At 29.8% G+C, this 115,930-nt stretch overlaps 5 protein-coding genes and 1 long non-coding RNA gene across 8 annotated transcripts; 3 read left to right on the forward strand and 3 right to left on the reverse strand.

Annotated features, from left to right (window-relative positions):
- Positions 1-31,334: 31,334 nt before the first annotated feature.
- LOC119608314 (DEAD-box ATP-dependent RNA helicase 24-like) lies at positions 31,335-35,038 on the reverse strand. Its single transcript, XM_037962686.1, has 4 exons — positions 34,726-35,038; positions 32,958-34,654; positions 32,280-32,738; positions 31,335-32,219 (listed from the first exon to the last, which is right to left on the reverse strand). The coding sequence occupies exons 1-4, from the start codon at positions 34,913-34,915 to the stop codon at positions 31,536-31,538; spliced, it is 3,030 nt and encodes a 1,009-aa protein (XP_037818614.1). The 5' UTR covers positions 34,916-35,038; the 3' UTR covers positions 31,335-31,535.
- A 3,886-nt stretch (positions 35,039-38,924) lies between these two features.
- On the forward strand, positions 38,925-41,461 carry LOC119608311 (cell division cycle protein 48 homolog). The gene is made up of 3 exons (XM_037962684.1): positions 38,925-39,952; positions 40,017-40,853; positions 40,915-41,461. Exons 1-3 carry the CDS (start codon positions 39,067-39,069, stop codon positions 41,412-41,414), a joined length of 2,223 nt encoding a protein of 740 aa, XP_037818612.1. The 5' UTR covers positions 38,925-39,066; the 3' UTR covers positions 41,415-41,461.
- Positions 41,462-41,590: 129 nt separating this feature from the next.
- Positions 41,591-43,523, reverse strand: LOC119608313 (PHD finger protein 7). Its single transcript, XM_037962685.1, has 3 exons — positions 43,026-43,523; positions 42,358-42,967; positions 41,591-42,298 (listed from the first exon to the last, which is right to left on the reverse strand). Exons 1-3 carry the CDS (start codon positions 43,158-43,160, stop codon positions 41,724-41,726), a joined length of 1,320 nt encoding a protein of 439 aa, XP_037818613.1. The 5' UTR covers positions 43,161-43,523; the 3' UTR covers positions 41,591-41,723.
- Positions 43,524-44,147: 624 nt separating this feature from the next.
- LOC119608308 (YTH domain-containing protein 1) lies at positions 44,148-48,008 on the forward strand. 2 transcript variants are annotated; one of them, XM_037962680.1, is made up of 3 exons: positions 44,148-44,357; positions 44,575-45,640; positions 46,020-48,008. In XM_037962680.1, exons 2-3 carry the CDS (start codon positions 44,755-44,757, stop codon positions 47,318-47,320), a joined length of 2,187 nt encoding a protein of 728 aa, XP_037818608.1. In that variant the 5' UTR covers positions 44,148-44,357; positions 44,575-44,754; the 3' UTR covers positions 47,321-48,008. The 2 variants fall into 2 exon arrangements, with proteins under 2 accessions (XP_037818608.1, XP_037818609.1); XM_037962681.1 differs by having other exon boundaries at positions 44,188-44,357; positions 44,572-45,640.
- Positions 48,009-51,862: 3,854 nt separating this feature from the next.
- On the reverse strand, positions 51,863-53,371 carry LOC119608309 (osteopetrosis-associated transmembrane protein 1). Its single transcript, XM_037962682.1, has 4 exons — positions 52,947-53,371; positions 52,696-52,880; positions 52,283-52,460; positions 51,863-52,128 (listed from the first exon to the last, which is right to left on the reverse strand). The coding sequence occupies exons 1-4, from the start codon at positions 53,248-53,250 to the stop codon at positions 51,899-51,901; spliced, it is 897 nt and encodes a 298-aa protein (XP_037818610.1). The 5' UTR covers positions 53,251-53,371; the 3' UTR covers positions 51,863-51,898.
- Positions 53,372-54,426: 1,055 nt separating this feature from the next.
- Positions 54,427-106,136, forward strand: LOC119608315. Of its 2 annotated transcripts, none has more exons than XR_005231809.1 (4): positions 54,427-54,739; positions 55,246-55,499; positions 78,463-78,477; positions 104,733-106,136. It is a non-coding gene; the product is annotated as an uncharacterized LOC119608315 (long non-coding RNA). The 2 variants fall into 2 exon arrangements; XR_005231810.1 differs by lacking the exon at positions 54,427-54,739 and adding an exon at positions 54,821-54,880.
- Positions 106,137-115,930: the final 9,794 nt, after the last annotated feature.

Genomic DNA, 115,930 nt, shown 5'->3' on the forward strand with positions numbered 1-115,930 from the left:
CAATAGACTAGACTATATACTAGACTATAGACTAGACTATAGACTAAACTACAGACTAGACTATATACTAGATAATAGACTAGACTATAGACTAGACTATAGACTAGACTATAGACTAGACTATAGACTAGATTATAGACTAGACTATAGACTAGACTATAGACTAGACTATAGACTAGACTATAGACTAGACAATAGACTAGACTATAGACTAGACTATAGACTAGACTATAGACTAGACTATAGACTAGACTATAGACTAGACTATAGACTAGACTATAGACCAGACTATAGACTAGACTATAGACTAGACTATAGACTAGACTATAGACTAGACTATAGACTAGACTATAGACTAGACTATAGACAAGACTATAGACAAGACTATAGACTAGACTATAGACTAGACTATAGACTCGACTATAGACGAGACTATAGACTAGACTATAGACTAGACTATAGACTAGACTATAGACTAGACTATAGACTAGACTATAGACGATACTAGAAGACTATAGACTAGACTATAGACTAGACTATAGACTAGACTATAGACTAGACTATAGACGAGACTATAGACTAGACTATAGACTAGACTATAGACTAGACTATAGACTAGACTATAGACTAGACTATAGACTAGACTATAGACTAGACTATAGACTAGACTATAGACTAGACTATAGACTAGACTAGACTAGACTATAGACTAGACTATAGACTAGACTATAGACTAGACTATAGACTAGACTATAGACTAGACTATAGACTAGACTATAGACTAGACTAGACTAGACTATAGACTAGACTATAGACTAGACTATAGACTAGACTATAGACTAGACTATAGACTAGACTATAGACTAGACTAATAGACTAGACTATAGACTAGACTATAGACTAGACTATAGACTAGACTATAGACTAGACTATAGACTAGACTATAGACTAGACTATAGACTAGACTATAGACTAGACTATAGACTAGACTATAGACTAGACTATAGACTAGACTATAGACTAACTATAGACTAGACTATAGACTAGACTATAGACTAGACTATAGACTAGACTATAGACTAGACTATAGACTAGACTATAGACTAGACTATAGACTAGACTATAGACTAGACTATAGACTAGACTATAGACTAGACTATAGACTAGACTATAGACTAGACTATAGACTAGACTATAGACTAGACTATAGACCTAGACTATAGACTAGACTATAGACTAGACTATAGACTAGACTATAGACTAGACTATAGACTAGACTATAGACTAGACTATAGACTAGACTATAGACTAGACTATAGACTAGACTATAGACTAGACTATAGACTAGACTATAGACTAGACTCTAGACTAGACTATAGACTAGACTATAGACTAGACTAGACTATAGACTAGACTATAGACTAGACTATAGACTAGACTATAGACTAGACTATAGACTAGACTATAGACTAGACTATAGACTAGACTATAGACTAGACTATAGACTAGACTATAGACTAGACTATAGACTAGACTATAGACTAGACTATAGACTAGACTATAGACTAGACTATAGACTAGACTATAGACTAGACTATAGACTAGACTATAGACTAGACTATAGACTAGACTATAGACTAGACTATAGACTAGACTATAGACTAGACTATAGACTAGACTATAGACTAGACTATAGACTAGACTATAGACTAGACTATAGACTAGACTATAGACTAGACTATAGACTAGACTATAGACTAGACTATAGACTAGACTATAGACTAGACTATAGACTAGACTATACTAGACTATAGACTAGACTATAGACTAGACTATAGACTAGACTATAGACTAGACTATAGACTAGACTATAGACTAGACTATAGACTAGACTATAGACTAGACTATAGACTAGACTATACTAGACTATAGACTAGACTATAGACTAGACTATAGACTAGACTATAGACTAGACTTATAGACTATACTAGACTATAGACTAGACTATAGACTAGACTATAGACTAGACTATAGACTAGACTATACTAGACTATAGACTAGACTATAGACTAGACTATAGACTAGACTATAGACTAGACTATAGACTAGACTATAGACTAGACTATAGCTAGACTATAGACTAGACTATAGACTAGACTATAGACTAGACTATAGACTAGACTATAGACTAGACTATAGACTAGACTATAGACTAGACTATAGACTAGACTATAGACTAACTATAGACTAGACTATAGACTAGACTATAGACTAGACTAGACTAGACTATAGACTAGACTATAGACTAGACTATAGACTAGACTATAGACTAGACTATAGACTAGACTATAGACTAGACTATAGACTAGACTTGATGTTCCAGCTTACCTGACCAATATAATCGGTGACTACTTCAGAAACAGAACTCTCTGCTACGAAACTGATATTGGAGTACAACACTACAAAACTTCATCAGGAGTTCCACAAGGATCGGTTTTAGGCCCTCTCCTGTGGAATATAATGTATAACAAGGTGCTAGAGCTAAACATACCTGAAGAATCGAGTATCATTGGATTTGCTGACGATATCGCGATAGTAGTAAGGGCACGCTTCTTGGATGAAGTTGAAATGTATTCAAATGAAACAATACGGATCATAAAAACGTGGCTTAAGAAAACAGGTTTGGAACTTGCAGACCACAAAACTGAAGCAGTACTTATAAGCAACCGAAGGAAAAAGGAGACTATAGAAATTAAAGTGGGTGCAGGAAATATTAAATCAGTAACTGCTATAAAATACCTGGGTGTTATGATTGATGAAAGGCTTAACTTTAAGACTCATATGGAATATATATGTGAAAAAGCATCAGCCGTTAACAATGCGCTAAGCAGGATTATGCCAAATGTTGGAGGCCCGAAGCAAAGCCGAAGGATATTACTATCCAGAGTAACGATGTCTATCTTATTATATGGGGCACCTATATGGGTGAAGTCAATTAGGAGTATATCGAGGAAAAATGTAATGTCCCTATTTCGACAGAGCTGCCTTAGGGTATGTAGCGGTTATAGAACCATATCCCTAGAGGCAATATCCGTAATTGCCGGAATCGTCCCACTTGATATATCAGCCGATGAGATACACAGACTGCACGTGGCGAAAGAAAGAAATGTTGGGGAGAATATACGCTACAGGAAGACCTTAGAACGCAATGAAACAATGCAAAAATGGCAAAGACGATGGGAAAACACCCAAAAAGGACGTTGGACTTACAGCCTCATTCCGCAAATTAAAAAATGGATAGAACGCAAACATGGAGACGTAAACTACAACCTCACACAATTTCTGACAGGACATGGAGGTTATAGATGCTACCTGCATAAATTTGGACGTGATGATTCACCTCATTGTCCCACCTGCTCGGAGTTAGAAGATGCACAGCATGTAGTCTTTAGATGCCGCAGATTTGCAGAAAAAAGGCTGGCAGTAGAGCGTGCTATAGGCCATGATATTAAGCCCGAAAATATAATAGATGTAATGTTAACTTCAGAAGAGAAGTGGCAATTAATCTCAAACTACGTTAGTGAAATTCACATGTTGCTTCAAAGGGAGGAAAAGAATCGCAAAGAACAAAGAGTAAATAGAGAAATCTGGAGATAGCTTAGTTGCTTTCCATCCCCGCGACGTAATACCTAAAGGCAGTTCCGCGGGGTTTGCTGTTGACGATGGGAAGGCGGTTTAGTGAGTACGTGGCGCAAAACATAGCTGAATCTCACATAATGGATTATAATTCATATCTATGAAGATTCCGCACCCCATTAAAAAAAAAAAAAAAAAAAAAAAAAGACTAGACTATAGACTAGACTATAGACTAGACTATAGACTAGACTAGACTATAGACTAGACTATAGACTAGACTATAGACTAGACTATAGACTAGACTATAGACTAGACTATAGACTAGACTATAGACTAGACTATAGACTAGACTATAGACTAGACTATAGACTAGACTATAGACTAGACTATAGACTAGACTATAGACTAGACTATAGACTAGACTATAGACTAGACTATAGACTAGACTATAGACTAGACTATAGACTAGACTATATACTAGACTATAGTCTAGACTATAGACTAGACTATAGACTAGACTATAGACTAGACTATAGACTAAACTATAGACTAGACTATAGACTAGACTATAGACTAGACTATATACTAGACTATGGACTAGACTATAGACTAGACTATAGACTAGACTATAGACTAGACTATAGACTAGACTATAGCACTATAGACAAAACTATGGACTAGACTATAAACTTTACTATAGATGATCGTTTTGCAAACATGTGTCCCCTAATTTGTACACCTCTGCAAGGCAAAAGGAAAAACAAACATATTTATCTTTTTTTTTTGTTTGGTATTTATAACATATAACGATTTCTATTGGCATAATTAATTTTGATCGTAGACATAAATTCCAAAACTGAAAAAAGTACACACATTTGGGAAAAATCCGGTTCAATTACCGGCAAGAATTTTCTACAAACAACAGAACCAAAAAAAAAAAAAAAACAAAAGCTGTCTAAATTTTATGTCTCCATTTGTTAAACGCGTTCAAAATTAGAACATAAATACGATTTTTTTTGCTGGTACACTGTCCAACTGCCGGATACTTTGATTTTGAAAACCAAACATCAAAAAATTATTTTAAGCAAAAAAAAAAAACCAAACAACCTTGCAGCTGTAGAAGTTTTTAATTTAAAAAATTTATTTTATTTTGTGTAACGTATGTTTAAGTTCTCATTGTGTTCTGTAACTCTCGGGTTCTAACCTGGTGTGTGGGTTTTTTTGCATTATTTTATTTATTTGTAAATTTTTAACTTTAACACCAAATATTTGCGGAATGCAAATTAATTAAGTCATGTTATTATATGGGATTTTTTTTTTGTTGGTTTATTTTTCCACTGCCACAAAATTGTTACATTTATCTCAAGTTTTTGTTTACTTTTTTTGTTGTAGTAAACCAAAATACATTTAATAAATTTGCAGTTGAGTTCGATTCAATACAGTTGAGTTCAATTCGAAATTGTTAACAATAATTTACGTTAATTGTCGTTGATAGTTGAATTGGCTTGAAAGGATTTATTAATTTTGATAAATTTGAAAGGGGAAAATATTTGTTATTTTTAACTCTTTTTGTCTTGGCTATTGCTTTAAGATAGTAAAATATTCAGGTGCTAAATAGGTTTTTTTTTTCGTTTGTTATAAATTTGTTCTTAATTTATTATCAGAAAATAAGTTTGAAATATGTTTAATAAGATGAATTTATTATTGGAGATCAAATATGGCAAATAAAATTTGTTAAAGTTGTTTATAGGAATGTGTATGAATTATTAAACTAACAAGTTAATGCAATTCTTTGTAGATTCAAACTTACTTGGTAGAGCACCTGGATAACTTTGGGGATTTGATAGGAAATCTATAGGTCAAATTGTATTTAGTTCGATTTATATATTATTTACAAAAAATGTTAACAGCTTAGTCTATATTCCAGTCTAAAGTCCAAAATATGGTCTTGTTTATTTTTCAGACTGTAGTCTAATCTATAGTCCGGCTTATAATCTTATCTGTAGTCCAGCAAATATACTTGTCTATAGTCGAGACTAAAGTCTTGTTTATAGTTCAGACTATAGTCTAGTTTATAATCTAGACAATACTAGTCTATATGTCCAGAATGTAACCTAGTATACACTATAGTATAGTCTACATTTCAGACTACAAACAAGACAATAATAGTCTAGTTTATAATCCTGATTGTGATCTCTATAGTCTAGCCTATTGGCCAGACTAGAGTCTAACCTATTGCCCAGACTATAGTCTAGTCTATAGTACAGACTATTTTCAAGTCTATTATCCAGACTATATTCTAGTCTATAGTCCAGATTATAGTCTAGTCTATAGTCCAGACTTGTCTAGTCTATAGTCCTGACTATAGTTTAATCTATAGTCTAGACTATAATGTAGTCTAGTCTATAGTCTAGACTATAGTCTAGACTATAATGTAGTCTAGTCTATAGTCTAGACTATAGTCTAGTCTATAGTCCAGACTATAGTCTAGTCTATAGTCCAGACTATAGTCTAGTGTATAGACCAAAATATAATCTGGTCTATTGTCCAGACAATTGTCTAGTCTATAAACCAAATTATAGTCTAGTTTATAGTCCATATATAATCTTGTCTATAGTACAAACTAGTCTATAGTTCAGACTAATTTATATATTATTTACAAAAAATGTTAACAACTTAGTCTTTATTCCAGTCTAAAGTCCAGAATATGGTCTTGTTTATTGTTCAGACTGTAGTCTAATCTATAGTCCGGCTTATAATTTTATCTGTAGTCCAGCAAATATACTTGTCTATAGTCCAGACTAAAGTCTTGTTTATAGTTCAGACTATAGTCTAGTTTCTAATCTAGACGATACTAGTCTATATTCCAGAATGTAACCTAATATACACTATAGTATAGTCTACATTTCAGACTACAATCAAGACAATATTCCAGACTAATCCAGACTATGATGTAGTCTATAGACCGGCTATTATTTAGTGTTTAGTCCATACTATAGCCTATGCAATTCTATTTTAGACTATAATTATTCTACAGTCATTCTATACTATAATCTAGTCCAGATTGTAGTATAGTCTATAGTCCAGACTATAGTCTAGTCTATTATCCAGAGTCTAGCCTATTGGCCAGACTAGAGTCTAGCCTATTCTACAGACTATATTCTACTCTATTATTCAGACTATATTCTAGTCTATAGTCCAGAATATAGTCTAGTCTATAGTCGAGAATATAGTTTTGTCTATAGTCCAGACTATAGTATAGTCTAGTATATAGTTGTCTAGTCTAAAGTCCTGACTATAGTCTAATCTATAGTCTAGACTATAGTCTAGTCTATGTTCTAGGCTATAGTCTAGTCTATATTCTAAACTATAGTCTGGTCTATATTCTAGACTATTGTCTAGTCTATATTCTAGACTATAGTCTAGTCTATATTCTAGACTATAGTCTAGTCTATATTCTAGACTATTGTCTAGTCTATATTCTAGACTATAGTCTAGTCTATATTCTAGACTATAGTCTAGTCTATAGTCCTGACTATAGTCCAGAATATAGTCCATAGGCCAGAATATAATCTAGTCTACAGTGTAAACTATAGTCTCGACTGACATTCTATAGCCTAGTCAATCCGAATTGTTAGTAATTGACCTTTTCACTTTGTCACCCAATTTGTAACACTGTGCAATAGATCAACATAAATATAATTGTCCGAACAAGTTATACCGCTCCCATTGATGTTTTGCAGAAGTGTTAAATTTAATTTCAGTAAAGATGCATCATTCCATATCCCCGAGAGAATATGTAGAAAAACACACATACGTATACATAACAACAAGAAAAAATTTACGTGCAACACGTTATAAAGCCTCAAGGTAAAACAATGTTGTCAACAAAAACTATAAAAAAAACACACACACACACAAATTTTTGTGGTTTTTCTAGCAGATTTACGCATTTTTTTTCATACAAATGTTATAAAATTAATATTTACCGTTTGAACATAAAATTTTTGCTGATTGAAATTGTTTTCTTGTATTCATTTGATTCTTAAGAAGTAGACGATGGTGTGGAAAATAGTTTTTAGTAGATTTTTTTGCAGTTGTATATTTATCATATTTAAATAGCAATAAAATGTATTTTATGTCGACAAATGACATCTATGACAGTTTCAAACGTGGAACAAAAACCAATTTAAATACTCATACACACTTGTGTAAAAACGAAGAAAAAAAGACGACCAACCAAAAAGTACCAAATAACGCATAAATTTCAATTTTTAAAATGACAACCAAAACAAAAACAAAGAAAACATCACATAAAAGTACAACACAATTACATACATACATATGTATATGTGCGGACAAATATTTATAAAAATATTGAAAAAAAGAGAGAAGACACTGTGCAAATAAAGTGCAATAATTCATTATAATTGCACTACTAACACATCATTTACAGAATTGTACAATGACTACACAATATTATTGCACACAGTCTCACACAGACACTCTGTTAGTTATTGGCTTATGGAACCAATGTAGTAATGAGAGGTTCAGTGACAAAAAATAATCAGCAGTTTAATGGATTTTTATGAATCTAGTAATCATTCTGTACCCTATATCATATTTGAATTTTTAATTGACTATTGAATTGAAATAAAATTTTGGTCAAAATCTTGGAATATGTTCCTAACTTTCTAATTGCTCCATTTTTTATAATTTCTCCCTTCAGCAAACTTTTTCAATTCTCCATTTTCTCCAAATTTTTGATAAATTTTCTTTTCATAGAAAATGTTCGATAAATGATTGTAAATTTATTAACCAATAATAAAAAAATGACGATAATTTAAAATCGCCTAATTATTAATTTCCTATAAATACCACCTGTAGCGTACAATTTAATCATTTTCCTCTTTCTATCACTCTTATAAACATTAAACGTTAAATGCAAAAACTAAATTTATGATAATAAATAAAATTTATTGGCGAAAAAATGTAATTAACTTGGTTGATTATTATGGGACACAAATGAACCAAAATATTTTTATTTCTTAATGTTTTATTGTTTATTTATGGGCTGAGACATTTTTAAAGGAATAATATACGAATTTTATGTATCTACAAAGAAAAAGTTTTAGACATGTATTTAACCATAGAAATGTTTTGTAACGTTTTAAAATGGGTTTAATAGCTTTCTTAGTCCAGTCTATAGTCTAGTCTATAGTCTAGTCTATAGTCTAGTCTATAGTCTAGTCTATAGTCTAGTCTATAGTCTAGTCTATAGTCTAGTCTATAGTCTAGTCTATAGTCTAGTCTATAGTCTAGTCTATAGTCTAGTCTATAGTCTAGTCTATAGTCTAGTCTATAGTCTAGTCTATAGTCTAGTCTATAGTCTAGTCTATAGTCTAGTCTATAGTCTAGTCTATAGTCTAGTCTATAGTCTAGTCTATAGTCTAGTCTATAGTCTAGTCTATAGTCTAGTCTATAGTCTAGTCTATAGTCTAGTCTATAGTCTAGTCTATAGTCTAGTCTATAGTCTAGTCTATAGTCTAGTCTATAGTCTAGTCTATAGTCTAGTCTATAGTCTAGTCTATAGTCTAGTCTATAGTCTAGTCTATAGTCTAGTCTATAGTCTAGTCTATAGTCTAGTCTATAGTCTAGTCTATAGTCTAGTCTATAGTCTAGTCTATAGTCTAGTCTATAGTCTAGTCTATAGTCTAGTCTATAGTCTAGTCTATAGTCTAGTCTATAGTCTAGTCTATAGTCTAGTCTATAGTCTAGTCTATAGTCTAGTCTATAGTCTAGTCTATAGTCTAGTCTATAGTCTAGTCTATAGTCTAGTCTATAGTCTAGTCTATAGTCTAGTCTAGTCTAGTAGTCTATAGTCTAGTCTATAGTCTAGATAGTCTAGTCTATAGTCTAGTCTATAGTCTAGTCTATAGTCTAGTCTATAGTCTAGTCTATAGTCTAGTCTATAGTCTAGTCTATAGTCTAGTCTATAGTCTAGTCTATAGTCTAGTCTATAGTCTAGTCTATAGTCTAGTCTATAGTCTAGTCTATAGTCTAGTCTATAGTCTAGTCTATAGTCTAGTCTATAGTCTAGTCTATAGTCTAGTCTATAGTCTAGTCTATAGTCTAGTCTATAGTCTAGTCTATAGTCTAGTCTATAGTCTAGTCTATAGTCTAGTCTATAGTCTAGTCTATAGTCTAGTCTATAGTCTAGTCTATAGTCTAGTCTATAGTCTAGTCTATAGTCTAGTCTATAGTCTAGTCTATAGTCTAGTCTATAGTCTAGTCTATAGTCTAGTCTATAGTCTAGTCTATAGTCTAGTCTATAGTCTAGTCTATAGTTTGTCTAATAGTCTAGTCTATGTCTAGTCTATAGTCTAGTCTATAGTCTAGTCTATAGTCTAGTCTATAGTCTAGTCTATAGTCTAGTCTATAGTCTAGTCTATAGTCTAGTCTATAGTCTAGTCTATAGTCCTAGTCTATAGTCTAGTCTATAGTCTAGTCTGTAGTCTGGTCTATAGTCTAGTCTATAGTCTAGTCTATAGTCTAGTCTATAGTCTAGTCTATAGTCTAGTCTATAGTCTAGTCTATAGTCTAGTCTATAGTCTAGTCTATAGTCTAGTCTATAGTCTAGTCTATAGTCTAGTCTATAGTCTAGTCAATATTCTAGTCTATCGTCTAGTCTATAGTCTAGTCTATATTCTAGTCTATAGTCTAGTCTATAGTCTAGTCTATAGTCTAGTCTATAGTCTAATCTATAGTCTAGTCTTTAGTCTAGTCTATAGTCTAGTCTATAGTCTACTCTCTAGTCTAACCACTAGTCTAGTCTATAGTTTAGCCTCCAATCTAACCTATAGTTTAGTCCATAGTCAAATTTATAGTTTAGTTTATAGTCTACTCTCTAGTCTTACCACTAGTCTAGTCTATAGTTTAGCCTCCAATCTAACCTATAGTTTAGTCCATAGTCAAATTTATAGTTTAGTTCCCTTTGTGTCCTATCCACATTATCCATCACCTACTTTACTGGAGTTAGATCTAATGAGACGCTTTCAGTTAATTCTATAGTGTGAAATCAATTTCTATTGTAGTCATTATGATACAAAGTCTTTTTATGGATTTTGTTGTTGTAAAATGTATTTCAGATATAAAAACAATCTACAAGTGTTTATGACTTTGAGATAACAGCATCTCAACAGTAGTTAGTTGAACACGTATTTGGATCACATTATACTAATGTTATTATTTCACTTATAATGTAATTATTTTAAACATCATATTACTCTTATGACTTAAATCGAAACAAAGAAAAAACCCATTACAAATTATCGTTTTACGAACATGAAAAAAAGCAAATAATATTTGATGTATGAACAGAATACGAATGAAAAAATGCATTAAAAAAATACCTGTTCGTTAACCCAAATTAGCAGCTGCCAATAAGAAGCTTATAAAATAATCCACACAAATAGTAAATAATATTAACTCACATATGTACATACTTATGTACAATGTACATACATGATCAACAAAAAGTAACAAAAAAATTACCAACAGAAATACAGTAAAATTTAAATGGATTTCAATCAGAATTGGTGTGATTGTAAATAAAATAATATTATTGTACAATCACTGCAACAACATGAATTTAAAGTATTATTATTATTTTTCCGGTTAAAATCCATTCGATTGACGACTACTTCAACTATTACTACGGCTACTTGGCAAGCAGAAAATTAATGCAAAAAATCAAAAACACAAAACTAAAAGGAAACATAAACGGTCAATAGCTATTCGCATGGAACTGAACTCAGAATACTGGTGCATGCTACGCGTATTCATATCGTTGGGTATATATGATCTTAATATATGTTGAAAATAAACAAGTTGTTACCAAAAACTGATCTAAATGTCAAGATAGGATTTAACTTTGGTATACCCTACAGTAAGAATTTATAAAGTTGATAAAGGATTAAGAATTATAAAAAATATTTTAGAAACCGTTTATGAATCAAATTTTGTATCGAAATTTTGTTTATAAACATTTTGTAAAACAAAATGTTGTTTATGAATAAGTGGGTTACACAATAAAAATTAATCGACTAGACTATAGACTAGACCATAGACTAGACCATAGACTAGACTATAAACTAGACTATAGACTAGACTATAGACTAGACTATATACTAGACTATAGACTAGACTATAGACTAGACTATAGACTAGACTATAGACTAGAGACTATAGACTAGACTATAGACTAGACTATAGACTAGACTATAGACTAGACTATAGACCTAGACTATAGACTAGACTATAGACTAGACTATAGACTAGACTATAGACTAAGACTATAGACTAGACTATAGACTAGACTATAGACTAGACTATAGACTAGACTAGACTAGACTATAGACTAGACTATAGACTAGACTATAGACGAGACTATAGACTAGACTATGACTAGACCTAGACTAGATAGACTAGACTATAGACTAGACTATAGACTAGACTATAGACTAGACTAGACTATAGACTAGACTATAGACTAGACTATAGACTAGACTATAGACTAGACTAGATCATAGACTAGACATAAGACTAGACTATAGACTAGACTATAGACTAGACTATAGACTAGACTATAGACTAGACTATAGACTAGACTATAGACTAGACTATAGACTAGACTATAGACTAGACTATAGACTAGACTATAGACTAGACTATAGACTAGACTATAGACTACATAGACTAACGATAGACTAGACTATAGACTAGACTATAGACTAGACTATAGACTAGACTATAGACTACTATAGACTAGACTATAGACTAGACTATAGACTAGACTATAGACTAGACTATAGACTAGACTATAGACTAGACTATAGACTAGACTATAGACGACTATAGACTAGACTATAGACTAGACTATAGACTAGACTATAGACTAGACTATAGACTAGACTATAGACTAGACTATAGACTAGACTATAGACTAGACTATAGACTAGACTATAGACTAGACGATAGACTAGACTTATAGACTAGACTATAAGACTAGACTATAGACTAGACTATAGACTAGACTATAGACTAGACTATAGACTAGACTATAGACGAGACTATAGACTAGACTATAGACTAGACTATACTAGACTATAGACTAGACTATAGACTAGACTATAGACTAGACTATAGACTAGACTATAGACTAGACTATAGACTAGACTATAGACTATACTATAGACTAGACTATAGACTAGACTATAGACTAGACTATAGACTAGACTATAGACTAGACTATAGACTAGACTATAGACTAGACTATAGACTAGACTATAGACTAGACTATAGAGAGACTAGACTAGACTATAGACTAGACTATAGACTAGACTATAGACTAGACTATAGACTAGACTATAGACTAGACTATAGACTAGACTATAGACTAGACTATAGACTAGACTATAGACTAGACTATAGACTAGACTATAGACTAGACTAATAGACTAGACTATAGACTAGACTATAGACTAGACTATAACTAGACTAAGACTAGACTATAGACTAGACTATAGACTAGACTATAGACTAGACTATAGACTAGACTATAGACTAGACTATAGACTAGACTTAGACTAGACTATAGACTAGACTATAGACTAGACTATAGACTAGACTATAGACTAGACTATAGACTAGACTATAGACTACTATACTAGACTAGACTAGACTATAGACTAGACTATAGACTAGACTATAGACTAGACTATAGACTAGACTATAGACTAGACTATAGACTAGACTATAGACTAGACTATAGACTAGACTATAGACTAGACTATAGACTAGACTATAGACTAGACTATAGACTAGACTATAGACTAGACTATAGACTAGACTATAGACTAGACTATAGACTAGACTATAGACTAGACTATAGACTAGACTATAGACTAGACTATAGACTAGACTATAGACTAGACTATAGACTAGACTTAGACTAGACTATAGACTAGACTATAGACTAGACTATAGACTAGACTATAGAGAGACTATAGACTAGACTATAGACTAGACTATAGACTAGACTATAGACTAGACTATAGACTAGACTATAGACTAACTAGACTAGACTATAGACTAGACTATAGACTAGACTATAGACTAGACTATAGACTAGACTATAGACGAGACATAGACTATACTATAGACTAGACTAGACTACGAATATAGACTAGACTATAGACTAGACTATAGACTAGACTATAGACTAGACTATAGACTATGATACTATAGACTAGACTATAGACGTAGACTTAGACTACTATAGACTAGACTATAGACTAGACTATAGACTAGACTATAGACTAGACTATAGACTAGACTATAGACTAGACTATAACTGACTATAGACTAGACTAGACTAGACTATAGACTAGACTATAGACTAGACTATAGACTAGACTATAGACTAGACTATAGACTAGACTAAGACTAGACTTGACTAGACTATAGACTAGACTATAGACTAGACTATAGACTAGACTATAGACTAGACTATAGACTAGACTAAGACTAGACTATAGACTAGACTATAGACTAGACTATAGACTAGACTATAGACTAGACTATAGACTAGACTAGACTATAGACTAGACTATAGACTAGACTAGAGACTAGACTAGACTAGACTATAGACTAGACTATAGACTAGACTATAGACTAGACTATAGACTAGACTATAGACTAGACTATAGACTAGACTATAGACTAGACTATAGACTAGACTATAGACTAGACTATAGACTAGACTATAGACTAGACTATAGACTAGACTATAGACTAGACTATAGACTAGACTATAGACTAGACTATAGACTAGACTATAGACTATAGACTATAGACTAGACTATAGACTAGACTATAGACTAGACTATAGACTAGACTATAGACTAGACTATAGACTAGACTATAGACTAGACTATAGACTAGACTATAGACTAGACTATAGACTAGACTATAGACTAGACTATAGACTAGACTATAGACTAGACTATAGACTAGACTATAGACTAGACTATAGACTAGACTATAGACTAGACTATAGACTAGACTATAGACTAGACTATAGACTAGACTATAGACTAGACTATAGACTAGATAGACTAGACTATAGACTAGACCTATAGAACTAGACTATAGACTAGACTATAGACTAGGACTATAGACTAGACTATAGACCTAGCCTATAGACTAGACCTATAGACCTAGACTCTAGTACTAGACTATAGACTAGACCTATAGAACTAGACCTATAGACTAGACTATAGACTAGACTATAGGACTAGACTATAGACCTAGACTATAGGACTAGACTATAGACTAGACTATAGGACTAGGGACTATAGACTAGACTATAGACTAGACTATAGACGACTATAGACTAGACTATTAGCTCTATTTAATTCGACCACTGACCATCCAAATCTAGTAAATATAGTTTTCCACATGCACGCAGATATGTAAGTATAAATTTTTCTATTTAGATTTTTATTAGTTTTTGCGTAAAATTGATTATTATGATCTTTAAGATAGCAACATGCTAGTTAGTACTTTTGGCTTAGTTTACAAAAAAAAAAAAGAAAACAACAACAACAGCATGTGAAAACGGTACACAATTGATCATGTTAAAAAGGAAACTTTTAGTATTTGTCTAAGCCAGCTGAGAATGTGTTATATAACTTTAAATAATGCCTAAAGTTGTGGAAATCATTAAATTGAATCCGGGAAATCAATTTCAATTTTATTAAAACAATGAAATATTTTATGAGCTTGCATTTTAGTTTGAATGTGAAATTAGATAGACAATATCGCAGAATGTTACAAAAAATATCAGTTTTAATGCGATATTACGAAACTGATGCTTAGTTTTCGAGAAAAGTTTTTGTTCCTCCGCTGGTTTGAGGAAAATCTTATTTTTACTTTTTCTTATGGTGGGCATCACTATAGGATCGTTTAAATTCTCTTCCCCTTATTATTTGTCAATCTGTTAAACAACGGTTTTCTTCTTTTAATTTGTTTTTTACAACTGTCATAAAAGATTTTTATGTTATGATGGGCATATTGAGTTTAGTTTCTCAATTCATTTCGTTGGTTTTCCATAATCGTATGCACTATGTATAGTGTTGTGATTTTTAGCATTATTTAAACTTGTATGAAATGCTTCGGTACTAAAATCGCTTTGTTTTATTGTATTTATCATTTATATTTTTATGATCATTTTTTTTGTCATTGTCATATTGCACATCTGTATAAAGTGAGTGCGAGTATTTATGCAAATTTTGTTTTTTTATGTCTGCATTTCAATAAATGTAGGTAGAGGGTTTTACAAAGTTTTGATTATTTCTAAAAACTGAAAAGTTTTTATTCTTCTCATGCTGAATTTTGTAGGAACATGCAATGTGCAACAATAATTAGACCTTTTCGCATCTGTTCAATTGTAATCATAGAGATCAGTGGAAAGTGTCCATTTGACTCTGCTTTGTTAAATCAAAACTTTTCGAATTACCCTCGTAAAAATAATTGAAAACCGCGAGAGATTATCTTTTTTTTTTGGGATGATGTTGACGATTCTCCTATTGCTGCAACAATGTAACAATAATTGCTCATAAATTTTATATAATGTTATGGGTTTGCTTAAAATTATTTCATTTGTGAATTCCTTTGATGTCAAATGCTATACTATACATATACAGAAATTCATACATATGTATGTATGTAGATATGCAGAATTACTTAGTACTAAAATAACGCAGATATTTTTCATTTTGGGAATGAAATAAGTTTACAAACTAACATATCTTTAAGGGAAGGGGAACTGTCAAAACAATAGCAGATTATGCTATATTGTAGTCTATAGCCTAGTTCATAGTATAGTCTAGTTCATAGTAAGTCTAGTCTATAGTCTAGTCTATAGTCTAGTCTATAGTCTAGTCTATAGTCTAGTCTATAGTCTAGTCTATAGTCTAGTCTATAGTCTAGTCTATAGTCTAGTCTATAGTCTAGTCTATAGTCTAGTCTATAGTCTAGTCTATAGTCTAGTCTATAGTCTAGTCTATAGTCTAGTCTATAGTCTAGTCTATAGTCTAGTCTATAGTCTAGTCTATAGTCTAGTCTATAGTCTAGTCTATAGTCTAGTCTATAGTCTAGTCTATAGTCTAGTCTATAGTCTAGTCTATAGTCTAGTCTATAGTCTAGTCTATAGTCTAGTCTATAGTCTAGTCTATAGTCTAGTCTATAGTCTAGTCTATAGTCTATAGTCTAGTCTATAGTCTAGTCTATAGTCTAGTCTATAGTCTAGTCTATAGTCTAGTCTATAGTCTAGTCTATAGTCTAGTCTATAATCTAGTCTATAGTCTAGTCTATAGTCTAGTCTATAGTCTAGTCTATAGTCTAGTCTATAGTCTAGTCTATAGTCTAGTCTATAGTCTAGTCTATAGTCTAGTCTATAGTCTAGTCTATAGTCTAGTCTATATCTACTAGTCTAGTCTATAGTCTAGACTGTAGTCTAGACTATCTAGTCTATAGTCTAGTCTATAGTCTAGTCTATAGTCTAGTCTATAGTCTAGTCTATAGTCTAGTCTATAGTCTAGTCTATAGTCTAGTCTATAGTCTAGTATATAGTCTAGTCTATAGTCTAGTCTATATATAGTCTATAGTCTAGTATATAGTCTAGTCTATAGTCTAGTCTATAGTCTAGTCTATAGTCTAGTCTATAGTCTAGTCTATAGTCTAGTCTATAGTCTAGTCTATAGTCTAGTCTATAGTCTAGTCTATAGTCTAGTCTATAGTCTAGTCTATAGTCTTCTAGTCTATAGTCTAGTCTATAGTCTAGTCTATAGTCTAGTCTATTCTAGTCTATAGTCTAGTAGTCTATAGTCTAGTCTATAGTCTAGTCTATAGTCTAGTCCAACGGTTCCCAAAAGGGGGTCCGCGGACCCCTAGTGGTCCGTAGCAAAATCCTAGGGGGTCCGCGAAGACGAACGAAAAAAATCATGAATAAAAAATATTCTCTATATGTTACAAAATATTAAAAATATCTCCAAATTTTTCATAAATACTAAAATACACAATTTTTATTCAATAATCCCAGATTTGTTGGTGACTCTTTGAATTTTATTGTTTTGGTCGTTTATCAGGATGAAGCTAGGCCCTACAAATTTATTGTTTCACATTTTATAAAGTAAAGTATTACGTGATTTGTAATTTTTATAAATATATATGTATCGAAATAAATGTTTTTATACACAGAAAAAATGAAATTCAAAATCAAACAAAAAATTCATAAAGCCAAGTATTTTTTAACTAAAATAGGACCTATCACGAAATTCGTAAAATCAAGTACTCAAATTCGTAAATTCTTTATTGAAAAAATTTCAGGATTTTTCTTATTAAAATAATATACTATTTACGAAAAACATTAATAAATATTCGCAACATTTCCAAACAATTATTTTACTTAAACAATAACGCAAATTATTTGTATTTGTATTTTGGCAATAATAATACACAAAATTCCTTTTTGAATCTATAAAAATTTTGTTAAAAAATATATATTGAATTTTAACAAATATTTTACTTATTCTATAAAATTAAAATTTGTTGAAAAAAGTACTTATATACTTACAACAAATTTATTTCACATTCTAGAAACTATTATTTGTACTGTGAAAACTGAAACACTTATACATTAAATGTTATAAACCAAGTAAGAATTATATCAATTCATTTTAGTACATTCCAAAACTAGTTTTATTGTTGTATTCCATATGCTGACATATAAATAAAACTCAAACAAAAACATTTATTGAACCAGTAAAAATATTTACTGAAAATTAAATTTATTTCAATAAAGTGTTTGTTAGAAAATATTTTCCTTCTGCGTGAAAATCAAACAAATTCGTTATAAAACCAAATAAAAATTTTTGTAAAAATCGAAATTAAATTTAAGCAAACGATTGTTAAGAAAAAAAATGTGCATATTTTTTTCTGTGTAGCAGACGGATAATGATTTGCCTTAGAATTAAATACTGATACTGGTATCCCGGAATATGAAGTTAGGTCACATTTCATATTTTTTTAAATTGTAAGCAAAAGTGTTAATCTAGTTAATTTTAAATATAAATATTCCATTCCAACGTGATACACAGATTTTAACTTCATTTTGTTGTCCAATATTATTAAATCAACATCAGAAAATTCATAGCGTTTTGCGTAAATAGTCAAAACCACGCAGTAAAATAATTCGTAGGTATTTTAAAATTCAAATTTAAGATCCAAATTCACAGTACATTCGCAAAGAGTCCAGGTCATATTTTATGTGGGTAACGCATTCCGCAACAACATCGAAGAAGTCTAACTTTCACATATTTTCCCGAAAACTTAGCTTACATACTCAGCTTACTCCTATGCAATCGCAAAAAAATTTAGAAACATGACTCTTTAACCACATGTCGACAATACTTGTTTAAGAAACATTTTCTCTACCTTGACGAAAATGAACATGAAAGCTCTCACGATCATAAAATTAAACATCATGGTAGAAGTCATTCTATATTTAAAACCATGAAATTGAAAACATCTCCGAAATACTAAATGTTCTCAATGTACGGGAATATTTTATAGGGTTTATGGACCAGGACTTAGACAATTTTCGGACGAACAATTACACAGTGATACAGCAAAAAAATGCAGGGGTTCTCATATACCAATTCCATTTCGTTATAGTCCATAGAGTAGGAATTTATTTTTAATTTTTCCCGATCACTTCGTTTAGTTCCTTTTTAAGAGCAAAAGTTGTGAAAAAGAGCTATTTTTGAAGTTTTAACTTAAAAAAAAAAATATATGTTTGGTAGTTTGCAACCGATTTTCAAATTGGATATTTAAAGATACGAGTGTTGTCTTTCAACCCAAAAAAATAAATCCAAAATTTATGATTAATGTCTTGGTTACGGCCATTTAAGTAAAAAAACTCACACTTTTTTCACAATTTTTAATTTTCATACTGCTCTACGTTGGCCATGAAGCAGTAACTTTAGCTTTTATTACATTTGAAAAAAGGCACATTAAGTTGGGTTTCCAATGATGGTCAATTTATGATAATCGATGAAAAAGGTTATGAGTTGTGCTAAGTTTTATAAAAATATAGCATATTTCTTCCATACAAAAACGTTCATGTTTCTGGTTTTCTTTGTAACAAGTTTAAAAAATGTTTATAAACATTTTTATACAAAAATTAATTTGTATGGAGAAAACCAAAAATTCGAGAAACATGCTATTAGAAAAATTGGCATAAATCATCCAGTTTTTCATAGATTTTTATGAAATAACAAGTTTTAGAAACCTTCCTTTATGTGATTCTTCAGGAAAGTAATAAAAGATGAACTCACTGCCTCATGGTCAAAGTAGAGCATGATGAAAATGAAATTTTTTTAAAAAAGTGTGAGTTTTTTTACTTAAACGACCGTAACTCAGACATTTTTTTTGGATTAAAAGACACTTGTATCATTAAAAAAAAATATCGGATTTGAAAATCGGATGAAAACTACTAAACTTATGATTTTTCAAATTTAAAACTTCAAAAATGGCTCTTTTTCGCATCTTTTGCTCTTAAAAAGTAAGTTAACGAAGTGATAGGGGAAAACTAAAAATATATTCGTACTCTATGGACTATAACGAAATAGATTTGGTATATGAGAACGCCTGCATTTTATTTTTCTTCACTTTTGTATCACAGTGTTATTTATAACAATAAGATATCAAAATATGTATGGGGGTCCGTGAAATTAAATAAATTCCTCAAGGGGTCCGCGAAGTAAAAAAACGGTGGGAACCGCTGGTCTAGTCTATAGTCTAGTCTATAGTCTAGTCTATAGTCTAGTCTATAGTCTAGTCTATAGTCTAGTCTATAGTCTAGTCTATAGTCTAGTCTATAGTCTAGTCTATAGTCTAGTCTATAGTCTAGTCTATAGTCTAGTCTATAGTCTAGTCTATAGTCTAGTCTATAGTCTAGTCTATAGTCTAGTCTATAGTCTAGTCTATAGTCTAGTCTATAGTCTAGTCTATAGTCTAGTCTATAGTCTAGTCTATAGTCTAGTCTATAGTCTAGTCTATAGTCTAGTCTATAGTCTAGTCTATAGTCTAGTCTATAGTCTAGTCTATAGTCTAGTCTATAGTCTAGTCTATAGTCTAGTCTATAGTCTAGTCTATAGTCTAGTCTATAGTCTAGTCTATAGTCTAGTCTATAGTCTAGTCTATAGTCTAGTCTAGTCTAGTCCATAGTCTAGTCTATAGTCTAGACTATAGTCTAGTCTATAGTCTAGTCTATAGTCTAGTCTATAGTCTAGTCTATAGTCTAGACTATAGTCTAGTCTATAGTCTAGACTGTAGTCTAGACTATAGTCTAGTCTATAGTCTAGTCTATAGTCTAGTCTATAGTCTAGTCTATAGTCTAGTCTATAGTCTAGTATATAGTCTAGTCTATAGTCTAGTCTATATATAGTCTATAGTCTAGTATATAGTCTAGTCTATAGTCTAGTCTATAGTCTAGTCTATAGTCTAGTCTGTAGTCTAGTCTATAGTCTAGTCTATAGTCTAGTCTATAGTCTAGTCTATAGTCTAGTCTATAGTCTAGTCTATAGTCTAGTCTATAGTCTAGTCTATAGTCTAGTCTATAGTCTAGTCTATAGTCTAGTCTATAGTCTAGTCTATAGTCTAGTCTATAGTCTAGTCTATAGTCTAGTCTATAGTCTAGTCTATAGTCTAGTCTATAGTCTAGTCTATAGTCTAGTCTATAGTCTAGTCTATAGTCTAGTCTATAGTCTAGGTCTATAGTCTAGTCTATAGTCTAGTCTATAGTCTAGTCTATAGTCTAGTCTATAGTCTAGTCTATAGTCTAGTCTATAGTCTAGTCTATAGTCTAGTCTATAGTTAGTCTAGTCTAGTCTATAGTCTAGTCTATAGTCTAGTCTATAGTCTAGTCTATAGTCTAGTCTATAGTCTAGTCTATAGTCCTAGTCTATAGTCTAGTCTATAGTCTAGTCTATAGTCTAGTCTATAGCGTAGTCTATTAGTCTAGTCTATAGTCTAGTCTATAGTCTAGTCTATAGTCTAGTCTATAGTCTAGTCTATAGTCTAGTCTATAGTCTAGTCTATAGTCTAGTCTATAGTCTAGTCTATAGTCTAGTCTATAGTCTAGTCTATAGTCTAGTCTATAGTCTAGTCTATAGACTAGTCTATAGACTAGTCTAGTCTAGGTCTATAGTCTAGTCTATAGTCTAGTCTATAGTCTAGTCTATAGTCTAGTCTATAGTCTAGTCTATAGTCTAGTCTATAGTCTAGTCTATAGTCTAGTCTATAGTCTAGTCTTAGTCTAGTCTTAGTCTAGTCTATAGTCTAGTCTATAGTCTAGTCTATAGTCTAGTCTATAGTCTAGTCTATAGTCTAGTCTATAGTCTAGTATAGTCTAGTCTATAGTCTAGTCTATAGTCTAGTCTATAGTCTAGTCTATAGTCTAGTCTATAGTCTGGTCTATAGTCTAGTCTATAGTCTAGTCTAGTCTATAGTCTAGTCTATAGTCTAGTCTAGTCTATAGTCTAGTCTATAGTCTAGTCTATAGTCTGGTCTATAGTCTAGTCTATAGTCTGGTCTATAGTCTAGTCTATAGTCTAGTCTATAGTCTAGTCTATAGTCTAGTCTATAGTCTGGTCTATAGTCTAGTCTATAGTCTAGTCTATAGTCTAGTCTAAAGTCTAGTCTAAAGTCTAGTCTATAGTTTAGACTATGTTATAGTATACATAGTCTACGGTCTAGTCGTGGCCATAGTCTAGTCTATACTTCAGTCTTGTTTATAGTCTAGTCTATAGTCTAGTCTATAGTCTTGTCTACAGTCTAGTCTATAGTCTAGTCTATATCCTAGCCTGTAATCTACTCTATACTATAGTCCTTAGTCTAGTCTATGATCTACACTTAAGACTTTCTAACTGCCAAAATAGACGGGATCTCAGATTAGTATTTGCAATCCCCAAAATTATCCTTACACTACTAGAACTAGCTTTTATTTCTAAAAATCGTTTTTGAACAACCGCTATCCCTTAAACTTTTTTTATAAAAACTATGTGCTTCGTTAGCTTAATTTTTCGTGGGAATAGTTCAACTAGTATTGTTTATCTATTGGCTCCAATACACACATAGATTTCATATGGAGCGGCATTTGGAGCCAACATAAAACCTATCAAATTTCAAATCGAAACAAATCTAGATTTTATTTCTAACTAGACATTAAGATTTCTGAGAAATAAAACATAAATAAATTAAAATATTCTGTAAGTAAGTAGTTCTATGCCCATTCGTTTAATGGTGGAATATGCATGTAATCAATACACTAATTAATTCTTGATATGTTTTATGGGTTTTTGGTTTTGTTAAAACACGATTGTTACATGTTTCGAATTGGTAACTAGTAATTGCTTCTTAAATGTAATAACTCAATATTTGAAATTCCAAAACGTTTCCATTAAATCTTACCTAAAGCCAAAGACAATGCAACTGGCTGCATGTGTGCAATGTATGTATGTACATATGTATGTGCTTTTTGAGCATATTACTCTAACTAAGTATAACTGCTAAACAATCCGTTTAAGTTATTTAAATCTATAAGTAACGATTTGCATAATAAATCATTAAGTTGCAATATTTGTCGCCAAATTGTTTTATTTTGCATTTAAAAACCAACAAAAAAAGTTTAAGAAAAAACCAGCGAATGAACTGCTACACACTGCAATTTAAAAAAAATAAAAAAACAGAAAAAAATCACAGTTACGGTTCACAAGGGTATTAAAACTACCACATTTACAAGCCATAGTCATAGTTAAATTCCAAGTTGTGGTTTAGGTTTGAGTACTTTTGGTAGCAGAGGAAGCTATTACATATGGTACTTAATGTATTTTGTTACCAGAGTCGCTTTATAGTAATTTGTTCAATAAGGTACTTTTTGACATTATTTTAAGAGTATTTTAATTCAGAACTCTGTCAACGTATAGATACTAAAAGTCCTTTTTAAATGAACAAAAACGAACGTAAAAACGTTCAACAATTGCACAAATAAATGTACGTGCCAGTTTTGTACCAAACGGGTGCTGTTTTTGCAGGCTACTCAACGAATTCTCTAGTCTAAGCTCTTTGCTGGAAGATACATAATATTTAATAGTTTTTCTCTATTTATTCCGTTTTATACGACGATGCGCCACTTTAAGTCAAAAAGCCGCTTAAAGTCAGCAAAGTTCAGCCCAAAAGTCATCCACACACACATGGTAGCGAACGACAAAGACAAGCAAAACCACCAGTATGTAGTAATTTGCAAATACATACTCTACCCCATGGAGTTGGATAACATTCCTATAAATACTGCAACAGCCTAAAATTGCTACAAAAGGTAAGAAAAAAGGCATAATGAATCAAGATCGACTATATAAAACACTACACCATCAAATATTATTATTATTTTCGAACTTTCTAACTAAGTATTCTAGACTATAGTCTAGACTATAGTTTTGACTATAGTCTAGTCTGTAATCTGTATATGGAAATACAGTCTCGCCAATAGATTTATTCTTACTATAGTCGGATCTATAACTAGTCTGATCTACCCTCTTGACTATAGTGTGATTTATAGCCTCGCCTTAAGTCTGTTTCATAGTACTATCTATGGATTGATCTGTAACCTTATCTACAGTCTTGACTAAAGTCTTATCTACAGTTTAGTCTACGGTATAGTCGATAGTTGCATCTGCTGTCTTATCTATTGTCTAGTCTGTAGTCCTAGGCTTGTCTATAGTATTAACTATAAGCAGTAGGATTCACCATAGTATTTTCTATAGAACAGACTGTAGACTAGTACATAGTGTTGTCGTGGGTCTAGTCTATAGTCTTCAGGAAAAAAAAAGGAACCTAAAAGTTAATATATTTGTTCTTTTGAAGTAGCTCAACTAAATATTTAAATCGTGTATAGGATTTATTTGCAAGCAAAAACATTTATATGATAATAGAACTATGTATGTACTAGTGCATACATATATGTATGTATGTCTTTTTCATTATCTTTGGAAGAAGAATACCTACGAATACTTTGTAAAATTATGTTGAGATGTCTATAATCGTATACGAATACTATATAGTATTTTTGTTCAATGGGTCATTGTTTTGAGTCAGAACGGTGAACGCGTTCGTATGATTCGATTAGTATTTAGTTTTTTTTTTCATTTTGTTTTGTTGTGTATTTTTTATTGTCTTAAGCTAACGGCTAAAGAAAAATCTTTTGTTACGTTTACTGCATGTTAAACAAATCGCGTGTATTACACTCGTGTTCCAAATCCAATAAGGAGCGTGAGAAAATCAATCTCGGCTAAAGGTGCAGAAAAGAACAAACCGACTAGTAGCAAATAGTCTAATATATAGTCTTGACCAAAGTCTTGACCAAAGTCTAGTCTATAGTCTAGTCTATAGTCTAGTCTATAGTCTAGTCTATAGTCTAGTCTATAGTCCAGTCTATAGTCTAGTCTATAGTCTAGTCTATAGTCTAGTCTATAGTCTAGTCTATAGTCTAGTCTATAGTCCAGTCTATAGTCTAGTCTATAGTCTAGTCTATAGTCTAGTCTATAGTCTAGTCTATAGTCTAGTCTATAGTCTAGTCTATAGTCTAGTCTATAGTCTAGTCTATAGTCTAGTCTATAGTCTAGTCTATAGTCTAGTCTATAGTCTAGTCTATAGTCTAGTCTATAGTCTAGTCTGTAGTCTAGTCTTTAATCTAGTCTGTAGTCTAGTCTATAGTCTAGTCTATAGTCTAATCTATAGTCTAGTCTATAGTCTAGTCTATAGTCTAGTCTATAGTCTAGTCTATAGTCTAGTCTATGTCTAGTCTATAGTCTAGTCTATAGTCTAGTCTATAGTCTAGTCTATAGTCTAGTCTATAGTCTAGTCTATAGTCTAGTCTATAGTCTAGTCTATAGTCTAGTCTATAGTCTAGTCTATAGTCTAGTCTATAGTCTAGTCTATAGTCTAGTCTATAGTCTAGTCTATAGTCTAGTCTATAGTCTAGTCTATAGTCTAGTCTATAGTCTAGTCTATAGTCTAGTCTATAGTCTAGTCTATAGTCTAGTCTATAGTCTAGTCTATAGTCTAGTCTATAGTCTAGTCTATAGTCTAGTCTAGTCTATAGTCTAGTCTATAGTCTAGTCTATAGGTCTAGTCTATAGTCTAGTCTATAGCTAGTCTATAGTCTTAGTCTATAGTCTAGTCTATAGTCTAGTCTATAGTCTAGTCTATAGTCTAGTCTATAGTCTAGTCTATAGTCTAGTATATAGTCTAGTCTATAGTCTAGTCTATAGTCTAGTCTATAGTCTAGTCTATAGTCTAGTCTATAGTCTAGTCTATAGTCTAGTCTATAGTCTAGTCTATAGTCTAGTCTATAGTCTAGTCTATAGTCTAGTCTATAGTCTAGTCTATAGTCTAGTCTATAGTCTAGTCTATAGTCTAGTCTATAGTCTAGTCTATAGTCTAGTCTATAGTCTAGTCTATAGTCTAGTCTATAGTCTAGTCTATAGTCTAGTCTATAGTCTAGTCTGTAATCTAGTCTATAGTCTAGTCTATAGTCTAGTCTATAGTCTAGTCTATAGTCTAGTCTATAGTCTAGTCTATAGTCTAGTCTATAGTCTAGTCTATAGTCTAGTCTATAGTCTAGTCTATAGTCTAGTCTATAGTCTAGTCTATAGTCTAGTCTATAGCTATATCTAGTCTATAGTCTAGTCTATAGTCTAGTCTATAGTCTAGTCTATAGTCTAGTCTATAGTCTAGTCTATAGTCTAGTCTATAGTCTAGTCTATAGTCTAGTCTATAGTCTAGTCTATAGTCTAGTCTATAGTCTAGTCTATAGTCTAGTCTATAGTCTAGTCTATAGTCTAGTCTATAGTCTAGTCTATAGTCTAGTCTATAGTCTAGTCTATAGTCTAGTCTATAGTCTAGTCTATAGTCTAGTCTATAGTCTAGTCTATAGTCTAGTCTATAGTCTAGTCTATAGTCTAGTCTATAGTCTAGTTTAGGGCCAAATTTTGCACAGCGCATCAACAAAACACCACCAAAAACAATTCAAAGCAACATGCAAATCTCTAACATTTTTTTTTTTTCAATTTTTTTTTTTTTTTGTTTTTTTTCAAATACAAAAGTATTGTGTTAGAAAATTCCATGTGTAGAATCACTACTATTATTTGCATGAATAAGACTAATATTTATTTAGACTGTATAGTTAAAGCAGTTGCTAAATACTTGTAGTCCCAAACACATAAGTCTTGTGGCTAAAATTCTGTTTCGACTTTATGTACACAAAGAAAAAAACTACAAGGGAATTAGTTTCAAATAAAGAAATAATTGAATCAAACAAAAGGGCGATTAAATCTGAATTAAATTATAACAACACTAGAACAAAGTTTGTAATTGAATGCAGTAACGACTTAATTGATTGCAAACCATAACATTAATATTTTGATAAAACTTTTGATCAATTAAATTAATGTACATTTTAATCAAGCGTATATATTTTTAACTAACTGAGAATTCTAAGAAACTTTTGAATAAATATATTGTACATATATATCCATTTGAAAGCAAATTTAAACATTAATTAAATCAGCGAAAAACTAAATGACTAATAAAATATTATTTGCTGTGTAATTTTGTTTTTTCTTTAAGTAAAAATTTGTTGTAGTTTTATTAGCAAGTGTAATTTTTGAAGGTGACTTTAATGTTAAAGTAAACATAAATTTATCGAATAACAAATCTGCATAAACAAACTAATAATTATGTGTTGTAGATGCAAGAAAACAACTACAACTACTACAACTGACAGTACATATAAAGTAATAAAAGTCATGTACAAGAGTTTTTTTTTTATTTTTTTCCATTCAATGTTTTCCTTTCTGAAGTTATAACCCCAACAACGAGTAACAAAAAAAAATCTAAAACCATGGATGAGAAAATGATGCAGGTGTAAAGTTATTTAATGATTTAAAAACAAATATAAATTGTTGTTGTTTTTTATTTAATAATACTAGGTACTTATGTTTATAGTTAAACTAACTACTCTTACCCGGTACAAATTTTTAATGGTAGACAAGGATTTTTGTTTTAATAATAAAATTATATAAAGGAAACCAGTTGAAACGCCCAATTAATTAACAACAAGCTGAGGAAAATTTTAATTAAGTTATACATATATGAAAATTACTTTGGTTACTTTTAAGTTTTTGTTTTAATGTACTTTAATGCGGTTAGTAAACGTATGAATTATTACTACATTTTTATCACAGATCAGTTGTTTTAGTAAAATAAATAGATTTTTACACCATTTAATGTTCAAAAAATGTTTAATTACTTTTTGAATGTTAATATCTTAATTGAAATTGTTTAAAACAACTAAATATTAAAACAGCTACAATTGAAAATCTTTTTAAATTTAAGTATAGATTGAAGAAAATAATATTTTCTATAGAAAAGAATAAATTTTCTATAAAAAAAATTTTTCAATAAAATGTTCTTCAATTAATTTAATGAAATTTATTGAAAATTTTTTATAAAAAAAAGAAATTTATTGTAAATTTTCTATAAAAAGAAAATTCATCGAAATTTTTCTATAAAAAAGAAAATTCATCGAAATTTTTCTATAAAAAAGAAAATTTATCGAAAGTTTTCTATAGAAAATACAATTTGTCAAAAAATTTCTAAAGAAAAAAAAATTTATCAAAAATTTTCTATAGAAAAGAAAAATTTTTCGAAAATTTTCCATAAAAAATAAAATTTATCGAAAATTTTCTATGGAAAAGAAAATTTATTTAAAATTTTCTATAGAAAAAAAATTTATCGAAAATTTTCTATAGAAATATCAAAATTTTCTATAAAAAAACTAAATTTATTGAAAATTTTCTTTAAAGAAGAAAACTTATTGAAAATTTTCTTTAAAGAAGAAAATTTATTGAAAATTTTCTTTTTAAAAAGAAAATTCATCGAAAATTTTCTATAAAAAAGAAAATTTTTAAAAAATTTTTTATAGAAAAGAAAATTTTCTATGGAAAAGAAAATTTATAAAAATTTTCTATAGAAAAGAAAATTTATCGAAAATTATCTGTAAAAAAATAAAATTTATCGACAATTTTCTATAAAAAAACTAAATTTATTGAAAATTTTATTTTAAAAAAGAAAATTTACGAAAATTTTGTTTTAAAAAAACAAAATTTATCGACAATTTTCTATAAAAAAGAAAACTTATTGAAAATTTTCTATAAAAAAGTAAACTTATCGAAAATTTTCCATAAAAAAGAAAACTTATCAATAAAAAAAAATAATCGAAATTTTTCTATAAAAAAGAAAATTTGTAAAAAATTTTTTATAAAAAAGAATATTTATAGAAAGTTTTCTATAGAAAAGACAATTTGTCAAAAATTTTCCAAAGAAAAAAAATTTATCGAAAATTTTCTATGGAAAAGAAAATTTATTTAAAATTTTCTATAGAAATATCAAAATTTTCTATAAAGAAACAAAATTTAAAAAAGAAAATTTATCAAAAATTTTCTTTTAAAAAAGAAAATTTATCAAAAATTTTCTTTTAAAAAAGAAAATTTATCAAAAATTTTCTTTTAAAAAGAAAATTTATCAAAAATTTATCGAAAATTTTATATAAAAAACTAAATTTATTGAAATTTTTCTTTTAAAAAAGAAAATTTATTGAACATTTTTAAAAAGAAGAAAATTTATTGAAAATTTTCTTTTAAAAAAGAAAATTTATCGAAAATTTTCTATAGAAATATCAAAATTTTCTATAAAAAAAACTAAATTTATTGAAAATTTTCTTTAAAGAAGAAAATTTATTGAAAATTTTTAAAAAGAAGAAAATTTATTGAAAATTTTCTTTTAAAAAAGAAAATTTATCTAAAACTTTCTTTTAAAAAAGAAAATTTATCAAAAATTTTCTTTTAAAAAAGAAAATTTATCAAAAATTTTCTTTAAAAAAGAAAATTTTCAAAAATTTTCTTTAAAAAAAAAAGAAAATTTATCGAAATTTATTTTCTATAGAAAAGAAAATTTATCGAAAATTTTCTATAAAAAAATAAAATTTATCGGCAATTTTCTATAAAAAACTAAATTTATCGACAATTTTATATAAAAAAATCTAAATTTATTGAAAATTTTCTTTAAAAAAGAAAATATACGAAAATTTTCTTTTAAAAATCTAAATTTATCGAAAATTTTCTATAAAAAAGAAAATTTATCGAAAATTTTCTATAAAAAAGAAAATTTATCGAAAATTTCCTATAAAAAAGAAAATTTATCGAAAATTTTCTATAAAAAAGAAAATTTATCGAAAATTTTCTATAAAAAAGAAAATTTATCGAAAATTTTCTATAAAAAAAAAATTTATCGAAAATTTTCTATAAAAAAGAAAATTTATCGAAAATTTTCTATAAAAAAGAAAATTTATCGAAAATTTTCTATAAAAAAGAAAATTTATCGAAAATTTTCTATAAAAAAGAAAATTTATCGAAAATTTTCTATAAAAAAGAAAATTTATCGAAAATTTTCTATAAAAAAGAAAATTTATCGAAAGTTTTCTATAGAAAATAAATTTTTTTGAAAATTTTTTTATAAAAAAGGAAAATTTATTGACAATTTTCTATAGAAAATAAAATTTATCGAAAATTTTCTATAAAAAAGAAAATTTATCGAAAAATTTCTATAGAAAGAAAAATGTATCGAAAATTTTCAACAGAAAAGGAAGTCTTTTATAAAAAGAAAATTCGCTGAAAAATATTAAAACGTTTTCTATAATTTTCACTCATTCACCATTTCAAAAACAAAAGACTTAAGACACACACTCTAAAACAAAACATTATTTTTAGTTATCTCCCCTACAATTATATTTTAATTTATAATTAATCATGAAATTAATAAAAAAATACCATAATTTCTATTATTAATTTCCCAATAAACAAATAATAGTATTTATTAAATATATTTATCTAATAAATCTTAAAAGTCTACAACTTATCATGTTGTAACTCGTCTCTCTGTTTTTCTCTCCTTTTTATAATTCATATAATTTTGTAACAACTTTTTAACAAATCGCCCAAAGACACATTAATTTCACGCATTCATGGTATTTTATCGACAACAAACTTCTCAGTGTTAAAGAAAATTATTATTATAAAGAAGATGATGATGTTGCAAAATGTTTGTTGTTGTTGTTAAAACACATCAATACTTTTGAACATTTATTAATTTATTATGAACAACTGATGATAATGTTTATAGCACTTTAAACACAACGTATATTTAATTCATTTAACACTTATGACAATGATTAACTTCTGATTTTATAGATATGGACAGATGAACATGAAAATTATTTTTTTTTTTTTTTTTTTGTGTTTCATATTTAGTCATCATCATGGTTAAAGTAACAATTATTTAATTAAATATATTAAGAGATTTTGTGGCAATAATCATTATTTGATAGAGAGTTATGTTTGCGATAAGTTAAACCCCCCGCTCTTTCTCTTTTGTTTTTAAAATAAAATCGCTTTAAATTCTTTCTATATCCACTATATATAATACTTTTATTTATATGCTTTAATTCAGTTAAGGTAGTCTTAAAATTAAATTCAAATCTATAGATTTTCATAGAAAAATAATAAAGAAATACCAGATTCCTTAAAAACAAAATATAAAAATTAACAAGAAAATTCGAATGTCCTTTAGACAACAATTAAATTAATTGGAATTTATGTCTATTCATTTTGTTGCTGTTGTTGTCTAGTAAATTGGAAAAATTTAACATAATCTTGTACCAAAGTCATTTGATTCCAATATAAATCCACCCAGCGGGAATAAGCCGATTGATAGGCTAAATTAAGAGAATCTGGTGTAGCATTTGTTAAAGTATTAGATGAGTTGCTGCTGTGATTACGGGTGGTGGTAGTTCTAGTATGGTTTAGAGGGAAATTTGTGGCCATGGTATTGTCAAAACATTCAACTAAATTATCCTCGTCATCGTCATCATCCTCTTCCGCAGCTTCTTCATCTGTATTAAAATAATGTTCACTTTCATCATCATCGTCTTCTTCCTCTTCCTCTTCTTCTTCTTCCTCCTCTTCGTCATCACTTTCATATGAATCATCTTCACTGGATGTATAGTACAAGGGAATTTGTTGAGGTCCTACTGTGGCATTATTATGCTCAGAGGATTCTATACCCGAGGAACCAGAAGTTGAGGTTTTTTCATCAAAACCACTTGTATTACCACTACGTTCTACATCAGAGCCAGAATTATCTAAAACTTCTTCTTGTGGCGAAGCAGCAGTATCCGATGAAGATCTTTCAGTAGAAGGTGTTGAATTATTTTCATTATTTTCCAAAGCATTTACTAAAGGTGACACGGAATTAGGTGGAGATTGATAAGGTGGAATTTCAATCTGAAAAATATATTACAATGATTACAGCTTAAGAACTGTACATAGTTTACAATAACTTACTTGAGCTGTTTTATTAATGGATAACTTTTGCTGTAACTTTTGATGCTGCTGTTGTGGTTTATTTTTTTGCATTTGTCCCGACAAAATATCTGGCATAAATTCCGGCATTTGATTGTGTGCCGGTGAGGGAAAATGTTTGTGTTCCTTTTCACCTCTTGGTGTTTCGGTGCTTATGTTTGTTTCATCTGTAGCTGGATATAAATCTGAAGAATTATTTTGTAATTCTGAAAATGAATCCTGTTGCACTGAAGGTGTAGCTACCGATAGTATAAAAGTTTGTTTATCAATATCTTCGGAGACAGAAGTCGAAATGTCATCTTCTTGAAAATTGGCAAAATCGGAATACAAATCTTGTACTTCATTGATGGGTGATTTTTCTTCGGGTTTATCGATAAGTAAAGATTTCAATTGAGCTAATTTATTAGAGGATAACAAGGGTTCATCGGAGGTTATAACAGGCTGGAAAAAAGTAGCAAAAGAAATAGGTTTAACAGGAGTCTGACTAGAAACAAAAAGCATATAATTTGTAATGCAAAACTCCGATCTTATTTTATATTTAGTTAGAAAATAATGTAGACCAAAATTTATTGAGAACATAATATATAATTACTTAATTCTAAAGATCAAGGAATCTTTTAATATGGAAAAAACTTATAAAATTTTGTTTATACAACTTACCTCAGTCAAAGATTCATTATTATTTAAAACCTCCTTGGTATAGGCATCAAACAGATCAATTTTCGTACATGGTTCACCATTTTCCTTTGTCTGTGAATCCTGTGAAGAATGACGATCGACCAAAAACTCTACTAAAGTAGGTATAGCCGATTTCTGCATTAAAACCGATTGATAACGAGAAATATCCTGTTGGCTACTGCGCAAACTATCGGCCGCAATGCTACTAGCATCATCAATTGTATTCGAAGTTAATAAATGATGTGAAGAACTATTATGAGATTCACCAGCTGTATTAAGATTTTCCGAAGGATTTGGCGGTGGTGGTGGAGTGCCTAAGGGCGGCAAGTCATTGAGTAGAGCCTCATTATTTGAAGTAGGACTTATGGCGATTTTTTGAGCAATAAAATGTTCACTAGACAAGTTGGGTACTAGTAAAGCACTATCTTTAGAATTGACTAGAAAAGTATTGGTGTCAATCGACGATTGTTGCTGGGAGGAAATATTATTTGTAAGGTTTTCCTTATTATCAGATAAAGAGGATGAAAGTGTTATATTATCTTGTGAGGCCAAAGGAGCCAATAGTTTCTGCATATCACTTTGATAGACACCAAAGTATTTGGCATCTTCTGCAAATTCTCCAAAATTCCATAGATCTCTTGGTTCTTTTTCGGTTTGGTCTTTTGAAGGAAATTTGAATACCTTCATGCCGGTGCCAACTTCTGTTATAAGTTTTTTAAATGTTTTATGATCTTTTTCCGAGGACACAAAACTTATGGCTAGACCATGAGAACCAAAACGTCCTGCTCGACCTATTCTATGAAGATAAGTCACCACATCTTGCGGTAGCTCAAGATTAATAACCAAATTTACATGTTCCGAATCCACACCTCGAGCCATTAAGTCGGTGGCCATAAGTATGCGCGTTTTGAATTCACGAAATTTACGGAAATTTTCCAAACGTGTCTTTTGATCCTGAGCCCCTGATATTAATTCACAAGGCCAACCATCCTTTTCTAAATAATTGCGATACGAATCAGCACGTGACTGAGATCCCGCAAATATTAAGCACTGTTTAAAAGCTATTCTGCCAAATAAGTGTCTTAAGGCCTCCAGTTTCAACTGCATTTCCAGAATACTAGTTTTCTGTTCGGGTAATTCATACACAAATTGTTTAATTCCCACCAAGAGAGTAGCGCGCTCCTCGGTCGATATCAACAAAGGATTTTTCATAATTTTAGCTAATTCCTTATCTAAATTATCCACAAATGTGGCGCTGCAGGCTATGGTCTGTTTGCGATTCGGCAAAGCTTTGCGTATTCTCTGTAAATCTTGGCGAAAAGTTTGTGTATACATTTTATCAGCCTCATCCAAGACCAACAGCGATATTTGCGAAGTATTTAATACCTCATTTTGTATTAAATGTAAAATTCTGCCGGGAGTACCGACCACACATTTGGCAACCTGCAAACGTTTACGATCTTCGGCCACATCCATACCACCAATTACACAAACGGCACGGAACCCCGCACAATATTTACCAATTTCATTAAGAATTTCTTCAATTTGCACGGCAATTTCACGAGTGGGAGCCACAATCAGCGATTGAGGTTCCCGCAAGTCACTGCGATAGAATTCCAGCACGATGGTGGAAAAAATTAAAGTTTTTCCAGTGCCCGATTTAGATTGAACCAAAAGATCTGGAAAGTTAAAGAAAATAAGGAAATACACTATTTCAATTCTTGAATACCTATATAGTTGTTTTATTTACCCATTCCCGATTTACCCACTGGTATGGCAGTGGCCTGTATTACCGTGGGATACATAAAGCCGGCTGCATGTAAACCCTTACGCACTGGTTCGGAAAGCAACATTTTACTGAAAGGCGCTAATTCTTTAAGACGCACATCGTCAGTTCGTTCTTTGGCATCTAACTTATGGGCGACGCCTTTTGTTTCCATTTTTTACTTTTTATTTTTAAATTAGTATTAAATTTTCTTTAAAATTTTAACAATTTTCCGCAAATCTTTTTGTTTACCTCTTTTTTTTAGCACGCCGACCAGAGCCCTGCGCCGACAAATATTAACGGCAGCGGCGACTAACACTAAATATGTCGGCGGCGGCTTAAAATCGACTGTAAGCCGGCTAAGTTTTCAACTACGTTTAGTTTTTAATTTTTCTACGATTTTAAATAAAAACGGAATCCGAGAGATCAGAAAGTGGGATTTTGGAAGCAAATATATTGTTTATAACAACAAAACAGAGCAAGCTCAAAAGTTGTGTGAGAAATTATGCAGGGATGAATAAAAAATTCGTAAAAATTAAAAACAAATCCTTTCTCCAAGTTTTACTAGGATCTACCGATATTTAACCCTATCCTCCATATAAAAAAATTTTCAGAAAATCAGTTTCTAAAAAATTTTGCATTAAGAAAATGATCAATAACGTAAAAACAACGATTTTTTATTTGTTTATTTACTAGCTATACCCAGTGTGCTGTGCTACCCTAAAAGCAATATAAATAAGAAACCCACTTAACGATTTTGATGATTCTAACTACATTGGTTTTCCAGATATACAATTTGTTACATATGGGAGATTCCACGCAAATTATTGCAATTTCGCCAATTATTCCGAACGTTAATTAAGATTTTAATTTAATCTATGAAAAAGTTTAATAATCTAATAGATTCCCAGATATATAAAATTTTGTATTAAATTCATATGGGAAGTGCCAAGCCTCCCATTGAAAGTCCGCCCGTTATTCTCTAAATGCTCTTCAGTAAAATTTGAAGATTCTAGCTCTAATAGTTTCTCAGATATACGAATTTTTCTATTTAATTCAAGCCCCCCAGATGAAAGTCCGCCCTTTTTTCTCCAAAATGTTCAGATGAATATTAAAGTTCTTCGTGCAAAATTTTAAGAATTTAGTTCTATTAGTTTCCCAGATAAACGAATTTTTGTATTTAATTCATATGGGAGGTTCCGCTCCCCTCATTGGTAGTCCCCCAATTTATTACCCAAAATGTTTACATGGATGTTAAAGTTCTTCCAGAACAACATCATTTAAAGGGATCACAAAGAGATTGAAAAATATTCCAAAAGTTTCACTTTGAAAACATTCTTAGAGTGTATGAAAACTCGCAACTCTAAAGGCAGACTGTTCCTATTTTAGCGGTAATTTATGATTAAAATAAGTAAGAAGTAAGAGTTATATTCGGTAAATCATATGTCGTAAAAAAGCAAATTTTGGAAGTGGTCATATATATATATATATATATATATATATATATATATATATATATATATATATACATGGACTTTGATCATTAGATTAATAAGAACGTCACCGTGATTTTCGGATTAGGGGCTTAAATGTGGAATTGGATCAATTATGGACAAAGTTCTCTATAATTTAAAGTATTGTTTCTAATTCTACCATAATTCTATCATAATGATAACTTTTGGAATGATGTATTAGCTATAAACAGATTTTCTGTAAGAGAGTTATATTGGCGGACCGATCCTCATAATTTTATTTTTCATAAATGTAGGTTTCGGTTCCTAAAAATATTTTTTTCGTAGACATCGAAATTTAAAAGCCATTTATGTGCGTTTAAGTCATTTTCTGAAGAAGATTTCATATACATATTTACATTACATATTTTCGTTCCAACAAAAATTGTTTTATTATGGTATTGATAAGTACATAGAATACGTTAAAATCAATTATTGAAGGGGGCAGGGTCAATTATGGCCTATAGAGATTTCGATTAATATCGAGAGCTTTTTGCAAAATGGATGTAAGCGAGATAAATTTTCGTTGAATTAGGATACTGCGTGTTTAAGTTTATGTTTATATATTCAATATTTTAGAAAATTCAAAATGTACCAGTTAAAGAACGAAAAATTACCATAAATACTCCATTTTAAATTTTCATTCACTCAAGTCTCTGATTGCTTAGTTTTGTGTTTTTAGGTTCATTATAATATAAAATTCAAATAGAACCAGTTGAAGAACGAAAAAGTTCCAAAATGTCCCGTTTTATATGTTCTCACTTACTCCATGCCCTACAGGTTTAATTTTATGTCTATAGGTTCAATATTATAGAAAATTAAAAAAATACCTTTTGAAGAACGAAAAAGTACCAAAAAGTCCCCTTTTATATGTTATCACTTAATCCGGGCTGTACATTCTTAATTTCATGTTTCTAGGTTCAATATTATAAAAAATTCAAAAAGTACCAGTCGAAGAACGAAACAGTACCAAAAAGTCCCCTTTTATATGTTATCACTTAATCCGGGCTGTACATTCTTAATTTCATGTTTCTAGGTTCAATATTATAAAAAATTCAAAAAGTACCAGTCGAAGAACGAAAAAGTACTAAAAAGTCCCTTTTTATAGATTATAATTTACTCCGGGCTCTACATATTTATTTTTATGTTTCTAGGTTTAATTTTATGGAAAACTCAAAAAGTACCAGTCGAAGTACGATAAAGTTCCCATTTTATAGATTCTCATTTACTCCAGGCTCTAAGTGCTTAATTTCATGTTTCGAGGTTCAAATTTTGTAGCAAGCTCAAAAAGTACCAGACAAAGAACGAAAAAGTACCAAAAAGTGCCATTTTATAGATTCACATTTACTCCAGGCTCTAAGTGCAGAATTTCATGTTTCTATGTTCAATTTAATAGAAAACTCAAAAAGTACCTTTTGAAGAACGAAAAAGTACCAAAAAGTCCACTTTTATAGATTCTCATGTGCTTAATTACATGTTTCTAACTTCTAAGTCAAAAAAGTACCAGTTGCAACATCGTATTGGGAGCCCGTTATTATGTATTCATATGTATAAGTTAATAAACCAAAAACAATTTTTTATAAAAAAGTACCAAAAATAGGTACAATTTTCACCTCTTAAACGTCCGAATATTCTCTACAAAGCTATAAATTTGTATAAAAGGCGGCTTAACAATTGTTTTTTGTAAATATTCGGCCACCATAGTGTTTGGAGACAACAAGAGCTTCACTGAAAGGCACACCAGACAGACATCGCGCTCTATTATGGGTGTATGGTAGTGATTATGCTGAGATCAATGGTATAATAATAAGTATGTATCCCAAGGATACCCCCTGAATACGGCAATCAGCTTCCGTCCATTGCCTCTAGGTGATAATATACCATGTCATCACTAGCCGACCGACCACCACCCGCCTAGGTGACTAGGGAGGTATACAATTGCCACTCTCTTGTGGGCATTCCATGTTTGATACCCTAGCCCTTTACGGTATGACATACCAGCAATGTAAAAAGGTGTAGCTCCGTTGACGTCAACGAAGCTGGTTTGAAGTAAAAGCAGCGACTCGAATTAGGCGCGTAAAACACGAAAATATCTGAGGCGAAGCATATACATCGAACGTTGAGCAAAGTTCTACACCGGTCAAATTTCAATGAGCGGCTTATTATTAGATAAAAGAAAACTTGCTTAAATGAAAACAAATTAATTTTATATTGTAAAATTCCATAAATTTAGCGAAAGTTTTCTGTAAATTGTACAAAATATGGCGAAATTTTCAAGCCGTATTAAGCTGAAAAATTTTCGGCGGCGGCGGCTTTCACATTTTGTTCGGCGGCTAGGCTTAGTCGGCGCAAGTCTCTGACGCCGACAGAGAACTGCGCTGACATGCATTAACGTAGGCGGCTTATATTAAATAATATGGCGCCAAGACTATAAAATTTTAACGGCGGCATGGCCATCATAATTTTCAAAGTGATGTCATTTAGTACGCATAATATATTCTCATAATTTTAACAAATCCATCAGGAAATTTTTAAAGAAAACTTTGAAGATTTTGGTAAAATGTTTCTTAATTCTTAAATTAATAAAAACTTTAAGATAAGTTTAAACAAGGGAAATTTTATTTTTTAAATGTGGCAATTTGGCTTTATCAAATTCCCCAACTTGGCATTACTTTTTTGCAAAAATATCCCAAAACAAATGTGGTTCTTTTCTGTTTATTGAGTTTTGTTTGAATTTTTTACTTTTTTTGTTTATTTATTAATTAAAAAAATTATATTTATTATTTGTATACTTTTATAATGTATTACAACAAAAATGCTGCTCAATAAAAACTTGCTCATCTTACCTTTGAACACAATAGACAATCTAAGTTATCAAAAATGTTTAATACCCAAAGATAAATTTCCTGCCACTGCTACACCCGGACAATGGTCCAAATGTTACTTTAAAGAATCCACATCGGAGAGACAAAATTATGCAATAGCACAAATATTTCCTCGACCAGACATTGAGGAAGCTTGTTATATGGATGCTAATGTAACCAACTATCATTTCAATGATGATCAACAATTAACATTAAAAGAATGCCATTTGTTGGAAAACCCTCAAGAAATTAATCAAGTTAGTGTTTTCATTAAATTAAATCCAGAATATTTTATTAAAAATTCAGGATTTTTAACTAAAACGCATTTATTGGAATTGGCTAAAACTTTGCTACAAAAATACCACTTGACGCACGATAGCTCCATCAAGGACGAATTTCTTCTGGACAATGGCGTAGATTATATTAGCATAGAACTTGAGGATTACAAAGACGAAGGCATTTATTTCATAACAGATACTTGTAATGTAATTATAAAAAATATTTCTTTAACTTACAACAACTTTAAAAGAGAACGGCTGCCGTTAAATGTTGAACCGTTTTCTAACGTTCAACAAGAACTGCAGGATTTAATGAAATTTGTATGCATGCAACGTTCTCACAAAAGATATTTGAACATGAGTCTAAATGCTCTCGTAATTGGTCCAGTGGGTAGTGGCAAAACTACTTTAGTGGAGGAGTTTTTACAGAACCATCGTTGTAATATTTTTCGCATTGAAATTGGAAATTGCCTAAAGCAGTATCCAGGAGAAACAGAAGCTGAATTGAGAAAAATATTTAAAGCTGCAAGTGATTTTGAAAATAAATTTAAGGCTAAAGGTAAAATTTTTTCAAAAATTTATCAAAATGTATGAAAATTTTTATAAAAGGAGATCTTTTGCAGATCCCACTGTTATACTACTAGAAGAGCTACATCTGCTTTGTCCCCAGTCTACTTCCACAGCCGGTAACAGCTCCGATGCTTTAGCAAATTCTATGCGTATTTCAGCACAATTATTATCTCTGGTAGATGCTCTTTTTACGAATCGAACTAATGTAATGTGCTTGGCCACCACTTCCAAACCAGACAATCTCAATGAACTTGTTAGACGTCCCGGCCGATTTGAACATGAAATTTCAATAGCTTCCTTACAAGAAGGACATCGCAAGTATATTTTAAAGGAATTACTAAAACATAGTATACCTAACTTTAATATAACTCAAACAATTCTGGAAACAATGGCGAAACATACACAAGGTTATGTTATAGCAGACTTAACGTTACTAGTGCGCAATATAGTCCAAGCGATATTGACGAAAACGGAAGAAAAGGAGGATTTTGAAATGGTTATCATTGACATTTTAAAGAAATCTAAACCAATTTCCTTAAAGGGTACTGATGTAACAGCCTTTAGAACCTCAGAAACATTTGAATCTATAGGTGGTATGTTGGAATTAAAGAAAATTTTGGAAGTTTCCGTTTTAGCTGGTCTAAAACAAGAAGAGTCTTTCAAAAGATTCGGTTTAAGTTTGCCTAAAGGCGTACTGTTATATGGACCACCTGGTTGTGCCAAGACAACCATAGCTAAATGTTTAGCTACCGAGGCCAATATGACTTTTATAGCCACCTCTGGTGCTGAAGTCTATTCACCATATGTGGGCTGTGCTGAAAAGTTTATAGCGAAAATATTCCAAACGGCACGAAAAAATTCTCCTTGTTTGATATTTTTAGATGAAATTGGTAAGTGGGATGAATAATCGATCACCAGACTTTAAAATTTTAATATTGATTTTCATTTCAGATTCGCTTGTAGGCCGTAGATCTTTAGCTTCCTCTGGCTCAAATTCTGGCGATGTTCAAGTACGCATACTCTCCACCCTTTTAACGGAAATGGACGGAGTTATAGCGGCATCCGGTCAAAGTGCTCACATACTCGTCGTTGGCGCTACAAATCGTCCTGATATGGTCGATGATGCCCTTATGCGTCCAGGACGTTTTGACAAATTAATTCATGTACCAGCTCCTGATTTCCTATCGAGACGTTCTATACTCGATTTATATAAATTCAAAATGCCATTTTCTCCTTGTGTTGATTTAGATGTTATAGCCAAACGTACGGAGAATTATTCTGGTGCCGATATTTGTAATCTTTGCAATGAAGCTGCTATGCAGGCCTTTCAGCGTGATTTTAATTGTAGCGAAATTGTAATGAAAGATTTTGAGAATGTTCTGCAAACATCGAAATCTTCTTTGATTCAGAGTCAAATTGATTGGTACTATCAATTTGAGAATAAATTTTAATAAAATGGTTTATTGTTATTAAATAAATGGATTTTAATTATTTTGAATTTAACACTATTGTCTGAATATAATTAATGGAATCGCTAACGATTATTATATAGTCAAGATTTAAGACTGTTTTATGGTCCAGATTTCAGACTATTCTATTTTGAACACTATCCAGACTTTAGACTATTCTATAGACTGAATTACAGTATCATTGGAGTCTAATTTGGGCACCGTAATATTGCGTATGGTTCATACCATATTATTAGAAAATTAAACAATATATTATGTACTTACAAAAAGAAATTTTAATTAAAAAAAAATTTAATCCTTTGCTTCAAACATATCTAAAAACTGTTCTACTAACAAATCAGCTATAGCACTATCATCACTATCTGCTACTGTTGTTTCTTCTTGTAACATCTCTACAGCAGCCTTCTCCGACTCTCCCAGATGTTGGCTAACTTGTGGACTTTGTGTTAGGGTATAAATACCAGCAGCAATTTGTATATTTGCCCCATCATTAGCACATTTACTATTGTTTATTACAAAGTTATTGCGCTTTAGTAAATTAACATCAATAATCGTGTCCTGTGACGCAGTGCTGTCATTATAGTTATTATTTGTGCTAAAAGATTGACTTAGTGCTATTGTAGTTATTGCTGATCCCGCTTCAGCAGTCGTGCTCTCTTTATTAACATACAGCGAGGTGTCTAATAAATCATGTGCAGCTAAGCCACTCATCGTTTTATGATGAACAGTTTGTTCTGTTAGAGAACAAACATCACATTTAAATTCCTGTACCTTTTCTTTACAGTCCTCAAAGCCGGGTATACAAGCGGGATTATGGGCACCGAAGGCACCACAAAATTTACAAATTATAAGTTGCCATTTTTTTGCTGAAAGAATAATTGCAAATTATTTAATTTCAATTTTAAATAGAATTTTCTTTAACTACCATTTATATAATCTCTTCCTTTAGGGCAATTACACACTTCCATATCACAACGTTTATGACTTCTATACAATTCAACATAAGCTCCCTTTTCCTTTTCCCAATTTGCCTCACGATCCGGCACAAACACACCCTGATACTTAACGTCTTCACGAAAACGTTTATCTTTACACCAAATACAAGTTAGATAATAACCAGCAGATAGGGCATATATTTTCATACATTTCGAATGGGCATAACCATTGCCACAGCATTTGGCATAAATGCAACCTCTGAGATTTGCACCCATTGCCTGAGCACAAATAAGGCACATTTCGGTAGGTTTGGGCGGTTGGCGGGCAAATAGTTCCATTTGAAATTTATCATTTGGCAGACAAGTATGACAGTAGGATTTAAATTCACCCACAAATTCCGAAAGGCATTTACTGGTATGACCACAAGTTATATGAAAATATTCCTTACACTTACAACATTGTATAGTTGCACTAAACTCAAAGCAATATTTGCATTTACGTTTCTTAGCTAGGGCAATTTCTTGACGTACATCACGCAGTAGGAAACCCAAAATACCACTGTGATCTTCTCCTCGTTGCGGTAAATGGGTGGATAGTAACTAAAAAGTATCATAGAATGTTAAAGTTATAAAATTTTTGAACTCTTTAACTACCCACCAAGCAGTAATAGTGTACAAGAACTTCTTTCTTTTGCATCCAATCCCCAAAATAAACCAGTGCTATACCTTCAGCTTCAGAAGATTTTCTGCATAAACTGCATGTTTTCATGGATATTTGACTATTACGCAGCATTTCTTCAAAGATTTTCAATTAGATTTTTAAGTTGGCGCTCAAAAGAATTTATTTCACCATGGACTTAATTCCTCAACTGTTTTTGTTGTTTTCTTACAGGCATGTCAAACTTCCTACATAAAAAGTTAGTCTACTTCTTATAAAGAAGCATGCTATCATCTTATTTGATACGATTTTTTACGCTGCCGAGCTACAATTATAGTTTCTTTAAATTAAAATAGGTTTTAGTTTGGAAAAACTCTAAATTACAAACAAACTAGTGAAAAGAATAAGATATTATATTGTTTAATTCATTGAATAAAACAAAATAAAATTGTTTGTTTACGTTTCGATAGAAAAGGAAATCAATAAAGTATTACTCTGGCATCATTGTATATTTTAAAGTTAACATCTAAAGGCTTGCCACACTTGCCGGTTTTACCATAAAGTCGTAATTTTAAAGAATGCAACGAAAAGCTTAAAATTATTTGACAAAATCTCGTGATTATTCAAATCTTTATCCATCTGTGACGCTTTTTTAGCCCATTAATGCTTCTTGTTTTTGTATTTTTATATTGGATAATTTTGTATAATATTCTGGGTTATAAAAAATATTTAAAAAAAGCCATAGAGCGTTCCTTAATTTTCACCTAAAAATAAATATTATCAAGAAGTTCATATTTTTTAAAATTTAAGAAAATAAAAATTAAATAACCATAAAATGCTTGACTATAATGCGTTTATATTAGTTTTGAAAGAGAGTGAAATTCTTACAAATGTGTTGGATTTACACAGAAATTGTGTGAAAAGAGCGTTATATTATTGTTGTAAAAAAATTACAGTGTTTCTTTTCTTGTTATTATTTGTACAAAAATTGCTCTTTACATAAAATGTTAATTAAATTAAGTTCTAAATTTATACAATTTATTTCCTCTTCACCACTCAATAATATGGCAACATTTACACTTTGACATTCTATCATCGTACACGAGTTCTTCGTCAAGTTTCGTTCATTATGCTCTATAGCTGTACTCTTCTTACGCCATTGTCAAATGAAATGAAAAATTGACGCATAGTAAAAGAAAAAAGTTGTGTAGATGTAAGCTCTGTGAAAATTAATAAATTTTATTGAAAAAACTTAATAATTTCACTTGAAATTAGTTTAAAAAGTTACAACTAGCATTATACTATAACAATTAAATAAAAGTTTTGCAAAAGGTAAGCATTTTAAGTGGAAAAAATTGAAAATAAATTTTGTCATTCAACGGCATACAACCATCGATCGGCAAAAAAAAATGTTCTGAATAGAAAAAAAATTTCTTTGTGTTACTCTTCTCACTACATGTTTTCTCTTTTTACACACATACACACAAACAACTCTTGTTTTTGCTGCTGCCATACACCGATACAAATTTAATGAATGAATGTCAAGTAGAAGGAAAACAAGTAAGAAAAAACAATAAAAATACTGTATACAAAAGGAAAAAAAAAATCATTAGAGACGACGAAAAGCCGCATTTGTGTTTACGGGTTGTTTGCAATATCTTTTTTTGTTTGTGAAATTGTATATATAACCGATTGATTATTGTAAGCAAAGCAGCAAAAAAGGAAATCAATGAAAATCATGGCTGATTTAGATGCTGTACATTTGGGTTTAGATGAAAATGAGGCGGACATTGCTGAGGAACTGCAGCATTTTGACGATTCATTTGACACTCGTAGCGAAGCCTCCGAATCTGGTTCAGAGTCTTCTGACTCTCAGCCTAGCATTAGTTCGGTTAGTACCACGCAATCGAATAAGTCTAAAGAGAAGAGAAAAACTAAAAAAACGGACAAGTCTTCGAAGGACTCCAGCGCCAACAAGAAGTCTGCACTTAAACGTTCCGGCTCAAGTTCCAAGGATAATGCAGCAGCTGTTAATGGCAAGTCATCTGCTTCTAAAAAGAAAAAATCAGAATCCAGCAAAACCGCTGATACTTCAACTGATTCACTGGAAAACAAAAAGAGTGAAACAACGGCTAGTGAGTCTAAATCCTCACGCAAAAAATCTATTGACAATGCACAAAATACTTCCTCTAATAATGCCAATATTAGTGGCAGTGCCAAAAGTGAGGCCAGCGATGACGAAGCCGCCAAACCGAAAAACTCTACTCCATTTGATAGCGATTCCGAATCAGAAGATTCTGACTCAGCGGCAAATATAAAACGTAATGGTCGTAAAAATACCTCGAAAAGTGCTTCACCCGAGAAGAAAACTGTTTCTTCTAGTAGTGGAGGCGGCGGTGGTAGTAAAAGTGTCTCTTCGTATGATTATAAAACAAAATTAAATTATTTATTTCGTGATACACGTTTCTTCCTAATCAAATCGAATAATGCTGACAATGTGGCTATTGCGAAGAGTAAAAGTGTCTGGGCCACATTACCGCAAAATGATGCCAATTTGAATCAGGCTTTCAAGGAGGCTCGTAATGTTTTACTTATCTATTCCGTTAATGAGAGCGGTGAGTATAATTAACTAAGAACAAATATAGTATTGAACTAAAATAATTGCTATAAAAAATGCTTAAAAAGTTTCTATTAACAAAGGAAAATTTATTGCATATATTTTATAATAGAAAGTTTTGTTTGAAAATATTCTATAAAAAAGCAGCATTTATTGAATATTTTCTATAAAAAAAGAAAAAAATCATTGAACAATTTTCTATAAAAAGAAAATTTATCAAATATTTTAAATAAAAATTAATTTTATCGAAAATTTTCTACAAAAATAAATTTTTTTAAATATGGTTTTTATAAAAAAATTATATTTATTAAAAATTTTCTAATCTTTTCTAATATTTTCCTTTTGTTTTCCTAATAAACTATTTTTCTTCCTTCTAGGAAAATTCGCTGGCTTTGCCCGCATGAGCGCCCAATCACGTCGTGATTTAACCCAACCACCATGGGTTTTACCTCCAAGCATCTCAGCTAAAGCATTGGGTGGTGTTATCGAAATAGACTGGATTTGTCGCAAAGAATTATCGTTCAACTGTACCTCCCATTTGTACAATTCATGGAACGAAGGTAAACCGGTAAAAATTGGTCGTGATGGTCAAGAGATAGAACCTAAGGTGGGTGCGGAATTATGTCGTCTCTTCCCGGAAGACGAGAAAATCGAATTGACACCCATTCTAAGGAAATCAAAGGAAACTGCAAAAGTAATGAGGGAGAAGGGCATACGAGTGATTTATAAACCACCAAAAAGTCTATCATCACGTGGCGGCGGCGGTGGTGGCCGTGGAAATCATCATTATCGTAGTGGTGGTGGCGGTGATCGTCGTGAGGGTGGTGGTCCTATGCGTCATAAGAGATCTTATGGCGGTCCTCATCGCCCTTACAAATTACCGCATATGGGTCATCCTGGCTCAAGTTATAAACGTGGTGGTTCACCCTTTGGTCGTGGTGGTCCAGGGGGCGGTGGCGGCTCGAGAGCAGGTGGTGGTGATTCTTCTTTACCTCCTTGGGAAAGGTATATGACACCAACAGCTGCGGCCGAGGCCTACTTGGCCGACTATATGCGTACCATGCATGGCCAGCTGCCGCCACTGCCTTTTGTACCACCATTCGGTCAAATACCACCTCCAACGCCGGGCGGTACTGCTGTACCACCTCCTGGCTTGCCAGGCTCCATTTATGAACAATTGCCGCCACCGGCTAGATATTACGATGGTCCTCCATTGCCCGACTATCCTCCACCCCAGCCCATGCGTCCTCCACCACCAGGTTATGATAAGAATGCTCCTTCATTCGAAGATTTCGCAGCTTGGAAGCATGCTGGTCTACCCACCGGCACTTTGCCACCCGGCTTTCCACCCAATATGGCAGGTGGTGCTGGTAATGGTGGTGGTAGCAGTTCCGCAGCAGGAGGTGGTAGCGGCAGCAGTGCTGCCGGCGGTCTTGGTGGCAACAACAGCTCCAACTATCGCGGAAACCGCAACAGCAACTCCAGCTCTAATTCTAATGCGAATCGTTCGCGTGATCGTGCAGGTCGTGCTAATGACTACCATCATCGTGGTGGTGGTAGTGCGGGCGGTTCATCACGTAGTGGAGGCAGTGGTAGTGGTGGTGGCGATCGTGATCGTCACTTCCGTGGCGGTAATGAACGTAATAGTGGACGTAATTATCGAGATAATCGTCGTTAAGTGTTTAAACATCTACCGCTTCATTGCTATCTCTTCAATTTTTTCTAATTTTTATAAAATTATCGAATCGTATGCAATTTTTGTGTTTTCACTGAAAATCGCCAAGTGTAATAACTTAAAAAGAACATGCCTCTTATTTTTAACAAAAAAAGAAAAGAAAAATTAACCAACCATTACACACCTCCCTCCACTCCACTCAACTCTACTCCATACAACGTAGTGATTTTTTTTTTTATTTCAAAATATTTTAAAAAGGTGTTCGACAAAAAATGGAAAAAGTATTCTCAACTTTTTAAAAGTGTTTTAAATCGTTTTAATTAAAAATATATTACAACACCTTACCAGCAAAATTGATAAGAAAAATTTTTTAAATTACAAAAAAAAAAACAAATAATAAGTGTGAAAAATATTTGAATTTGATGCTTAAACAAAGAAAAAAACTAAAAAATTAAAAAAAAAAAACTTAATATTTAGTATTTAACCTTAATTTAGTTTCTTTCTCCTTCTACATAATTATATATATAAAACTTTTAAGAATTAAACATACAAAAAGAAAAATATTGAAAAAATACATATAAAAAGAAAAATAAAACGTATTTAAAAATGAACTTTTTTATTGCAATAAATTAAGGTGGAGAGCCACTGTTTAAGTTTCAAAGTTATCAATCCCAAAAAAAAAAGAAAGAAACAAATCTGAAAACAAAAGACTGACCTGAAAAGAAAGAAATTTATGTTGAAAATCTTTTTTAAATATAAAGACGTTTACTACTCTCCTTACCTTAAAAAAAGAAAAACAAACGAACTGTTGGTTATTGCAAGAAAAAAAATAAACGTTAGAATGAAATAATGAAAAGTTTTAAATTCAAGCTGAAAAGTGTTGGTACAAAAGAAATGAAAATCTATTTCATAGAAAAATATATTAAAACAAGTGCTAAATAGAAGAATCATTGAATAAAAAAATACCAAAATAAAAAGTGCAAAATAGTGTCAAAAGGAAATAATATAAATTTCCCCACCAACCACCAACCTTTTCAAACACTTCAAAAAGAAGAAAAAACGGACTTACAAAAAGGCATTTCCAATTAAATAGACATTTAAATGGACTTTCGTAAATAGCTAATACAAGTGTTCCCCAATAATTCCCAAGGATTCAAGTAAATTCCTTTTACTTTAGAGTCCCTTCATATGAATAATTACCAAACAAAAAACTTAATTATTTATTTCATTACTCTCACATAAGCAAAACAACGCAATTGTTAATTTATATTGTTGTTGTTGTTTTGTCTCCTCATTTTATATTTAACATAAAAATTGTTTTAACATTTTATTATTAACTAATATTTTAATACTATTATATTATTGTCTTTCAGACCTTTAGTAGAAAAAACACTTCCAAGCATGCAGTCAGTTTTGTTTGCTTAGCCTGTCAAGATTGCTGTCTTCCATTCCAATGACTCATTACTCCTCTTTCTCACTACTATTTGAGGGGGAAACGCAGGCAGTTATGTAGTATAATTTTGTGTAAAAAAAAAACAAACAAATTAAGAACTAAACAATAACAATCAACCAACCAACTTAACCATTGATAATAACTTTTCACCTGTAAACGTGCAATTATAAAATGGCGAAATTGTAAAATATGTTATTGTGTGTGTGCCGTACAATGTATGTAAGTAGGTTCTTGTTTCTCTTTGTAGAAGATTTTCAATATATTTTCTCTTTATATCATGATATTTTTATCATGCTTTATATTATATTTATAGAAAATTGTCGATAAATGTTCTTTTTATAAAAAATTTTCGATACATTTTCTTTTTATAGAAAATTTTCGAAAAATGTTCTTTTCCAAAAAAAATTTTCTATACATTTTGTTTTTGATAGAAAATTTTCGAAAAATGTTCTTTCTTATAGAAAAATTTACGAGGAATTTTCTTTCTTATAGAAAATTTTCGAGAAATTTTCTTTCTTATAGAAAATTTACTAGAAATTTTCTTTCCTTTAGAAAATTTACGATAAATTTTTTTCTTATGGAAAATTTACCGAAAACATTCAATAAAAAAGGAAAATATCTCGAAAACCTTCAATAAGAAAGGGAATTTTCTTTTTATATAAAATTTTCGATAAATTTTTTCTATAAATTTCGATAAATATAGAAAATTTCCGATAAATTTTCTCTATAGAAAATTTCCAATAAATTTTCTCTATAGAAAATTTCCGATAAATTTTCTCTATAGAAAATTTCCGATAAATTTTCTCTATAGAAAATTTACGATAAATTTTCTCTATAGAAAATTTACGACAAATTTTCTGTATTGAAAATTTACGATACATTTTCTCTATAGAAGATTTAGGACAAATTTTCTGTATAGAAAATTTACGATACATTTTCTCTATAGAAGATTTACGATAAATTTTCTCTATAGAAAATTTTCAATAAATTTTACAATAAATTTTCTCTATAGAAAATTTACGATGAATTTTCTCTAAAATTTACGATAAATTTTCTTTATGGAAAATTTTTAATAAATTTTCTCTATAGAAAATTTACGACAAATTTTCTTTATAGAAAATTTTTAATAAATTTATTCTATAGAAAATTTTTAATAAATTTATTCTATAGAAAATTTTCAATAAATTTTCTCTATAGAAAATTTACGATATATTTTCTCTATAGAAAATTTACGATATATTTTCTTTATAGAAAATTTACGATATATTTTCTCTATAGAAAATTTACGATAAATTTTCTCTATAGAAAATTTACGATGAATTTTCTGTATAAAAAATTTACGATAAATTTTCTCTATAAAAAATTTACGATAAATTTTCTCTATAGAAAATTTACGATAAATTTTTTCTATAGAAAATTTACGATAAATTTTCTCTGTAGAAATTTACGAAAATTTTTCTCTATAGAAAATTTACGATAAATTTTCTCTATAGAAAATTTCCCATAAATTTTCTCTATAGAAAATTTTCCATAAATTTTCTCTATAGAAAATTTCCCATAAATTTTCTCTATAGAAAATTTCTCATAAATTTTCTCTATAGAAAATTTCCCATAAATTTTCTCTATAGAAAATTTCCCATAAATTTTCTCTATAGAAAATTTCCGATAAATTTTCTCTATAGAAAATGTTCAATAAATTTTCTCTATAGAAAATTTTCAATAAATTTTCTCTACAGAAAATTTACGATAAATTTTCTTTATAGAAAATTTTGTAATAAATTTACTTTATAGAAAATTTTCAATAAATTTTCTCTATAGAAAATTTACGATAAATTTTCTCTATAGAAAATTTACGATAAATTTTCTCTATAGAAAATTTACGATAAATTTTCTCTATAGAAAATTTACGATAAATTTTCTCTATAGAAAATTTACGATAAATTTTCTCTATAGAAAATTTACGATAAATTTTCTCTATAGAAAATTTACGATAAATTTTCTCTATAGAAAATTTACGATAAATTTTCTCTATAGAAAATTTACGATAAATTTTCTCTATAGAAAATTTACGATAAATTTTCTCTATAGAAAATTTACAATAAATTTTCTCTATAGAAAATTTACGATAAATTTTCTCTATAGAAAATTTACGATAAATTTTCTCTATAGAAAATTTACGATAAATTTTCTCTATAGAAAATTTACGATAAATTTTCTCTATAGAAAATTTACGATAAATTTTCTCTATAGAAAATTTACGATAAATTTTCTCTATAGAAAATTTACGATAAATTTTCTCTATAGAAAATTTACGATAAATTTTCTCTATAGAAAATTTACGATAAATTTTCTCTATAGAAAATTTACGATAAATTTTCTCTATAGAAAATTTGCGATAACTTTTCTCTATAGAAAATTTACGATAATTTTTCTGTATATAAAATTTACAATAAATTTTCTCTATAGAAGAATACGATGATTTCTATTTTTTTAGAAAATTTGTGTAGTAAATTGCAGTTCTATTAAAATCTATTACTTTTATAAACGGCAATTTCTCTTTGTGTATAGAATTTTCTATAAATTCTCTTTCTATTGAGAATTATTGTTATTCTGAAATCTGAAACCTATAATTTGTACTATAAATTTCTAATTTCTTAATATCTAATAACAAATTGCTATTTACGGCAATTGTTTCCTCAGTCTTTAACGTTTGCAACTTTGCTTTTTTATAAATTGTACTTTACAGTTTTATCCCCCATACAACTGTTGGACATCTGACTAGGACTTTTTCAATTTTTGTTAAAAAATCATACCAATTAAATCTTTTATCACCCTTTAAGACCTATGACCAATGACCATCAGGACCTTTAGTTGTTTTTCTTTTTTTATTACATATCTCTTTACAGATCTCAAGCCATTTAAATGGAAACTTCTTCTACCTCCTGATTGCACATAAAAACCGGCAGACGATTAAAATCTACCAATTATGGAAAATGATGGAAGCGGATTTTAAATGGATGTAATTTTTATATAATTTATTTATACAACTTAAATTATGTATAACGCCAAATAATTTTATATTAATAAAAATATTGTAATTTATGAAAAAATATTTATTTGTGAAATGATTATTTTAATTTATCTTTAGTTTTAAGAGCGATTTCATCATCAGAACTTTCTGAATCTTCATTTAAAATATTGAAATTGTGTTTATTCGAGGGTTTTGAAATTGAAGAGGAGTTTGCTGTGTTGCCTGATGAAGAAGAGGCATGATTGTTGCTTACTGTAGGAGTTGGATTATTGATATTGTTCAAGTTATTAGCTCGGTTAGATGTGGACGGTAATGATGTGATGGGTTCTGTAATCGAAATTCATATTAGAGAATGTTTTGTGATCAAATGTTAATTATTGTGGTAAATTGTGATAAAGAGTCAAAAAAGAGATTTCTTTTAAATTATCACACACAAAGAACTTTTAATAGGATATTTTCTTTCCTCTTCTCTTTCGCTTACCTTCGTCATTTAAAACATCATGGTTGCGTTCCTGCCGCTTGGTTATCAAATATGTTGAGCAATAAAACAGCAGCGGTAAAGATAAAATAATACCCAAAGCAATTGTAAATAACGTTACATTATAATCACGACGACAACAATGCAATTCCTTCGACCACATGTTACGTGTACGATTCATCTGTCAATTGTACAAAACAAAAAAAAACATTAATAAGGGGAATTCCCTGAAAACTCTAAAGATATTATCTCATTTTATAGAATATTTCATATTAACAGTTTTTAAAGATTTTTGAAAATGGGTTATTTATAAATATTTCTAAAAATTCTTTTTCAACAGAAATTGTTTGTTAAATGTTTCCTTTTCTTAAAAAAATATTTGTGTAATTCTCCTACCGATTCTAACAAACACTTACTGAGTCTTGTAAATCAAAGCAAACTTCTCCATTATTATGTTGATCCAAATTGATATAGAAAGTATTTAAATCCATATATTGACTTTTGCACTTTTCGCAAGGATTTTTCTTGTATTTTTGAAAACAATCATTAAACACTTGATTTTTTTCGTAAAATACAAAGCTATTATTATTGTTGAAGCAATCTATAAAGAAAGGTAAAGCAATTAAAACATTATTTAAATTGACCATAAATAAAAGCCAAAACTTACCATCACAATACGCTTTTGTCCAGAGTCCTGTTAGCAACATTTCTGTGGAAGCCACTAAATTAATACGATCCTTATCGAAATATATATTTTCACAATTTGCTGACAAGAGATCATAGGCCTGCAACACACCATCGTGATGATTTTTACATCGGAGGCACATAGTCACAGGAACTGAATTTGTGGTAATGCAGTATATGAAAAGGGTTTGTTGATTGGCCAGTTCTCTCAAATACGTTGGACATGTTTGGTTTTTTGCATTTGCAAGATATATTATTGAACATATTGTAATTATTTTAAATAACATGTTAATTTTTTTATTATTTATAATAGATTTTTAATTTTTGATGCACTTTCTGATAAAAATAAACTAAAAGAAACAAAGCACTAATGAAATGAGTCAAATATAGATGACTTTTTTTCATAAAAAATGTAAACAATGCAGCTTCTGTTTTGTTTTTGATATTCACTAGGATTTGATAGCATGAAGAAAGAATAATGGGTACATTTTTACAAATTAAAAAACAGAAGTTTTTTTTTGAATTTGTGAAATTTTATGGAAAATATCATTTCAACAGGAAATTTAAAAAACACCAATAAATTTTTAATTGGTTATATTTTCACTATTTATATTAAAACCGTTAATTTGAATTCCATCTTGCAGTCATACTTAAAAGGCACTCAGTTGCTTTATAAAGGTAATATTATTATATCAGGGCTGGCAAAACGTATCAACAATTTAAATTTGACATTTTATAAATAGTTCTGAAAGGTTGGGAAAAAAAAACTTCAGTATTGAAATTTGTATATAGGAAAATTTTCTATAAAAACATTCAATATTACAATTTTGTAGAAAAAAGAAGAATGCTCAATATTAAAATATTCAGTACATACATATTTATATAGGTATATTTTTATTATTAAAAATTTTTTGTGAAAAGACCTTTAATTTTGAAATTTATATATATATTATAAGTTACAGTATAGAACATTTTCTAGAAAATAATTTTAATTATGAAAATGTCTGTATTGTATCTTGAATACTAGAAATATTGTAAAAAATCTCTTATATTTAAACGCTCTATAATAATATCCTTAATATTAAACAGTTTTTAGAAAAAGTATTCAATTGTAAAAATTTTCTATTAAAACTTTTCGGTGTTAAAAATTTTCTTTTAAAATTTTTTATTTTAGAAAATTTTTTTTTAAAACTTTTAGGTATTGAAAATTAATAAAAAAAAATTAGTATAGAAATATGTATTTTCTATAAATATTTTTAATATAGAACATTGCCTAAAATAATTGAATATTTTAACAAAACAACGTTATTTTTTTTCATTGAAATTTATAATAATTTACTGTATCTTTTGTCTGTCAATGTACTGTTTACATAAGTACATTTGCTACTGAATTAAACAACCCTGAAGCCTGCAAACACACTCAGAGAATAATTTTATTTTCTGCTTCAGTTTTGTTTTTTAAAACGCCGAGTGCAGACGATTATACCGGATAGTTGAAGAATAAAAGATAAATTATGTTGTTGTCTACAACAATAATAATACATACATTAAATATTTTTACTTGTGTATATACAACAAGAAAAAAATATATGTAAATTTTTTGTCAAACAATAAATAATTGTTGTAACAATTAAAGTTTATACTTTTGTTTGCACTTCAATAAAAACGAAGTTTAATTAATGTAAATATAAAAAGTGCAAATTTGTGTGTAAATTGTTAAAAAAAAAAATCAAAATCCAATTGGATTTTTTAGCTGCGACAGAAAAGTGTGAAAAGGTAAAAAAAAAAACGGAGCAGCCTTTTTTTAGTGTTTGTGTGAGTGTGTGTGATTTGCCAAAAACGAAAATAATCAAACAAACAAATAATAATTTTTGATGAATAAACAAAAACACAATAATAAATAATAAAAAAAAGCCGGTAATTGTTGATATTTATTAAATTTCTTAAAAAAAACTAAAATTAATTAAGTGAAAATTATTAGTATTAAAGAGAAAAAATTTTCATTTGAGAAAAAAAAGAAACATAAAAAGGCGACGCTGCGCCACTCCTTTTGCAAAGTTATTTCTTTTTTTTCGTTTGTTTTTTAGTTATTGTTGTTTTTGTATTTTCTCTGTATTGTTTCCCGTTTGTCTGCAAATTCGGTTGTTGTTTATATTGTTTTTGTAACATCTCAGTTTTTTTTCCTGTTTTTTTTTTTTTAAATCATCCTTGTTTTTGGTTGTTTCATTGCGTGTGGTTGTTGTTATTTTATTTTGTGTTTATTATCCTTGTCAATAAAATAGTGGTGGTTGTTCTGAATTTCTGCAAAACAGAAAAGAAAATATGATATAAAAATAATTGTATTTCGGTACATGTATAGTGAACAAATAATATAAGAAAATAAATAAAAACACCCGTATAAAAAAATTGTCTAAAATTAAGATACTTTTTTCTTAAATACTACGAGTCATTGCTTTAAGATTTCAAATTTTAAATCATTATAAACTGGATTAAATAAAATTTTCTAAAAATTATCTCTACACGGTTTTAAAAAAAGGTAAGTGTATATCATCTCTTTTTTATTAATTTATGTAAATTAAATGCTGAATGCTTGAAATGTAGACAGCCTAAATACAGTAATGGGCCTAATAATAGGGTTATTTAAACTTTTTTTACAAATAAAACTTAAAATCTGGTTTTGAATAAGATAGTTCCTTTTTATAACTATTTAATAAAGGAAATTATCTATAAAATTTTATAATTAATGAAAATTTCTTCAAACATGAACAAATTTAAAATATTTTTATAAAAAAGTATACTATTTTGATAATTTTCATTAAAAATATGAAACTTTTAACATTTCTCTTTAAAAAATATTCAATTTTGAACATTTTTGGTTAAAAAATATGAAAATTTGCTAATTTTTCTATTAAAATAATAAATTTTAAACTTCTTCTATACAAATTATTCAATTTTATACAACTTTCTATAAAATTTGTTTAATATTAAAAAAATTTCTTTTAATTTTTTTATAAAAAACTTTTGAATATTGAAAATTTTCTATAAAAAAAAAACTTTCTATTATTGAAAAATATCCATAAATATCTTAAACGTTCAAATTTGAAAAAATAAAAAAACGTAAAAATTTGAAAAATAAAAAATAAATAAAAAAATTTATTTAAATTGAAAAATTTTGTTAAAAATTATTTATTTTGATAAATTTTTCTCTAAAAAATATTAAAAATTATAAATTTCCTATAAAATTATCTTTTCTTATACAAAAATATTCATTAATGAAAACTTTTTTTTAAAAACTATTTTGTATTGAAAAGTTTTTATTATATTAAAATAGATAATGTCTGAATTTTGATTGTTTTCTATAAAAAAAAACTTTCTAATATTGAAAATTATTCATAAAAACTTTAATATTAAAAATTTTCTATAAAAACTTTTCAACATTAAGGATGTTCTATAAAAACTTTTCAATATTGAAAATTTTTAATAAAAATTGAAAATTTCCTATAAAAAGCTTTTCAATGCTAGTATAAGTATATATTTTGAACATATACTATTTTGAAAATTTTCAATAAAAATATGAAACTTTGAACATTTCTCTTTAAAAAATATTCAATTTTGAACATTTTTAGTTAAAAAATATGAAAATTTGCTAATTTTTCTATTATAATAATAAATTTTAAACTTCTTCTATACAAATTATTCAATTTTATACAACTTTCTATAAAATTTGTTTAATATTAAAAAATTTTCTTTTAAATTTTTTATAAAAAACTTTTGAATATTGAAAATTTTCTATAAAAAAAAACTTTCTATTATTGAAAAATATCCATAAATATCTTAAACGTTCAAATTTGAAAACATTTTTTAAAAAATTATTCATTTTTATATATTTTTCTCTAAAAAATATTAAAAATTAGAAATTTCCTATAAAATTATCTTTTCTTATACAAAAATATTCAGTAATGAAATTTTTTTTTTAAAACAATTCTGTATTGAAAATTTTTTATTATATTAAAATAGATAATGTCTGAATTTTGATTGTTTTCTATAAAAAAAAACTTTCTAATATTGAAAATTATTCATAAAAACTTTAATATTAAAAATTTTCTATAAAAACTTTTCAACATTAAGGATGTTCTATAAAAACTTTTCAATATTGAAAATTTTTAATAAAAATTTAAAATTTTCTATAAAAAGCTTTTCAATGCTAAATATTGAAACTTTTCTATTAAAACTTTTCAATATGAAAAATTTTCTATACAGAAATATTATTCAGCTTTACACGGCTCTTTGGGTCAAAAAGATATTGGACCAAAGTCAGATATGAGAAACGTCGTTGAGTGTCTAAAAAAGTAACATAAGTTTTTGAGGAATTTAAAAAGTAAATCCCGATTTAGTCTCTAAATACAACTTGAACTTCTTTAAGTTTTTATAAATTTTAAAACCAATATAAATATTTATTTCAATAATCTCTTTTTCAAAAACTTTCTAATAAAGTCATAATGTTAGTGTTTCCAATTTCCTTCTATAAATATTTTTTTTATTATTACAAATAATCCTTTTTTATCTATTTAGTTAGCATCTTATAACCACACAATCAATCCTATTTTCATAGCCTTAAAAATTATGTAAATTTTTTTTTGTAATAATAAAAGTAAAGATTGTGGAAAATATTTGGCTTCCTGTTTGTTTGTCGTGCGCAATGCGCAAACTCAAAATGTAACTAAAAGATTCTATATTGTAATGTTTTTTTTTTTTTTTTTAATTTTCCTATATTCCCCTTGCAGACAGGAAGATGTACTAGGAAAAACAGGATGAACTAGAAACAAAAAAAGCGAAAAAGAAGACATGTTGTTTTTTCTTGAAAGAAATAAGAAAAAATGCCGATAGTAGAAAAAAGGGAGACTACTAGAAACTTATAGAAAATTATGTATATTGAGGATATTATAAGAAAACTAAGATAAAATTATAAATTTGCCTGATATAGAGGAAAAAATTCTGTAAAGGTCTGATTCAGAAATATGCATCTCTTTAATTTTCCTAGTAGAACTAGTTGATACATATTGATAATTCCGGAAATTTTCTTCTTATAGACATTTCTATTTTAAAAATCTATAGATCCAAGTCTCTTATTCGGTAATCCAAGTCATTTAATTGAAATACAAAATTCAGACCTTCTTTTCTTCCTCGTATCTATTCTCATAACCTAATGGTCCGAAGTCTCAGAAAGAAAATGAGAGTTCATTAATTTCTGACGGATTGAAGGGTACGTAGGTTCCTTTAGAGTGTAAAAGAACTCGGAGGGCATCTGAAATATAAACTGATTCAGAAATCATTATATTCGTTCACATATCTTATCTTTCAATCTTAGAGACAAGTCGCTTACCATGAAAGACAGAATAGACTTAGATAAATATAAGACTATCAGAGGTTTTCAACTCCTAAGTCAATTAAGGCATAAGTGCCGTCAAAGTGTGAGCTGTTCCAATGTCCTTGTTCCAAGTCTCTTATTCAGATGCTTATCTTTACCCACCAGAATTAAAGGAGGGATCCCTATTCACACTCTTTCAAAAAGGGGTGTGGTCCTGAGAATTAAAGTTCTTCAACTACTTAGTCGATTAAGGCATTATTTGATCAAGCATGTCAGAGTGTGAAAGAATTCAGAGATATTCAAAAATCTTTACCTTCAGCCACTAACACATACATATGTATGTGACTTCTTTTATCGTCCAGTCCTTCTTTTTTCGTCTAGGTTTTTTCTCTTTTTGTTCTCCAGCATTGAAGCTGGGTTTAGAGCTCTTGCGAAATGTGATTTAGTTCAGAGCCCATTAGGGTATTACAATTCCTAAGTCGACTAAGGCCATAGTTGAGGACAAATAGAGAGGTTCATAAGTATCAATTAGACCCAGTCTCAGTTAGACCCAGCAGCTCGACAAAAAGTTAATGCATCCGAAAAAGACAGGGATTTCCACTAACGTCTAACCATCTAGTTGGCTCTAATTCGTCTTACGTCACGGAAGTACTCTTTGTAAACGAATGTGGATATAATCGTCACTTTAGAGTCCCCTTTGTAAGCGAGAAACTAGACACGTAATCTATGGGGTGACCATTGACGTCTTCATAGGACAAGCACATGTTAAAATAGCTAGTTACCTAGGCAATCGGTGGATAAGGGTAACCTTAAGTGGTAGGTTGGTCGATACTGTCCGACTGAACTGCTGGGGAATGACAGAATTGTCTTCGATAAATATGACGAATGACATCAGGGATTCATACTTTACCAACTTTATTTAGGCGATCAGATCAGAGTTCTTCAAATCTTAAGATGATTTAGTACCTATTTGACGATGCAGTTAATGGTATAAAGTCAAAGATTTTTATATTTTCCATATCTTTTTATCATCCAGTCCTCTGTTCCACATCTTTACTCATATGTTATCCTTTAACCTCTAGAATTAAAGATTTTTATCTTTTCCTTTTTCTTCTATTGTCCAGTCCTCTGTTTCAAGTCTCTTATTCATATTATACTCTAGAATAATTCGTACATACTGACGCGGTCCAGAGAATCTACGTTCTCAAACATCTTAGAAGATTTAGGCCTTATATGTGGAAGCATTGTGATGGGACTAAATGTCAGGAATTTGGACGAATTCGATATATTTATCGTCTTCTTTTTTAGTCCTTTAGTTCTGCTCTCTGTGTGGTGCAAAGTTCTTCTAACTTTCGTATACATTTCTATTTTCAAAGTAACTACTTTAAAATAACTTCCAAAGAATCGAAAATATAGTAATGCCACAGAATATACAAAAAGTAAATTACAGAATGAAGTCATGCGAGTTTATTGGAGTCTTTTTCTTAATAACGAAACATTTTGTAGCACTCATAACCGCCTCCTTAAATTGCTGATCAAATCAAATTGTTTTGAATTCAAAACACACGTAATACATTTTATGCAAAAAATCCAAATCATGTTAAAACAGTTAACATGTTTTAAAACCCAACTTGTTTAACAACCATAGACAGGCACACATATAGTTTGTTTATTTTGGGCCTCAAACAAATCACAAAAAAAAGCAGGCTTTGGTATTTGAAAATAGCAGTTATTTTCATAATGCAAAAAAAAAGAAACAATCTCAAAAATATGTGTACCATTGAAATTGATCTTTGATATCAGAATATAAGTTAAAAATCCAAAAAAAAAATAATAACAAAAACCTGAAAATGTTAATGGTGACTGGGTTTTTGGTAGCAGCCCCGCTAGTAGTTCGATTAGTAGTCGTACTGTTATTGTTGTTGTTGTCGTACTTGATGCTGGCAACTGTCTGGTTCAATGGTTGGATATTTTTATTAGGAATTGCTTTTTTTTCTCTCACTGTTGCTGAATATTTGCAGATAAACAACTTTTGTGACTGGTTTTATGCGATTCATTCAAAAGACGGCCACGCGAGTGAGTGAGGTAGGTTAGCATTAAGTGTGGGCTGGTTTGGGTCTGTTCTTAGCATTGTTGTCTTGTGTATTAGTTTAGCCAAAAAAAAAAAAAAAACAGCTGGAAAAGACTTGAGTATATAAACAAGTTTAAAATGAAACAAGTTTAAAATGAATGAATTCGGGGTTTACTTGCCATAACTATATTTTTGACTAAAGATTTTGTTGTAAGTTTTTCATATTTTTGATTTTAAGTAAAAATTCAGTTATTTATGCAATAATAAAGATAAGTTAACAAACATTCTTAAGAATTTTTAAAATTTTTTAAATTCATTAAAGTTTTGTATTTCAAATATTAAAATTTCTCAACTACTTAATCTTTATACATTTCATTAATACCTTTCTCATATTATTTTATTATTTTTCCTAATTAAATTGCTTATTTTGTAGTTCCACAGTTCTAACTTAATACAACATACTACATGTAATAAACATTGTTTTTGTTTGGCTTCATTTATATACGTAAAGTCCATCATCATCAACATCATCATCATCTACTTCACAGAGTTCGAACATGTCAGTTAAGCTTTCATGAATCTAGACTTAACTTTAAATAGCTAAACTACTAGCAAACCATAGTCCATTTTACTGTCTACCGTAAACAACATATCGTATTCTAAACTATATGTATATAAATATGTTTGTTTGTTTGTTTATTTCAACACATGGTGTTAATAATATATGCCTATCATCTTATTATTATTCTTTACATCGTCGTCATCTTCACCATTGCCATTAAACTTTTGATTTTTATTACGTTCTTGCGAATTCTTAAAGGTTCATGAGAAAAACAATCTTTTGTTTTTCCATTTTTGTTGTTTTCTTCTTTGGTTTGTTTCTATTTCTTTTGATTTTTAGAATTTTCAATCGTATGATCTTTATTTTGAAATATTTTATCTTTTTTTTGTTCTTACAGAGAGTTGTAAGAAGAGTTGTAATGATTTAGTGGTGAGTTTTGTTGAGGGATTTAAGGCTTTTCTTAGATCCAGGATAATCCCTGGGAAGAAACTTGTAGTCGAGACATATATTCAAAACTAGCTGACCCGACAGACGTTGTCCTGTCCAAATTAGAAAAAATTTTTATGTTCGATTTGTGATTTTAGATAAATCGAAAAAAGTGAGCGTAAAAGTGGGCGTGGTCAATTATTCTTTCAGTAAAACTTTAAATTTGATTACTACGAACATGTTTTAAAAAATTTAGCCAAATCGGTGCAGCCGTTTTCCGATTTTAGATAAATCGAAAAAAGTGGGCGTGGTAAATTTTTCTTTCAGTAAAAACTTAAATTAGATTACTACGACCACTTAAATAAAAAATTTAGCCAAATCGGTGCAGCTGTTTTCCGATTTTAGATAAATCGAAAAAAGTGTGCGTAAACGTGGGCGTTGTCAATTTTTCTTTCCGTAAAAACCTAAGTTGGACTATGACGAACATTTCAGTAAAAAAATTGTCCAAATCGGTCTAGCCGTTCTCAACTGATGCAATTACCAACGAACGACAATTGATTTTTATTTATATAGAAGAAGATAGGTAGATAATGATATCTGGTCTATGGACTAGTCGACTGATTAGTCTAGTGACTAGCCGGTTGACCTATTGACTAATCTATTAGCACGTCTATTGATCTACTTACTAGTTTATTTGTCTATTGGCTAGTCTATGGGTCAGTCTATTAACTACTCTAAGGACTAATCTGTTGACTAATCTATGGACTAATCAGTTGCGTACTCTATATATTAGTCTATGGACTAATATGTTAACTACTCTTTGCATTAGTCTACTAACTAGTCCATTTACTATTTTAATGGCAAATCCATAAACTGGTAAATTGACTACTTTATGTATAAGTCTATTGACAAGTTTATGGACAATTCTATTGACTATGAGGTAAAAGTTCATGCAGAATGGGGAAATGTTTGATAAGTGATCATCAATAGTCGAAGGGATCTTAACAGACCTTATATTCTTCGCTCGTGCATCAACGTTTATGGACTTATCTAATGACTTCATTTGACTAGACAATGAAATGGTCTATTGATCTCTCATTGGACTTGTCAATTGTCTGGTCTACTGGATAGTCTACTAATTCTATTGACTATGAGAGCGCTAAAAGTTCATGTAGAATGGGGAAATGTTTGATAAGTGATCATCAATAGTCGAAGGGATCTTAACAGACCTTATATTCTTCACTCGTGCATTAACTTTTATTGACTAATCTAATGACTTCATTTGACTAGACTATGAAATGGTCTATTGACCTCTCATTGGACTTGTCTATTGTCTAGTCTATTGGATGGTCTACTAACTAATTCATCTACTATTCTAAAGACCAGTCCATTAACTAGTATATTAACTACTTTATGGATAAGTATATTGACTATGAGAGCGGCTAAAATTCAAGAAAAATAAAGAAATGTTTAATAAGTGATCAATCATCATGCGATAATAGTCGAACGGATCTTAAGAACTATCTAATGCAGACTTGATCCAGTTAAAGTTCATTTGTAGTAAAATTTTGGATTGAAATTGGTACTAATACAGATAAAATGAGAAGTTGACTAAACATCTGTATTAACCGGACCTGTTGTGTTACCTGTTGAGTGAAGTCTCTGAATTTTGAATATTAAATGAAGCGTTGAGGTCGATATCTTCAACAGATGATTGAAGTCTTTCTTTAAACCATTCTACAGTGCGTTAATTATATTATTGAGCTAGAGTCTCTCTTGTATTTCTTAACTCGAAGGGATTTTTAATTGCCCCATCAATCAATAGAAATAAATTTTTGTCAATTAGTCATCGCAAGACATTCAAATCCAAAAAAAATTAACTGTTCATACCAATTTTACCCTAATGTTGACTACGGACTAACATGACCATGCCTTGGTGATCACAAGATCTTCACTCAGACATCTGCATTTAACCTGATCTAGATCGGTATAAAGAACTTTTGATATCTGACGCTTATTCTAGAGTTAAGTAAACTACTAATAGTACTTTTGGATAAACTGTTTCTTGTTGAATTGATCATCAACCTACTTGGGACTTGTGATGGTTCTGAGATCTTTTCTTGTCAAGGCCGCTTGAGTTTTTACTAGTCTCCGACTCGACTGTTCTCACATGTCTGTGCTTTAAATCTGTTCTTTGTTATTAAGACTTGTTTCAATCTGTAATGTTTTCCATTTGACTAGATTTACGCATTTAGAGAATTCGGGTCATTACGAGATATATGTACTTCTTGAGTTTAACTCATTGACTGTCAAACTAATCCACCAATCGGTCAAACTAAATCTGTCAAACTAATCCACTAATCCTTAAACTTCCATGTTAAATCAATTGCTCTTAACAGTTACAGTTTTTTCCTACGACCCTCGTATACACACACAAATTTTGCTTTGTGTTTTGTTTTTTTAATTAAAATTTCTTTGTTTAAACAAAATTATAAATTTATTTTGATGTTTTTTGTTGATACTTTTGTTATGTCCACACATTTCATGACTATATACAGATTTCTTTGTTTTTTTTATATTGTATTTAATAATTCCAGCCTAATGTCAAAAACAAAATTTTAAAACTGGATTGAAGGCGTTCAATATTGTGATTCTTTGTTCTTTGAATACAACACAATCAATGATTTTAACATGAAATTAACAAAATTGTTAACAAGAGAAGAAAAAAAAAACCGCAAAAAATTATGTATTTTTAGAAATCTATAAATTTTTTTCAAAGGTGGTCAAAATGATTTTGTCATAATGTTTTGAAAGCTTAAATTTTATTTGAACTTTTATGGTGTTGTGAATGAGACCAAAGAACTAAATTTTTACTAATTTCTAATAGGCAGTTATCACCTAATTAGGCATTAAATGAGTATTGCTATTTATTTATTATTATTTTTTTGTGTAATGATGGCGAGAAGCTGATTCAACTCGAAATTTTTAGCTGAGTAATGGTTTACAATTTCGTTTTCATTAAAACTTATTACTCAACCCTCGTTTAAACATGTGTTTTGCTGATTACTGTAATAGAATTGTTAAATCACCTTTATAATAAACTAATTGCTCCATATTTCCTGTTTGACTGGTAAAACGAATTGTTTGTCTATTGGCAGCAAAACAAACACAGAATCTGACAGCTTAAGTACTCAGCAAAAACAAACAACAATTAAGTTGTCTAACAAGCAAAAAAAGAAACACTTTTCTTTTCACTCTTTTTTTTCTGTATTTTAGAAAACAAATTGACAGATTTATTTCAAAATATGTATGTAATTTAATTGTTTATGTCAAAAACGGTATCTCAAACTTAATATGTTTTAGTTTTAATAGTATTGTTTTTTTTTCCAAATTTATGGCAATATTGTAATAAAAACCTAAATTTTATTGGCAACCCTTAATATTGTATTACATTTTGCTTTTTCATTCGTTTTGTCTCAAAGGTCATAAATATTAACTTTAAACTATGTTACTAACTGCAATTACAATTATTGCAATAATTTGTTGAAATTGCTAGAAAAAAAAGAAGTAAATTTACATTTAGATTACTACATAACTTATATTCAGAGATTTATGTTTAATTATAACAAAAATTGAGGCAAAGACCAACTTCAACCATAAATATTGAAGTGTTTTATTAAGATGTTATGTTAAGTCTAAAATTAGTCAATATTTAGTTTCATTCTAAAGCAGAGTCAGGTCCCTATGAATATATATGTCTGCAGGTTTTGCCGTACTAGCCGTAGTAAGAATTTGTTGATTGCACCCTACTGCGGCAAACAAAGTTTATTTTTGTTTATGTTATTAATTTCAGTCGGTAATCATGGTTCCGTAGCACTCGTCACTGTCCGAAATTAAGTCTTCAGCATTTGAACTTTCGCCCACATCAGTCACACTATCGTCGGACAAAACTAGGTTCTGTAGATTCTAATGCTCAAGTATGCCCGTTTATACTTTGCTATTGGCAGATTCGAGTCATTGATTGGTTGGTTAAACTGTGAAGTAGAGTCTTAGAGACCCCGTTTTGACAAGACCACACCTCTCGTCAGATGTGTCGTAGTAGCATTAGAGCCAGTCTGTAGCAGTGAAATATATCAATAGGTCGTTCAGACCCAGTTGGTTCAAGAATGTTAGATATAGTTTAACATCAAAGAAATTTATTCCTCTTGGTAGATAAGACATCAACTTTCAGCCTTTTATAGAAATCTCATTGAAATCAATTTGAAGATATCTAGAGCAGATTCTTGTCGTAGCTCTACCCAGATATTTGTTGAGCTGTATTAAAACGTTTAAAAAGCTTTACACTAGACAAAAGAATGAAGATAGAGAAAATCACCACATTATCCAAAGAATTCGTAATAAGCTCCATGATAAAAAACACCTAAGCAATAGATACCGTTCAGATTGGTAGACATTACAAAAGCCAAATTCTTCGAAATGTGCGACATGTGTTGTAATACAAGTCATTAATTTGTGTCCTTAATGTACCGAGATATAGGAGAATTCGTTACTAGAATCTACACCAAACTTGCAACACCTTCCGAAATGTAATTTCAGATGTCAAAGACTGAAAACGTTCAAAACTTTGTGAAGCTACTTATAGTTTACAATAACCAAGGCGTTGACATCGAAAAGTATCGAAAATGGTGCATGATGCTTATGAAGAAGGTTCGTAAAGGTGTTTATGCTTTAAAGATCTCGCAGAAAAGAGAAATGTGGTCATGTGTAAAGCCTATAGAAACGCGATATTTAAAACAGTTTTTAACCCCAAATTTGCTCGATTGTAACTCTTCTAAAGGGATTATAAATGATGTCTAACCATTGAATCAATTCACTTGATATAGTTCAGAGAACTTCTGCCTCTTATTAAACTACAAACTAATAATCTCCCGGTGGAGTAATCAGAACCAGCTTATTGCTTGCGACTTCCAAGAAATCACATACTCACCCATTATCATTATTAGAAAACATTCCCAGTGTTGATACAGATCCGATACCGAAATATCGAGAGCAAATGTTCTTAATTGAAAGAGACAAATTATGATCTCTCTATGATTAATTGAAGGGTTCTAAATCATAATTATCATTGTAATTGAGCCAAAAAAGATTCCTATTCTCAAAAAGTAAGATTATCACCACTAACTGCCCAGAGGCAAAGAATATTTTGGACAATGTCCCTTGATTAAAGAAGTAAATTGATGCCCACAAGAAGAGGTTTCCTGGATTGATATCTATGTTAGATAGTTCCACAACTACAACCACGATTACACGGCTATTTATTGGAGGACAAAATGAAGACCTAGTAGATAGTAGTGGGAGCTTCAGAATAGCTAGGACAAATTGGATTTACTTATACTCAAATGTTCATTATATATATTGCCATTTTGATAAATTGAAATGGATTTCTATCTTTGATTTACATGATAAACATAAAAAGTTAAATTTAGATAAGATTTGATGTCGTCAATTCGGGAAGAGAATTTTAAACCAAAGAGTTCTTGTATCTTGTTTAAATCAATTAACTAATAATATGATGATTAATAACATTTATAGAAAAAAAGAGCACATGGATGCATAAGATTATTATTATAAAAATCTTGCGCTTGGACATCATGAGTTATGAAACTATAATAGTTAAGATAACTATATAATATTCAGAGTGAGATTTGGATCATTTTGAATTAACTGAATTTTTTATTTCGATAACTTAGAGATGAATAAGGATAATGTAATGATGACACCAAAAAATAGAATTTGTTATCCTGATTATGTTCTTATCTCTCAACTACTATTCGATTAAATTAAGAAACCATAACCTTCACCCAATAAAGAGTTGTTATACTAAATTATAATCAGAGTGATAGAAATTTCTTGAAATATTAAAGTCTATAATAAGTGTGATCAACCAATATTTATTGAAGTCCGTTACACGATTAATATTCAAATTATTATTTTACTATTGGTCACAATTTCGATTCTAAGAGGTTTAGGAAGAATAATATATACAGTTCAGTTTAGATCTAAACCGGATTTGACACGGGGTTTCTTTCCTTCATTATTCTCGAGACGTTACATTGTTCTAAAGCAAAATTTTGAATTGTTTTAAAATTAACAAAACATTTTAGTAAATTTATTAAAAAACGAACAACTTATTATTATTTTAAACAAAAGTTCATAACTTTAAACTCTTTGTTTAAATATCTAGGTTTTTGTAATATTTTCCATTTCAAATGTAAATCTTTGTAAATGTAAATTTAATTGTTTATCCAATTTAAATAGTTTATTATACTTTATTACAATTTTATATGTTTATATGATTTTTGGCTAACGTTATCGTATGTGGGTCGATTATTTTCTTAATTTGGCAAAAAAAAGAGGTTTTTGTGTTTATTTGTAGACTTTTTTATTTGGCTAACATTTTTATATTACAAATTTGTTGTTGTCTTTAGTTTAGCTATTGAAAGCGTTTTGTTTAATTTATTGTTTAGTAATTAATGCTAAATTTGTTTTTATCTACTAGTTGGCAATTATAAAAAAAGGGGTTTACATAAGCTTGATAACGAAATTTATAAATTTTTTAAAATAAACAAATAAATGCATTTAAATATACATTATTGATTATAATGAAAACAAGTAAAAGTATTTAAATTTACTAAGGTCAAGTTTGTGGTGATGTACGTAAATAGTAAAGGGGAAAGTTTTGCTAAATTATAAAAGTTGATAGATTTATTTAATAAAACAATAGGCTGGTTATTGAAATTTAGGCACAATATTAGTCTTTAATTGTTTTCCTTTTTTTTAATAGGTTCCAAGCCTTCTTTATAACAAAGCCTTTCTAACCAACCGCCAACAACTTCTTCCTTTTAACGGCCTCAGACATTTCCGTTACCTAATCGTACAATTCCTTTCCTAATTTCCCTTTAAATAACTAACAACTAGACCATAATAATTTTTAAACCATTTAAGCTCAAACTTTTATATAACGACCGATTTTGTTGTTGCTTTTTCAGTTAACATGGTTTTCCAAACATTCTTATCCGTTTACCCGTTTTAAAAGGTCATTATCATTGTTTCCTTTTAGTTTAACATCCTGTCCTAACTGTCAAATCGTTTGAATAGCAAAAATTATATACAGTAGAAGGTGGAAACAGAAATAACAAACGCCCACATTTTGTATTAACAAGTGCATTTCATTTTACGTAAGTTCTTATATATATTTATATTCATATATATATACGTCTCCATAATCTCTGATAGTTTATATTTAACATAAAGAAATCCTTGAAGTGTAAATATTTAACCAAAGTTTAATATCCTGTAACCATAATACTCTTATTTACTCACCATTTTTGAAAAGGGGTTTTAGGGAACGGAAGGGGTCAAATATGATTTTTAACAAATCAATGTTTGTAATTTGATATGACTTTGAAAAAAACAATTTTGTGTAATATTTTGACATGTTATGGATGTGTTTGTAGATTTTACCTCAATATTTAATATAAAATGCATAAATATTGATATTAAATTATTTTTATAAGTCTCCTACTTTGGTTTAAGGATTAGTATATGTTCGAGTGTTACTTATGAGAAGTCAGCCCATGATCACCGAACTTATTTGTAAAGAAAGATCTTAGATTGGCAAAGAGCTCTCTTTTGGGATCTCTTGATTGTTCATGATCATCACTGTATAGCAGCGTTAGGCAAAGAGATTTCTTGCAAACTTAATGCATAAAAAAACAATGAAAACTCTTCAGAGAGCAAATTTCTTTAGTCTCTGCCGACTTCTACTCTATGTGCAAAGAGCTTTCTTAAGAGCTTTCGTGCACTCTTGTTTTTAAAAAGCACTCTGCCTACCACTGCTTTATGGAAGCACTAAGAGTAGTAATAATGAAACAGTGGGTAGAACCACGAAGATCCTATAGGGTGACCCTGATGAGAGCAAGACGAAAAATCTCCTCAAAATGAGCAAGTCTGAAGTTAGTATGATGGTACGTAATCTGAGTGGACACACAGGATTACGAGCACATCTATGCAAAATTGGACGTGCGGATTCAGACGAATTTAGAGCATGTGGAGAGGACTGTGAAACTCAGAAGCACTTTCTTTGCCACTGCCAGGCATTCGTCGAAGTTAGATCCAAATATCTTGGTAGTGATGTTATTCCGGAAATAACATTCCTGACTAACACTGATTGGAAGATTCTTAGGAATTACGTTCAGGAAACTGAGTTTACGAACACTGAAAAATAATTCATTCAGTTCCCTTTTTTTCATGATAAGGAGCGCACAACAGGCCCGATAGTGGCCTAGGTGTATTTCTTCGGATTTGATGTAGTATACATCCTCCTATCAACCTACCTACCTAAGAGTAGTAAGTTATGCTTTAATGTGGGAAATGTACTCTCGATCAAGATCCTTGAGTTTTGGTCAAATATCAAACACAGATTAAAAATATTGTATTTCTCAGAGATCATTTGAAAAGTTCATTTGCTAAAATTTCAATATCGATTGAAATCGCCATAGAATTAAAAAGGAGATGTCTTTAGCATTCGAATGTCACAATTTGCCCTCAGAATAGTGAATTTATAATACAGGATCTACGTTTTTATTAATATATCTCCATAATCATCTCTATGATCAAAAAAAGATACGAATTCAACATGAAATTTTATTCTTTTGGTTTATGCCATCTTGACGATTGATGATCTAAAAAAAGACATCGGATAAACGTTATGAAATTTTGACCTTGATCTTCGATTATCTCCCAAACTGATCGACCATTCCACTGTTATTAATACGAAATTAAAGAAGAAGAAGCAACACAATGTTCCTCCCTGTGAGCTTCATATCTCACATATCTCTAACTATCATTATGTTTAATGATGATTCAAAAACGAAAACGATGGCAACACTTAGACAAACTAGAGAAGATTATTGAGAATCTGTTGCAAGATTATATAGGAGTCTCTCTGATATTGGCTTATATCTGCAAATTAAATATCGACTTCATTAGAATGAACCAAAGAATATTACTCATCACTTTCTCTCTAGATCTCTCTCTCTTCCTGAGAATGCCTAGCGACTACACAGATTACCAGTCGGAAATTACGTTAACGACGAGAATTGTGATATTATTCTATCGCTTTAACTGCTTTAGAACGTTCAAGATAAAATTATTGATCAAACTGTCTCCCTCTATACATTGAGATCTCTATGTTCGCTAGTTGCGATATTTTCTCTGATATTGCGATATTTTTGACATTATATTATTCTATCGCTTTAACTGCTTTAGAACGTTGAAGATAAGATTATTGATCAAAATGTCTCCCTCTATACATTGAGATCTCTGTGTTCGCTAGTTGCGATATTTTCTCTAACTTTTGAGATCTTTTGAAATCTCCCTGAGACTGCCTAATATCAACACCGCATACTTGTTGGAAAACTTCGTCAGAGCTTCAACAGGAATTATGGAATTATCGTTACATAACGAATCAATTACAAAATCGCTTCCAGGGGAATTGAATCTAGTTTTGATTGAGGATTTCTTCAATAGTGGTAATCAAGGCTCTCAATTCTATCATCAAGAAGTCTAAATCATATAATATCTAAATGACTACTCCAATATGATTTAATCTTAATCATTCAACAATCTTTTAACAATAATTTTGATCCTTCTGGTGATCTGCGAAAGTTACTTGAGAATAAAGAATTTTGCGATTATTTTAACAATCGTGTCTCTTAATTTCAAAATGTTAATGCATTCTCGATCGCAACACCAATATCACTATGGCGACCAAAAATAGCTGCTAGGATATTAAAAAGCAGTCTCATTTCGATTCGAAATTGTATATGTTTCCTGGTCTACGAGGGTAACTTGTAAAATCTATTCTGAATGATCTTTGTCAAATGTTTTGCCAATCTAATGATCAATGGATGGGTGCCTATACAGTCGCCTCTCATTGGAAGAATGTAATGATCACGAGTATCTTGGATCCTTCTCGGAACTAAATCAGTTTCTTAAAGCGTGTACTCGGTCGTTTAACATGGTATGCCTTCTATGGCACATAAAATGATCAATACTTTTCTGACTCTTGGAATACAAATGTCAAAGAATTTTCCAAGTCATTTATAAAATTTAATATCAACTATTATCATCTGTCACAGACAACACTTCCATTTAGCTGCTTTTAAAACAGAGTGTCACATTTGTCGACCTTGATCGTATACAATATCAATTCTATACGCTTTTCTTTCGTTTTTAAAATGACATTTGCAATTTTTTTTTTACGTTGTGGAGTTGACATGACATTTTTTTGCAAGAATTTTCCGACACACAACAATGTTGTCAATGTACAAAGAAAGTTACTTACTTTTTATTATTATTTATTTCCACATGTTATCTATGATGATGTGCCGAAATTTATGTGTAGTGTACAAGTTTAAATGAAAAAACACACATAAGTTAACGACCTGACAGTGAACGTGTCATGAATTTTTAATTTCGTTTGTCAGTTAAAAGGCAGGTGTGTACCCTACACAAATGCAGTTTGCTAATAGATGGTAGGGAAAAAGGTAAGATTTTATAGATATGAAAAATATTATTTAATTATTTCTTAGAACACCTTATTAATTTTTAAAATCTTTCTACTAAGTAATATGTGTGTATATATAATGACTCCATTAGTTCTTTAATAGTTTTTATTAAAACTGATTTCTTAATTACGGTTGTTATTCGATTTGGGGGTGCTAATCACGTTTATGAGAAGAGTCATTAAGAAATTATGGTGTCAGATTCGGATTCAAACCAAACTTTCCCGTATTTCGATTAACGTATGGGCGTTCTTGAAGATCATATTATCTTTAATAGCAACTTGTTATTTAACCCTCTCGAAAAGATCGAAATCTTTACAGGGTACTCTATGGCTTAGTGATACCCGAAAATGTTACGTTAACTAAGTTAACCGTTAATTTCACCAAATATTCGAAATTTCACTGGAAATTCGAAATTTTACTAAATTTCCCTATGAATTCGAAATTTTTCTAGAAATTCGGAATTTTACTAGAAATAAGGAATTTCACTAGAAACTAGGAATTTCACTAGAAATTAGGAATTTCACTAGAAATTAGAATTTCACTAAAAATTAGGAATTTCACTAGAAATTAGGAATTTCACTAAAAATTAGGAATTTTTCTAGAAATTAGGAATTTCACTAGAAATAAGGAATTTTACTAGAAATAAGGAATTTCACTAGAAATTAGGAATTTTTCACTAGATATTAAAAATTTCACTAGAAATTTAAAATTTCACTAAAAATTCAAAATTAGGAATTTCGTTAAAAATCCCAAATTTTCTCCTTATATATATTCTAAATTTTTCTAGAAATTCAAAATTTTACTAGAAATTCGAAATTAGGAATTTCACTACAAATAAGGAATTTCACTAAAAATTAGGAATTTCTCTAGAAATTAGGAATTTCACTAAAAATTAGGAATTTCACTAGAAATTTGGAATTTTTCACTAGATATTAAAAATTTTACTAGAAATGTAAAATTTCACTAGAAACTCAAAATTTTACTAAAATTCCAACAGTTTGAAATTTCATTAGATATTATTTTATTAAAAATCTAAATTTTATTAAAAATTTAGAATCGTAATAGAATTTCACTAGAACATTAAAATTTCACTAAAAATTAGATATTTCACAAAAAGTTGGAAATTCCACTATAGATTCGAAATTTTATTAAAAAATAAAAATTTTATTAAAAATTCGAAATTTAAATAAAAATTTGATAATTTACCAGAAATTTCATTAAAAATTCGAAATTTTACTAGAAATTCGAATTTTAACTTAATCTAATCCACACTTGTAGCATAAACCTTAAGTCGACCACTGTTTAGCTCTTCATATTTAATATTTGACTCACAGGTGTAATGTAACGGAAGTTTGTGGTAAAAAAAAAATTAAAAATAATAAAATAAATTTGAAAAAACCACTCATACTACTGTATATGGATGCACACAGTTATAAATACACATACAATTTAATTCATAAACATTTATTCATTCATATTTATTACATTATAAATGCACTAAGTTGGAATCTTTATTTTGTTTCTTTAAAACGTAGTAATCTTTTTCTCAGTCTCTGTTCTGACATTTTTGTACTTTTGGCTTCAAACAGAATTATTGTATTCTTAATACATATAATCTTGTCCACACACACTCATTACAAAGCCTACCTCAAAAGAAGTACAACTACTTACTATACATACAACCGAAGAAGACAAGAAGAAGAACAACAACAACATGTTGTATTGAGTTGGTCTTCTTCTGTTACTAGAAGAGTTTGGTTGAGTGAGTCTGATGATGGGTATCATTTTACAACATGTTATTGCAACACATTCTGCAGTTTGTATGAACAAACATTACCCATCTACCTGCTGTCAACATTCAGAAAATTTATTTAACAATTTTACAATATTTGGCCTTTTATGTGTTTGTATGTGAGATGTTTTTTTAACGCAGAACCTGACAGACATACAATTTTGAAAAATAAAAGAACTTTTAAAACATAAGCCTATTCCAAAGCATAAAGTTCTTTTATTTACACTCTCTTAAGTTCCTTTAACCAAAAATTTTCTTCTTGGGCACGTTTATGCCTGTTAGGTGGTGGATCATTGTTGGTTCATTCATTCTTCGTGGCCCTTTTCTTGTTCTTTAACTTTTTTATAGTTTATTTACCTTAAAAATTGTACTTTCAAACACACGTTGTTGGATATTCTTCATTCCTTGCTTGCAAGTAAGGAAAAATATTCTTTCTTGGGATTTTCTTTAAAGTTTTTTTTTACTTGGATTTTCTTCTTTTTTTTTTGCCAGCTGAAGACTGTCTTTCTTGTCTGTTTTTCTTCGTATCTGTGGATTTTTTCTGGCTTTAATCCATGTTGTTGCAGCCACTAGTCACTAGATATTAGAATTTTTCGCACGACTTTCGTTTGCTATTGCCATTGTCAGGAGTTCGAGAGAAAAAAAGAAACATTGTCAGCCATGCTTACATGTTTATTATGCTGCTTACAGGGTAACAGAGTATTTGTCATACAATAAGTTAAGCTCTAAAGATTTGAAGTTATCGGGTTCCAAATTTCCAATAATTCTATCAGGCATAATTTCAAGAAGTTTGCTATTAAAAATCAGCAAAACCACAAAACATTAATAAGGTTTTGGCAAGTTGGACCAACAGGATAAAAGCCATTTAAAGTTTATAAAAGCTTTAACTATGGACTGTTTTAATGTCAATGATCTACTCTCACTCTGTTAATGGTTAACCAGAATTACAGCTATTTAAACATTTTTATGTAGAAAATGACAAGCGAAAAATTATGACGCTGTGTATAGAAATATAAAAAAAAACTAGGGGGGAGTAACAACTAAAATTTAAAAAATTATGTAATCTAAACTTTAAAGTTTAAAGGTTAAAATAATTGCAATAAATATTTTAGATAAAAAACATTACTTGTTCATTAGCAAAAATTATAGAAAATAAGGAGAACTACTTACTATAAGCATTACTTTAATTACAGCTAAATAGAGAAAATAAGCTTTTTTTGAGAAAAGTTGAGCTTTTAGCTATTAGATTACTGGCATTTTAGTAAGTAAGCAGTACTGCTTATTGTCTGTATTTCATTTCATTATCTCTGTTATATCCATTTGCATTCAAGATTTTAAAACTTTCATTCAGAATCTAAATATATTTTTGCAAGTGTTCAATTCATTAAAATTCTTCAGCAACACTTGACATATTTCATATCTATGAAATCGTGTCTGCAAATTATAATGACATTAGTCATAAATTTCAATTTTACTTAAGAAATAAAAATGAGATTATTTTGCTTTATAAACTAATAATCGTACTCGTTTTTTAAACACCTTTAGACACTTTCCATTAATTTATTTTGTTGGTGACTTTTAGTCACTAAAAAACAAATTATTTTTTTTAAATTGTTCGTAGAAGTGATTTTGTGAATTTTGTATGACGACACTTTGTATAATTTGTAGACATTTACGAGGTGTAGGGAACACAGTGAGGGTTGAAATAAAGGGTATTATCTAAAGATTAGACTATAGACTAGACTATAGACTAGACTATAGACTAGGCTATAGACTAGACTATAGACTAGACTATAGACTAGACTATAGACTAGACTAGACTATAGACTAGACTATAGACTAGACTATAGACTAGACTATAGACTAGACTATAGACTAGACTATAGACTAGACTATAGACTAGACTATAGACTAGACTATAGACTAGACTATAGACTAGACTATAGACTAGACTATAGACTAGACTATAGACTAGACTATAGACTAGACTATAGACTAGACTATAGACTAGACTATAGACTAGACTATAGACTAGACTATAGACTAGACTATAGACTAGACTATAGACTAGACTATAGACTAGACTATAGACTAGACTATAGACTAGACTATAGACTAGACTATAGACTAGACTATAGACTAGACTATAGACTAGACTATAGACTAGACTATAGACTAGACTATAGACTAGACTATAGACTAGACTATAGACTAGACTATAGACTAGACTATAGACTAGACTATAGACTAGACTATAGACTAGACTATAGACTAGACTATAGACTAGACTATAGACTAGACTATAGACTAGACTATAGACTAGACTATAGACTAGACTATAGACTAGACTATAGACTAGACTATAGACTAGACTATAGACTAGACTATAGACTAGACATTAGACTAGACTATAGACTAGACTATAGACTAGACTATAGACTAGACTATAGACTAGACTATAGACTAGACCTATAGACTAGACTATAGACTAGACTATAGACTAGACTATAGACTAGACTATAGACTAGACTATAGACTAGACTATAGACTAAGACTATAGACTAGACTATAGACTAGACTATAGACTAGACTATAGACTAGACTAAGACTAGACTATAGACTAGACTATAGACTAGACTATAGACTATACTATAGACTAGACTATAGACTAGACTATAGACTAGACTATAGACTAGACTATAGACTAGACTATAGACTAGACTATAGACTAGACTATAGACTAGACTATAGACTAGACTATAGACTAGACTATAGACTAGACTATAGACTAGACTATAGACTAGACTATAGACTAGACATATAGACTAGACTATAGACTAGACTATAGACTAGACTATAGACTAGACTATAGACTAGACTATAGACTATAACTAGACTATAGACTAGACTATAGACTAGACTATAGACTAGACTATAGACTAGACTATAGACTAGACTGTAGACTAGACTATAGACTAGACTATAGACTAGACTATAGACTAGACTATAGACTAGACTATAGACTAGACTATAGACTAGACTATAGACTAGACTATAGACTAGACTATAGACTAGACTATAGACTAGACTATAGACTAGACTATAGACTAGACTATAGACTAGACTATAGACTAGACTATAGACTAGACTATAGACTAGACTATAGACTAGACTATAGACTAGACTATAGACTAGACTATAGACTAGACTATAGACTAGACTATAGACTAGACTATAGACTAGACTATAGACTAGACTATAGACTAGACTATAGACTAGACTATAGACTAGACTATAGACTAGACTATAGACTAGACTATAGACTAGACTATAGACTAGACTATAGACTAGACTATAGACTAGACTATAGACTAGACTATAGACTAGACTATAGACTAGACTATAGACTACTATAGACTAGACTATAGACTAGACTATAGACTAGACTATAGACTAGACTATAGACTAGACTATAGACTAGACTATAGACTAGACTATAGACTAGACTATAGACTAGACTATAGACTAGACTATAGACTAGACTATAGACTAGACTATAGACTAGACTATAGACTAGACTATAGACTAGACTATAGACTAGACTATAGACTAGACTATAGACTAGACTATAGACTAGACTATAGACTAGACTATAGACTAGACTATAGACTAGACTATAGACTAGACTATAGACTAGACTATAGACTAGACTATAGACTAGACTATAGACTAGACTATAGACTAGACTATAGACTAGACTATAGACTATATTGTCAATAAAACGAGATTTTTTGAGCTTTAAAATGCTTTTGGAAAAAGTCCTTAATGGTGGTTCGGGTAAAATAGGGACTGGACTGTTCTTCACTTGAACTGCTATTATTTTCCCCACCACTGTATTTAATTTAGATGGCGTTATAGTGTTAATTTTTTTGTCGCTGTTTAATATGTTTTTTCCGTGATGTTGCAGGTGACGACAGACAGAAAAAACCACGTCCGTCCGTTTCTTGGTCGTACACAAACAAACAAACAACATGAGCACACACCATCACTTGACAAGATATTGCAGTTTTAGTTTGGTTTTTTACGAACCGTTTTTTTCTATATTTATTTATTTTTAAGCAGTTTAATGACCGACAATCGTGACTGTTTGATACCTATTTCGTTTTTGCGAGTAGTTTATAAATATACCTTCTTTGTAAGACGTTTTTTATACTTTATTTTTTTTGTCACACTATCCACCCGACCGACATCAATATTGATGTCAAGCACTTGTGTCGTTTCGTTTCATTTTACTGCAACTATGAGCCGCCCTGCCTAAACACAAAAATATTGTTGTAGGTCGGTAGTCTAGAAAAAAAGGTCGCGCATTAATTTTTGTTACAAAAATTTTAATTGTAGTGCTTTTACGTTTTATTGTTGTTATTTAAATGATTTTTTTAAGAGGTTTTTTTTAACTTTGAAATGCAAATTTTATAAGATGTTATTGTTGAGACAGTTGGACATGGATGTTGGGGAAGGAAGGAGTATAAGTAAATAGTTATGTAGTTAGTGAAATTGGTTTTTGGAAATATTAGAATAATTTAATTGATTTAATGTAATGTTTGTTATATTTTTAATTAATTTTATTAATATTTTGTTTCTATTTTCAGCACCCGATTGTAACGGTAAGTTTATCATGTAAAACTTAAACATCAAAATTCTGTAAATTGATTTCCACAACTCTGAAGAGATAAAGGATCAGAGTTGATATCATGGCAGGATTGCTCCATAAAGGGTTAATATGTATAGTGGATGTTTATTTGAAAATCTTTAATGAAATATTCTAGAAAATAAGTAATAAACAAGATAAATTTCGTCATGTGCAATTTCATGCTATTTATGAACTTTTCTTATTCTAAATGAAATGGTTTGGGAGAAAATAATTGTTAGATTCATACTATTTATTACAAAATTTATTCCATTTATGATATATTTTAAGTAAAAGTACCAGATAAATTTTCTCATGTTCAATAACATACTATTTATGAACATTTCTTATTTTGAATGAAAATGGTTTTGGGAAAAAATCATTCCACTTATGAATTATTATGAACTTTTCTTATTCTGAATGAAATTGGTTTGGCGAAAAAAGTTTTATTCGATTCATACTATTTATTACAAAATTGGTTCAACTTATGAATTATTTTAAGTAAAAAACTAAATAAATTTCCTAATGTTCAATTTCATGCTATTTATGAACATTTCTTTTGCTGAATGAAATTGGTTTGGCAAAAAAGGTCATATTCAATTCATGCTAATTATTACAAAATTAATGTCACTTGTGAATTATTGCGTCATTTTCAATTTCATGCTATTTATGAACTTTTCTTATTTTGAATGAAAATGGTTTCAGGAAAAAGAATTCATATATTCATATTATTTATTACATAAATCATTACACTTATGAATTGTTATGAACATTTCTTATTCTGAATGAATTTGGTTGGGCGAAAAAAGTCATATTCGATTCATACTATTTATTACAAAATTCATTCCTTTTATGAATTACTTTTTTCTCTGAAATTTGCCTTTAAACACTAAGTATAACTTTTATTCTTAAATCTTCTTAATAATATTAGTTTAGATTATAATATTTCAAATTATCAAATATCGATTCTTTAAATGACTTAACCCTTTTTAAAGTGGTTTTATATCGACCCAATTGCAACTGGAATTTCAGGACATTGATATTAATCATTTGCTCGATGTTTTGAAAATTTCTTTTAATACAGAAACAATAAAATATAACAAATCTTAAGATATTTTCCATTATATTTAAAAGCAAACTTACAACTTCTGGTAAATAATTTCAACTTATATCCCAGCAAAAACTAACATTGAAAAGTGAAAAGGGTTTCAAATGCTAAAATTTACTTACGCAATAGCACTTAAAGACATTATTTTAATACGTTGATGACAATGCAGGCAAGCACTTACCGTGCTAGCTTACAAGTAGGGAGTTAGATAAGTACTTACTACGGGGAGTTAAGTTACAAGTTTTGTTTTTGCGTCTTCTATTAGTCTACTATTTGTTTTCACAATTTTTTTTGTAAAATGCAACATTTGAAAACAAAATTTCAAGCCAAAAAAGTAAGTACTTACGTATATAGTTCTTTGTAAGTTATTACTAAACTCCTTCTAAGTAATGCAGGCGGTATGTAGTAGTCATTGATAAGTAAGTTCTTGAGTAAGTACAAGTCATTACCATGTTGTTGCTGGGATAGTAAGAAAATTATTAAGAAGACGAAGAATATTATTGCAAGCATTCAGTCAACCAACTAACCAACCCTAGTAGCACTTGCTTCCAATCTTTGTCTTCGCATCTTTGGTGGCTGGTGTTTGCATTTCACACCCATATGAGACCAGCCAACCAGACATTTGTTAAGGACACTTAGCTATATAATACAAAAACAATGCGAGATTTTTTCTTCTCTCTTAACAATGATGACTATGATGATGTCAATTTAAGAGTTTGTCGTAAAAGATACAATGTATTTTTTTTTTCTTAGTTTTGTTTTATTTAAATTTTTTATTTATTTTTTTTATGGTTGAGTGAATAATGATGCATATAGAAATGATGATGACATGCCAAGCATCCATATAAAGTGGATAGATGTATGGGAATGTATGATTTTTCCCCATTAGGTTTGCAAATATGCAAAAATGTTTGTAAGTTTGGTGAGATATAAATAGTATTCTTCTCACGAGCGAGAGTGTAGGGTTTTATTGGAGAGGCTTATATCGTTTTAAATGATCTCCGGCTATCGGAAAATATTCATAAGTGGAATGAATTTTGTAGTAAATAGTATGAAACGAATATAACTTTTCTCTCAATTTCTTTCAAAATAAGAAAAGTTCTCAATAATTATTGGAATATTATTTTGAAAAAAAAAAAATGAATACAAATGATTGAAATTTCGAAAATTTATTTCGGAAATAGAAAATGGAACCAGAAATAGCTAAATTCTTAAATTGAATCATCTTTAAGATGGTTTTCTTACTTCACCCAATTCCCTCTTCATTATGATTAAAATTTGTAAAGTAATTTCACTGGAAATGGGAAAACATCGCAAAACGTTTTGCTCATCAACAAAAATGTTTTGCTCGTTAAACGTTAAGCATTCGTACATATTTTATCACAATTCTCGTCCTGTTCTCCAACATTAAGCTTAAAGTCATAAAATACTTAGTAAATTATGATAAACATTTTTATGAGAAAAAAATATGTTCGAGCCTAATTTAACATCCTTAGGAGGTAATACAAGTTGCATTGGACCATTTGTATAAGAAAAGATATTGGTATTTCAAAACAATCTGTTTGGTATTTATAATGATGCTCGAAATACCAGAGACTGAGAGTTATTTGAGTTTGAGAGTGTTTGGTTTTCAGAAGCCAACTTAAAAAATTCGTATCATTACATTTCACATCTCATCTTAAATCTATTTTGTAGTCAACATCATTATCATCGGCAGCAGCAGCAGCAGCGTCAATCGTTAGTTAGATGTTGTGCTCTAAGGTGGGGCATTAATGTACAACTTAATGGACCTCATAAAATGTCTAAAGGGAAAACTATGAACACGAACGACCATGTACAAAGAGAAGAGAGTGAAGGAATGAAAGATGACGGATTATGCCAATGAACTTGACATTAATAGGGCTTCTTTAGTTTTTTTTCCTACTGATTTCATTTTTTATTACTTATATTCATTTTGTTTCTATTTTCTTTTCTATTTTTATTGCTGTTAAAGTTCTTAAGTGACTTTTTTTATATGAATATTTTATTGTAGATTTACGTTTGACTATTTTAAGTGGCGGCCAATAAGTGGCAAAGTTTTTTCTTTTATTTCACTTTTAATGCAAATATAAATATTAAGATTTGAGTAATAAAAAATGGCTGAATTTCATTTGAATCAAAATTTTTAAATAATAAAACAAAAGCTTTTAAAAAGTACTTTAAGCTCCCATAGAAACTATTGCGTAACGCACAGTTCAGTTGTAGTTTAGTTCTAGTTCAATTCTAGTTCAGTTCTAGTTCAGTTCTAGTTCAGTTTTAGTTCAGTTCTAGTTCAGTTTAGTTTTTCAGTTCTAGTTCAGTTCTAGTTCAGTTCTAGTTCAGTTCTAGCTAGTTCAGTTCTAGTTCAGTTCTAGTTCAGTTCTAGTTCAGTTCTAGTTCAGTTCTAGTTCAGTTCTAGTTCAGTTCTAGTTCAGTTCTAGTTCAGTTCTAGTTCAGTTCTAGTTCAGTTCTAGTTCAGTTCTAGTTCAGTTCTAGTTCAGTTCTAGTTCAGTTCTAGTCAGTTCTAGTTCAGTTCTAGTTCAGTTCTAGTTCAGTTCTAGTTCAGTTCTAGTTCAGTTCTAGTTCAGTTTCTAGTTCAGTTCTAGTTCAGTTCTAGTTCAGTTCTAGTTCAGTTCTAGTTCAGTTCTAGTTCAGTTCTAGTTCAGTTCTAGTTCAGTTCTAGTTCAGTTCTAGTTCAGTTCTAGTTCAGTTCTAGTTCAGTTCTAGTTCAGTTCTAGTTCAGTTCTAGTTCAGTTCTAGTTCAGTTCTAGTTCAGTTCTAGTTCAGTTCTAGTTCAGTTCTAGTTCAGTTCTAGTTCAGTTCTAGTTCAGTTCTAGTTCAGTTCTAGTTCAGTTCTAGTTCAGTTCTAGTTCAGTTCTAGTTCAGTTCTAGTTCAGTTCTAGTTCAGTTCTAGTTCAGAGTTCTAGTTCAGTTCTAGTTCAGTTTAGTTCAGTTCTAGTTCAGTTCTAGTTCAGTTCTAGTTCAGTTCTAGTTCAGTTCTAGTTCAGTTCTAGTTCAGTTCTAGTTCAGTTCTAGTTCAGTTCTAGTTCAGTTCTAGTTCAGTTCTAGTTTAGTTCTAGTTCAGTTCTAGTTCAGTTCTAGTTCAGTTCTAGTTCAGTTCTAGTTCAGTTCTAGTTCAGTTCTAGTTCAGTTCTAGTTCAGTTCTAGTTCAGTTCTAGTTCAGTTCTAGTTCAGTTCTAGTTCAGTTCTAGTTCAGTTCTAGTTCAGTTCTAGTTCAGTTCTAGTTCAGTTCTAGTTCAGTTCTAGTTCAGTTCTAGTTCAGTTCTAGTTCAGTTCTAGTTCAGTTCTAGTTCAGTTCTAGTTCAGTTGAGTTCAGTTCTAGTTCAGTTCTAGTTCAGTTCTAGTTCAGTTCTAGTTCAGTTCTAGTTCAGTTCTAGTTCAGTTCTAGTTCAGTTCTAGTTCAGTTCTAGTTCAGTTCTAGTTCAGTTCTAGTTCAGTTCTAGTTCAGTTCTAGTTCAGTTCTAGTTCAGTTCTAGTTCAGTTCTAGTTCAGTTCTAGTTCAGTTCTAGTTCAGTTCTAGTTCAGTTCTAGTTCAGTTCTAGTTCAGTTCTAGTTCAGTTCTAGTTCAGTTCTAGTTCAGTTCTAGTTCAGTCTGGTTCAGTTCTAGTTCAGTTCTAGTTCAGTCTAGTCAGTTCTAGTTCAGTTCTAGTTCAGTTCTAGTTCAGTTCTAGTTCAGTTCTAGTTCAGTTCTAGTTCAGTTCTAGTTCAGTTCTAGTTCAGTTCTAGTTCAGTTCTAGTTCAGTTTATTCAATTCTAGTTCAGTTCTAGTTCAGTTTCTAGTTCAGTTCTAGTTCAGTTCTAGTTCAGTTCTAGTTCAGTTCTAGTTCAGTTCTAGGTTCAGTTCTAGTTCAGTTCTAGTTCAGTTCTAGTTCAGTTCTAGTTCAGTTTAGTTCAGTTTAGTTCAGTTCTAGTCAGTTCTAGTTTAGTTCTAGTTTAGTTCTAGTTTAGTTCCTGTTTAGTTCTACTTTAGTTCTAGTTTAGTTCTAGTTTAGTTCTAGTTTAGTTCTAGTTTAGTTCTAGTTTAGTTCTAGTTTAGTTCTAGGTTTAGTTCTAGTTTAGTTCTAGTTTAGTTTAGTTTCAGTTCTAGTTCAGTTCTGTACCAATATGGCAACATCCCAAATCATATCCAATTCAATATTCTAGTGCATTTGACCAGCATTTTTGTCCCTACAAAACCACATTTGCTTGTCTTTAAAACTTAAACAATTATTTACCGACAACAACATTAAAAATACTTAGAAAACATTTCTAAATATGAGCATTAAGGATGTTTTTTTTTTCATTAACTATTTTAAGCTTGGCAGTAGTTTTACTGCAGCGGCCCACTACTAAAAATATCCAGTAAATGAAAATATATTTAACACAAACATTTCTTACTGACTTAGAAGGAAATAAAAGCACCAAGTAAAAGGAAAAAATTCTAAAACCAAACAAAAACAAATATTTTACATGTTTAAACACCAACAAAGGAAACTTCATACATAAAACCGGCGGCAAAATGCCAGAAATAGTTGTGGCAGTATTTCCATGTACCACCACCACCAACAACCACTACTCAAAGCCCGTCATATGCTCAAATATGCCACATTACAACTACTGTCTGTCGTTAGTAAACAAGAACTCTTTAGTAAGGAGTAAATAGGAGCGGCCCTTAAACCTCTTGAGTTATGCTGTGATTTTATATACTCGTATTTGGAATCATACCAAAAACAACAATAAGAAAAAAAATTGGTAAAAATACTGACATACGGATGCTGTAAATAGAAAAGAAATTGTATATTACCACTGATGGGCTTTCTAAAATAGCACAAACATAAAATAGAATTTTAGGTTTAAGTATCATAAAGGGAAATGTGGAGTGTTGTCCTACAAATGGGTCGAAGTTGTGGCATAGGGTTTTAATAGTATAAACACGATTTATGTGAAAAATAATCTCAAAACTGCGGTCGTTTTAGTTATGGGCGGTTAGGAATTGTTGTTGTTTTCAGAATATACTATAGACTAAACTATAGACTAGACTATAGAACTAGACTATAGACTAGACTATAGACTATAGACTAGACTAGACTATAGACTAGACTATAGACTAGACTATAGACTAGACTATAGACTAGACTATAGACTAGACTATAGACTAGACTATAGACTAGACTATAGACTAGACTATAGACTAGACTATAGACTAGACTATAGACTAGACTATAGACTAGACTATAGACTAGACTATAGACTAGACTATAGACTAGACTATAGACTAGACTATAGACTAGACTATAGACTAGACGATAGACTAGACGATAGACTAGACTATAGACTAGACTATAGACTAGAATACTATAGACTAGACTATAGACTAGACTATAGACTAGACTATAGACTAGACTATAGACTAGACTATAGACTAGACTATAGACTAGACTATACTAGACTATATACTAGACTATAGACTAGACTATAGACTAGACTATAGACTAGACTATAGACTAGACTATAGACTAGACTATAGACTAGACTATAGACTAGACTATAGACTAGACTATAGACTAGACTATAGACTAGACTATAGACTAGACTATAGACTAGACTATAGACTAGACTATAGACTAGACTATAGACTAGACTATAGACTAGACTATAGACTAGACTATAGACTAGACTATAGACTAGACTATAGACTAGACTATAGACTAGACTATAGACTAGACTATAGACTAGACTATAGACTAGACTATAGACTAGACTATAGACTAGACTATAGACTAGACTATAGACTAGACTATAGACTAGACTATAGACTAGACTATAGACTAGACTATAGACTAGACTATAGACTAGACTATAGACTAGACTATAGACTAGACTATAGACTAGACTATAGACTAGACTATAGACTAGACTATAGACTAGACTATAGACTAGACTATAGACTAGACTATAGACTAGACTATAGACTAGACTATAGACTAGACTATAGACTAGACTATAGACTAGACTATAGACTAGACTATAGACTAGACTATAGACTAGACTATAGACTAGACTATAGACTAGACTATAGACTAGACTATAGACTAGACTATAGACTAGACTATAGACTAGACTATAGACTAGACTATAGACTAGACTATAGACTAGACTATAGACTAGACTATAGACTAGACTATAGACTAGACTATAGACTAGACTATAGACTAGACTATAGACTAGACTATAGACTAGACTATAGACTAGACTATAGACTAGACTATAGACTAGACTATAGACTAGACTATAGACTAGACTATAGACTAGACTATAGACTAGACTATAGACTAGACTATAGACTAGACTATAGACTGGGCTATACACTAGACTATTAAATGGTTTCCTTAGAGATCAAAGACTAGACTATAGACTATACTAAAACTGGGCTATACACTAGACTATTAATGGTTTCCTTAGAGATCAAAGATCGTTTCTCAAGTTTGGCGAATTCTTTCGTGCAACCTGATCAACAATCATTCTGTGTTCCAATGTTATGTTATGTGAACTACAACCCTTCCCATACTTATACACAGACTTCTCTCAACTTTCTAAAGTCATGGGGGCGCCACCAACACAACCCAGAATATATAATTTTGTGCTGTAATTACACAAAAAATTATATTAAAACCCCCCTAGAGGATTAAAAATATTCTCCACTTTTCACCACTTGCTGTGTGTGGTAGGTTTTATTAAAATAATAAATGATACGAAAATTCTTTAATGAAATTCCATTTACCCCGTGTGGTAATTAACAGAAAAAAAAAATACAATTTCATATTCAATTTATACATAACTGTATGGTAGTGTGTCTGTCTGTCTGTAGGTCTATGAATTTGTGTCGGTATAAGTGTGTTAATCTTAACCTACATTTGCACCTCAGAGTTGAATTACAGCACAAATTTGCAAAAGAAAAAAAAAACTAAGAAGCAAAAATATATAAAAATATAATTAACACGCAATTGCTGCATTTAAATAAAAAAATGAAATAAATTAACCCTTCATGGGAACAGGGGAACTTTTTTGTAGAATTATCTAACACATACAAATGTACGAGTAATCCGTACTTGAAGCTATCCAGAACTGTATCAATAGTACGCTAAGTTCTAACACATACAAATGTACGAGTAATCCGTACTTGAATCTATCCAGAACTGTAGCAATAGTACGCTTAGTACGGTTTTAGTCAAATCAAGCACAAATTTGCTTGATTTTAGCTCAATTCGTTCTTAAATTTTCAAGTACATTTTAGGCTAAAGTTGAGAAAATATTCTATATTTTTCACAAGTGTTAGATTCGTTTTAGTAACAACAAGTTTAGATAAGTAGTTTCTCAAGTAATAAATCTGTTTTTCTTGATTTATTAACATTATCTTTTTCTGTTAGAAGGGTTAAACATTCAGTCGGGCTTCATATGTTAACAAAATGTTTTGCAACTGAAGTTACAGAGGAGTTTAAAACACTTTGGCTCCGGTTACAGAGATTGTATAACTGACAACCTTCTCAAGTAATAAATTAACTTTAACAAAAAAAATCTAAACTAAACAAAAAAATTGCATTTTAAATGACATTGAGTTTTTTTGTTGCATTTATTTGTGTTTTTTTTTTGTTTCTTTTGTTAATTTTTATGTAAATACAATTATACTCGCACTGAGTTGTACTTATGACTCTATATTTATTATTACTTTTTTTTATTTATTTATATGAACAAGCTAAACTATAAAAAATTACAGTTAAAGAAAGAATTTTGAATAAAAGAAAATTTTATTTATAAATAATTAAGATATGGACAGTTGAAGTCAACTTCTGGCTCCCTGGAACTAGTTAAGTGAGTAGTGAAAAAGTATTAGTTATGTAACTCGTTCTTAATATGTGAATTGACTCTATAATAAAACAACTACTTTCAATCTCCCAACAACTCAGCGTTTTCTCTACTTCATTTACTATTTTCACCTGTTAATTTCTTTCAGTGTATAATTTAAGACAATAGTTTTATTATTATTCTTTAAACACTTGTATTTAGGTATAAAATTCACATGACATACAAAAATTTTTTTTTCAGAAATACACACACATACTTATGCAAAAGGAAATTATTAAAAAATACAGAAAAACTTGAATTATTATTAACTTACATTGTAAATTTCTTCATTTTAACAATGTTTATGTATTATTGCATGTATTCGACTTAATCTACTATTTGAATTTGATTTGAAAAATAAAAAAAAAAAAAAAATTGTTGCAATATTTTGTAAAATATTCGTATGGGAGATAAACTTAAATTACAGCAATATTTTTACTTTAAACACCATGTTACATTTTAACGATTTAACACATTCATAATAACGAAATGAAAAATATGATATTACGGGTATTCAAAAGGGACCAGCAAATATGCCATTTCCTCGACTAGTCCTTTCCATCAAAGAAAATTTTCTACAAATTGTCTTTTTAAGGATTTTTAACGAATTTTTTATTTATAGCAAAACTTTAGATGATTTTTTTTATAGAAAATTTTTGACGATTTTTCGTTTTACAGAAAATTTTCTAAGAATTTTCCTCTTATAGAAAATTTTCTATTAATTTTCTTTTTATAGAAAATTTTCTATAAATTTTCTTGTTATAGAAAATTTTCTATAAATTTTCTTTTTATAGAAAATTTTCTATTAATTTTCTTTTTATAGAAAATTTTTATAAATTTTCTTTTCATAAAATATTTTCTATAAATATTCTTTTAGTAGAAAATTTTCTTTTTATAGAAAATTTTCTATGAATTTTCCTTTTTATAGAAAATTTTCTATATATTTTCTATGAATTTTCTTTTTATAGAAATTTTTTTATAATTTTTTTATAGAAAATTGTCTATGAATTTCTTTTTATAGAAAATTTTCTATTGAATTTTCTTTTTATAGAAAATTTTCTATGAATTTTCTTTTATAGAAAATTTTCTATGAATTTTCTTTTTATAGAAAATTTTCTATAAATTTTCCGTTTAAGAAAATTTTTATGAATTTTCTTTATACAAAATTTTCTATTAATTTTCTTTTTATAAAAAATTTTCTATGAATTTGTCTTTTATAGAAAATTTTCTATGAATTTTCTTTTTATAGAAAATTTCTATGAATTTTCCTTTTATAAAAAATTTTCTATGAATTCTCCATTTATAGAAATTTTCTATGAATTTTCTTTTTATAGAAAATTTTCAATGAATTTTCTTTTTATAGAAAATTTTCTATGATTTTTTATAAAAAAATTTCTATGATTTTTTATAAAAAATTTTCTATGAATTTTCTTTTATAAAAAAATTTTCTATAAATTTTCTTTTTGTAGAAATTTTTCTATGAATTTTCTTTTTATAGAAAATTTTCTATGAATTTTCTTTTTATAGAAATTTTCTTTTTTATAGAAAACATTCTATGAATTTCTTTTTATAGAAAATTTTCTATGAATTTTCTTTTTATAGAAAATTTTCTATCAATTTTCTTTTTATAGAAAATTTTCTATGAATTTTCTTTTTATAGAAAATTTTCTATGAATTTTCCTTTTATAGAAAATTTTCTATGAATTTTCTTTTTATAGAAAATTTTCAATGAATTTTCTTTTTATAGAAAATTTTCTATGATTTTTTTATAAAAAAAATTTCTATGATTTTTTATAAAAATTTTCTATAAATTTTCTTTTAATAGAAAAATTTTCTTTTTGTAGAAATTTTTCTATGAATTTTCTTTTTATAGAAAATTTTCTATGAATTTTCTTTTTATAGAAATTTTCTTTTTATAGAAAACATTCTATGAATTTTCTTTTTATAGAAAATTTTCTATGAATTTTCTTTTTATAGAAAATTTTCTATGAATTTTCTTTTTATAGAAAATTTTCTATGAATTTTCTTTTTATAGAAAATTGTCTATAAATTTTCTAAGAATTTTCCTTTTAAGAAATTTTTTATGAATTTCTTTTATACAAATTTTCTATTAATTTTCTTTTTATAAAAAATTTTCTATAAATTTTTCTTTTACAGAAAATTTCCTTTATAAGAAAATTTTTTATAAATTTTCTATGAATTTTATTTTCATAGAAAATTTTCTATGAATTTTCCTTTTATAGAAAATTTTCTATGAATTTTCTTTTAATAGAAAATTTTCTATGAATTTTCTTTAAATAGAAAATTTACGAATTTTCCTTTTATAGAAAATTTTCTATGAATTTTCCTTTTTATAGAAAATTTTCTATGAATTTTCTTTTTATAGAAAATTTCAACAAATTTTATTTTAATAGAAAATTTTCTATGAATTTTTTTATAAAAAATTTTCTATGAATTTTCTTTTTATAGAAAATTTTCTTTTGTAGAAAATTTTCTTTTATAGAAAATTTTTAAAGAATTGTTCTTTTTATATAAATTTTTTGAAGAATGTTCTTTTTATAGAAAAACATTTTGGAGAATTTTCTTTTTATAGAAAATTTTTGAAGAATTTACTTTTATAGAAAATTTTTGAAGAATTTTCTTTTTATAGAAAATATTTGAAGAATTTTTTTTTGACAGAAAATTTTTTGAAGAATTTTCTTTTTATTGAAAATTTTTGAAGAATTATCTTTTATACAAAATTGTCGGTAAATTTTTTTTGTAGGAAATTTTCCATCAATTTTCTTTTTATATAAAAATTTCCATGAATTTTCTGTTTTGTTATTTTTTACACTTTCCCCCTTGATTGCATATCCCTCCTATTCTATTCACTTTGCTCTCAGCCATAGATAACATTACTATCTTTTCCCCATTTAGCAATTTCCTAATGCAGTCAGAGTCTAATTGTAAACGTTTTTACGCTAAATTAAAGTTTACTTAACACTACTCCTCTAGCCACCAACCGCGAGATTCCCGACCCCTTAATGTACATCTGTTTGTTTATCAACTCGTATTGTTAAAGTTTTCACCAACATCATAGACTTTTACGCTTCCATAATTTTCTATACACCTTCAAACAAACATAAATAAAACTAATTGTTGATGTAAATTTATTACTTTTTTCTGCAACAACATTTTTTTTCTAATTTTTTAATAAATGTATTTATTTCATATGCTTGTAATTAGTATTGTTAAAAAAAATACAATACCAACACAACCATAAAACTATTGTTAAAATTTGTTATTATTTTTGTAAAGTGTTAAAATATAAAAAAATTGTTAACATTACTAAATTAATAAAAACTGTTATATATTTTAAATTAAATATTTATGTTTTTGTTGGTCTCTCTAACTGTCCACTTATACAATACATATTTATTAATTTAAACCGAAATGTGTAGAGTTACGAGTGTACGATTTATATGCTCTAATGATTTGTTATTGTTAAACATTTGTTTTTTCATAAATATTAATTAAATATGATAAATAGTTTTTAAATTGAGTTATTAGTAAATGTGATAATGGTTTGTTTTTGGCTGATCAGGTTTTAAATGAAATTGAAAACAAAATGTAAAAATTATACTAAAATTCATAATAAAACAAATTTAAAAGAAAAAATATCTTCTCAAGGTTAATTTTTTTCAGAAGATATTTTCTCTACAGTGTTCATATAGAAGAGAGTCTTGTTAAGACTGTTTTCATATAGAAAGATGTCTTCTGGATACAGTTTTCATATAGAATTGTGACTTTTGAAGATAGTTTTCTTACAGAAAAATGTCTTCTGAAGACAGTTTTCATATAGAAACGTGACTTCTCACATAGAAAACTGTTTTCTGAAAACAGTTCTCATAAGAAAAGTGTCTTCTGAAGACAATTTTCATATAGAAACGTGACTTCTGAAGAAAGTTTTCATATAGAAAATTGTATTCTGAAGACAGTTTCAATATAGAAAGTGTCTTCTGTAGACAGTTTTCATATGGATAAGTGCCTTCTAAAGACAGTTTTCATATAGAAAAGTTTCTTCTGAAGACAATTTTCATATAGAAAAGTGTCCTCTGAAGACAGTTTTCATATAGAAAAGTGTCTTCTGAAGACAGTTTTCATATAGAAAAGTTTTCATATCTGAAAAGTGTCTTCTGAAAACAGTTTTCATATAGAAAAGTGTCTTCTGAAGACAGTTTTCATATAGAAAAGTATCTTCTGAAGACAGTTTTCATATAGAAAAGTGTCTTCTGAAGACAGTTTTAATACAGAAAAGTGTCTTCTGAGGACAGTTCTCATATAGAAAATTGTATTCTGAAGACACTTTTCATATAGAAAAGTGTCTTCTGAAAACAGTTTTCATATAGAAAAGTGTCTTCTGAAGACAGTTTTCATATAGAAAAAGTGTCTTCTGAAGACAGTTTTCATATAGAAAAGTGTCTTCTGAGGACAGTTCTCATATAGAATAGTGTCTTCTGAAGACGTTTTCATATAGAAAAGTGTCTTCTGAAGACAGTTTTTCATATAGTAAAGTGTCTTCTAAAGACAGTTTTCATATAGAAAAGTGTCTTCTGAAGACAGTTTTCATATAGAAAAGTGTCTTCTGAAGACAGGTTATCATATAGAAAAGTGTCTTCTGAAGACAGTTTTCATATAGAAAAGTGTCTTCTGAAGACAGTTTTCATATAGAAAAGTGTCTTCTGAAGACAGTTTTCATATAGAAAAGTGTCTTCTGAAGACAGTTTTCATATAGAAAAGTGTCTTCTGAAGACAGTTTTCATATTGAAAAGTATTTATTGAAGACAGTTTTCATAAAGAAAAGTGTCTTCTGTAGACAGTTTCATATGGGAAAAGTGTCTTCTGAAGACAGTTTTCATATAGAAAAGTGTCTTCTAAAGACAATTTTCATATAGAAAAGTGTCTTCTGAAGATAGTTTTCATATAGAAAAGTATCTTCTGAAGACAGTTTTCTTCTGAAAACAGTTTTCATATCGAAAAGTGTTTTTTTGAAGACAGTTTTCATTAAAAAAAGTGTCTTGGAGACAGTTTTCATATAGAAAAGAGTTTTAAGATTTTATATGACAACTTTGAACTTCCATCGTAACTGTGACCCTCTCCAACAATTCGTTACTATATAGTGTATTGAGAATATGTAATTGATTTCTACTCTAGATAACTTAATTATGGCAACAAATTAAAAAGAAATTGTTTATGTATCAAATACTGTAGAAAAAGAATCTCAAACACAGTAAATACTGAACTACTTCCTTTTAAAACTAAAACATAGAAAATTGACACAGATACAAGTCAAAGAAAGGTAGTGAGTGTACTACTAACTGAAACACGACATGACCAAAATCAGACCACACACGATGAAAACCAAACGGTTACATTCCAACAAACGCCAACTACCAAAAGCAACTCATACTCATAGACAACATAAAAACTCAGACATGAATGAATTGTTAAATGAATGAATGAATTGTCTAGCAATTTCTGCTTCCATATATTGACCATGTCTAGTAGATTTAAAACACCAAAATCTTCATGTAGTACTTACTTCATCATTTTAACGATAATTGTGCTTTTTTTATAATTATAATCATAATTTTAATTTATATAATCAGAAATCATCTTGAAAACATTACTTTAGCGTGTTTTTAAGTGATAATTTTGTCTTAACGTTGTTGGTTGTTCTTCAGATTCCATGAAGTTGTCATGTTACACTTAACACAATATTTACAACTATTTTTATATTATATTAAATAATGTGTGTTTTTTTTTTAATTATTTAAACAATTATCAAAACTGCTTTAAAATTATATAATTTATTTTGTGTTTTATTTTCGAGTGAAGTTTTTTATACATATTTTACTTAGTCGGTTAACAAGTTTAGTCTTAATGTTTTTTTTATATTGACGAGAAGGTAGTCTTCTAAAAACTGTCTTCTATTTTTCTAAGAAGACAATTTCCTACAGAGAAACTTAATTCATTAAAAAAACTAAGTTCTACAAAAAATATTCCCTTGAGAAAACTTGTCTCTTTAGAAAAGCTTTCCTATTAAATAGACTCTTAACAGTGACTGTCTTAACAAAAAACTTTTCTATGGGAAAGCTGTCTTAACAAAACACTTTTCTATATGAAAATTGTCTTAACAAGACACTTTTCTAAAGGAAAACTGTCTTAACAAGACACTTTTCTATAGGAAAACTGTCTTAACAAGACACTTTTCTATAGAAAAACTGTCTTAACAAGACACTTTTCTATAGGAAAACTGTCTTAACAAGACACTTTTCTATAGGAAAACTGTCTTAACAAGACACTTTTCTATAGGAAAACTGTCTTAACAAGACACTTTTCTATAGGAAAACTGTCTTAACAAGACACTTTTCTATAGGAAAACTGTCTTAACAAGACACTTTTCTATAGGAAAACTGTCTTAACAAGACACTTTTCTATAGGAAAACTGTCTTAACAAGACACTTTTCTATAGGAAAACTGTCTTTACAAGACACTTTTCTATAGGAAAACTGTCTTAACAAGAAACTTTTCTATAGAAAAACTGTATTAACAAGACACTTTTCTTTATGGAAACTATCTTAACAAGACACTTTCTGTAGGAAAATTGTCTTAAAACTGTTTTAACAACACACTTTTCTATATGAAAACTGTCTTAAGAAGACACTTTTCTATATGAAAACTGTCTTGACAAGACACTTTTCTATGTGAAAACTGTCTTGACAAGACACTTTTCTATGTGAAAACTGTCTTGACAAGACACTTTTCTATATGAAAACTGTCTTAACAAGACACTTTTCTATAGGAAAGCTGCCTTAACAAGACACTTTTCTATAGGAAAACTGCCTTAACAAGACACTTTTCTTTAGGGAAATTGCCTTAACAAGACTCTTTTCTATAGGAAAACTGCTTTAACAAGACACTTTTCTACAAGAAAACTGTTTTAACAAGATACTGTTCTATAGGAAAACTGTCTTCACAAGACACTTTTCTATACGAAAACTTTCTTAACAACACACTTTTCTATATGAACACTGTCTTGACAAGAAACTTTTCTATAGGAAAACTGTCTTGACAAGACACTTTCCTATATGAACAATGTCTTGACAAGACACTTTTCTATAGGAAAACTGTCTTGACAAGACACTATTCTATAGAAAAACGGTCTTGACAAGACACTATTCTATAGAAAAACGGTCTTGACAAGACACTTTTCTATAGAAAAACTGTCTTGACAAGACACTTTTCTATAGGAAAGCTGCCTTAACAAGACGCTTTTCTATGTGAAAATTGTCTTGACAAAACACTTTTCTGTAAGACGAGTGTCATGACAAAAGACTTTTCTATATGAAAACTATCTTAACAAGATACTTTTCTATATGAAAACTGTTTTAACAAGACTCTGTTCTATAGGAAAACTGTTTTAACAAGACACTGTTCTATAGGAAAATTGTCTTCACAAGACACTTTTCTATATAAAAACTTTCTTAACAAGACACTTTTCTATATGAACACTGTCTTGACAAGACACCTTTCTATAGGAAAACTGTAGAAAAACTATCTTTTGTTGAAATCACGTTTCTTTTTAATATAGGGTTCATCGAATTCGTGTATTCTGCTTATAATCTACCCTTGATTTGTAGTTGTTTTGTTGATTTCTTTCAAAATTTCAATTTCTATAGAAGACCATAAACTGCAACAAAAACTAGTGATAATTTTTAATTTTTTATTTTTGTTAAAGCTCACGTTTGACTGCTCATTTAAGTATCAATGTCAAACACTCTAAACAATAAAAACTATATGAAACCATCTAAAGAAATTTAAAAAAAATCACAGATAAAAAAAAATGCAAAACTTAATAAAACCGCAAACGCATCATTTAATCCGGTATCAACAGATTTTTTGTGACGCATTCACATGCATAATTGTGATTTCACTCATCGAACACACTCACCCAATTTCTTCTTCTCCAGTTACTTTGAGTAAAGCAACGAAAAAAAAAAAAAAATATTGAAAAATATAATTCCAATAAAAATGACAAAATCAAAAAGTCTGGTCTGAAGCCCCACCACCCATAACTAAAATGGTTTGTTTTTGATTTCGAATGAAGTCACTCACTCACTTAACTCCATACATATTAGCACGGGCTGTTCAAACTCAGCCAAATGTGTCTCTATGAAACCAAAATAGTCAATGTCTTTACTAGGTTTTTTTCTTTTTTTTAATTTTGCGAAAACATTTTGTTTTGGTTTCAATATAACCTGAAATATTAAACTTAATATGAAAGTTTGTGTATTTGTGCTCTGCTGCTAGTCAAACGACGTCTATATTTGGTGAATATTATTCACTATGGTTAAACTATAGTTAAACCTGAAACGGCCTTGTGTGGTGTACATACATACATATGTGTGTTTAGTATGGGGTGAAGACACTTCACTCTCGTATAACGGTCAGTTCTCTTATAACTATATATTTCCCAATCAGATACAATTATAATGTAAATTTACAACTTCGAGATAGATTGGAAAAATCTTTGAGTGTAAACAAGCGTAACATTTTTGCAAATTTCGTTAAACCAGGCTTAAGTGTACTTAAATTCATACAAGACTGGTTAATTATGGCATGAGCTCTGTTCATATCTATCTCCATCTGTCCGTCTGTCTGTCATTAATACTTTTAACTGTTTGCTATTGTTGACTCTTTGTCTTCTTATTAATATTTCTATATTTTTTGATTTGTTTTCAAGTTTCAAGTCTTTTTTTATTTAACATTTATGGCTTAAAAGAAACCGTTAAGAACGATTAAAAATAATAAATATTGTTTTATACATTAACTTCATAATTGATTTAATGTCAATAATTATTTCCTTTATTAATAAAATTATCATTTTTATTATTGATTTTCGTAGTAAAAAAAAGTTCGCTTAAATAAATTACAAGTTAAATATGGATTTCTGGGGAATTTTTAATATATTACTTCGGTTGTGGTAGCATGTAGTAGAGATTCTCAGAGGTGCAATTATTAACTTAGTAAAGGTATACTGTCAATTCGGATTAATTCCCAATTGAGAATTACGACATTTATTCATTTAAACTTAGATGTAATACTCAAATGTATATCAAAGCTTATTTTAACTTGGAGACCATTTTATATAGATAACTATCTGAGAAATGACATTATTCTATAGAAAGCTCTTTGGATAAGAAACATTTCTACACGAAAGCTGTTTTCCTGGAGAAAATACTTCTCCATTTTTATACTAATACCATTCTATACGAATATTTTCCTCCTTCTATTATTCTTCTACACGAAAACTCTATTCCTGGAGAAGATTTTCTATACGAAAGCTGTCTTCCTTCCAGACACTTTTCTATACAAAAACAATCTCCCTTGAGATGATACTGATAGGGAAACTGTTTTCTTTGGGAAGTCACTTTTATATACGAAACCTGTCTTGCTTGAGAAGACACTTTTCTATATGAAAATTGTCTTCCTGGAAGAGAAACTTTTCTGTACAAAAACTGTTCCTGGAACATATTTTACGAAAACTATTTTACTCTAAAATACACTTTTCTATATGAGAAGACAAATCTTTCTGGAGAAACACTTTTCTATACGAAATCTGTCTTCTTGAAGATAACATTTATCTATAAAAGAAGACACATCTCTATGGAGAAATCTGTCATCCTGGAGAAGACAATTTTCAATACAAAAACCGTCTTCTCCAGGAAGAATGTTTTCTTATAGAAAAGTGTCTTCCTGGAAAAGGCGCTTATCTTTAGGAAAACTATCTTCCTTAAGAAGACACATTTCTATAGTAAAACTGTCTTCCTTAAGACACTTTTCAATCTTCTTTAAGAAGACACTTTTGCTGGTTTCGTTGAACAAATAATTTTCTATACAAAAACTATCTTCCTTAAGATAAATTTTTCTATAGAAAAACTATTTTCTTTTCAAGACATTTGTAGAAAGAAAATATTCCTTCTTGTTAACACATTTTTCTATAGAACACATGTCTTCTTGTTAAGACACTTTTCTATAGATAACATGTCTTTTTGTCAAGACATTTTTCTATAGAAAAACTTTCTTCTTATCATGGCTCTTTTCTATAGAAAAACTGTCTTCTGGTTAAAACATCTTTCTTCTTGTCATGTTACTTTTATGCAGAGTAACTCTTTTCTTATTAAGATATTTTTCTATAGAAAAACTGTATCTTTGTCATGGCACTTTTCTATAGAATAACTTTCTTCTAATTAAGACATTTTTCTGTAGAAAAACTATCTTCTTGTATTTTCTATAGAATAACTCGCTTCTTATTAAGACACTTTTATACGGAAAAACTATTTTCTTGTAAAGAAACTTTTCTACATAAAAACTGTCTTATTATCAGGGCACTTTTTCTACAGAAAAACTTTCTTCTTCTCATGACTATTTTGTATATAAAAACTTTCTTCTTGTCAAGACATTTTGCTATAGAAAAATTGTCTTCTCGTCAAGACATTTTTCATTTTAATTTTGCTATAGAAAAACATTCTTCTTGTCAAGACATTTTTCTACAGAAAAACGTTCTTCTTGTTATGATATTTTTCTGCAGAAAAGCTGTTTTCTTGTCAATATATTTTTTTACAGAAAAGTTGTCTTCTTGTCAAAACAATTTTCTATAGTAAAAATTACTTCTTTTCTATAAACTTTTCTATAAAAAAACTGTCTTCTTATCAAGAAACTTTTATACAGAAAATCTGTCTTCTTGTCTAAACATTTTTTAAAAGAAAAACTTTCTTCTTGTGAAGACATTTTTCTATAGAAAAACTGACTTCTTTTCAAGATAATTTTTATATAGATAAACTGTCTTCTTGGCAAGATATTTTTCTATAGAAAAACTGTCTTCATGTCAAGACTTTTTCCTATAGAAAAACTTTCTTCTTGTCAATAATTTTTTTTTTTTTTTTTTTTTTGGAAAAACTGCCTTCTTGTCAAGACATTTTTCTATAGAAAAACAGACTTCTTGTCAAGACATTTTTCTATAGAAAAACAGACTTCTTGTCAAGACATTTTTTTATAGAAAAACAGATTTCTTGTCAATTCATTGTCTTCATCTCAAGACATTTTTCTATAGCAAAACAGTCTTCATGTCAAGACATTTTCCTATAGAAAAACTGGCTTCATGTCAAGACAGTTTTCTATAGAAAAACTGTTTTCTTTTCAAGTAATTTTTCTAAAGAAAAACTGTCGTCTTGCCTAGACATTTTTCTATAGGAAAACTGTCTTCCTTAAGACACTTTTCTATCTTCTTTAAGAAGACACTTTTGCTGGTTTCGTTGAACAAATAATTTTCTATACAAAAACTATCTTCCTTAAGAAGACACTTCTCTATATGAAAACTTTCTTTTCTGTCTTCTTGTTAAGACACTTTTCTATAGAAAACATGTCTTCTTGTCAAGACATTTTTCTATAGAAAAACTTTCTTCTTATCATGGCTCTTTTCTATAGAAAAACTGTCTTCTGGTTAAAACATCTTTCTATAGAAAATCATTCTTCTTGTCATGTTACTTTTATGCAGAGTAACTCTTTTCTTATTAAGACATTTTTCTATAGAAAAACTATCTTCTTGTATTTTCTATAGAGTAACTGGCTTCTTATTAAGACACTTTTATATAGAAAAACTATATTTTCTTGTAAAGAAACTTTTCTATATAAAAACTGTCTTATTATCAGGGCACTTTTTCTACAGAAAAACTTTCTTCTTCTCATGACTATTTTGTATATAAAAACTTTCTTCTTGTCAAGACATTTTTCTATAGAAAAACTGTCTTTCTGTCAAGACATTTTTCTATAGAAAAACTGTCTTTCTGTCAAGACATTTTTCTATAGAAAAACTGTCTTTCTGTCAAGACATTTTTCTATAGAAAAACTGTCTTTCTGTCAAGACATTTTTCTATAGAAAAACTGTTTTCTTGTCAAGACATTTTCCTATAGAATAACTTTCTTCTTGTTAAGACATTTTTCTACAGAAAAATTTTCTTCTTGTAATGATACTTTTATACAGAAAAGCTGTTTTCTTGTCATAATATTTTGCTATATAAAGCTGTCTCTTTTTCAAGACATTTTTCTATAGAAACAATGTCTTCCTGTCAAGACATTTTTCTATAAAAAAACTGTCTTCTTGTCAAGACATTTTTCTCCAAAAAAAAAAAAAAAAAACAGCCTTCTTGTCAAGACATTTTTCTATAGAAAAACTGCCTTCATGTCAAGACTTTTTCCTATAGAAAAACTGTCTTCTTGTCAGGAAATTTTTCTATAGAAAAACTTCTTCTTGTCAAGATACTTTTCTACAGAAAAACGTTCTTGTCAAAACATCTTTCTATAGAAAAACTGCCTTCTTGTCAAGACATTTTTCTATAGGAAAATTGTCTTCTTGTCAAGACATTTTTCGATAGAAAAACTGTCTTTCTGTTGAGACATTTTTCTATAGAAAAGCTGTCTTCTTGTCAAGACATTTTTCTATAGAAAAAATGTATTCATGTCAAGACATTTTCCTATAGAAAACATTTTAGCAAAGAAAAACTGTCTTCTTTCAAGTAATTTTTTTAAAGAAAGTCTTGTCTATACATTTTTCTATAGAAAAACTATATTCTTGTCAAGACACAAAAACTGTCTTGCTTTCAAGACATTTTTCTTTAGAAGAATTGTCTTCCTGTCAAAACATTTTTCTATGGAAAAACCTATATTCTTGTGAGGAAACTTTCTGTAGAAAAACTGCATTCATGACTAGACACTCTCCTATAGAAAACTGTCATTGAGACAACACACTATTCTATAGAAGAACTGTATTCATACAAAATACTTTTCTATTGAAAAACTGTCTTCATACAAGACATTGTTCAAAAACACTTGCTGTCTTTATGACAAGACACTTTTATGTAGAAAAACTAACTTCCTGATAAGATACTTTGCAACAGAAATACTTTCTACTAGCCAGTTTCCTGACAAGACTCCTCTCTATATAAAAACGACTTTCTGAAAAATATACTTTTCTATTAAAAGTCTTTTCTGCTAACTTTTGATGAAATTGTATGAAAATTTTGAATATTTCAGAATTTATAATTTATTTGTCGAAGTTTTATTATAGAATCCATTGAAGTCTAATAAAATTTTGTTTAAAAGTTTCTCATTAAATCAAATTGCTTCTATTTTAAAAAATTTTATTCTAAATTCATAAAAAATATAACTAAATCTAAAAAAACCATACTATTAACAATTTTAAATCATAAATTAAAACTCAAGTACCAGTAATAACCTCAATCATGATAAAAAAAATCAAGAATTATTGTTGTTTTTACCTTAACACAAGTACCGTAAAGTGCCTACTTAGAATACAAGTCAGTAGTAGTTATTGCTGCTCTATAAACAACTCTTCTGCGCCCTTTTTAATATGATATGACTCTAGGTGTCTATATATATGACTGTATGTCTGTCTATTTCTCATACTCTTTTACACATGTGATTTACAATTCAATTTCTTTATGCTTGAATACGTGATTGTATTGATGATAAGTTTTTTTTTGTATTTTTACAATTTCAATCTTTTTGAATTTAATTTAATTTTTATTTCATTTTTGTTTTCTATAAAACTGCCACTAGATTTCTGCGCTTATTTTTACTCGTATTTGCTGTGGCAGTTTAATTAATGAATGAACTGCCGCTGCTGCTGTTTGCTATATCTCTTTGAGGCATACTTGTTCGCACATTATAGCTACTACCAACTCCAGTTCAGTGCAAGTTTTCACCAATACCGCCAACAGTTAATATTTGCTATTTGCTTTTTGGTATTTATTTATTAGTCAAAGTATTTTTTTGGGTTGGGTTGGGTCTTTATGCTTTAGTTGTTGATCTCTTTTTACTAGTTTTCTTTTAACCTCCCCACCCAAAATGTATATAGGACAACCAAGCAAAAGATTTTGAAAGCTGCTTACAACAAAGCTTTTCCATTACTTATGGATTACAAATAAGGTGAATGGAAGCAGTAAGGTAAGGCAGATGACTGCCTTCAGACATTTTTAATCCCAGCAAAAGATGTAGAAAGCTTTTACTGCTTATAAAAAAGCTTTCCCATTACTTATGGGTTACAAATAAGAGGAATGGAAGTAGTAAGGTAAGGCAGATGACTGCCTTCAGACACTTTCAATCTAATTTTGATTAACTATTCTCAAATACGTACAGTTCAGAAAGTTTTATTTCGATTCATTTTCAAACGTCTGATATTTGAGAATCAGTTTAATCTCAAATCTTTCTCAAATGTTTAATCTTCTTTTTGGAGAAGTTGCTACTCGAATATTTCACCTTCCTCAGTTAAATTGTTCACTTGGTCATTATACCTGAGTGTATATCTTCTGAACTCAAGTAAAAAGGTTCTTTATTGGTGTTAAATTAATACAATTTTTTTTTTATTTCATTTTATCATTCTACTATAGCCACCGCTCTATCGTATATAACCATAGATTAGCATGGTAAAAGTGTGTTTACAATTTGCACTTTATAGAATACAAATTGTTAGTTGGACAGCAAAAATAAAACTGAAAAAAAAAATCCAAATAAAAACCCAAGAATCGTATAATTAATGTGTGAAATAGAATGTTTGATATCGTATGAAAACTATACACAAGTATTTAATACGGGAAGACAATGTTGTATAAAGTCGATTAAATCTATAAGTAAATAGTTAATAGTAATTTAGCAAGAGTATAGAAAAAAACCTTGTTTTAAAAATCCATTTTAATTTGAAAAAAATCATTTAAAATGTAACAAGACATTATAATAGCCTTGTAAATTTAATTACAAATTCGTGCTCTTTTTTTCTAAATAATAAATATTACCACTTTTTTCGATTTTAAACAACTTTTACTATTTTCAATAATAAGAATATTGAAACTTAAATATATCCGGTGGAGTTGTTGTTTTTTGTTAATTTAAAATTTGCAGGTGGAGTTAGGGAGCTACAAAGATATGTTGGACTAAATTCTTAACTAAAGAGACCAAACTATAGCTATAGACGATAGCCAAGACAATAGTCCAGACTACTGTCTACACTATAGTCTAGTCTATATTCCTGACTAGAGTATAGTCTATAGTCCAGACTACTGTCTACACTATAGTCTAGTCTTTAGTCCAGACTATAGTTTAATCTATTGTCCGCATTATAGTCCAGTCTATAGTCCACATTATAGTCTAGTCTTTAGTTCTCACTATAGTCTAGTTATAGTTTAGTCTAAAGTTCACATGATAGTCTAGTCTTTAGTTCCGACTATAGTTTAGTTTACAGTCCACACTATAGTCTAGTCCAATATAGACTAGTCTATACTCCATATTATAGTCTATTCTATAGACCAGACTATAATCAATTCTACAGTCAACTCTATAGTCTGGTCCATACTTCAGACTATAGTCTAGTCAGGATATAGACCTGACCCATTCTTTAGTCCAGACTATAGTCCGATCTTTAGTCCAGACTATAGCCCGGTCTTTGGTCCAGAATATAGTGCAGCTTATAGTCCAGTTTACAGTACAGACTGTAGTCCAGTTTATAGACCAGTCTGTAGTAGAGACTATAGTCCAGTCTATAGCACAGACTATAATAAAGTCTATAGTGTAGATTATAGTCCAGTCTATAGTCCAGACAAAAGTCCGGTCTATAGTCCAGACTATAGTCTATAGTCCATACGATATAGTCCAGACTATAGTCCAGTTTATTGTTCGGTCTTTATAGTCCAGACTATAGTCTATAGTCCATACGATATAGTCCAGACTATAGTCCAGTTTATAGTCCGGTCTTTATAGTCCAGTTAATAGTCCAAATTATAGTCCAGACTATCGTTTGGATCGACTTTAATCCAGTCTATAGTCCAGACTATATTCCAGATTATAGTGCAGTTTATAGTCCAGACCTTATCCAGTTTATAGTTCAGACTAAAGTCCGGTCTTTAGTCAATACTATAGTCTGTTCTTTAGTCCAGATTATAGTCCGGTCTTCAGTCCAGACAGTATTCCGGTCTAGTCCAGACTATAGTCCACTCTATAGTCCTAACTATAGTCCAGATTATAGTTCAGGCTATAGTCCAGTTTATAGTCCAGACTATAATCCAGTCTATAGTCCAGACTATAGTACAGTTTATAGTAAAGATTATAGTCTAGACTATAGTGTCTATAGTCCAAACTATAATCCAGTGTATAGTTCAGAATAAAGTCCGGTCTTTAGTCCAGACTACAGTCCCGTCTATAGTCCACACTCTAGTTCAATTTATAGTCCAGACTATTATAGTCCAGTCTATAGTCCAGACTATATTCCATATTACAGTCCAGTTTATAGTCCAGACTTTATTCAGTTTATAGTCCAGTTTATAATTCATACTAAAGCCTTTAGTCAAGGCTATAGTCCGGTCTTTAGTCCAGAGTATAGCCGGTCTTTTGTCCAGACAGTAGTCCGGTCTAGTCCAGACTATAGTCCACTCTATAGTTCAGACTATAGTGCAGGCTATAGTTCAGACTATAATCCAATCTATAGTCCAGACTATAGTACAGTTTATAGTAAAGATTATAGTTTAGACTATAGTGCAGTCTATAGTCCAGACTATAATCCAGTTTATAGTTCAGAATTAAATCCGGTCTTCAGTCCAGACTATAATCCCGTCTATAGTATAGACTCTAGTTCAGTTTATAGTCCAGATTATAGTCCAGACTATAGTCCAGACTATAGTCCAGACTATAGTCCAGACTATAGTTCAGTCTAAAGTCCAGATTATAGTCCAGACAATAGTTCAGTCTATAGTCCAGCCCGGTCCATACTGAGTCCAGAATATATAATGCTTTTGTGAAGATTTTTAAATCTGTATTTTTTATTTTTACAAAATAAAAATATGTTTCCTGAAAAAAATATTTAAATTTTCTCTAGCTAAAACATTAATTAAAAAAATCCCTCATATCCGTTACTTTTTCCATTGTTGTTATTTTTGGAAAAACTTTTGAAAACTTTAAACGTTCCCCTTCATAAAATTCAATATCTCACTGACAATAAAAGATTTAATATTTTCCTTTTATCAATAAATTGAAAAATATAAAACCAAACAAATCATAATTGTTTCTTTATGTTGTTTTTTTTGTATTCGTTGCAGATTTGAGCACTTGAAATATTGGATACGTAACCCCTTCTCCGAAAAAAGACAGAAAAAAAAACTAAACGGAACGAAAGAAATAATTGCAATTTGCATATTCATCTGTTAACATTTAGCATTTTCATAGTTGCTGCAGTTTATAATTTAAACCGAAAAAATGCTTGAGTGCACAGCTGCATAAAAGTTTAAAAAAAGCAACAACAACAAAAAATTAAAGAAAAATAATCATAAATAAAAGAAAAACAACTACAATAAACAAATAATAACAAAACACATGTACTGGTAAGAAGTACAATTGAAGAAAAAAAGCTAAAAAAAAAAACAAAAAAAGAGTACAACCACCAAGTAAATGGTATCTGGTATTGTGTTTCTGTTTTTGTTGTTTTATTGCTCTCATTATTATTGTTATTGTTGTGTTAACCCCAAAACTCCCCTTTTTAACAGACTACCATACAACAAAGCCAAACTAAACAGAGAATAAAAGCAAAAAACAAACTGTCTCACTTTACAATAATAAATAGCAAGAGCCAAAACAACAACTTCAAATACAAAAACACAAACAGAGTAGTTGTAAACCACCAGGCCAACAGCAGCTAACAGACACACCAGCAGCAGTCATTCATTAACAACTGCAGCAGAATCACAATCAGAAGCAGTTCTCCACAATTTACAAAACAGAATTGAAAACCAAAAAAAAAAACTACAACAAACATTACAAGAATATTTACATAAAGATTATGTAAAAATACAACGACAACTATACAAGAACAATACAAATAAACAACGACTAAAACAACCAGGCAAAATTAGAGAGAAAAAACAAAAACAAAGAATACAACTAAAAACCAAAAAAAAAAAAAATAATTAATACAACAAACATGTAAAAATGAAGTAAACTTTAGAGTTTTTGTGTAATTTTTTTCGTTTTTCTCGCCATTTTAGTTACAAGTAATAGGAAAAACTGCAACACAACAACAACAAATATTAACTCAACAGCAGCCCAGTAGTGGTGTTGTTTTAGCCACTTTAAAGGAAACTGGGATCGAAACAACCGATCAACAAAACAAACAATACATTCCTGGAATTAAAGTATTTATATTGTTTATTTAAATACATTTTAAGCCGAAATTAACAAAAAAGAAAAAACGAAAAAAACAACAAAAAAGACAAAGTCGACTTAAAAGGTGAGTAAGTTTAAGTGTAAACAATGAGATAATAAGTATTTTTTAAACACCAAACCGAATAAAAATAGAGGTAAAGGCAAGTTTAACAAATGTTTATTATAGATCTGGGTAGTTCATATTTATATTCCAGCGTATAAACTATGGTCCAGGCTATAGACTATCTATAGTCCAGACTATAGACTATCTATAGTTCAGACTATAGACTATCTTTAGTCCAGAATTATAGACTATCTATGGTGCAGACTATAGACTATCTTTAGTCCAGAATTATAGATTATCTATGGTGCAGAGTGTAGACTAGCTATAGTCCAGAGTATAGACTATCTATAGTCCAGAGTATAGACTATCTATAGTCCAGACTATAGACTATCTATAGTCCAGACAATAGACTATCTGTAGTCCAGACAATATATAGTCCAGACTATAGACTAACTATAGCCCAGACTATGACTACATATAGTCCAGACTATAGACTATCTATAGTCCAGACTATGACTACCTATAGTCCCGACTATAGACTATCTATAGTCCAGACTATAGACTACCTATAGCCCAGACTATAGACTATCTATAGTCCAGACTATCTATAGACTAGACTATAGACTATCAATAGTCCAGACTATTGGCTACCTATAGTTCAGACTATAGCCTATCTGTAGTCCAGACTATCTATAATCCAGACTATAGACTACCTATAGTCCAGACCATAGACTATCTATAGTCCAGACTATCGACTATCTATAGTCCAGACTATAAAGTATCTATAGTACAGAATATAGACTATCTATAGTACAGAATATAGACTATCTATAGTCCATACTATAGTTTATCTATAGTCCAGACTATAGTCTATCTTTAGTCCAGACTATAGACTATCCAGACAATAGATTATCTGTAGTTCAGACTATGTATATATAATCCAGACTATAGACTAACTACTATATAGTCCACTATGACTATCTATAGTCCAGACTATAGATAGTCTTCAAGTCTATAATCAATAGATCTTTAGTCCAGACTATTCAATACCTATAGTCAATACTATGAATACCTATAGTCCAGACTAAAGACTATTTATAGTCCAGACTATAGACTATTTATAGTCCAGACTATAGACTATTTATAGTCCAGACTATAGACTATTTATAGTCCAGACTATAGACTATTTATAGTCCAGACTATAGACTATTTATAGTCCAGACTATAGACTATTTATAGTCCCGACTATAGACTATCTATAGTCCAGACTATAGACTATTTATAGCCCAGACTATAGACTATTTATAGTCCAGACTATAGACTATTTATAGTCCAGACTATAGACTATTTATAGTCCAGACTATAGACTATTTATAGTCCAGACTATAGACTATTTATAGTCCAGACTATAGACTATATATAGTCCTGACTATAGACTATCTATAGTCCAGACTATTGACTACCTATAGCCCAGACTATAGTCTATCTGTAGTCCAGACTATCTATAACCCAGACTATAGACTACCTATAGTCCAGACTATAGACTGTTTATAGTCCAGATTGTAGACTGTTTATAGACCAGACTATAGACTGTTTATAGTCCAGACTATAGACTATCTATAGTCCTGACTATAAACTATCTATAGTCCTGACTATAAACTATCTATAGTCCAGACTATAGACTATCTATAGTCCAGACTATAGTCTATTTATAGTCCAGACAATACTCTATCTGTAGTTCAGACTTTATATAGTTCAGACTATAGACTAACTATAGTCCAGACTATGACTACCTGTAGTCCATACTTTAGACTATCTATAGTCCAGACTATGACTACCAATAGTCCAGACTATAGACTATAGATTATCTATAGTCCAGGCTATTACTATATATAGTCCAGATTATAGACTATCTATAGTCCAGACTATAGACTATCTATAGTCCAGACTATGACTACCAATAGTCCAGACTATAGACTATAGATTATCTATAGTCCAGATTATAGACTATCTATAGTCCAGACTATAGACTATCTATAGTCCAGACTATAGATTATATATAGTCCAGACTATAGACTCTATATATCGTACTATGTAGAATGTACTAGCTTTGAAAATAGCAACATTTTCTTCGTAGCGAAAGTTTTATTTATGCATGTTTATATGTATGTACTAACAATTTTTTTGGCGACAGTTTGTCTCCAAAAGAAACTGATTAAAATGAATGACACGTCCATAATTTTATGGAATTAAAAATTAAAAAAAATGAAGTTTACGTTTTAAATATACGAGAAAGCATGACCATGAAAACTAGAGAGAATTTATTTTAGTCACAGAATATAAAAAGCAAAAAAGAGCATGGAAAAATAAATAATTAATTTAAACAAGTGTTGGTTGTAATTTTACGGGAAGAAAGTTGTAAAGAAAAGTTATTAAAAAATGCATGACTATTGGTTATGACACGTGTAAACTATGATTTTCGAACATTTATGTAAACTACCCATAGTGCACGATTTAATTGAAAGTTAATTAAAACTTTATTTGTTTAAACTTCGAACCACATTCCCGACAAATTTCCTTTTCTGTAATTAATCTTTATTAATACCATTCTTTGTCACATTAAGTCAATTGTTTAGTTTAAAATACATTCTTTTTGTTGCAAATTTCAATAACAATAAACAGCTAATAATAATGCCCCAACCAACCTTTAAGCACCTTGCACAGCATTAACATATTGTGGGAAAAATTCCGCAACACCAACATTATTGCAAGAAATCTGAAAAAAAAAATCACATAATTAACATATAAAAAATAATTACAATTTAAATAATGCATCTAGACTTTGATCAGAAAACCCACTTGCTTTTGAATAAAATAATTTATAATTATGACCAACAAATTCATAATAAGTTGTCATTTTTAATGGGGATTAGAAAAATTATGATTTCTTAAGAATCTGGTTTGTGCAGAGGGGAAAATGACAACTGTCATGTCACTTGATTTTAATTAATTAAAAGTGTTTGGATTTGAGGAAACAAGACTAAAATAGATAGTCTATAATCTGGACTATAGATTGTTTCTAGTCTGGACTATAGATAGTTTATAGTCCTAACTATAGATACTCTATAGTCTGGGCTTTAGATAGTATATAGTCTGGACTACAGACAGTCTACAGTGTGGACTATAGGTAATCTTCTGTCTGGACTATAGATAGTCTATAGTTTAGACTATAGATTTTCTTTAGTCTGGACAATAGATAGTCTATAGTCTGGATCATAGATAGTCTATAGTCTGGACCATAGCTAGTCTATAGTCTGTACTATAGATAGTGTATAGTCTGGACTAAAGATTGTATATAGTCTGCACTATAGATAGTCTATAGTCTGGACTATAGATAGCCTATAGTCTGGACTATAGATAGTCTATAGCATGGACTATAGATAGTCTATAGTCTGGACTATAGATAGTCTATAGTCTGGACTAAAGATAGTCTATAGTCTGGACTAGGGATAGTCTAAAGTCTGGACTATAGATAGTCTATAGTCTGAACTAGGGATAGTTTAAAGTCTGGACTATAGATAGTCTATAGTCTGGACTGTAGATAGTCTATAATCTGGATTATAGATAGTCTATAGTGTGGACTATAGATAGTCTCTAGTATGGACAATGTATAGTCTATAGTGTGGAGTATAGATAGTCTATAGTATCTACTATATATAGTCTATGGTCTGGACTGCAGTTACTCTGTAGTCTAGACTATAGATTGTCTCTAGTCTGGACTATAGATAGTTTATAGTCTTGACTACATATAGTCTATAGTCTGGGCTATAGATTGTCTCTAGTCTGGACTATAGATAGTTTATAGTCTTGACTACAGATAGTCTATAGTCTGGACTACAGACAGTCTGTAGTATGGACTATAGATAATCTATTGTTTGGACTGTTGACATTCTATAGTCTGGACTATAGATAGTATATAGTTTGAACTATAGATAGTCTGTAGTTTGAACTATTGATACTCTATAGTTTGGACTATTGATATTCTATAGTATGGACTATAGATAGTTTATAGTTTGAAGTATAGATAGTTTATAGTTTGAACTATAGATATTCTATAGTTTGAACTCTTCGTAGTCTATCGCTGAAACTATTGATGGTCTATAGTCTGTAATATAGATAGAAAAAATTCCTGAATAATATCGCTGCTGCTGTCCATTTTTCGATTCGATTTCCTTAAATAAATATAAATATTATCTCATAATTGTCTTTCGTTTTATTACTTTCCCACATTAAAGAGTTCATTTTGTTGGCATCCCACTGTGTTTTAAATTTACAACAAATAACCATCCATCTACTAAATAACCAATTTGCTACAAGCGAACCACGACTGAACCAACTACAGCAACTAAGCAAGAAAAAAAGACAAAAAACAGAATAACCCGTCCGATTTAATGTTAAACATGTTTAACATCATAAAAAAAATTAGACAAGAAAACAGTTTGTTAAGATTTATTAATAATTATGATGGTAACAACAAGACTAGAACAACAACAGCAGCAGCAGCAACAAGAACGTCATCAGCAGCAACTGACAACTACAATGACAGCAATAGCAACAGAAACCTACATTTTTATTTAGCTGCTGCTTGTTGTTCTTGTTTTTGTTTCTGGTTCAAAAGAACCAAAAGACTCGTAATAAGAACTTGTAAGAGGATTTTTTTGTAGCACAATTTTGCTGTTGTTGTTGTAGTTGTTTTCTATTTCGTTTTTAGGATGGGTGAAATTGTTTAAGTATGGTGGTCAGTATTATGGGTTTAAAAGAGCATTTGTAACAGGGATGTCTTCTTAAGAATTTGTCATTTTCTAAAACATGAAAATATATTGTTTTGAAAAAGATAAACAAGTCGATTTCCTAAAAGTTTCTCAAAGGAACTTTTCCCATAATGCAGCGACTAGAGACCCTAATTTAGCCAAATTATATGTTTTAGATTTTGTTCTAATAGTTTTAACTTTAAAGTGTTATATTTAATACTACTGTAATAGTTTACATCATAATTCGTTACAGCTTTAAATATTTATTTCATATTTAAAATATTTTTTTTAGTTTTTTGTTGTTGTTTTCTATGCTAAATATAAAATGACAACAAATTGTCTAGAAGTATAAATATAAAAACTGGGTAAAGTGCTTTTTCAATTTGTTTTACTTAAACGCACTTGACTGTTGCACTAAAAATAGTTTTAAATTCAAGAAAACTAATAATAAAAATAGGAACACGACTATTTTGAAACTTGTTTACGTTAAATGCTGAAAAGGAAAGAAGTATATGAAGAGTATTAGAATAGAATTAGAACATAAACTAGAAACAGAACTAGAACAGAACTAGAACGGAACTAGAACAGAAGTAGAACGGAACTAGAACAGAACTAGAACAGAACTAGGACAGAACTAGAACAGAACTAGAACAGAACCAGAAGAGAATTAGAACAGAACTAGAACAGAACTAGAACAGAACTAGAACAGAACTAGAACTAGAACAGAACCAGAAGAGAACTAGAACAGAACTAGAACAGAACTAGAACAGAACTCGAACAGAACTAGAACAGAACTAGACAGAACTAGAACAGAACTAGAACAGAACTAGAACAGAACTAGAAACAGAACTAGAACAGAACTAGAAAAGAACTAGAAAAGAACTAGAAAAGAACTAGAACAGAACTAGAACAGAACTAGAACAGAACTAGAACAGAACTAGAACAGAACTAGAAACAGAACTAGAACAGAACTAGAACAGAACTAGAACAGAACTAGAACAGAACTAGAACAGAACTAGAACAGAACTAGAACAGAACTAGAACAGAACTAGAACAGAACTAGAACAGAACTAGAACAGAACAGAAATAGAACAGAACTAGAACAGAACTAGAACAGAACTAGAACAGAAATAGAACAGACACGTAGAACGGACTAGAACAGAAACTAGAACAGAAACTAGAAACAGAAATAGAAACAGAACTAGAACAGAACAGAACTAGAAACTAGAACAGAACTAGAACCAGAACTAGACAGAACTAGAACAAGAACAGAACAGAACTAGAACAGAACTAGAAGAACTAGAACAGAACTAGAACGAACTAGAACTGAACTAGAACAGAACTAGAACAGAACTAGAACAGAACTAGAACGAACTAGAAACAGAACTAGAACAGAACTAGAACAGAACTAGAACAGAACTAGAACAGAACTAGAACAGAACTAGAAACAGAACTAGAAAGAACTAGAACAGAACTGAACTAGAACAGACTAGAACAGAACTAGAACAGAACTAGAACAGAACTAGAACAGTAACTAGAACAGAAACTAGAACAGAACTAGAACAGAACTAGAACAGAACTAGAACAGAACTAGAACAGAACTAGAACAGAACTAGAACAGAACTAGAACAGAACTAGAACAGAACTAGAACAGAACTAGAACAGAACTAGAACAGAACTAGAACAGAACTAGAACAGAACTAGAACAGAACTAGAACAGAACTAGAACAGAACTAAAACAGAACTAGAACAGAACTAGAACAGAATTAGAACAGAATTAGAACAGAACTAGAACAGAACTAGAACAGAACTAGAACAGAACAGAACTAGAACAGAACTAGAACAGAACTAGAACAGAACTAGAACAGAACTAGAACAGAACTAGAACAGAACTAGAACAGAACTAGAACAGAACTAGAACAGAACAGAACTAGAACAGAACTAGAACAGAACTAGAACAGAACTAGAACAGAACTAGAACAGAACTAGAACAGAACTAGAACAGAACTAGAACAGAACTAGAACAGAACTAGAACAGAACTAGAACAGAACTAGAACAGAACTAGAACAGAACTAGAACAGAACTAGAACAGAACTAGAACAAACTAGAACAGAACTAGAACAGAACTAGAACAGAACTAGAACAGAACTAGAACAGAACTAGAACAGAACTAGAACAGAACTAGAACAGAACTAGAACAGAACTAGAACAGAACTAGAACAGAACTAGAACAGAACTAGAACAGAACTAGAACAGAACTAGAACAGAACTAGAACAGAAACTAGAGCAGAACTAGAACAGAACAGAACTAGAACAGAACTAGAACAGAACTAGAACAGAACTAGAACAGAACTAGAACAGAACTAGAACAGAACTAGAACAGAACAAGAACAGAACTAGAACAGAACTAGAACAGAACTAGAACAGAACTAGAACAGAACTAGAACAGAACTAGAACTAGAACAGAACTAGAACAGAACTAGAACAGAACTAGAACAGAACTAGAACAGAACTAGAACAGAACTAGAACAGAACTAGAACAGAACTAGAACAGAACTAGAACAGAACTAGAACAGAACTAGAACAGAACTAGAACAGAACTAGACAGAACTAGAACAGAACTAGAACAGAACTAGAACAGAACTAGAACAGAACTAGAACAGAACTAGAACAGAACTAGAACAGAACTAGAACAGAACTAGAACAGAACTAGAACAGAACTAGAACAGAACTAGAACAGAACTAGAACAGAACTAGAACAGAACTAGAACAGAACTAGAACAGAACTAGAACAGAACTAGAACAGAACTAGAACAGAACTAGAACAGAACTAGAACAGAACTAGAACAGAACTAGAACAGAACTAGAACAGAACTAGAACAGAACTAGAACAGAACTAGAACAGAACTAGAACAGAACTAGAACAGAACTAGAACAGAACTAGAACAGAACTAGAACAGAACTAGAACAGAACTAGAACAGAACTAGAACAGAACTAGAACAGAACTAGAACAGAACTAGAACAGAACTAGTACAGAACTAGAACAGAACTAGAACAGAACTAGAACAGAACTAGAACAGAACTAGAACGACTAGAACAACTAGAACAGAACTAGAACAGAACTAGAACAGAACTGAACAGAACTAGAACAGAACTAGAACAGAACTAGAACAGAACTAGAACAGAACTAGAACAGAACTAGAACAGAATTAGAATATAATTAGAACAGAACTAGAATTCTGAGAGTAATATAACTAAGGTTCTCTCATTATTATATGTAACTCATTTAAACTGTTTAAATGACATTTATATAAATGGCCGATGACATTGAAAATAATGTAATTAACAAAATTTTTACCACATATTTCTCCACTAATTTCATTAAACAGTTAGCACAAACTTTGACACAACTACTTACATGTATTCTACTAATATATAAATCTCAACTACATATTTGTCAAACGTTTGTAACGCTATATTTTTATTTTTAATTTTGACTTTATCTTTTAGGCTTATCTTTTTTGTGTAATTGTCTTGCTTATCTAAATAAAATATAAAAAAAAATACTATAAATAAAAAACCTCTAACAAATTTGTCATTTAGTTTCTCTGGTATTTACTTACATACCAGGTTTTCTCTGCTCTTCTCGCACTTTTTTAACTCATTGCTTTAGACCTAAAGATAAGATAAAGATTTTTATTAAAAAAATAATATACAATACAACATTTCTGTTGGATTCTATATTTAATTCAACAATTTGTAAAAATTAAAACAACTTTTAGTCTTGTTTAAATTATTCATTATGCGACAACTGCAGTTTTTTTAAAAAGTAAAATAATAATAAATTAAATTAAATTTATTTATAAAAAAACAAGCAAAGTTTATTTATAAAACAAATTCTAATTAATTGAAATAATAAATTTATTAATCAGTGCCAAAAGATCATTTGAATGAGAAAAAAACGAGATTTCTAATCTGTCTGCCTTAGAAAGTGTTTAATTTGGATGATAACCGACAGAAAACCCCCCCAAACTGATATAAAAAAAATTCAATAAAAAATTAATTTAAAGTATTAAGTGTTATCATTTATTTTAGTATTAATTACTTGTCATTTAGTAATTGTTGATTTAATTAGTGAATATTAAAGTGAAATATTTACGTATTTGTGTGATGAAATAAGTTGTTCCAAATAGCACCCATTTGAAACGTGAATGACGGTTATTTAATCACTTTTAAATATGAACTTTTTTGAATTATCAAGTTTTAAGTTGTAAAGTTTTGTTTGTTCGCGATAAAAAATCTCGATCTATATGTATAAACCTGAAATGTAAGTTGTTTTCTAAGAAATTTTTTTACATTACTCTTATATCTCAAATTTAATTGTTTAGACATATCATGATTTCCTAGTATAAATTTAGCGATTTCGAGGTTAATAAACTTTTAAACCATTGCGGTCCCAATTTGATCTTGCTTGGTAATCAGAACTGAACTAGATGTAAATCAAAAGTGAACTAGAAGTGAATCAAAAGTGAACTAGAACTAGAACTGAACTATAACTGCACTTGAACTAAACTAGAACTGAACTAGAACTGAACTAGAACTGAACTAGAACTGAACTAGAACTGAACTAGAACTGAACTAGAACTGAACTAGAACTGAACTAGAACTGAACTAGAACTGAACTAGAACTGAACTAGAACTGAACTAGAACTGAACTAGAACTGAACTAGAACTGAACTAGAACTGAACTAGAACTGAACTAGAACTGAACTAGAACTGAACTAGAACTGAACTAGAACTGAACTAGAACTGAACTGGAACTGAACTAGAACTGAACTAGAACTGAACTAGAACTGAACTAGAACTGAACTAGAACTGAACTAGAACTGAACTAGAACTGAACTAGAACTGAACTAGAACTGAACTAGAACTGAACTAGAACTGAACTAGAACTGAACTAGAACAGAACTAGAACAGAACTAGAACTGAACTAGAACTGAACTAGAACTGAACTAGAACTGAACTAGAACTGAACTAGAACTGCACTAGAACTGAACAAGAACTGAACTAGAACTGAACTAGAACTGAGCTAGAACTGAACTAGAACTGAACTAGAACGGAACTAGAACTGAACTAGAACTGAACTAGAACTGAACTAGAACGGAACTAGAACTGAACTAGAACGGAACTAGAACTGAACTAGAACTGAACGAGAACTGAAC

This window comes from Lucilia sericata, unplaced genomic scaffold (assembly GCF_015586225.1).
Source record: "Lucilia sericata isolate MDLA Ls3-8-SP2 unplaced genomic scaffold, ASM1558622v1 Contig000820F_arrow, whole genome shotgun sequence".
NCBI classification, from domain to species: Eukaryota; Metazoa; Arthropoda; class Insecta; order Diptera; family Calliphoridae; genus Lucilia; species Lucilia sericata.

Coding starts and splice junctions, on each gene's coding strand:
- LOC119608314 (XM_037962686.1), bottom strand. CDS start 34,915: ATGGAAACAAAAGGCGTCGCCCATAAGTTAGATGCCAAAGAACGAACT. Junction 32,739..32,957: donor ATAATGAATCTTTGACTGAG/GTAAGTTGTATA, acceptor ACTTTTTTCCAG/CCTGTTATAACCTCCGATGA. Junction 32,220..32,279: donor CCATTAATAAAACAGCTCAA/GTAAGTTATTGT, acceptor TATATTTTTCAG/ATTGAAATTCCACCTTATCA.
- LOC119608311 (XM_037962684.1), top strand. CDS start 39,067: ATGCTGCTCAATAAAAACTTGCTCATCTTACCTTTGAACACAATAGAC. Junction 39,953..40,016: donor AAATAAATTTAAGGCTAAAG/GTAAAATTTTTT, acceptor GATCTTTTGCAG/ATCCCACTGTTATACTACTA. Junction 40,854..40,914: donor GATATTTTTAGATGAAATTG/GTAAGTGGGATG, acceptor TTTTCATTTCAG/ATTCGCTTGTAGGCCGTAGA.
- LOC119608313 (XM_037962685.1), bottom strand. CDS start 43,160: ATGCTGCGTAATAGTCAAATATCCATGAAAACATGCAGTTTATGCAGA. Junction 42,968..43,025: donor TTGTACACTATTACTGCTTG/GTGGGTAGTTAA, acceptor GATACTTTTTAG/TTACTATCCACCCATTTACC. Junction 42,299..42,357: donor AGGAAGAGATTATATAAATG/GTAGTTAAAGAA, acceptor TTATTCTTTCAG/CAAAAAAATGGCAACTTATA.
- LOC119608308 (XM_037962680.1), top strand. CDS start 44,755: ATGAAAATCATGGCTGATTTAGATGCTGTACATTTGGGTTTAGATGAA. Junction 45,641..46,019: donor CTATTCCGTTAATGAGAGCG/GTGAGTATAATT, acceptor TCTTCCTTCTAG/GAAAATTCGCTGGCTTTGCC.
- LOC119608309 (XM_037962682.1), bottom strand. CDS start 53,250: ATGTTATTTAAAATAATTACAATATGTTCAATAATATATCTTGCAAAT. Junction 52,461..52,695: donor GCTTTGATTTACAAGACTCA/GTAAGTGTTTGT, acceptor TACAATTGACAG/ATGAATCGTACACGTAACAT. Junction 52,129..52,282: donor TGATGTTTTAAATGACGAAG/GTAAGCGAAAGA, acceptor TTTCGATTACAG/AACCCATCACATCATTACCG.